Genomic DNA, 144,179 nt, shown 5'->3' with positions numbered 1-144,179 from the left:
ATTCATGTGGATTTTATGATGTGGAGTGTTAGCTTCATGTACTGCACACAGATATCATCACGCAGATATCATCATAGTTAAGAAATTTTAGTTAATAGTTTATTGGTGAATTCAGCAGAAACAATCTGATCTAGGCAATGTTGAAGCAGGGAGAGTTAAATGAATATTCAAAATCAGACTTTTCTTCTCCATGTGAAAAACAGCCTCCTCAGCCTCCTCCACTGTTTGCCTCCCTGCCCTGCTGATAAGTGCCAGTTCAGAGAGAAGCAAGCCAAGCTCCCACTGAATCTGCCTCCCTGACTCTTCCACTGTGGCTGCTGTGGCATATAATATGCACAGCGACCAAGAATATTTACTATTCTCAGAGAGTAGGAATGCATGCATCGTACAGATTGGGTTTCATTTTTCCACAGCTGAGCCACGCCGCTTCCCATCAACACACTCACACTGAGGACTGGATATCTTAATGAGCTTTAGGAAGCCCAGAATGTTGGAGTTTTTTACTTGTGCTAAATTTCCACAAAGTTCTACTTCATTCCCATCACTTCCTTATATCTCTACAGCTTTTCCTATCATATGGGTAGAATTTTCCATCTGAATGTTTCTAGCATAGCAACATCTATTGTTGTACTTGCACATTTGTCAGGGATTAGGAATGCTTTCCAGAGAAGGTATACACAAACACAGGCCTGTTTTGGTAACCTATGAATGCCAGGGGAAGAAGTGAGACCAAAGGATGGTTTGAGGAACCAAAGGTCTATAATTTCTGAACAGAACAAAGGCAGTTTCAGGAGTGAGTCAGTGAGTGATCAGAAAGAGTTCAGAGTACAACAATTGTATGAGAGACAATGTTGTTCAAAATCAGGGGAGAAAATCTCAGTTCAATAGCAACTGGTATAGAGGTTTTAGCATTTAAAGATCTTTAAAACTGATGAAAAGTTAGGAGATATGGGAAATGTTAAGTTCGTAGTTAATGAGATAAAACAGGAGGACAATGAACCATGGAAGTGATCCAAGGAGAAAATTAAACAATCAATAAGACAGGTAGAATGTAGGCTGTTTGAAACTGAGATCATGTAATTTTTGTTTGAAAGAAATGCTTTCTGTAGTCATAATGCCCCTTCTGAGATATAGATCTTTACCTTAGGCTCCTAAAATGTGGTATCTGTCCTTTGAGTTAAAATGGACATGGCCTTTATTGCATTTACTAAATTCTATTTATGCATTTCTATTTGGATTCTCAACATCAAAACAGCTCAGGGTTACATCTCGGTTCAGTTACTTAATAAGTTGTCTTCCAATCTTGAGTTCTTTATGAATTTTAAGGACAGTAGATTATGAATTGATTTCACCATGGGCCAATCAGGCAGTGAAATTTCATTAGGAGGTGTACAGTCATGACAACAGATGGCAAATTATATCAGGTTACCAGCTGTGTTCATAACCAAACTCTTCAGTAGCCAGATGTGGCTGTGGACACTTCATACTTATGGATCTATGTAAGATGTAGGTTGTGTTTATGTGTGTGAGAGTAACTGGTCCATTCTAATTTGGGCATTTTAATAGTGGAGACAGAATAGCCTGAAAATTGAGCAGGCCTTTCTAAAAACAAAGATCCTGCTGATGAAAATCTCTACTCTAGCTCCCTTTGAGTGCAGTAATGATTACTTCCAGTTGCTTAAATCAAATAATTTAACTGCTTTGTCTTCACTTGGTGACCACCATCCCAAATGAGGAAATGAGTTCTTTAAGCAGAAGCTATCCACAACCTGGACTGAGGAGGATGTTGTTTTACTGATGGAGTTATTTTCCATGTTCTTTGAAGAGCCTATTCAGTGTGATTTCTACTCTGAAATTTCCTCAGAAATTATTAAGTACTTCAGCAGCAGATGGAAGCAGCCTGCAGTGTTGCATTTGGAGTCAGATTCAAGGCCCATCTTTTTCTAGAACTAGACTCCTCACCATGGGCAAGCCAGTTCTCTTTCCTGAGTTTTCATGTTCTCTTCATAAACTTCACATGATGATTCTTGATCTACCCCTTCACAAGCATGAGACGTGATCATGCTTTGCAAATGCACACCTTTGATGAATCTGTTTATAAGTATTTTGCATAAGCGTTCATTAAGGTTGTTCCATTTTTTTCAATCTTTGTGTTTCTGATCTCCATTTTTTTCTGTTCTATTTCTTCATTTGGCCTCTTCAAAAACCCTCTGTGCATGTCAATATCTTGATGTGCATACTATGGAATCTTAATATGTATTGTGTTAAAAAAATCAGCTCCATTGTCAAACATGTCTAAGAAACCCCAAATTAAGCAAAATTTAAAAAGGGCCTTTTTTATGACCCCAGAACTGTAAATTTATAGCCAAATACACCCCTTTATAAAAGCCAATATAAAAGGGCCTTTTGCTAAGACTCCTTTGAGTCTTTAGTATGCTAATGCCATTGTAAACCTCCAAAATGTGAATATAAGATGGAGCCTACAGCATTCTGCCAAACATTCCCTAATTTATTTGCTCATGGAGGCCTCTTACTTCCCCAAGATCATCTCACAGCAACACACTCCTTAGGAACCCTGTTTGAGAAACATTGGTGTCTGCTGTGCCTCCCTGACTGTGTCTACATCACAGCACATGTAGAAAGTGATCAGTTTTGTACAGCAGCACACTGGGGCCAATGGAGGAGGTTGCCGGAGCCTCGAGGGGGTGGCTGTATGCTCCAGTAGTCCTAGAGCCTGCCCAGCCTCCTCAAGTGCTGAGGGAATCGATATTTGGGCATGCCTACAACCTCCTTGCAGTCCATGCGTTTGCACAGGCAACCAGCTGGACAACTCTGTAATATCCTTTCCCTATTTCACATACAGTCCCAAGCCCATTACCCGAGGCAGTTGTGTGATGGGATCATTCGCTCCTGAGTTCTAACCATCACCACCTAATCTCTGGGCCTTAACAGAGCCTCAGTGAGGGAGGGAGATCTCCCAGACTGGCTCAGCCAGGGCCAAGCTACCACCATCTTTTCTGAATGGCTGTTTCTGCTTTCCTCCAATCTCTTCAAAAAGTTAGAGTGACTCTTTTAAAAGCTTAAGTGATACTCAACACCATTCACCATGCTCCACTTTGCTCAGAAGGAGACACAGCTCCTCATTATCTCTGTCTGTCCACACATTCAACTACTCAGCTATTCCAGTCCCTATCACAACCCCCACTTATTTGGCTCTCCAGGCTTTGGCACTCGCTTTCCCCTTAGTCCAGAAGCTTCCTTCTTGGTTCTTCTCAGGGCTCAACTGCTCTCACCCTTGAGTGTGGCCATCCCTGAATGCCCATCTGTCCTTCTGCAGCAGATCTCTCTGGTGTTTTCTGTTCTCTTCCTTAGACCATGAAGTCTTCTCCCTGGCACAGAACCAGCTGCCACATCTGTATACAGTTTGTTCATGACTTTGTGCCTCTTTTCTAGGGGCCTTGTCATTTTTCTTCAATATGTCCTCAATATCTACCACTTAGGTGTGTGATGAACATTTTTTTTCTTCATTTTTGAATGAATGAATGAATGAGTGAGTGAGTGAATGAGAGGAGCACACAAGGATAAACAGCACCTTGACATTTCCCAAAACAGGCTCCCAATCCAGTTGGGAAAATGGTTGCATGCACAATTAACCCAAATCAGACCTAGCTAAGTGACAGTGACAAACACTAACTATACAGGAATAAAACAGTGGGTGAGCAGCTAGAGGGAGACAGCTCATGTGAATCTGGAAAGTGTCACAGAAGATGTAGGGACACCTTAGTTCTCAAAGAGCATCATACTGCATATCCAAAACTGTGCCATTGGAAGTTAAGAAAAGTGAAGAAATCATGGAGTCTCTACTCAATAAATAAGTCACCAAAGGGTTAAAATTTGATTTTTAAATATCATGAACTTTCAGACTCACATTAATTAAAACAGACCTTCAGGAAACAGATTTCCTGGTTTTGTATATAAAACCTGAGTGTGAATTGTCCCAAATCTGAAGGGGACTGTCACGTGCCTGCTACACAATGGCCAACCTTCGGACAGTTGCCTTTCTGACCCTTTCTTCCCCTACCCCAGGAGTGGGTCACCAGTCAGCAATTACCCTGCATGCCTCATGATTCCCAATAATCTATAAAATATTTTCTGGCATTATTGTCATTCTCTTCACCAGCTGAGTGTCCTGTGATCACTGGCAACTGCTAAAATGAAGGGCAGGGTTGGCTCTGGGCTCCCTTTCCCAGGCTCCCAAGACTTGTGAGCTGACATCTAGAATGCCAAACCCACCCCTGATAAGCCAGGGGATCAGTAAGTGGTTGCTGCAATTAATACAGTTGTCAGAGTTGTTCTGGTGGTGATGTTAGCTATTATTATCCTAAAAAAACAAGCTCCAGAAAATCTAGATGGAAAACAGAGCATCATTTGTCCTTTCATTCTTCTGGCCACCTCTGACAGCATGGCTGCCTCACAGGGGGACCCCTACCATACCCACCACTCTTCAGAAGGACTCTGGCCAGGCCAGACAAGGCACAGGAATGGTTGCTTTTTGGTCAGCCTCTTCCCAAACTTTGCTTCTTGAGGGCGGAGTGTTTGTTCTGGAGTGGCTGGTTACCTGCTACCCTTCTGCTGCATTTTTTGCTGACTGTGTTCCCATCTGTCCTCAGGCATAAGAGGTTTCTCAAGAGCTCAGCCCCTGAGGTCTTCCATCCTTGATGCCGGAGCAGAACCCTGGAGTTGCTGCATCCTGTAACCCACCTTTGACACTCTCCCCACTCCACCTGAGCACCTGGTGTCTGGCAAAGGCTGGCAGGCTTGGCCTACATATTTATAATATTTCCTCCCAAAAGACAAGCCCCAGCTGAATATCTGTGCTAATAATTTCAGGCAGTGAGGGCCCATGTGGTCTCCATGGCAATGATTTATGCCTGGGTCTCCTTGGAGACAATTACATGAGCAACACACTTCAGATTCATTTTACTGCCTACATTTTGTAGTGATTTTCCTTTTCACATAGAGCCATGCCCAGAATTCATAAGTTAAAATTTAATTATTTCTAACCATTTTCCCACAGCATACAAAAGGTGAGATATTACAAAGGGAGAAGTGGGGCCTAAATGGTAAGAGAAAAATAAAATGTTACTTGAATTATATTATAAATACCCTGAAAGAAGAAGTGATGAGCCTAAGGTACTGTGTTGGGGTACATTTATGTTATATTTTGGGAACAATTTGTGCCAGTGGATGGGTTCCTCCTTAAATTGAATATTTAATTCAGTTTAGTCTTGGATCTTTTCTGACACAAGGCTCCGGTTGGGGATGAATTTAAGAACATGTGAAACCTTATGCATTGTACTTATCAATCAACTGATCCACAACCTTAGTTGCTGTTTTATTAACATCACAGACTAAGAAACGACTTCCTGGCCAAAGCATGTTAACATGTCCGTGTGGCCTGTGATATTTAATTTTATGTGTCAACTGGACTAGACTATGGTGTCCAGTTGTTTGCCCTAATCATTTTCCATGAGGATAGGAAGAAGTTAATCTCACAGCCATTCATAGGAGGGCTGTGTTCATTCCTTAATACAAATCATGCTGTGGCACTTTGGGAAGAAAAAAGGCAGGTGATGACAGGGCAGCTATAGAACTATGGTCATGGGTTATCCTGTGTGATCAGTACAACTCAGCACACTTATCTGAATAACTACAGCAGACCAGATAACTCTGTACGGACACGCAGAGTGGCAGACCTTTGCCTTCAAAGGCGTCATAGTCTATCTAATAAAATAAATGCAATCCACAACTGTTCATGCAGTGGGATGGCTGCTATACAAACACATGTTCCAGGGGTTTAGAACAAAGGAACAATTGATTTTGTCTGGAAGGAAGGTTGAGGGTGGTGTGGGTGGGAGCCTGATATAGGAAGAAGAAGGCAGGAAGACCTCATAGAAAAGGGGACATTTGAAGAGGCCATCAAATACCAACCTTAAATTCCCCTCTCCCATGGGCCTTGGGAGGTCATTGCAGGAATTGAGTTCAGCTTGAGAAAATGTCCAGCAGTGTCCAAGTGTGTGGCATAAGAAGTTGAGTATTTGGATGCTTGAAGTCTATGTTCTACTCTGGGTGTCAGCTATGTAAAAGACAAATATTTACATGTTCCACCTCTTGGACTGGAGTAGGAGGCCCCAAAGAGCAAGGCTTTTGTTTTAATCATTTTTGAGTGGCACATAAAACATATTCAATTGTGTTGAATAAAAAACTGAAATAATGAGTAAATGAATGTCAATATAATTAATGAGAATACAGAAAATTTCTTTTGTTAATTTTAAACAAAAGTGTCTTTAGATCAGGAACACAGAGTTCTGTTTTTCTTTTTCATATCAAGTCAGTTATTTTACATATAAAAAAATGGCTTCATGAACCATTTATACCCCAGATCCAACTGGCTGTTTCCCCAATGTGTTTTCTTGATTTTGTAGGAAATAAAGCAAAAGAACATGGGTTGCTCACTCTAAAACTACCCTCCTAGTTGAAATCCTATTCAAAGAACTGATATTATTTTGGTAGTAGATTGACGTACATTAACATATATACTTTTATGCACACGTGCATACACACTCGAAAAACAAAACAAAGAAAAAACCCAACTATGCCAGGCAGATTTCACAGATTAGAGCCTTGCAATTATGTGCAAAAATCAAATTAAAGATACACAAAATATATCAAGAACCCCTTGCTATTTATAGCACATCTCTCTTTCATTTTCTCTAGTGAATCAATAACTGGGGTGAGGTTTTGATCTTTTAATTAGCTAAACTACTCATGAATAAGGAAAAAATTTTTAATTGTTGGACTGAGCAACAATAAAATGAAAACATTTTTCAATAAATATGAAACAGTCCAGTGTCACAGTATGCAACTTGAAGAAAAACTGACATTTTGTACCTAGTACTTAAAAATGCATCAGGAGGTATTCTGTGGTGATGCAGACACAATGCTTGCGAGCTGCTGTTTAGAGTCTTAAGATTGTTTTCTGTCTATGGATCTCCTTGAACAGTCACTGTTAGTAGCAGAAGACAGGGAACCTCAACTTTCAAAAATCTTTAAAAATTTTTATTTCTGTCAATAAAATGACCTAGACCAATGAATTTAAAAGTAGAATATGGATACTTGAAAACCTCAGTAATAAAATTTCTCAATTGAAACATATTTCATATTGTTTTTATAATGTGGGCAATATGGGATAAATTATAATCTTAAGAACAAAAATCAGAGTTTGAACTATAAGAAAAGAAGGTAGAGAAGGAGAGAAGGAAGGAGGGAAGGAGAGAAGGAAAAAATAAGGGAGAAAGGGAGGGAGAATGTTATGAAGGAAAGAATGAAGTAAAATAAAGAACAAAAGGGTGGAAGAGAGAAAAAGACAGCAAGAAAGATAAGAGAAAAGGCAACAATTCTAAAGCTATAGAGAGGAAGAAAATAGCTCTGTGACTCTCATGATTACTGAGCTATAAATCCAACAGGATGCTACACAGCTGCCTGGAAGAAATCTTCTGGCACACATAAGGTTCTGAATAGAAACTGAGCATATGTTTCTAGAGTGATGATGGACACTAAGGAGAGGTGAGAACTACAACAGCAATTACTGATGGGACAAAACAACAACAACAACAAAACTTCAGTATTAAAACAGTAATTTTTCCAAAGTAAATAAGACCAAGTATAGAGATCTAGGATTCTAACCCAGATTTACCCGATTCTCTACTGCATGTTCTTATCCATTTTGAAAATGGTTAATAGTTTAGATGAGAGACCCTATAAAGAAAATACTTTGGGTAATGCTTTTTAAAAGGCAGAGCTTGAAATAACTGCATCTGACAACATGGAATGTTTTTGAAAATGCAGATGCTTGGGTCTGACTCAGACCCAATGATGCAGAATCTACGAGGACAGAGCCCAGGAATCTGCATTTTCACAAACTCTGTAGTCGATTCATAAGCACATGAAAGCTTGGGAACTTCTGGCCTAACCAGATTTGAGCATTGACTAAAGCAGTCATTGAGAATCCAACGTACTAGAGATGAATGATGATGCACTAGGCAGCAGGTGGGGGGCAGTGCAACATTTTCTCCCTGTTGACTACTGCAGAGGCAGCACTTTCTTGAATTTCATTCTATAGTTTCACCATTTTTTTTGTTTTTTCCCTTTATGATGAACCATTCGCTGACTGCATACCCCAGAGTTTCCTCCATTTGGAGATATTTCCTTCCTCTGGAACTACACTTAATGCCAGTAACTAAGCATCACCATCTTTATAGGATTCATAAATATTTTAAGGAGTCACTTGAGCAAGAGATTCCTTGATATAGCAGAAATACATGCAACTAATTATTGAAATTAATCTTGATAATTTCATTCCAATTATACTTGTTTGGGTCCTTATGTATAATTATTCAATTAAATTGTGTGCTAAATATAGTAGCCAATTCTAAATGATTGCATAAGGGCACTGTGAAGGCATTTCAGACATCACGAAGAGAAACATGAAAATCTTACAATAAAATATTACAAATATCTATATTTTTTTAATCCACAGACAACTTTGAGAATTTTTGAATTTTGCATATTATTTACATTTGAGTGTGTGTTCAGCATGGGGCATGCTTTAATTAAAACTATGTACTTTATATTAAAAACTTTCTAAGGTTTTACTTTTGGTCTCCTCCTTAAAGTACAATGATCTGCACTCATGGGACACTTGATAGTTCCAGCGGGCTCTATCTTCTTTTGAAAGCTTTGAACAATCAGCAAGAACTGTTAGAAACATCTTTCTCAAAGCTCCAGTAAACAGTTAGAGGACTGCAGAAACAGGGTAAGCACCAAATCAAGAAAAAGTCTACTTAAAAGCAGAAGGATCACATGGTGCCCCGGCTGGCCCTTCCTTTGCCTCTCACTGGCTTAGAAGGGAGCTGGCTGTGCTCCAAGTATGGATTCATTTCAAGGGAAGAGAGTAACGCTTGTGTACATACTGGCAGCATGTATATCTGATGCAGTCTGTCTGGTGGTGGCCTGAGGGACTTGCTGAACCAGAACTTGCCCTATGCATAGAAGGTAGCTCACAAGACTCCCCTACAGAATGCTTTGGGAAAGCAGTCAAGTGGCTGCCTGGGGCAAGGGATTGCTGGCTGTGAAATATACAGCACTGTGTCCAGGCCCATGAGGAAACTGTTCCCTGGAGAAGAGGGGACATTCAAAACCATGTAAATGGAGGACTTCCTAGAGCCAAATACACATGCTTAAAACAAGATGCATGCACAGAAAGGGCCAGAGAGGACCTCACACATTAGCCTGGAGCTAGTGTCTAAACTCATTGTATGGGTAAGTATGTGTGGTAGAGCACTCAAGCACAGGTCAATCTGCAAAGACAAAGAAAGGTGTTTTCTTTTTCTCCTTCTCCTTCTCCTTCTCCTTCTCCTTCTTCTTCTTGTTAGCTCCTGGCACTCAAGAAAAGTCTGCCATAACCCTAGCTGGATACAACTCGGAGTCTAGATTACAGTGATAACCCAATAACTACTAAAAGGTCCAGGTTTCAACAAAAGATTAAAAAAAAAATAAATAAACAAAATAGGAAGTGATGGTCCAGACAAAGGAAAAGGTTAAAGCATTAGAAACTACCAGTGAGGAGGATCAGATCTGGGATATTCCAGATAATGAACTTTTTAGAATGGTCCTAAATATACTCAAAGAGTTAAAGGAAAATGTAGACAAGGAACTAAATGTAATCAGGCAAGCAAGAGATGAACATAAAGAAAATATCAATAGAGTTAAAAATTATGAAAAGAAATCAAACAAAATTGATGACCACAGTAACAGAAATTTAAAATTCCCTAGAGGAGTTCAACAGCAGATGGAAGCTGGCAGAAGAAATAATCAGTGAACCTGAAGATAAAACAATTGAAATCATCCAGGTGGAGGAGCAGAAACATGAAGGAAAGTGAACAGAGCCTGAGGAACCTGTGGGACACCACCAAGTGTACCAATATACACTTTGTGGGAGTCCCAGTAGGAAAAGAAAGACAGAAAATATATTTGAATATTTCTTTATTCAAAAAAAATAATGACTGAAAACTCCTCAAATTTAATGAAAGACATGAATATATAAATCCAAGATGTTTAACAAACTCCAAACAGGGTAAATTCAAGCAAACCCACCCCACACCATTTTATAATCAAACTGTCAAATGCCAAAAATAAAAAGAGAATTCTGAAAGTTGCAAAAGAGAAACAACATATCACATACAAGGGAGCCTCAACAAGATTAAATGCTGATATTTCATTGGAAACTATGGAAGCAAGAAGGCGGTGGGAAGACATTTAATGTGCTAAAAGCAAAAAACTGCCAATCTCAAATTCTACATCCAGCAAAAGTGTCTTTCAAAACTGAGGGAGGGATTTGACATTCCCAGATAAACAAAAGCTGAGAGACTTTGTCACCAGTAGACTGGTCTACAAAAAATGCTAAAGGGAGTTTTGCAGGTGGAAAGGAAAGAACAACAGATAATTGACTGAAGCCATATAAAGAAATAAAGATCTCTGGTAGAGATAATGACATGGGTAAATATAAATACAATGTATAAAATGTAATGATAAATCAATGGTTTTGAACTCATGCTGCATAAATACATAATCTGTGACAAATTTATATAAAGGTGGATGAGATGGTAGGGTATAGGAACATAGTTTATGTATGCTATTTGAAATTAAGTTGGTATCAAAGCAAAAGAGATAGTAATAGATTTAAGATGTTAAATTTAAGCCCCATGGTAACCACAAAGAGAATTTCAGAAAATATGCAAACTCATAGGGACAGAAAGTAGAGTACAAGAGGTGAACAGGGCAATGGGGAGTTAATGCAAAATGAGTGTAGGGTTTCTGTTTGGGGTAAATGGAAAGTTACAGTAATGGATGGTGGTGAGGGTACTGTAACATTGTAAATTTGATTAATCCCACTGAAGACTATGCTTAAAAGGGATTGGGGTGGGAAGATATATGTTGTATACATGCTTGCATAATTTGAGAAAAAGAAAGGTAAACTAAACAGGCAATGACAATTAAATGCAATACATGAGACCTGGAGGGGATCTAAGATTGCAGGAGAAAAGGCTCAAAAGGGCATAATTGGGACATAAGAAAAAATTGGAATGTAGAATATAATTTTTATATCAACGTTAAATTGCTTGAAGTTGATAATTGCACTTAAGGTAATTACATAAGTCAACATCCTTTTTCACAGAAAATGTACATGAAAATATCATGTGTTTAAGGAATATGATGTAAAAAACCTGCTCTCAAATGTTCAGCAAACAGATGAATAGATAGATCGGTAGATAGATAGCTAGATAGCTAGATACATACATACATACATACATACATACTTAGATGATAAATAGATAAAGAGAATGATAAAGCAAAAGTGGTAAAATGGGATTTTCATTATTGCACCTATCCTGTAAGTTTTAAATTATTTCAAATTAGAAATTAAAAAACAAAAAGTAAATGTAACTGGATACCTCCAGAGCAGCTCTGTCTAATAGAACTTTCTGCAATGATAGAATATTTTCTAATTTGTGCTGCCTCATGTAGCCTCATGTAGCTGTTGAATAGTTGAAAAGTGACTAATGCATATGAGGAACTGAATTTTAAATTTTATTTTATTTAAACTCAACTAGCCATATGTAGTTACTGGCTACTGCATTGGACAGTGCTGTTCTAGAAGGTAAAGTAGTCCAAGTAGACTTGTCTGCATGTGAAGATGTTTACAAATTATTAACATGCTACATCTCCCCCACCCCTCCAAAAAAGTAGGTGTGGTAAATTTAGAAGTTGAATGTAGGGCAATGATTTCCCAAGCCAGTTATTATAAAAGAAAATTTAGCATCTTATGGATTAAAATAGTACACTCTTACACAATATGAGGGTTGAAAGTAATTTTCACCTTTGGAAAATTGGACAAATTTCAAGTTATTTCATGATCATCATGTTTGGGCCAAAGGGATTGAGTAAATGCACCCATTTGTCTCATAGTAGTTTTCTCCCAAAGGATCTAGAGGTCCTCATTGTCGTTAATTCTACTAAGAGATTAATCCTGAGACAGAAAATGGAGACTTTGATGGAGGTGAAGAACAAATTCCCTGCAAAATATCTTCCTTTCTTTTGGGTTGGGGTCATTTTGGGACTCTGTCACCTAGAGAGATCTAGAATGTTTCCTGTGATGGTTGATGAGCTGTCCCTAGCTGAGGGGAGGCTGGCAAGAAATGAAGCAAGGGGACAACCATGAAGAAATCCTATAGCTGGAAGTAAGTCTACATGTATTTTTATCCCATTATATCTTTACTTGTGGTGGAGCTAATGAAAAATTAACGCCTCATTTCAGTTTTGGGAGGAATGTGGGGAGGTGTCATACAAATAAGCCAGACTCATCCTCTGTATGGTGGCCCTGTCTGCTGTTCACTTCTTCACAACATGCTGGGTCTGTTAGAAAAACCCACAAGTGTCAAATTCCAATTCTTACACATCCAACTGTTTTCAAAATAGCCCCAATAAACAATGTTCAGCTATTTAAAGCCAATCTGTTTTCATATCCCATGAACCCTCACCCAGCTTCACCCATTTGGAGGTGTTACTGCCCCCTAGAGGTGAGAATATTTTCTTGGTCATCACTGAAATAATTGACTTCAAACTCACTACAAAAGACATCTTGTATTTGGTATAATACAATTATACCTAATTGAATAATTGTATACAATTATAATTATTATACTTGTATATGATTATAATACAATTGTAATACAATCATAATACTATTATACCAAACTGTATTTTGTATTTGGTGTAGTAAAATTATACAAACTCAATAGAAAAGACATTTGTATTTGGTATAATACAAAATGTTCAATGCATAGTTCATGTAAAAGCCAATGTTGGTCAGTGTGGACTCACGGGGGTCTGGGACTCTTGGGTCTAGGCTTATTCCAGCTTATGATTTTGCCAAACATTTAAGAGGGAAAAATTTCTTATAAGCTCTTCTAGACTTAGAAAAACATGAAACCTGTCCTACTATTTTTTATTATGCCATCTAAATCTTGATACCTTAGTCCAAAAAGGAAAAGAAAGAAAAGTTATAGGCCACCACCTAATCAAAATTTCTAATCAAAACATTAGCAAACTCAATCTAGAAATATGCAGAAATGCTAATATATCTTGATCAAATGGGATTTTGTTCTGGGAATTGAAGATTGGTTTAAAATTCAAAAGTCTTTTCAATGTAATTCACATAAGAGAATAAAAGGAGAAATATCATATGATATGCTCAAAAGATGCAGAAAAAGCATTTGATAAAATTTTATACCCATTCTTAGAAAACAGGGACAGAGAGAAATAGAATAGAAATTAATTTGGTAAAGTGTATCTACAAAAAAATCTACAACAAACATTATTCTTAATGACAAAATATTGAACATTTTCTCTTCATTTCCAGAAAGACTTAAGGGTGTCCATTCACATGATATCTATTCATATCTTATTGAGAGTCCGTTAAAACAAGGAAAGAAAATAAATAAATAAATAAAAGGACCAGGATTGAAAAGGAAGGAAGAAACTCTCAATTTTTGCAGATGACATGATTGGATATGTAGAAAATCAAAACAAATCTACAAATAAGTGATTAGAATGAATACTTGACTTTGGCAAGATTTTTTCATACAAAGCCAATAAGAAAAAGTCAATTGCATTTCTAAATTCTAGCAACAAACAGAAAAAATAAAATTTGGAATCCTTTTATTTTCTATGCTGTAGAAACATCAAATACTTAAGAATAAATCTAAAAAGATGTATAAGACATTTACACAGAAAACTACAAAAATCACTAAAAGAAATTAAAGACCTACATAACATTAGAGACATCCATTGATTGGAAGAACTCTCATTTTAAAGTCAATTCCTTCCAAATTACAGGTAAATTCAATGTAATTCCAGAGTTTCACAGTTATTCTAAAAATATGAACAAGTGATTCTAAAATGTATATGGAAATACCAAAGGCCAAGAATAGTCAAGAAAATATTGAAGAATAAGGAAAACATTGGAGGGCAATCCACCAGATAATACTAAAGTATTCCATAATTAAAACAGTGTGGCATTAGCATAGGAACAGATATTTAGAGCAATCCAGCAGCACAGAACAGATCTGCCCACACTTGGACCCCTGGTTAATGCCAATGGTGGATCTGCACAACACTGGAAGAGTATTGTTTAATTATGTGGGGGGAAAAAGGAACTTAACATTTACCTTGCATCATACCCAAAAAACTGGATTCTAGGTGGATTAATTTAAATGTAAAAGGCAAAATTTTAAAAAGCTTGTAGAAGATCATATAGAAGAACATATCACAGACTTAAAATATGAAAAAGTTTCTTAAATAGAATGGAAAAAACATGACCACAAAATAAAAGATTGTAACTTGGGCTACATCAAATTTACAAATTTCTGTTTATCCAAAGACAGTGATTATCAAACAGCTAGTGTGGGATGGGTGAAGATATTTGTAGCACATGTAACTGACAAAAGATTTGTATCCAGAAAAAATAAGGAATGCTGACTAGTCAGTAAGAAATCAACTGGTTTCACACTGGAAAAATAAGTCAATGTTTTATACAAGCACTTCACAAATACCCCAAACAACATAGAAAAAGATGCTCAACTCATAAGTCACAAGAGAAATGCATTTTAAAACCACAAATATCACTACACCATAATGAGATGGCCACCATTTTTTAAAAATGAAGAAAACAATCAGGTGTTTGAGACACTGCTGGTGGGAGTGCAAACCACAATGATGACCTATTTGGCTGTATGTTCCAAAGGTGAACATGCACATTCCTTATATGCAACTATTTCACTTCTAGGTATATATCCAATGGTGTATATGTGAAGACTGTTCATAGCATCAAAATTAAGGGTAATTAAATAGGTTCTATTTACAATGGGTTCATTCCCACAGTAACAGATTAAAATTAAGAATATGTTTTTCTGGGGTACATAATTCAAACTACTGCATGCCCTAACACACATGGAGATCCACTCGTCAAAGACTGGGAGATTTATTGGCTCCAGACATTTAAGAGAATCTCTTTCCACTAAGCTAACACAGGAGAGACATTAGTACCCACATATGACAGAATATAGACTATATGGGAAGATGGTGGAGAGGGAGCTCTGGGATTTAGTTCTCCCACCAAAGCAACTATTATACAGCAGAAACTGGCTGAAACAGCTATTTCAAAACTTCAGAGGCCCAAAGGACACTTTTCAGCATCCAGGGAAGAGCGGAAGGAAGAGGCAGATAAATTGCAATAACGAATTCTAAATCACTCTCTCTGTGCAGGGCTACTGGCACCTTTTCTACTCTTGTGAGAGGCCACAATGGGCCCTAGGTCCTGCCTAGCTCATTGGTGAAAGGAAGGGACATAAAAATCTTCTTCCCCAAGACCAGGGGTGGGCATAGCTGATCACTGATCACAGCTTTTGATTAGTGAATTCTGATCACTGGGGGCCTGGATCTGAGGGCAGCATTTGTTCCAAACCCCCCAATCAGGGGTGGAGATGGTGGTGATAAAAAAGACACTGCACTTCCTCAGAGCAGCAAGGGTTGGGGGGCAGTTAGCTGAAAGGCTGCATTTGCTGGGCAGGCCAGGGGAGCTCAGCTTTGGGGAGCCATTGGGGAAACTCTTGGAGCCCTTCCTGATCCCATCCTCAGGGCACCATGGTGCCAGTCTGCACCTCCTTCATGGGTCCCTGGCCCTGTTTCAGCTTGGAAAGACTGACTTGGGAAGTCCTCTCTGGTGAACCCTCCTCTCAGAATTTGCTTTCCAGGCAAAAGCATCTTCAGACAATGAAAGGAGTATAAAAAATATGGAGATGGACAGCCTGGGACAAAGGTCTGCCATCTTCAAATACCTGAGAGAGGGAGGTCTATCCCTGGGAAACAGACGGACAATCAACTGACAAGCAAAAGCTCAGGACAGAAAGACAGGGAAAACCCTGCCCACTGCATTCACCTTGGGCAGACCTTCCTGACTGGAGGGCTGAAGCTCCAGAAGATCTTTGTCTTATCACCAGCTGGTTACAAAACCAAGTGACAGACATCTCAGGGAATAAAGTCCTGATGCATGCAATGACATGGATGAACCATAAAGACATCATGTTGAGTGAAATAAGGCAGACACCAAAGGACAAATATTGCATTCTTTCACTGATTGAAAAAATTAGAATAAATGAACTAATCGAGTCAGAATCTAGAACATGGGTTACCAGGGGATGGAGTGGGGAAAGGGAATGGCAAGCTAAGGCTTAAAATATACCTGGTTCCCATTTGGAATTATGGAAATGTTTTGGTCATGGATGGTGGTTGTGCCAGTTTCGATGTATTATGCCCCCCAAAACTCCATGTTCGTTGATGTAGTCTTGTGGGGGCAGACATATTAGTGTTGACTAGGTTGGAAGCTTCTGACTGAGTGTTTCTGTGGAGAAGTGACCCACCCAACTGTGAGTGAGACCTTGGGTTAGGGTGTGATCTTTGATTGAATGTTTCCATGGAGGTGTGGCCCTAGGATGGGCCTTGATTAGTTCACTGGAGCCCTATAAAAGCTCAGACAGAAGGGGCCACTGCTAGAGCAACTGAGAGTGACATTTTGGAAGAGCTGTAGCTCAGAGAGGACAAAACGCCCCAAGAGCAACATTTGGAGAACACCATCTTGAAACCCAACCTAGGAGCAAGTGGATGCCAGCCACGTGCCTTCCCAGATAACAGAGGTTTTCCGGACACCATTGGCCATCCTCCAGTGAAGGTACCTGATTGTTTATGCCTTACCTTGGACACCTTATGGCCTTAAGACCATAACTTTGTAACCAAATAAACCCCCTTTATAAAAGCCAATCTGGGGGATCTTTATCAATGAGAACCCCTATGTTTCTCAGGAGAGGAAGCTGAAGTCCAGGGAGGGGCAGAGACCATGGGAAGAGCAAGTAGTAAATTGCATGCAGGACCCAGCCATCCCTACCGTAGGTCTTCCTCTTACACTGGAAAGGCTTGTTTGCATTTATAAGTTTCCAGAGCCACTTTTCCAGAGGGATGCTGCTCTAAATCCTTGGTTCTCCACCAATGTAGTTGTAAGTACTGTTTCTATTATGCAATGGTAGCATCAGGTAATGAGGAAATAAAGGAGGCCTCGATACTAAAGGTCAACCATTGGTCCATTTGAACACCACACAATCTTCCACCCACTCTTCAGGACCAGATCTCCCAAAGTAAAGTTTCAGTCACAGGAATTTTGGCATGCCTTCCTCTATTTTTAAAATAGAAGGCAGGAAGAACCTAAGACGGTGGCTAGGAGAGACAGGGCAAAAAACACTCCATGAAAAATACTAGATAAAAGTCAGAAAGTGACCCAGAACAACAGTTCCAGTGATGCACCAGCTGGACAAGGTCTGCTAAATCCACAGGGACTGTGTACTTGGTGAAATCGGGAGTCTGCATTCTGAAATGAGTGAGTGAGCCTGCTGAATGTCTGGCAGCCATGCTGCGGTGCAGGAAAACCGTGGTTTGGCATTTGGAGGCAGATTAGTTTTTTTTTTTTTTAAACCCAAAAGCGGCTGCAGATATGGCAGCAAGAACCGCACAGGGAAACACAGCAGGAATGGGCTGTGTGAATGCCTCAATATCTGTCATGGAAGATAGCCTTTTGCACACTCTTACCCACAATATAGACACTCTTACCCACAATATAGACAATGCTTTTTAGGTTCCAAAGAATTGGAATAGGTAGCAGTAAATACCTGAAGCTATCAAACTACAACCCAGAACCCATGAATCTTGTAGATGATTGTATAAAAATGTAGTATATGAGGGGTAAGAATGTGATTGGGAAAGTCATATGGACCACACTCCCCTTTGTCCAGTTTATGGATGGGGGGGTAGAAAAATGGGGAGGGGGGTTGTGGTGGTGAAAGGAAGGCACCCAGTGTTCTTTTCTACTTTGGTTGTTCTTTTTCACTTTGGTTTTTATTCTTATTATTTTTGTGTGTGTGGTAATGAAAATGTCAAAAATTAATTTTGGTGATGAATGCACAACTATATAATGGTACTTTAAACAATTTAATGTACGCTTTGTTTTGTATGACTGCATGGCATGTGAATATATTTCAATGAAAATGAATTAAAAAAAAGCCAATCTGTTTCTGGTATTTTGCATTCTGGCAGCATTAGCAAACTGGGACAGTGGTGATGGTAGCACAACATTGTAATCGTAATTAACAGCACTGAAATACATATCTGAATGTGATTAAAAGAGGGAAATGTTAGATTGTATATATGATAACAGAGTAAAGATTACCAAAAAAAAAAATCCATGGAATTACACTTAAAACTTATTCTTAAGTGCCTACTCAGGATATATGAGGCTAAAGAAAACACAGGGAACACATTACCATGCCATTCCTTTGGGTTACAGGTTGCTAGTCAGTCTTTTCCACCCACCTTCCAGTGTCTTCTTATGTTTGTTTTATATACAATATATAGGGCTTCTAGTGGTACTTTGTGGGGTGGGGGGAGGCAGGGAAGCATACATACACTCCATCTTCCCAGAAGTGGTATAATTTTTTAAGGTACAAAATTGAAAAAAAAAAAAGTGATGTCATGGAGCTTTTACTATGGGCTCTGAATATTTTAGATATAGTATTTTGTTCTCATGATAATCTGTTGATTGAGGTATTCCTTATTAGCTCAGTTTTCTAGTGGAGGAAAACTCACTTCTAGGGAGGTTGAGTAATTAACTGTGAGTAAAGGATTAACTCAGCAGAATGGGTTACTCAAACCCTACATATTACAAAGAAAGGACTGGCCTTTGACTGGTTATTGGGGAATAACTTCGAAGCCCTTGGAATATCCTGACTGATAAGAGATCATTTTGCGTGCCTGAGGCCGTGGGCCGGGCTGTCTGGGTTTGAGCTCTTGGGGGACAGAGACTGAACAGCTAGTCAGTCACCTGGATTCTGCCTGCCTAATGACTGATCCCCAACAGAAAACCTTGCACACAAGGCTTGGGTGAGCTCCCCTGGCTTTCAGCACCTCTCCGCGTCACACATCACCTCTGGGAAGGTTGAGCATTGGCCGAGTGACTCCCTGGGGAGAGGAATACTACTAGCTTATGCCTGGTTTCTCCTGGGTTTGCCCCATGTGCCTTTTTCCTTTGCTGAGTCTAACCTGTGGTCACTCACTGCAATACACTGTAACTGTGAGTATGAGAGCTTCTTCTCAGTCCAGTGAGCCTTTCTAGTGAATCACAGAACCTGAAGATGGTCTTAGGGACCCCCAGAACATGAATCCAAAGTCCCATAGTGGGAAAATAGACCGTTCTCTAGAGCTCACTCTATACTGAGGCTCTCACTCCTCTGAATACAACTAAGGGTTTAATCAGTGGATTACCAAGTCTGCCATCACTTCTCTCAGATGTGTTTGTGTGATGTCTCACAGCCAGGCCTAAGTCATTAGCTTCCTACAAGCAGATCCTTTTCTTTCACAATGATTTCTCAAACCCTCTTTGTTCTCGCTATCAGGTATAACTTTTCAGTTGAAAGATTAACACAAAGCTGACATTTCCCCTGCATTTGGAAGAAAAAAAACAAACTCAAAAAAAACTATTGTTTATGAATTTAAGAGAAGAAGACAGACTGCTAACGATATCACAATGAGAATGGTTTGAAGCACCAGCACAAATCCCAAGCTGTGACAGAGAGAAGGAGTATTAAATTTCAGCATTAAACCAATTCTCCATGCCATAGATTTCAAAATTATGTTAAAAATGAGCCAGGAGACAGTTCATTATTACAGTAATTTGGACACTCAATGCATTATCAAATCTTACATTTTGGAAAGCTCTTAGAGCCCGAAAACATCATGATTATATATATATTAAAAAATGATCACTTGTATAACCTAAGCCTGATAATGTTTATAAAGTGGTAGTTAATAGAGCTTGCCTTTTGGGCCTTGAAAATATTTTCTTGTCACCTGTCTTCATTGGGGAGCAACTGTCACTTTTCCCACCTTCATCCCCCTATCCCCAGGAGCCCAAGAATCCATGACATTTATAGGCACAGCCTTGCTTCTTTCCTGTGTTTCTAGAATCAGTGTATATATCAAAGAGGTTGCTGATCTGGGCCTCAGAACTTCAGTCTGACTCCATTTTCCCTGCAGGTCTCTCTGGGGACTGTGCTCCTCTCAGACAAGTACAGAAAGACCATGGGGATATTAAAATTAATTAATATAATTTGATAATTAACTTTCATAATATTAAGCCCTTAATTATCATGTAAGTAGCAATTATGGAGCTCATGATTCTTTCGCCACCATCTCCATGACTTATATGGGAAATTAGCATTTTGATATGAAGTTCTGCTACATTATTGAGATTCCACAGCCTGGGAAGTAATTGAAATTGCATTTCATTAAAGGAAAAGCAAGGGAGTGGAATTTTATCCAGAAAGCTTGAATCTGTGATTGTTATTTGGGTGCCTTGAGGGGTCAACATTCCATTATGGCTCCTCAATTTTGATCCTGAATCTATTTGTTTGTCTCTGCCTCACCACCATTTGCAGTTCATAGAAATCGAAGTTGTTGCTGAAGGCTGTGGGCACTGTTCCTCTGGTTTCATTATTTCGCTCTCACTGATTTTTGGGTAGGGTGGATGGTATGTAGTGACAGGAGTGACAGAACCCCTTCTGCTCCCCATTTCATGAATTCACTCTGCTCTGAAGCTGGAGGAGGGCTCAGACTGAATCTTAATTCCAGAGGAATGTACTGGGAATGCATTTGCATCTTGCCCTCTCTTTTTCCTCTCAGGAGTGGGCTTGCCAGCTGAGATCCCATCCCACCTTCTCCTCCACCCTTGGTGATGACTGGGGACATGTGTGTCTCATTCTGGGTGCAGTTTGAAAAGGCTGCATGCACACTGATTTAAGACAAATTCCTCTATTCTAAGGATTTTCTGTGAAAAGATGGTATTTTGGTTCTCCACCTGACGTCTTTTGCCTTAACTGTCAGTTGGCTCAGAAATTGAGTGGATAAGGCCACTTTTGATGCCGAGATCCAGTTCTTCCCACTGGCTGATCAGTATCAGAGTGTGTCTTTGGAGAGCAGAACCCTAGACCCATTCCTATTTAATGCAATTGTATATGATATTTAGCAAAAACAATAATAAATTATTCTCTTATTTCATAGTCTAGAAATTATTTAAAAATGTATTGATCTCCCTTTTTTTGTTACACATATATTGTTTTCGATAGTACTCTAAAGTCCTGAGAGGAAGAAATAGTATCCTATGCCTCTTCATGTCCTTTCCAGATCCTAAAATGGTGTTTTAACCATAGCAGTTATCTGTTCAAGGTTGGTGATGGTTTCCAGTTTGGGGTAACAGGTGTAGGCCTATGAAGATTTATTAATGAATGAAACTATATTGGGATATGTTTCAACTATCTCCCAATATGTAAACTGGCTTCCCTAGGGCCAAGAAATCTCATGTTAAAAGGTGCACATTTACTGTTATTATATAACATTCACCGAGAGAATTGTTTTCAGATGTTCCACAAGTAATTCACTATCTTCCTCAATAATTCAGTCTTCATAGACATATTGGCTATAGTCTAGCAAAGACTCAGTGATACAATGGTGGGTCTGACTATACAAAGACACAGTGCCCTCCTTCTTTTGACCCCTTTGCTGATTTTGACTCCTCCCTCGAAGCCAACTCGACGGACCCGTGGCAATCAAGTATCAGCCATTGGGAGGCTCACATCAACTTACTATTTGCTTGGTTATGCCTTATTATAAGTTCTTCTTATTAGTAGGTTGGTTGCTATGAAACTGCCCATTTTTGACCTACAATAGTTCTTAGCATACATTATTAGTAATTCAGGGGCTCCTATGCCAGGAAATGTTGCATTGTATCTGCAGAAACAGCCATTTTCTTGGGACAGTTAGTCCATGTCTCACATGCCACAGTCCCTCTTTCCACCAGGTTAAGATGTGTGATCACTGCTATAGCTCAGCAATTCTTGTTTATTCTACTACTTAATTTTGGTACCTCTTTGGCTTGTTCAGGGTACATTCTGTGTCCATCCTTCCCTGTTTATGCAGATAGAGATAAACAAATACGCTTTAGACAGTGTTTACTCCATAGGCAAAAAAAGAACAAAGCTATTACAGAAAAGACACAGCCATAGTCTACAGAGCTAAATAAACATAACAGAGGAAGCAGTCAATAAAAACATGCTAGGATTTTGCTAAATCTAGCTTGTGACAAAGTCTTAAACTCAGTATCTTCAGTGCTAATGCCTGTATCTAAGAAGCAATTTAAAATCAAATCTTACTTTGGCAAATGAAATGTGAACAGGGGAGCAATTATATGTGTATTAAGTATTTTTTCTTTCTTTGGTTTTCAATCATTGATTAAATAAGCATTTATCAGCACTACATAAGGATTTTAAAAATACAAACATAAATAAAATGCAAACTTGCCTCTGAAAGCGATACAACAATAATACAGGTAGTAAAAATACAATGTAATAAGGGTGGATAGAAGTATAATTCCATGTAGCATTAAAGAAGCACAGGCAGTGAGTTTGATTGCTATGCATAACAAGAACAGCCATAAATTTTCATCATTATTAATATTAATGAGATGTAGTTCAACTATTTCCAGTTTAACTTGGAGGATCTTAATTTAAAGATTATTTATGGAGATTAATGTTATTGCCACAAAATTATCTGGCCATGATGGCTGGGAAGAATTACGATGGAGATTGAAAATTATTGTATTTGTTTTCCATTGGCAAAACTACTGTTTACTCTGGAAGATCAAGGAAAAGCCCAGTTACTCTTCGGTGTGGTGCCCCCTTAGATTTTGGAAAACTAGCTTAAGTATCTTGAGAATGGTGTGCTGCTACTTTATCACCTCAAATATGTACTAAGTAAGAACAAAAATGGAAATAAAAGGTGATTCTGGTTCCAGAAATTATGAAATAAATTGTGAAGAAATCTTTAGTGTGATATAAAGTATAAAAACAGAAATATGTGAACAACAAAAATAAGAAACTTCTCAATTTCCAAACTCCACTCTGATCTAAACCAATCACCTTTATTTCTATCTTTATCTTTCTCTCAATCTCTTTCTCCTTTTCTTTCTGAGAATTTGAAGAGTTTAAAGTTACAAGACTATTACTTTCATAGATGCAGTAAATTATTTTTGGGACAAAGAATTATTATAATCTTTCAAGTCCAAAATTTCAACCATTTAGATGTACTGCCAAGGTAATGAAAAGTTTTTGAGAAATAAATATAATTCTACATTAAACATAGTTTAAACATTTCTCCACACAATTACCTCACACTTTCCTCATTTCTGTAGTCAATATTTAATTCTAAATCTTGTTTGTATTCATGGACTAAAGGTTCTTTTGACTTTCTTTTGGCCATCATCAGTTGAAAAGGGCATCATGTGCACACTTTTCTTTCTATTTCATGTGCTTGAGATCTGGAGAACTTTATCACATTTAAGATTGATGGTAAAATTTTATAGCATAACAGAATAATATGGAAATGTTTAATATATTTCTGTCAAGCTAAACTCAGTTTCATTTTTTTTCTTTAACTGATTAACATATTCCTGAAAGTTAACTATTATATGTCACAAATGGTGAAGGGTCTGAGATTTCATCCTACTCACAAGCTAACATGCTCACCTTTCACCATTCCATGGATGCTGGGGGAAGACACAAGACCCCTGGATCAGAGATGAAGTACAGTTTATCACTCATGGCAATCACAGTGGATAGAAGAACAGCTTTTTTGTATCAGTTCCTTGAGCCCCAATCCCACAGGGTGATGCAGAGAGCCAGATGACAGCTATACACACAATAGATTGCTTTACAGAAGAACCCATAGCATAAAGACCCAAATTATTTGTAAGGGTAGAAAGCTTATCTTTCTTTTGTGCCAGGGAGAGATACTATATCTTCCCAAACTGTCCATCATGCAAACATCCTTGAAATATTAGTTTGAAACAAAGGACAGTCAGTGCTTTGGTCACAAGACTTTTTGAAGAAACATGAGAAATCCATGGAGAACTGTCTAACAAAATCCATCTTTCATTTCTACTCCATCATAAATTTCGGCAAATTTTTCTATGAATATGTCACTTCATTGGCCACTTTGATAAACCTGGCTAAAATAGGCTGGGAACAAATCTGCTCTACGTATCTCATTCAGCATTCAGTTGAGGTTATTAACAAAAATACTCCAAAGGAAAGGCTGAGACCAACCTACAGTATTGATCTCATCCATGCCTCCCCAAAATCCCAAACCAACCAGATGAACAAATCCCATACACTGTAAGGGATGCCTTAGAAAGTCAGGTGGCTTTCTCCTTAAGTTTCTGTATTGATCTTTCCACCTGGCAAAGACATTAACCAAGAAGAGCAGAATGTATTAGTGATTTCACATATTCCAACTTGGCCTAGCAAAAGGAAGTGTAGGAGGCAATTCAATCATCCATTGCGGTCGGGGTTACTGCTTCTAGGGGGAGTGGCGGCCGGTAGCCGAGCCCTCAGCTCTCGGGGCTGCTTAAAGGGTACCGGCGGCGGGGGCTCTTTCCCGGAGGCGAGGGCGAGGCGGAGGACGTGGCCAGGGTCCTCGGTGGTTGGCGTGCAAGGTGTGGAGGGCGGCGATAAGGACAAAAACACTCTTCATCCAGTAGGAGTATGCGCCAAAAAGATTTATTCAGGGGTGATTACAGGTTATATAGGCTGGTAATAGGGGCAGGGCTGGAAAGGAGGTGAAGTAGCCTAAAATGGCAATACTGAAGGGAGAGGGGCTAGGATTGGTTCTGAGAGGACGCAGGAGCCATTGCAGCGGGCGGGGGTTGTTTTGGCCACGGTGCATGCGCGCTGGCGGTGGCAGGAGTGGCCTTGGCACCAGGGAGTGAGTGGGTAAGATAAGGAAGTGGGGAAAGGGCAGTTGGGAGAAAGGCGGTTTCCTCCGGCAAGCCTCCCCTGCCAGTGACATTTTGGGTGAGGAAAAGGGAGCTGCCCTGACCTCGCTCCCCAGGCTCGGGGGGGCTGCAGAGGGCACTCACGCCCGTACCTACTACCCTCCCCAGGGGGTGATATCAGGTCCCCTGGCCCAGGCCTGGCAAGCCGAGGTACAAGCTCAGTCCCCGCAATTCCCCTTTCTTTTCTAATTAGAGGAAGAGGCTTTACCGGAGAGGCCCGCTAAGGGTGAGGGAAGGGGGAGGTCAGGGAAGGGAAAAAGGGGTTGACGGTGGCTCAGCGAGGCTGGAGCTCAGTGTTGGTGTGGTGCCCGGGCGCTCGACAAGGGCTTCGCTGCAGCAGGCTGGGCGAAGGTGAGGGGTTTAAAGTTCAGGGGTTTAAAGTTCAGGGGTTCAGAGAAGCTGGAACTCGAGGCGAGAGCGATGTTCAGGTGATTGAGAAGGGCCTCGCGGTCGGCGGGTTGACCGGTGGCGTTGAGGTCGCGGAGGGTTGGCTGTCATCTTGGAGTGGGGGGCGTCAGAGGTGGCGAGTCGCTGATACTGGATTTGCACGAACGAGGAAAAAATGGCATCTGTTTGTTTTCTTACAAGCTGGACAATTTTGCGGATGAGGAAGGGTCCTAAGATGAGAGCTAGAATAATTATTAATAGGGGGCCAAGAAAAGGAAGGATGTATGGGAGGATGGGAGTGAAAAAACTGGACCAATAACTGGTGGCTTCACGATCTCTTTTACGCTTTTCCAGTCCCTCTCAGACCCTTTTCAGGCTGTCCTCGACGAGACCTGTGGAATTGGCATAAACACAGCACTCTTCTCCTAGGGCGGCGCAGAGGCCTCCTTCTTTGAGGAGGAGAAGGTCAAGACCTCGGCGGTTTTGGAGCACGACTTCAGAGAGGGAATTGACAGAATTTTTTAGATGGTAAATAGCGTTTTGTAAGTGACGAATGTCCTCGTCAACAGCCGCCCTGAGGTGAGTTAGGGCGGAGCCTTGACTGGCTAGTGCAGCGATTCCGGTGCCAGCGCCGGCAAGACCTAGGAGGGAGGCAATTGTGAGGACGGTGATGGGCTCTCGCTTTTGCAGAAAGGCAGGAGCTGCAGTTTTTTCCAGACGGAGGAAGAAGTCTTCTTCGCTGTGGTATAAGACCCTAGGGATAAGGACAATTAGGAGGCAAGTTTCTTTATATTCGCTGATGATATTCGTGCTGAGACAGGGGGTAAGTCCTGTAGAGGAGCAGAGCCATTGGGAGGAATTATGAGGAATGAGAAATTTTGCCGAGCTACTGGGAGATGAGTAGCTGGCACAGGCAGTGAGGTCGGGAGAGTTATTGGAGCGAGGGCGGACGCACTTTCCCGTATAGGAGACTGAATGAAAGGTCAGGGGGACGGCAGAGGTATTCCAATTGCATTCCGAGGGGCTGTCTTCTGTGCTTTCTGAAAAGGAGAGGTTGGAGGCAACGGGCTCGTACAGTGAGGAAGAGGTGGAGAGGCAGAGCCAGCAGGAGGAGGTAAAATTGGGGTTGGAAGAGTTTACTGAGGTAAAGGCGGCTTGGATGAGGCTGAGGAGGGGAGAGGAATAACGAGAAGGGGGCAGAGGAAGCTGGGGTGGTGGTGTTTGAGATGTAGTTGAAGTGCGTTTAGTTGGAACTAAGGTGCGGCTGGAGAGCTGTGGAAAAAGGGGGTTAATGACTTTATTGGGACCAATGCCAGAGGGTGTTTTTAAAGCAGTATTTTGGCATGATTGGTTTACAGCCTCTTTTTTTATAAGAATAAGTGATCCTCGGTCGGCTCCTTTCTCATAGATTCTGAAGCCCCAAGTTTGACCGAGTAACCAGGAGGGATCAGTGGGGAGCTGCACTGTAAGATTAAGATGTGTGCAGGATTCCTTACTTTCTTGGCCGAGCCAGTTAACTGTAGGGAGTTTGCACCTTGTAGGGGCCCACTTTAAGGTAAGGTAATGATTAGGAACAGGAGGCTTCCAATTAGTGGCTAATGTTTCATACCCCCAGTATGCACAGTAGTACTCGTTGGGGGAATTACAGCACGATTTTCTAGGATTTGAGGATGGGCACATGTAATATTGGGCCTGGGGATCACTTACCTTTTGAGCGCAGGTTTCTTCGACTCTGGAGACAAAGGTGGTGAAAGGTTCATTTGGCTCCTGGAAGAGCTTGGTGAATTTATTAGGCCGACAGGCAGAGCAATTGGCAAACGCGCGTAAGGCGATTCCCCAAAGGATAGGCCAAAAGGTGGCAGGTGCATTAATATAAGCAGACGCATTTAGAAACGCTCTAGTGCCCAAATAGGCTTCGGGGGGATGATAGACTCCAATGGCTGCGTCTTGCTCACTTTGCTTAGCTGCTTCTGCCTGGAAGTGAGCACGCCAGTCAACAAACTGACCGGGGTTAAAAATTGAATGGGCAAGCGAGGCCCAGTCTTGGGGGAGGCAATAGTTCATAGCGAGATCCTGCAGTATTTGGGAAGCATATGGGCTACCTAACCCGTCCTCCTTGACGGCCCTGCGAAGCTGCTTGATAGCATCTGAGTCAATGGGATACCAGTCATGCGGCCTCTGTGGGGTGGGGGCAAGGTTAAGAGGAAAGCAGCGAAAAGCACGAGAGAAAGGAGGACACGCTTGCAGAGGACTTGGCGCGGGAGTGGGGGTAGGGGGAGCGTTGCCCCAAGGGTTGCCTTGAGGTGTAGAAGGCAGCCAGGGGTTGTTAGTCGGCAGGGTGGGAGGAGCGGCGGCAGCTGCCGATAGCGGCTCCGAGGGGGAGCTCGCCGGAGGGAGAGGCGGGAGTGGGAGGCCCCAAGCGTCGCAAGATGGCGGCGCGGTGGGCGTGGCTAAGACACAAGATGGTGGATCAGCTCCGCCCCGCGAAAGGGCAGGGCCCAAGGCACAAGATGGTGGACTAGCTCCGCCCTGTGGAAGGGCGGGGTAAAGCGTATGCGGTTTCCGGCCCAGCTTAGGGCTGATGTCATCGCCGGAGCATTTCCTCCCCTCGATGGAAGAAGAAGGAGGAAGTTCGCCATCTTGGCGTGGCGCAGTGTTATTTTGCTTTTTGGGAGTCACTTCGAGCGCGTTGTTAATCTGCTCGACTAAGGACTCCGTGTCCGAGTCATGATTTGAATTAGTATCGCTATCTGAATCTGTTGGCTGGGTTGATAGGGCCTCTTTGGATTTAACGGGGCCTCGATCAGGGGGGAGGGAGCCTTGAAGGCAGGAGCGGATGGTTATCAAGGTGGGGAGCAAGCCGGGAGGGAAGCGCTTGCTCTCATGTTCCATGGCGTTGGTGACTCGATCAATAAGGCGATCATAAGTAACAGGGTCCCAAAGATGGCAAGTGGTGAGCCATGGGTTAAAGGGCAGCAGGAGATCCCAGTATATCTGCAGCTGCCGGACAGACACTTTACAGCGATGCGTGTCTAGGAGACCCGCTAGAGCACGAACTTGAGGTGCCTGACATGTAGATATACGATTACCCATAGCTGAGGGGAGAGGAGGGGGAGTTGTTCCCGAGCCGGGCCGGCCCGGCTGGCGGGGAGGAGGAGGAGGAGTTGTTTACCGAGCAGAGAGAATGAGATAAACCGTGGCCTTGAGGCCGAAGGAGACGGCGAGAGCAGAAAGCAGTGCCCTTTGGCAACGGGAGCAGTGAGGGGGGGCAGTTGCAAAGAGGCACACGGCACCAAATGAGGAAATAAAGATACAAAGAACTACAGCAAAGTAATGGAGGGGAAGAGGGAGAGTGTTAGGAGGAACGGGGGTCATAGAAGTGCGCATACAAGAGGACGAAGAGAGCGTGGGGGAAGGGAGGAGTTCCTACTGGATGAAGAGAGCGTGGGGGAAGGGAGGAGCGGCTTCGGAGCAAGGAACCTCCCACGGCTCCGGAAGCGGCGAGGGAGAGGCGGCCCTTACCTTGCAGGCGAGGAAATGGGAAGCTGGAGAGGCGTCCGGGCGAGCGGGCGACCTGCCAAACTGTCGTGTGGAGACGCTCCTCACACGGGGCACCAGTTGCGGTCGGGGTTACTGCTTCTAGGGGGAGTGGTGGCCGGTAGCCGAGCCCTCAGCTCTCGGGGCTGCTTAAAGGGTACCGGCGGCGGGGGCTCTTTCCCGGAGGCGAGGGCGAGGCGGAGGACGTGGCCAGGGTCCTCGGCGGTTGGCGTGCAAGGTGTGGAGGGCGGCGATAAGGACAAAAACACTCTTCATCCAGTAGGAGTATGCGCCAAAAAGATTTATTCAGGGGTGATTACAGGTTATATAGGCTGGTAATAGGGGCAGGGCTGGAAAGGAGGTGAAGTAGCCTAAAATGGCAATACTGAAGGGAGAGGGGCTAGGATTGGTTCTGAGAGGACGCAGGAGCCATTGCAGCGGGCGGGGGTTGTTTTGGCCACGGTGCATGCGCGCTGGCGGTGGCAGGAGTGGCCTTGGCACCAGGGAGTGAGTGGGTAAGATAAGGAAGTGGGGAAAGGGCAGTTGGGAGAAAGGCGGTTTCCTCCGGCAAGCCTCCCCTGCCAGTGACATTTTGGGTGAGGAAAAGGGAGCTGCCCTGACCTCGCTCCCCAGGCTCGGGGGGGCTGCAGAGGGCACTCACGCCCGTACCTACTACCCTCCCCAGGGGGTGATATCAGGTCCCCTGGCCCAGGCCTGGCAAGCCGAGGTACAAGCTCAGTCCCCGCAATCCATAACCCTGACCAATGAGTTGAGGATGACATAAGCATCTTCCAAGACTGAGGGTGTATCACTGATCATTACAGCTAAAGTCACGGAGCATTGTCTTCAATTTTTATATATAAGAACAAAGATTTGGCAGATATTTTCACTACTTGAGTGATAATACTTGAAGATGCCAATCTCTTCTAAACAGACTTGACAATATCTACTGCCTATTGTATTACTGGCATGTGACAGTCATCTATATTTTGGTTTTAATGGGGGAATTGCAATGTCATCTCAAGGAAGCCAGTTAAACGAGAGCTATAAAATAACACCACAAATCAACTCCCTATGAAACTACCAATTAAGAAAACCCAAATGTGGTGACAATCAGTGGTTATTTATATGTGGACAGAGATGGACTTGTCCTAGGTGTTCACAATTTAATTCCTTCTCTTGTAGCAGAAAAGTGTCTCAACTTCAGAATTATTAAAATATAAAAATAAAAGTATGCATCCTAGAATTGAAGGAAATGTGGAATGTGAGGTATTTAGAAGTCTTGGGTTGAGAAAACAAAAGGATTATAAGACTTCAAGGGCAAAATGGAATTAGAATAATCTCAGCCAAATACACTTTCACACCATTTTCTTTTCTCTTCACAACTCTCAGTATAATTCCTCTTTAACCAAAATAACACATTATGGCATTTCAGATAACTGCATGTGAAAAAAGAAACTTTTGAGAAGATTCAAAATCATTTAAAATCTAAGGCAGTTAGAGATCTTTCTGGATCTATGTGTGAGTTTTCAGTATTATTCATGACATTCTCAATTTCCTCTTACATGATTTTGCCAGAGAACTAAATCTGTTAATAATGAGAAGATTCTGTTCTCCACCAACGTGAAAGTACTAAATGAAGAATAAGTGTCTCTCAAACATCCATAATCCCTAAATAAATTCAAATTGTATTCTTTTTTTAAGTAAAACAGAAAAAATCATAATGACTAGAGATATATTACTATTCAAACAGTATATTTGCATAATATAGTATCTTTTTATGTACCAATTACATATCAAAGATAAAAGGAGGACTTCATATTGCAAAAAAAGCACACATTTTTTATATTATGTGCAAGCATATATGTTCCAAAACCAGAACATCAAACATTTTCCTCTTTAAAAATTAACTTTTATTTTACAACAACACAATTTAATTACAGTTGGCGTTATTTTTAAAGCCAATACCTTATTAAATCAGAGGGAACTGTAATTTTTTTTCCATGTTGGATGTTACCAAATCCAAAGTGGTTCAAAGAAGCACAAACTGGTTGAAGGAAAAAGTATATTTATACAATTTTATACATGAATACTAAAAATTGATTCTTTGATTCTTAATTATTTTTCCTCTTTGAAATGATGATAAAATGTTTTGCAAATTGTCTTTTATTAATTTAATTTTATTGAGATTTGTTCACAAGCCATACAATTATCCAAAGATCCAAAGTGTGCAATCAATTGCCCATGGTACCATCACACAACTGTGCATCCATCACAATTATTTTTTTTTCAATTTTTAGAACATTTTCATTACTCCGGAAAAGAAATAAAGACAAAAAAAGAAAACTCAACTCCTCCCATTCCCCAAACCATCACCCCTCCATTATTGACCCATAGTATGCAAATTGTCCTTTAATAGAAGTCACACAATTTGTTCTGTGCAGACTGAAAAATGGTTCCTCAAAAGATATCCATGTCCTAACCCCTGGATCCTTCTATGGCAAAAGAAAGGGTCTCTACAGATGGGATTAAGTTAAAGATCCTAGGTGAGGGGATTAGTTTTAGTTATCTGGGGGGACCCTAATGCAATCAAACATATCCTTTACAAAAGGGAGGCAGAGGGAGATTTTAAGATGTGCAAAGGAAAAGGTGATGGGAAGATGGAGCAGAGAGCGATTAGCAATCTCAGACCTGAGGTATGCAGGACAGGACCACAAACCAAGGGAAGCTGGCAGCCACCAGGAGCTGGAAGAGATGAGGGGTGGATCCTCCTCTAGGGCTCCCAGGGGGTGTGGCAACCTACCACACCTTGATTCTGGCCCAGTGATACCAATTTTGGACTTTTGTCCTCTAGAAATGTGAGAAAGTCAATTTTGTTGTCTCCACCCATCAAGTTTGTGGTAATTTGTTATTGCAACTTTAGGAAATAATACATATGACTTGTAAGCATTTTAAGAAAGGAATAAAACCTCACAATGAATTCTGCTTAGAAATTAGGGATACACCTAACAGACACTTTCTTGTTTGCTTTAGTCCTGCTTTCATAACTGAGCATTTGAAGGAGGGCTCATTTATAAACCAGAGATTTCAAGTTTGGGGGAAGGCTGCAGAAAGCAGTTGTCAGGGGTCCATGGCAGGTCCTTGGGGAGAAAGAGTGGCTTGAGCATTTTAGGAGTTTTGTGGACCACTCTCATTTATGCACTGATTTTGTCTTTTACAGTGTTCACTAAGATCCTACTCATACAGCTGCATCCCTACTCAAGACACGGGGGCAGGTAACAGCAGTGAACACGCCAAGTCCCTGCTGCTGTGGGACATATATCCTGGTGGTGGGAGTAAGATAATCAATTAAGAACAAGTAACCATAATATTAGATAGCAACAGGTGAACATGGGGTGCACATGGGGCTGCTGCAGATTGGACACTCATGCCAAGATAAGGGTTTCTTCAGTGATGTGATGAGAGACTTCCCTGTGAGTATATCTGGGAGGGAGAGAATTCCACAAAGGGATAATAAGTGCACAGGTCCTGAGACTGGCACATGCTTGGCACGTTGGAGGAACATAAAGGAGCCTGGTGTGTCTGGAGCCCGTTGAGTGGGGATGGGCACTACAGGGGCAGAGAGGCATCCTGGGGCCCGGTAATGCCTTGCAGCCCACAGCAGAGGCTTGGCAGGGTCTTCTGGGAAGGCCAGAAGCAGAAGAACAGCCCGTCTAATGGATGTTTTAAAAGGATATGCTGGTACACAATTAGCGATTCCCATTTAACCCAACAGGTCAGTGTGGAAGCCATGGTAATCCTGCCCTTTGTCAGCCTCCAGTGCTCTCCATCCCTGAGATTCTCCTGCAGGGTGGAAGTCACCTCCCCTCTCTAAGACATGTTCTCTTCTATCATGTTGTGGAGGGAAAAAAAGAATTGTTTCTCCTCCATGGCTGTGCCACTGAAAGTGCTACTCCAAGCTGAGGGTCTGGATTAGGGACTGAGTCATGTCCCCCACAAAGACATGTCCACATCCAAGACTCCAGGCATGTAGGTGTAAACTGATTTGTAAATAAGGTCTTCAAAGTTCCCATTAAGAAGAGGCCAGACTATCAGGATGGGCCTTAATCCAATGTGTCTGGAGTCCTTATAAACAGAGGAAATTTGGTCACAGTCTCAGCACGACACAGAAGACAGACACAGTGCTGTGGTGGGACAGAGCCTGGGAGCGACTGCGGCCAAGCCACTGGGTGCTCCAGACTTCAGAGAAAGCCCGATCCTGTCCACACCTTGATTTTGGACTTCTGGTCTCCCAAGCTGTGAGGAAATGGATTCCTGTTGTTTTAAACCAACTAGTATGTGGTATTTTTTTTATAGCAGCCCTGGCAAAAAATTCTGAAACAATTCTGAGGGCTTTTAAACATGGACTACTCCAAAGTCTTTTAGCTTTCAAAATTTAAAACCCAGTCATCATCTCCTGATCAGACTTCTACAAGGCAAATAGATAATTCACTGGCAGGTGTGCTTTTGGAAAAGTAAGAGCAGTAGTCAACAAACTGTTTATGCCTGTCCTCTCAGGAATTCTCAGATTTCAAAACTGACCAGAAAAAAAAATTGCTTCAATTGCTTCATGCCTACCTGCTTTTGCAAGGACCGTGAAGACTTTCAATGATACAGGCTTTCTTTAATTTAACAGGATACTAAGCAATTTTATGATCTTCTGGTGTAGCATTTCTCAAACTCTAAAATGCACACAAAATGCCTGGAAATCTCGTTAACATGCAGATTCCCACGCAGGCCTTGGGCTCTTCCTGAATTTCTATCTTGCTTCCAAGGGATGCTGAACCTCCTGCTCCACATTTTGAGTAGCTAGGTCCTGGTGCTGGGTCAGAGTCCATTTCCACATTCTTTCTGAAAGCATAAAGTTGAAAAGCTCTAGGTAAAATAAAAGAGTGGCTATTATCATGAAACTGTGTTTCATGACTCTCACAATGTCTTCTTTCATTATTTCATTCTTGTATCAGCTACCGAGCTGCTCCACTGTTTCAATTTAGGGATGTTTGTAGTTTGCTTTTATTTGTTTTTTTGTCGATGGTTTGTCCATATTTTTACAAGGCTACTCAGCTTTTACTCTTGCCAGCTTTCACATGTAAATGTTGAAGTGTTTTTTATGAAAACCTTTCATTCAGTAATTAATTGAAATGAAAGTCTAGGTGCCATGGCTAAGATGATAAACAGCCTAAGACGTGCATTTATCGTAACTAACTGGGAAACATTTATACCAGGCATACTATCAATGTGGTCTACAAATATATACATCTTAAAAATGTTTCAGTTTCTATTTCAATTCACGAAGTCGTAAGTTAGTTATATTGCCTTAATTGAGCTGGTCATTAGTAAGAGGAATTATGTTTGAATTCTATGGATATTAATTTCTCAAATAATGATGTTTTACTCAAGAAGGACATTTTAGCTGATAAATCTGATGAGTTCTTATATGCTTTTCTTGAATAACAGCAGGTGTGTTCCAAGGAGCCTGGTTCAACTCTTTGAACCCTGGGGGATTTAGAGGCCACTCTGGAAAGGGGATGCAGGTGGACAGGAAGTGGGCATTTACCTGCAGCAGGTTCCCCTGCAGGCTACCCACCTCAGGCATCTCCTTGGTGCCTTGTCTCCATCCCACGTGGGTGGACGGAGCTACAGCTTACATGCTGCTCCCTGCCAGGAGAAGGAGGGCACACCCAGGCCACCCTGTCCCACTTAGTGGGTGATTTGGGGTCCACAGGGCACCAGCTGGAGGTGACTCCAGAAATCAGGTCATCAGAATTTTAACCTGGTAAAAAACAAACAAGAAACAGGGAACAAAACACACCTGCAGTGTGCCCTGCCTCACTTGCTACCCACGGTCCACCACATGTGCTCACAGCTGGCCCTGCTCACCTGCCCGCCAGGAATGTGGGACTAGCCCAGCAGGAGGAAGGGTGCGGGCAGCTGCTCTGGTCAGCGGGGCCTCTCCTATACCTCGTTCCTACTTTCCTGCTTCTCTAGTCCTGCTCCTTCCATTCCTGTAGGACCTGGAGCCCTTGACCATGAGTAGGCAGGAGCCTGTGGGAAACCACTGCATTGGCAGGGAAAAAGGTCCAGATTGAATTTTCAGCCTTTATTTTGCATAAATCACTTCTCTTTTTCTGAGTAAGATAATGAGTCAAAAGAAACATAAAGTGTAGAGCCTTTTACACCTTAAGTAATCAATATGGTACTTAGTCTGTTTCCTTAGCCATCTGTATTTTAGCTGGACCACATGAAAATGCTGAGGCTCAAACTTATTTTGACCTTCAAATATGGTGGTTTCAAGTTAGTTCAACATGAGAGTTAGGGCAGAGCTGCTGACTGTGGCTGGTAAACTGTGACCGTTGTGGGGTAGCAGGGCCAGCTTCACGGACGTGCTGATGGTGCAATTGTCCAGGGCCCCACACTCAGAAGACGGCCACAGCTTGGGATTTGATGCTCTGTGGTCACCATCTTGAAATTTGCAATGACTGATCTTTAATTTGTGCTTTGTTAAGTGAAGACTGATGGGACACTGGAGCATGGGTCATGCCTTCCAAGTGAAGTCTGATGGGGGCTTGGAAACTCACTTGCTCCTCACCTCCCCAGGATGTTTTTTTTTTAAAATTCAATTTTATTTTTGGTCCATTTTCAGCATAAATTTGGTTTTATTGAGTTATATTCACATACCATACAATCAGCCACAGTGTACAATCAACTGTTCACAGTCCCATCATATAGTTGTGCATCATCACCACAATCAATTTTTGAACATTTTTCATTACTCCAAAAACAATAAAACTAAGAATAAAAATAAAAGTAAAAAAAGGACACCCAAAACATCCATGACCCCCTATTATTCATTCAACTTCTGTCCCCATTTTTCTACTCATCTGTCCATACACTGGATAAAGGGTGTGTGAGCCACGAGGTTTCCACAATCACACAGTCACACATGTAAGTTATATAGTTATACAATCATCTTCAGGAATCAAGGATACTGGGTTGCAGTTCAACAGTTCCAGGTATTTTTCTTCAAGTTATTCCAATATACTAAAAACTAAAAAGGGATTTCTATGTAATGCATAAGAATACGCTCCAGAATGACCTTTCAACTCCATTTGAAATCTCTCAGCCACTGAAACTTTATTTTGTTTCATTTCTCTTCCCCCTTTTGGTCAAGAAGATGTTCTCAATCCCATGATGCCAGGTCCAGGCTCATCCCCAGGAGTCATGCCCCATGTTACCAGGGAGATCTACACCCAGGATGGGTTCTTGATGACCATCTTCCTACCCCTGCCCAATGACAGATGTCACCCTTTGTCCCTGGCAGAGACCTGAGATCAGGAGGGGGAAGTGCCAGGGTCAGGCCCTCTGCCCGCTGCCCTGTGTCCCACACACATGTGAGGTCTGCACTTACTCCATGAGTGCCTCTGTGACCAAGGGAGTGTGACATTAAATTGCAAATAGAAAACATCATGGCTGGTTGAGGGTGAGACAACGGAAGAAAAGAAAAAGTTTTTATCATGTTTTTTGAACAAGGCATCCCCATAATCATTTTGCACCAGGCCCTGAAATAAATTTGTGGCCAGGCCTGGGTGTGCAACACCAGAAGTTTATTTCTTACTCAAGTAACGATGTCACATTTATGTCCAGACCCTCAGCATAGTTGACTCAGAGGCCCAGGCCTCCATCATCTTGTAGCTCTGACTCTTTCCAAGGCTTTGTGTCATATGCATTCAGTTCTTAGTGGGGGAAAGAACAGGGAAGATGATGCCTGGGAGAGTTTTGTGGGTTGGCCTGGAATGGACATCTATCACCTCCTCTTGTTTCCACTGCCCAGAGCCCAGCCACATGGCCACACATCTCATAGAGATGTGGTTCAAGAGTGCTACATGCAGATGGGAGAAAGGTTGTAGGAGGGATCCACCAGCCTTCCATGCCACCAACCCAAAGGAGCCTCCTAGGCTCCTATCTTATGATGTTTTCTATTAGCCCATCCTAGCATTTGCTGTATTTTTTGCTCATTTTGGTGTTAGTCTTCCCCCCTCACTAGAATTTTAATTTGGTGAGAGAAAGTACTGTCTGTCTTTCTCAGTGGTGCCACCCAGTGCCTAGGATAAGCCAAGAGCCCAATGCTCTCAGGAGATGTGCAAGCTGCTGGCTCCCAGACTCAGTGAGTGGGCTCCAGAGCCCACGTGACCTCCCCCTCCACACTGTCCTAGCACACTTGCTGAAGTTGATCTCCATGGGCTAGCTCCAGCCCTACAGTCCTCAAACTTATCTTCTTTTTAGACTTGGCTGGTCTTTACCTAATTACAAGGCCTCCCACTGACTCCCACCTCTGTTACAGCAAGATGCTGCTATCCAGAGGGAAGGAAGAGAAGCAGCTGCCAGATTCATCAAATGATAGCTCTAAGGATGTAATCATTTCATCATCAATAGAGTTTAAAACACAGGAGAGTCCAGTTTATGATCTGGTACATGATCTGGTATCAGTCTGGTATATGATCTGGTTTTACAAAGATTCAGGCTTTTATGACTTCTGAAAAAGGACTATACCTATAAAATTGTCATCCTAAATACCCTGATTTCAAGAAAAAAATGCAGAATCTAGTATTGTGAAATGGTCTCTGATGAAAGTTTAAAGTTATTCTGAGGAATTTTAAAAAACAACCACCACAAATCAAGACATTGGCTTGGAAGGTGCCATTTAGAGGAGCACAAACTCTGTTATACAAGAGTCAATATAAAAGACTATGGCTTCAGATTTCCAGCAGTAAAATATGTGGACATCATGAGGTTGAAGGCTGTGTTGGTAGAGAAAGATCCTCTCTAACTGTACATTGTGTGTCTACCCCCAAAAATGATGTTGAGTCCCTTTCTGGGATCAGACAAAATCATAACAACTGGGGTAAGCATTCTTAACTAAGGGAAAATTGTTAATGCAACACATTCCTCCCACCATTTTCACATGCATGATAAATAAATGTAAACAAAATAAATATACCCATGAACATGCAAATACATACTTTGGGTGTGCTTGGGAGAACTATACACCAAAGCATGGCAAACTTACCAGGACATCTAATCTGGCCCCATTTCTTTCATCTATCACAGAAACACAGTCTCAAGAACTGGATGCTTCTTTCTTGTCCTTGTTCTAAGTCTAAGCTGGGAGCTAATGACAATAGGCGGGGCTCAGCTCAGCAATGTGATGATTTGGGTCTCTGTTTCAGAAATAAATTTATGACTGATTGATTCAAAAGCAAAGTGGAATAACAGTAGGGGGTATATGAGAACACTGTAGTTTTTACATGATTTTTCTGTAGACCTACAACTTCTCTAATTAAAAAGTTAACAAAAAAAAGCAAAGTAGAGTAGAGTGATTAAAAATCTTTTTTTTTTTTACTTTATCACTTTGACTACTTATCAGATATCCTCCCTTCTTCACTACTTATGGGACACATTATCAGTGCTTTCCAAGATCTCCTGCTAGCCACAGACCACTTTGAAATTAGAGGTGTCCATGTAAATTGCTTTAGCCAAGGACAAACTCGGAAATTTGGGTAGAAGCATTTTTGTGCTAGGACACACTTCTGTTATCCCTTCACCTCCATGGTGAGCCCGTCATCCTCATTTGATGGCATTGTTAGCTGGCACTCCTCTGTCAGCCAGGAGCCCTCCCTCTTCCCCACCAGCACCACTGACCTCTACTGGGCATGAGAAATAATCAAGAAATAAACTCTTGCTGTTTAAACCGACTGAGAATTGGGTGTTGCTTGTTGCAGAAGCATTATCTAATCTATCCTAATGAATGCACAAATTGCCACATGGAAGAGAGGTATGACTATAACAAAAAGATAAAGTGCATGGCATTCACCTGATAGGTTGCAGACAGTGAGGATACTGATGTGAAAGATTCAGAACAGGGTTCGCTTTACTATGTAGTGGCAAAATATTTGTTAAATTTCTCAGAGGCAACACCTTAGAAGGAGGAAGACCATGTACCTAATGAACTTACAGTTCTCCAAGCTGATAAGCATAACACTAGTTGTGTTGATTGCCATCACCTTTGTTTAATAAAATATTACAAGATAAAGCTGGGCTTAGAAAAAAATCGATCATTTTGCAAGCAGAAATAAAAAAGGAGTATATAGCAAAATCTCAGGGTCTAGCAATGTGGACAATAACTTTCTTAACCTCAAAGATTAGAAGACAAACTTGATAAAGTCTTCCAAATGCCCAGTACAATCTTTCAACCATTTAAAATTCTTCAGAAAAAGGATCAGAATTATGGTATATATCATATCAGTTGGGTTAAATTCAAGGTAGTGGGTAAAGAGTAACCATTGCTGTTTTCCAAATACAAGCTAAATGGACTCCAGGTCCCTGCCACTAAACAGTAAGACTAACAATGGAAGCAAGAAACCAAAGTACACAAGTTCTGGAATCCATCTCCATCCCCAAAAGAATGTAGGTGTGTTACTGGCACACACTGCTCACCAGAATCAAGAAGATAAGAAATTGGCTGCATTTTAATCTAGTTTTACTGACAAAGGAACCAGGAGGCTGAGATTGTTCTAGATGTAAGATGGCCCTTGAACAATTAACCTTCTAGGCAGGATATGGTGGTAGAAAGCCTTACACCCCCCCATGGAGAGTAATCCCTAATGTCTTCTTCAGATGTGATTGAGGAGGAAAATGGAATAGGTAGGTGCTCCAAGCTGGAGCCAGGAGACATGGAAACATGGAGAAGGGACTCCTCTGAGAAGGAGAATCAGGAGTTCCTCCCAAGGAAAGGAATCATGACACATTCCCCTTCTGAAATCAGGGGATCCACACAACATCTGCCCAGTGGGATTTCAGAGTTGCTCCAGACCAGTAACAGTGTGCACCTCATTCTTCCACTTTCCACAGGGAAGTATTGGCTGCAGGTATCCTGTCTGTGTTCCATCAAGACAGAAAACACTTTGTGTAGTTTCTAGATTTCTGGATTAAAAGAAGCTGTATTCATACCAATGAAGACACAACCACACACCTGTCAGAGCTCTGTGATGGGACTTTGGGTGACTTTGTACAGATGCAATGAGTTGTATGTGGGATGGAGAGTGGACAAAAGGGTGGGCAGTGGTAGACACAGATAGGTGCCACTCATGACTGGTTCTCCTCTTTCCAGGCTGTGGCCAAGTATCTAGCTTTAGTAAATGAAATGTGAGCAGAAGAAAGTATAATTTTCTAGTGGGTGCTGCAATAACAAATACCACAGATTGATTGGCTTAAACAATGTAAATATATTGCCTCACTTTATGTATCTAGAAGTCCAAAATCAAGGTATCAGTGGGACGTGGCTTCTCTGAAGTCTGTAGTGCTCTGTTGGTGGCTTGTTGTTGATCAGTCTCTGCCTCTATCACTTGGTGAACTGTCTCTTTCTTTCTCCTCCTGTGGTTTGTACTTCCATGTCCAAATTTCCTGTGCTCATAAGGATTCTGGGCATACTGGACTAAAGCCCACCCTTATTCAGTTTGGTCTCATCATAAAAAGATCTTTAAAATTCCTGTTTACAGATAGATTCACGCGCATAGTCCTAGGGGTTATGACTTGAGCATGTCTTTTTGGGGGAGCATGAGTCAATCTACCACAAGATGGTGACCAATTTCCTATGCTCTCTTCCCCACTACCGCATACCCTGACATCTTGGTTGGTGGCAGTGGAACCTGTTAGCTTGTGAGCAACAAGTAAGTATGTTTTGTTTTGAGCCATTTGGATTTTGAGCTTTTTGCTATTGTAGCATGACTCATCCATCTTGGCTACTACACCACATACATATTGTAGTACCAAAATCAATTATCATCACTAATACTAAAATCCCTAGGAATTGAACTTGAAATATAAAATGTCAGAAGCAGATATTTACTTCTGTGGGACTTATTGATCTGTGACATTCATCTGGTATTGATCCCATAAAATTTTAATTTTTAGTTGAATTTTTCATTATACATGCCACCCTGTTAATATTTGTGTAAGTGTCTTGAGAGGATTCTCCACAGTGTGCCTAATAAAAACGTCTATACCCTTCAGATGTGAGCAAAATCCTCATAAGGAAAAAGGAAAGGGGAATTGAGTTTTTAAGAAAATTATAAACATCTTCCTATAGAGTATCTTTCAAATAGAAAGAGAAGCAAAACAAATACTTGAAAATGGCATTGATAGATAGAGCTGAGATAAAAAAATCCTCTGTGACTCTTAGAGAGTTCTGCATATTGATGTTATTGTAAATATGGGCCATGCACTAATTTTTTTTTCATATCTGAGTCCCCCTCAAAATTCTAAGCTTTTGGAGGGATAGGAGTGTGCTTACTCTTCTGTGCATCCCTATTACCTTGTACCTCCTTTGAAAATCAGGGGTTGGTTCCTAGTATGGCAACAAGAACTTACATGTGTTATCTAGCTGGCCCCTCCTGACAACCCTGTGAAATAGGAATTGTTTTCTTCACATCAAATATGGAAACCAGGGCTCAAAGAGATTAGGTCACTTGTCCACATTTATATCAGAATAAAACAATAATGTCAAGATTCTCAGTCAGGATGTCTCACTTTAAAGCTTGTAGTTTTAGCCAACTCACTTTTCTGCTCATTATTTCATTTATTCATTTGTGATTCAACAGTGTTGAGTAAATGATTATAGTAGATACAAAACATATTTTAATATATAAAAAGCATGGAAAAAGCAGGAGACAATCCCTATGCTGTAAAGATATAAAAAGGAGGCTCTTTGGTTGGAAGCAAATGTAAAGGATGTTCTCATTCCTATCGATGGCCTCACAGTTTGCATAATGGTTAGTGGGTCCCTCAGTGTAGGGAGAAGTACAAGATCACCTCATGACATCACCAGGTTCCAGCTAAATCTGCCTCTTTGTCCTTGGAGTGTGTTTTTCCCTCGAGAGACAAATCTTTTTAGGCAAGCAGAATGCCCTCCATCAAGGCATTTGAACATGCAAATGTTTAAATTAAAGCATGTAGGCCATTTAACAAAAGGTGGACAACTATTTCTGGCAACATTTTAAATTTATTGTGATGAGTCAAGGCTAACGCAAGGTGAGTCTCTCTGCTACCGACATCTGCACAGCTGCATTAGCTCATCTGTGTATTAAAAAGTGGGCCTCTGGACAATTAGTAGGCAATTTGGCAAATTGCTCATGTGTAATGCAGCAGAAGAAAGTCTAGTGCCAACTCAAACCAATTCTATCTCAACTTTCCATGAATGATTTTTATTTTACAGCAAAACATTAGTCACATGTTTATCCAACAACATGAGAATGAAAAAAAAAACCCCAATAATATATTAATCTCCATTATCATTAGCTAAATTTGCTAATAGCCATAGGTTATGTGAAGAGTGCTTATCTTTCATTGGATATATTTATTATGCATTTTTCTGAGAAACAAATACATTCATCAAAAAAGTTGACTCATTTTTTTTTTTTTTTATACTATGGGCTTTATCAATCTTTGCATCTGTATGGTGAATGAATTCAAAGTCCCTTTGTTTCTAAGACCCCTGAACCCCTGAAACAAAGGGTCATTCTTAAGCTTTTGTGTATGACAAAATGTCAATTAGCCAAGATATTTTCTATTTAGGAGAATTCACATTTAAGCCATTGTTTTGATGAACTTTTACCTTAGGTAATAAATTTTATTTTATTTTATTTCTGCAAAGTCATTTTCCCTTTTCATTTTTTCCTTCCTTCTTTCATTCATTCCTTCATTTATTATTTTTTTTTTTTTTTGGCCAGACTTTTATTAAGCATCTGATCTGGGGTAGGCACAATAGAGCATTGAGGTTATAGTCATCCATAAGAAAGATCTATTTCTGTCCTTATGGAAGATTCAATATGTTTCCTAAAAAAAAGCTTATGGGGGAAAGTCTCTAACTACCTTTCCAGGATGAGGTAAATTAAATTCCCACTCAAGATGCTGCTAAAACAAAGTTGTTTCCCTTGGTTCCTAAGTGAATAAAGGGTCTGCACTCTACTAGGTTGACTAAGACAGCAGTTGGAACAAGGATGTGAAAACACCAACTCTTTGGATGTGAGCCCACAGTGAAGGAGACAAGGCAAGTGGTCTACATCTCTACCATTTCCTCCAAACCTTGCTCTCTTGAATTCAGCAATTTGGCCACAGCCACCTTCCCCACCTACATCCACAGGCCCATACCTGGAGAGCACTGTGAGCCCCTGTGTCACCTAAAATCATATGCCCATGATTAGAAGAGCAAGGAACAGCTCCAGGAGGCTTCCACAGCCAGTGTGTGCAGAGTGAAGGCTCATTGCTCTTCATTAATTGAGGCCTTCTGGAGGGGAGTGACTACTAGCTGTTTTCTTTATTTTTTTCAGTCTTCTGAGGATGATGATGATGATAATGATGAAGACGGCAATGATGATGGATGATGATGGTGATGGTGATGAAGATGTGATGATAAAAAGAGGGAGAAGAAAGGGAAACACATTTATATTAGGTCATTTCTCATTTACACATTTACATTAGGTCATTTATCTCTGGGAATAAATTCCCAGAAATATTTATTTTTGTCTCTTCACTGTAGATGAAAAACTGATTACCATAATTTCTATGATTATATTCTAGGTTTCCTTAAAATATGCAGGGAGAAATACTCTCAACTCCAGAGGGAGGGAATGAACATGGAGACCATTATTTTAAGAGGAACTGGTGAGGGTGAGAAGGTATGCTGTGTCTATGAGCACAAACAAGCACAACTCCTTTGTAACAGGTCCATTGTAATGTTGCATTGCCCAGGAAATTGGAATTGGATGCACCATGCAAATTGAATACAATGTCCGGTAGAACCAACAGAACATGCAGGCTTGTCATGCAGGCCCAAGCCAGAGCCTCTCTGGTTCTGTTCTTGACTTTAATTGATACAAACCTAGTCATTTTACTGCAGTTTTGTGCCCAATGGACAATGGATTTTCAAATTTCATTCCATGGTCTTAGCACTTCAGGATTGATTCCATAACCTGGGGAAGCTTGCTGGGCCAATGTAAGGATCTCATGCTCAAAGGTATACATCTGTCTTTTTAGGAATACTTCCTGCCATACCAGTCTACTCTTCATTTTCTGAACATACTATATATTCCTGCACTGTGGTCTTTTGTTTGCTTATTCATCTGCCTAGAATCTCCTTTTTTTTGCTTAGTGTTATTATCAAGATAACTCACTAGGAGCTCCCCACTCTTTTAGAATTAGTCTCTTCTACTCTTGGTGGTAAGTTTTAGCTGTGATAGTTTGATATCATTTGTGTTGTTGGTTCTTAATTGTGGTGCACATTAGAATAACCAGGAAGCTTTAAAATACACAGTTGCTTCTGCCAAACCCTAGGCTAATTGAATCAGATTCCCTGGGAGTGAGGCCAAGGCAATGCCATTAAAATAAAAGAAAGAATGAAACTCCCTGAGTGATTCAAATGTGTTTCCAGGGTCAAGATAGTTCAGTCATAATGGGCCACTTGCCAACACCCATGTAGCCTAACTTTGGACAGAGGTAATCTAATTCAAATGTTCTCTAGAAAAACAAAACAAAACAAAGCAAAACCTTTAAATCGTAGTCACCAGGGATAGCCACTGGTCATAAGGCAGAATAAACACAGTTATAATACAATCTATACCATTCCTGACATAAAGGAGAGCCCTACTGATACCAGGTTAGGATTCCTTTCATATATAAACGTCATTCAAGCTGTCAAATTTTGGGTTTGGGCAGTGGGGATGTGCCTCAGATCGTGGAAGGTAGAACCAAAGTTTGGGCAGAACTGAGGATCATAAAAAGTAGAATATCTGAACCTGTGAATGAGAATAACGTTGGTTGTGTTTGGTCAGGCATTTAGGGACATAAGACCTGAAAATGGATGATCAGCTCAAGGTGGGAAGGAGAAGTAAGAGTGTGAAGACAATAGCATAAGATCCCTATTTAACCTGAGATCCAGGAGCAGATCTAGCAGGTGAGTGATGGAGACCAAAGCAGAAGCATCAAAGCCTTAGGCAGGTAGGTCACTCATGTCAGGTATGACAGGGAGAGTGTCCCTCCCCTCATTCATGGAAGGAGTGGCTTTGAGAGTTGGTTTGTGAGATAAAATATAGGGTGCCTAATTAAATTTGAATTCAAATAAATGACAGATTTTTTTTAGGATAAGTATGTCCAATTATTAAAAGGGATCTACTGTCTGGGCAGGGGAGCTTGCAGGACAGGAAGAACTGTTCAGCTAATTTACTCCTGATGGCCAATTCCATCTTGCAGAGAATATCCTTCTTCTAGTATGTCCCATGTCCAGCTGTCTGCACCATCATCCAGTTGACTCCCATTAAATCATTTCAAATATTATAGGAATGTTGTCAGCAACAGATGGACCTGCACGCTTAATTGTGGGAGTCTAGATTCTGTCCCTGGTGAGAGAAAGTACAGATCTTAGCTTAGCTTAAATCAATCTAGCATCATGTCTAACATTTATGTAAGCACATTTTTATAATTCTGAATAAAAACCTAAAACTTCATTTGATTTTTTTTTGTCCTGAGGTTTTCATGCATGACTATGATCATATTAATTGGAATACTGTGCTTTTCATTATAATAACAGTTTAGCCTCTTAAACTTTAGTCTATTTAATCAATAGAAATTGATATAAATGGCTTTTAACTTTATATTTATTTAACACTGAAATTGCCATCTCCTCAAAGTTAACAGGAGACAAACGTTAGGCTCCTTCAGTTATTTATGAGCAAGTCACTCTTTCTTGGAGAAATAGTTGTACAAGGCTCACATAGAGGTATAAGATGAATTTGGGATCTTGTGCTATAAAACAAGATAGCATCCATAGACTGATGAGGTCACATCAAAAGAACCCAGGAAGAGAGGATAAATATCACCAAAAGTTGGTTCTTTGAGAAGATCAACAAGATTGACAAGCCCCTAGCTAGACTGACAAAATCAAAAAGACAGAAGACCCATATAAACAAAATAATGAATGAAAAAGGTGACATAACTGCAGATCCTGAAGAAATTAAAAAAATTATAAGAGGATATTATGAACAACTGTATGGCAACAAACTGGATAATGTAGAAGAAATGGACAATTTCCTGGAAACATATGAACAACCTAGACTGACCAGAGAAGAAATAGAAGACCTCAACCAACCCATCACAAGCAAAGAGATCCAATCAGTCATCAAAAATCTTCCCACAAATAAATGCCCAGGGCCAGATGGCTTCACAGGGGAATTCTACCAAACTTTCCAGAAAGAACTGACACCAATCTTACACAAACTCTTTCAAAACATTGAAGAAAATGGAACACTACCTAACTCATTTTATGAAGCTAACATCAATCTAATACCAAAACCAGGCAAAGATGCTACAAAAAAGGAAAACTACCGGCCAATCTCCCTAATGAATATAGATGCAAAAATCCTCAACAAAATACTTGCAAATCGAATCCAAAGACACATTAAAAAAATCATACACCATGACCAAGTGGGGTTCATTCCAGGCATGCAAGGATGGTTCAACATAAGAAAAACAATCAATGTATTACAACACATTAAAAACTCGAAAGGGAAAAATCAATTGATCATCTCAATAGATGCTGAAAAAGCATTTGACAAAATCCAACAACCCTTTTTGATAAAAACACTTCAAAAGGTAGGAATTGAAGGAAACTTCCTCAACATGATAAAGAGCATATATGAAAAACCCACAGCCAGCATAGTACTCAATGGTGAGAGACTGAAAGCCTTCCCTCTAAGATCAGGAACAAGACAAGGATGGCCGCTGTCACCACTGTTATTCAACATTGTGCTGGAAGTGCTAGCCAGGGCAATTCGGCAAGACAAAGAAATAAAAGGCATCCAAATTGGAAAAGAAGAAGTAAAACTGTCATTGTTTGCAGATGATATGATCTTATATCTAGAAAACCCTGAGAAATCAACGATACACCTACTAGAGCTAATAAACAAATTTAGCAAAGTAGTGGGATACAAGATTAATGCACATAAGTCAGTAATGTTTCTATATGCTAGAAATGAACAAACTGAAGTGACACTCAAGAAAAAGATACCATTTTCAATAGCAACTAAAAAAATCAAGTACCTAGGAATAAACTTAACCAAAGATGTAAAAGACCTATACAAAGAAAACTACATAACTCTACTAAAAGAAATAGAAGGGGACCTTAAAAGATGGAAAAATATTCCATGTTCATGGATAGGAAGGCTAAATGTCATTAAGATGTCAATTCTACCCAAACTCATCTACAGATTCAATGCAATCCCAATCAAAATTCCAACAACCTACTTTGCAGACTTGGAAAAGCTAGTTATCAAATTTATTTGGAAAGGGAAGATGCCTCGAATTGCTAAAGACACTCTAAAAAAGAAAAACGAAGTGGGAGGACTTACACTCCCTGACTTTGAAGCTTATTATAAAGCCACAGTTGCCAAAACAGCATGGTACTGGCACAAAGATAGACATATAGATCAATGGAATCGAATTGAGAATTCAGAGATAGACCCTCAGATCTATGGCCGACTGATCTTTGATAAGGCCCCCAAAGTCACCAAACTGAGCCATAATGGTCTTTTCAACAAATGGGGCTGGGAGAGTTGGATATCCATATCCAAAAGAATGAAAGAGGACCCCTACCTCACCCCCTACACAAAAATTAACTCAAAATGGACCAAAGATCTCAATATAAAAGAAAGTACCATAAAACTCCTAGAAGATAATGTAGGAAAACATCTTCAAGACCTTGTATTAGGAGGCCACTTCCTAGACTTTACACCCAAAGCACAAGCAACAAAAGAGAAAATAGATAAATGGGAACTCCTCAAGCTTAGAAGTTTCTGCACTTCAAAGGAATTTCTCAAAAAGGTAAAGAGGCAGCCAACTCAATGGGAAAAAATTTTTGGAAACCATGTATCTGACAAAAGACTGATATCTTGCATATACAAAGAAATCCTACAACTCAATGACAATAGTACAGACACCCCAATTATAAAATGGGCAAAAGATATGAAAAGACAGTTCTCTGAAGAGGAAATACAAATGGCCAAGAAACACATGAAAAAATGTTCAGCTTCACTAGCTATTAGAGAGATGCAAATTAAGACCACAATGAGATACCATCTAACACCGGTTAGAATGGCTGCCATTAAACAAACAGGAAACTACAAATGCTGGAGGGGATGTGGAGAAATTGGAACTCTTATTCATTGTTGGTGGGACTGTATAATGGTTCAGCCACTCTGGAAGTCAGTCTGGCAGTTCCTTAGAAAACTAGATATAGAGCTACCATTCGATCCAGTGATTGCACTTCTCGGTATATACCCGGAAGATCGGAAAGCAGTGACACAAACAGATATCTGCACACCAATGTTCATAGCAGCATTATTCACAATTGCCAAGAGATGGAAACAACCCAAATGTCCTTCAACAGATGAGTGGATAAATAAAATGTGGTATATACACACGATGGAATACTATGCAGCAGTAAGAAGGAACGATCTGGTGAAACATATGACAACATGGATGAACCTTGAAGACATAATGCTGAGCGAAATAAGCCAGGCACAAAAAGAGAAATATTATATGCTACCACTAATGTGAACTTTGAAAAATGTAAAACAAATGGTTTATAATGTAGAATGTAGGGGAACTAGCAGTAGAGAGCAATTAAGGAAGGGGGAACAATAATCCAAGAAGAACAGATAAGCTATTTAATGTTCTGGGGATGCCCAGAAATGACTATGGTCTGTTAATTTCTGATGGATGTAGTAGGAACAAGTTCACTGAAATGTTGCTATATTATGTAACTTTCTTGGGGTAAAGTAGGAACATGTTGGAAGTTAAGCAGTTATCTTAGGTTAGTTGTCTTTTTCTTACTCCCTTGTTATGGTCTCTTTGAAATGTTCTTTTATTGTATGTTTGTTTTCTTTTTAACTTTTTTTTTCATACAGTTGATTTAAAAAAGAAGGGAAAGTTAAAAAAAAAAAAAAAGAAAAAAGACAAACAAGGAAAAAAAAAAAAAGATGTAGTGCCCCCTTGAGGAGCCTGTGGAGAATGCAGGGGTATTCGCCTACCCCACCTCCATGGTTGCTAACATGGCCACAGACATAGGGGACTGGTGGTTTGATGGGTTGAGCCCTCTACCATAAGTTTTACCCTTGGGAAGACGGTTGCTGCAAAGGAGAGGCTAGGCCTCCCTATATTTGTGCCTAAGAGTCTCCTCCTGAATGCCTCTTTGTTGCTCAGATGTGGCCCTCTCTCTCTGGCTAAGCCAACTTGAAAGGTGAAATCACTGCCGTCCCCCCTACGTGGGATCAGACACCCAGGGGAGTGAATCTCCCTGGCAACGTGGAATATGACTCCCGGAGAGGAATGTAGACCCGGCATCGTGGGATGGAGAACATCTTCTTGACCAAAAGGGGGATGTGAAAGGAAATGAAATAAGCTTCAGTGGCAGAGAGATTCCAAAACGAGCCGAGAGATCACTCTGGTGGGCACTCTTACGCACACTTAAGACAACCTTTTTTAGGTTCTAAAGAATTGGGGTAGCTGGTGGTGGATACCTGAAACTATTAAACTACAACCCAGAACCCATGAATCTCGAAGACAGTTGTATAAAAATGTAGCTTATGAGGGGTGACAATGGGATTGGGAATGCCATAAGGACCAAACTCCACTTTGTCTAGTTTATGGATGGATGTGTAGAAAAGTAGGGGAAGGAAACAAACAGACAAAGGTACCCAGTGTTCTTTTTTACTTCAATTGCTCTTTTTCACTCTAATTATTATTCTTGTTATTTTTGTGTGTGTGCTAATGAAGGTGTCAGGGATTGATTTAGGTGATGAATGTACAACTATGTAATGGTACTGTAAACAATCGAAAGTACGATTTGTTTTGTATTACTGCGTGGTATGTGAATATATCTCAATAAAATGATGATTAAAAAAAAAAAAAAAGAACCCAGGAGTCCTGTTGTAGTAGATGGGAACACATTTAATCAACAAAATACATGGATTCATGAACTCAGAAAACAGAGAGCCAGAAAAAATAATTAAAACTCAGGCTATTAGTGGCCTAATTCTGCCTTTCTTAAGTACTATAGGTGAGATGATCACATAGCTCTAGGTGGGGAAGAAAGCTTTTTGTTAAATGACAAAGTATGTTATAATGATAGGAATGAAAGAAATTATAGAATTAGAAAAATCATCCTTATACCACCACTTAGGCAAAGATTATTAAGTGGTGCTAAAACCATTATGCCTGTTGGACTAATTTCAAGGAGCAAGCAGAAAAGACCAAAAGCACGTGGAGGGGCCAAACTGTCATCACCCTAATTCAGATGTCAGTTTCCCAAGACTAACAGTTGTCAAACAGACTCATGTCTCCTGAAGTGATGGAATATGAAGTAACTTCACAGAGAATGAAGTCTAGCCAATAATGTTCTGTGTGAATCTATAAAATTTTGAGTTTCCTATCAAGTTTGTAGGAGCTACAGGAACTAGAAGATCAAAGTGAGAAAGCCTACAATGACATAGCCAGACAAATACAAAAGGTAGAATATTTTCTTAAGAACAAGCAGATTGTGACTTTTTTGTTCAATAAGTTTGTGTCATGAAAATAGAGGGAGGGATTGGGAAGGGGACTGTGCTAAATTAAGAGACATAATGGACATCACCACAAACTTCAATGTATAGTCATGGATTTGTGTCCTGATTTGGGCAAACCAGCTTGAAAGGATATTTTTCAGGTAACTGAGGAAATTTGATATTATATAGAGTAAAAATTTTTGCATCGATAGATGGACATTAAAAGCTTATATCATTTACAGTATGAACTCATTTTGGTAAAACTGTAATGATAACTTATGCAATGGAAAAGATCTGGAGGCCCATACCGGGGTTAGGTAATGCTATATCTGGGTACTAAAATTATGACACCATCATTTTCTTACTTATGTTAATCTCTACTTTCTTACTTTATATAGATATTTGTATTAATCAGCATTCTCTAGGGTAACAGAACCAACAGGAGACACTTGTGCTCCAGTTTGCTCATGCTGCCATTATGCAAAATATCAGAAACGGATTGGCTTTTATAAAGGGGGTTAATTTGGTTACAAAGTTACAGTCTTAAGGCTATAAAGTGTCCAAGGTAAGCCATCAACAACAGGTATCTTCACTGGAGAAAGGCCACTGGCATCCAGCAAACCTCTGTTAGTTGGGAAGGCACATGGCTGGCATCTGCTTGCTCACAGGTTGCATTTCAAAATGGCATTCTCCAAAATGTCAGTGTCAGCTTCCAATGGCCATCTTCAAAATATATCTCTCAGCTGCAGCTTTCTGCATCTGGGCCTCTGTGGCTCTTTTTAAAGCACTCCAGTGATCCAATAAAGACCCACCCCGAATGGGTGGGGCAACACCTCCATAGAAATATCCCAATGAAAGGTCTTGCCTACAGTTGACTGAGTCACATCTCCATGGAAACACTGAACCAATAGATTACAACATCATCAGCACTAATATGGCTGTCCCCCACAAGATTGCGTCAAAGAACATGGCATTTTGGGGGACATAATACATCCAAACTGGCACAATCTGTAAATATTAAAAGATTTTCATAAGAATTTTCTCATGTGACTGGGGGGATGGGCAAGTCCAAAGTCTGTAGGGCAGGCTGCAAAAGGTTTTCAAAAAATTCCCCTGGCTGAAGTAGAAGTGGAAAGTCTCTCTTCTCACTGCCCAAATCATCACTTCTCTTGTAAAGCCTTCAACTGATCAGATGAGAGAGATTTCTCTCATTGTTGAAGGCAGTCTCCCCAGATGATTGCAGATATAATCAGCCATAGATGCACTCAACTTGATGATGTCCACAAAATGTCCTCACAGTAATAATCAGTCCAGTGCTTGCTTGACCAAAGAACTGGGCACCAAAACTAGGCCAAATCAACACATAAACTTAAACCATCATAACATCATTATACTGTTTTGAAATAACAAAAAGTTATTTTTAATTAAGAAGTTAAAACAAGGATTCCTGATAAATACACATATCCATGATTTAATAAAACAAAGATTAATTTTTGGATTCACTTCCAAGAACTTTGACTTAGGTTTTGAGCTGAAATAATTCTCTTTAGAGTTTCCAAATGGCTCTGATAACGTTTCTCCTCCTTTTGATTTCACATGGTTTCTCAACTTAGCCTGGAAGAAATCTTTTTTTAAATCCCCTGAGAAAACTCTATTTTTACTGAACTTTTGATCATACCAGAAGCAAATATTTGCAAAGAGAAGGTTGTTGCTTCTCTTTACAAATTCAGTCTGATGCTAGATCAAAGAAATTCAGATAAACACCAGAAGAGAAGTTTTGAGTTCAGGATAAATTCCTAATTTAAACTTCTAAAGAAGTTTTTGGAGCTTTTACATAACTAGAGTAAAATCTTCAGGAAATAAAATAGAAGATAAGTATAACAGTAACAGAAATAATATTTGTAAAAGCATTCAAAACATGAAAGAGCTTTATTATGTTTAATGATGAAAGGAAATTGAGGAAAAATTGAACTGATTAAAAAATATGTGGAAGAGTCAGTTTTATGATTTATACAAAAATTTTCAGAGAAGATAATATTTTTCTACTTTTTGGGTATTCAATAGTTTTGTTTCTCCAATAGTACCTAGCATACTCAACAGATATTAAATAAATATATGAATTTCCTTCAACTGATTGAAGAGGAATTTCCCTATTATTTATTAAGCTGCATATATCCAACTGTTAATGTAGTCAGAAAGTGTTAATGTCTGAAAACTGCTCTCCAGGTACTTTTAATTTTTTACAGATCTGTTCACCATATTGAGTAGTGTGTAGGCAGCAGATAAACGTAAAGTTGCAGATAATTGATCTTGTAATATAAAGTATTATAAACTATCAGTCCATAATCCCTTATGCAAAACTTTTATAGGAAATAAGTTTGGGAATTTAAAAAGTTTGAACTTAAAAGCAATAGGATATACATAACCATGTGATATATAGCACCTCCAGCAGCCATGTAAAGAGCACTCTGTAATCAAGTTAATATTTCTGCAGTGAAATATATGAATATTCACAATTGAGATAAATAGATAAATAAAAACTATACATTGTTTTTCATCAGTTCAGATGGAACTGAACTTTGGTCAATGAGTTTGGGTGAGAAATTTAAAAACTTTTGTTTTTACAGAGCTTTGGGGACTTTGTAATTGTGGATAATTCTAGTATTGTGGACTAGTATAATTAATCATTACTCTGCTATAAAATAAATTTTACTCCTTTGTTTTGATCTGAAAAATAAAGAAGCATTATTTCAGAACTGAGACAAAATTATTTGAGAACATGTTTCAAGCACGCCATGCCTTAATCATAAACAGATTCCTTCAGACTTAATTTTTATCTATTACTTCTTGAAAAGATTTGTAGAGATAATGATTAGTGAGAATTCTGATCAAAGGACTCAGAAGAGTGTAGATAAATACTGGATGGTAGAACATGTGCAGACAACTCCTGCAGCTCTCAGTTTTCCATGCTCCATCACAGACCCACCTGTCATGCCTTAAAACCTGAGGCAGAGAGATGAGTGCAACTGTGGACAGACCAATGTGACATTTGCCACATTGTTACACTGACTCAAAGAATGAATGATTTCCAGTGTCTTTGAGGAATGAACTAACTTTCAAAGGATCTAACCTGTGGGTGGCTGTATTTTAAGTAAATACTGTATCATATTGGTTATTTATATCTGTATTGAATGTAAAAGTTTTGCCATGTAAGACAAATTGATCCAAATAACCCAAATAAACATTTGACACTTTTAGAGAATGTTACAGGTGTTATCATATAATTTCCTGATACTGGAAATATAAAAGGAGCTTCTTATCCAAAGGGAAATTCACAGACAAAGTTAACCCTATAACACAGTTCACTAATTTCAGCCTTTTCTCTGGACACTGTAGAAAGAATCAAAGACAGGGATAGGATTCAAAGAAGACATAAACAACAGAACAAACAATGAAGAAAAGAGGTAAACTTATTAGGAAAGGAAAATTGGAGAAGAGGTGAAAATATCTTCCACCCAGGTTGCAGATGGAGTGCCAGGCACTTCTCTTTTCCTCTTCCAAAACCTCTCTCCACTATCCAAGTAATGGCAAGAGCTTGGAAAAGAGGGAGATACGTAGTGCAGAAACTTGTGAGCCTGTGTGGCCTTTCTGAGTGGGGTGTCATCCTCAGGAATACATGCTTGGCTCTGCAGAGGCAGACATGACACCAGAGCAGAAGCTGGAGGGCAGGATTTGGAAGGCTCATCTGGTAGGCTCTCTGTCTGTGTCAACTCAGGAGGTCAGGGAAGAAGCTGCCCTAAATCTTAAGCACATGCGTTTGAGTGAATTAATCTTCATATTTTAAATCTTGAAAATCTTAGCAAAGCAGAGGGGCTGCAGAGGAACACCCACCCCCACCACCCACTCCATTAAAAGAAAATATTAATTGGATGGACAGGAAGCACAAGTCACAGAATTCCTCAAAATCCTCAATAAGTGGACAGAATCCACTGGTTAATGACAATGTATCCATTTAAGATGAAGTTTGGGAATCCCTCCAGTAACATACTACAGTAGACATAATAGTGCCCCCAAGAGATGTCCACATCCTAATCTCTGAAACCTGTGACTATGTTACCTTACATGGTAAAGGGGACTTTGCAGATGTGATTACATTCAGGATCTTGAGATGGGGAGATTATCCTGGATTATCCAGGTGGTTCCAATGTGATCACAATGTCCTTAAACGCAGAAGACCTTCCTTGGCTAGTCAGAGAGAGATGGGACAACAAAGAAGGGTCACAGTGATGGCATGCTGCTGGCTTTGGGGATGGCAGAAGGGAGCAAGAACCAAGGGCTGTGGAAGCCTCTAGGAGATGCAAAAGGCAGGGGAGGAGACTTTCCCAGAGCCTCCAGAAGGAACCCAGCCCTGCTGACACATTCGTTTCAGCCATTCTGACCTCCAGAACTGTTAGGGTAATAAATTTGTGTGGTTTTATACCACTGATTTTTGGGTAATTTGTTAGAGAAGCAATAGGATACTAATTCACATACTTCACCATCAATCACTGAATTGTTTGATCATTTCCAGGGACAAGGAGTGAGTTGCTGGGTGCATAGAGCTCCTTTATAAAGCAGTCCTTTCCATGGTCAGATTGCTTTCACTTGGAAATTTCTTGTTCCTCATTCTCCACAACCTGTTATATCCTCTGGCATAATACAAAATAAATATTATTTCCATTTCCTCAGTGTGGTGCAGTGAGAAAATGTCTGTTGATTTTAGTTAAAAGTGATTATTTTTGTGTTACTATAATTGCTTCATTTACTTTCAGCAGCTATTGGCTGGGTAACTGGATAAGTTATTACATTTCAGTTTTCTGTAAAGTGGGTTGATTTTAGTTAATGTATGCAGCTGTGTTTTATCAACTTTCTAGTATTGAAAACTTCTGTTTATATACCTTTGAATTTACTATAAATTATAAAAATAAATTATTATTTTTTGTTAATTTTTCCATGCAGCCTTTAAAATATTTGAAGGCAGCTGTGACATAGTCCGTTAATGTCCTCTTTCATTTATGTATCTTCAACATTTTTGACTGCATCCAATATTCAAAATTTTTTTACTGTATCTAGTCCATTTGCCAACAATGCATTATTCTTCTATTTAAGCATTAGCCAATTTATCTGAAGGGAATTTGGCCCAATTTAATGGTAATAGATAATCTAGAACTGAATGTCCATATTTTATTTAAAATATCAAACAAAAGAGCTGTTGTTCTGGTTTGCTAAAGCTGCCATTATGTAAAACACCAGAAGTGGATTGGTTTTTATAAAGGGGTTTATTTGATTGCAAATTTACAGTCCTAAGACAAGAGGATACCTTCACTGAAGAACAGCCGATGGCATTTGGAACACCTCTATCAGCTGGGAAGGCACGTGGCTGGCGTCTGCTGGTCCTTAGCTGGGAAGGCACGTGGCTGGCGTCTGCTGGTCCTTTGCTCCTGGGTTGTGTTGCTTTCAGCTTCTGATTCCAGTGGCTTTCTCTCTAAGCTTCTGTGTGGCCTCTCTTAGCTTAGCATCTCCAAAAGTCTTTCTGTCTGCATTTCCAAGCATCTGGGTCTGTGTCAGCTCTTAGCTTCTCCCAGAGGCAAACTCTGGATTATTTATTTTAGCTGCTCTCCAAAATGTCTCTTTCAGCTTCTCTGAGCTCCTTCTGTCCCTGAGTGCTCTTAAAAACCCCCAATGAACTAATCATTGTATAGGTGGGGTCACACCTCGGGGAAAATGATCAAATTAAAAGGTCCCTAATCAAAAGACTAAATGTCTGCCCTCCCATAAGATTGCATTAAATAACATGGCTTTTGTGGGGAACATAATAGATTCAAACCAGCGCATTTATCAAGAACAATTTTAACCAGCTGTCTTCTTGAAGGCAGGGATTAGCTTACTGACACTGTGTCCTGGAGCTGAAGGCAGGCTCTGTCCCTGATGGTTCTTCACTGTTAGCTGGTGCGCTCACCGAGAGGGGCTGAGGCTGCAACCCTCTGAGCTCTGGGCAGCTGTAACTTGAGCCTGGCCTCCAGTGTTCCTCACCCTGTGATGGACTCTCTCCATTCTTGACCCTTCTCTGTCCTTTGCTAAAGATCTAAAACATTATAGTGACAGAGCATAAGCATATGAAAATCCACTGCAGAAGGTTTCTTTTCATGGTACCTTGTGAGAAAATTTAAACATGGACTCTAGTTTTCACATCCACTCAGCATCAAGGCAACTCTGTCCTCAGCATTCTTTTATTTCTTCCAGGTCATGCCTGTGAAAGAAGTCAGGGTTTGGCTAGGGAGTCAGCACACTGGGAGACTGGGGGGCAGTGATGCTGTGTAAAAAAAAATGAGCAATTATTGTTGAAGCAAAAATAAATATTGGATTGATATTAAGGGGGTTTTACAAGAAAGAGGGTGTATATCAGTCAGGGTTCTCCAGATATACAGAACCAGAGAAAGAGAGAGAGAGAAAGAAAGAGAGAGAGAGAGAGAGATATTTTAAAGTATTGGGGTTGCTGGCAAGTCTGAAATCCATAGGGCAGGCCAACAGACTGGAAACTAAGAGAGAAGTTGATCTTTTAGCCTGGAGGCAGAACAACTTCTCTGGGAAACCTCGGTTTTTGCTCTTAAAGGTCTTTCAACTGATAGTATGAGCCACAATCACAAATTTCCTTTATGAATGTCAATTAGTTGTAGATGTGAGCCATGTCTACAAAATGCCTTCACAGCAACACTACATTAATGTTTGATTAAATAACTGGGTCATATTAATGGTCCAGCAAAGTTGACATATAAAATTAACCATCACTGGGAGAAAGGGCAAATATCTCAATAACTTCTGTATCAGTGATAGGTTTGTTTACCCCAGGATACAGACAAGTCTCTTATAACCATGGGCTTGTTTAGGAAATGGCTATACATTGATAGTTGAGTTAGGACTGAAAAAATCACCAAATGCACAGTGCCAGTTAGTTCAGAAAGGGCTCTAAGACTTCCAACATTTTTGAAACATGGAGTTGACCTGTAATAGTGCCCTCACATGCAGAGTTAATGATTCTGAATATAGATAAAAGGGAAACCATTGAATAAAGAATCAATTAGGGGAGGCGGGGCAAGATGGCGGCATACAGAGGCATGGAAGCTAAGTAGTCCCCCTGGAACAACTACAAAAAAACAGAAACAATAGTAAATAATCCAGAATAGCTGCAGGGGGACAAACGAGACCATCCACTCATCATACACAAACCTGAATTGGGAGGAATGCCCGAGAACACAGCATAAAATCTGTAAGTAAAACCTGCGGATCCAAGTCGCGAGACCCCCTCCCCATAGCCCAAGCTGCAAAGCCTTCTGGTGCCAGAGAGACGCTCTCTCCCAGCAAACGAATATAGCTCAGCTGAGCTCCAAATGGGGTTTTAAGTAGCGAGTGTGAACTGCTCACTACAGGTACACATCCCCAAAAAACAGACAGAGGCTTCGGGTGACGACTGACCTTGGAGAGCCAGAGGGTCACCTTGGACTGGGTCTGAAGGGGACTATCTGTTTCTTTTTCAGCTCAGTGGAAAAAGCCCCAGTCATTTTCAGTTTCCAGGGCTGTGACTCAGAGAAGGGTGGAGACAGCACAAGCAGAGAGCAAGACCATTGAAATGCTAATGACCTCCACCTGGGGGGTCTGTCTTCTCTAGGAGGAAAGGGGTGGGGCCCTTTCCATTCAGAACCAGACCCCAGAGCCTGGGGGAACACGGCCATACCTCCTCACACCAGTCAAGAATTATAGGCTAACAGGCATTGCCTGCTGGGCAGAAAAGCACAGTGACCTGAGGCATCAAAGGGTGGAGCAATTTTCTAAGACACACCATCAGGGAAACCAGATACTGAATATTTCTTCCCTCTGGGACCTGAGCCTGTTCTGGGAAAACCTGATTTGGATAAGTAAGGAAACCATGCCTAGACAACAGAAAATTACAACCTACGCTAAGAAAAACAGAGTTATGGCCCAGTCAAAGGAACAAACGTACACTTCAACTGAGATACAGGAATTTAAACAACTAATGTTAAATCAATTCAAAAAGCTTAGAGAAGATACTGCAAAAGAGATAGAGGCTGTAAAGGAAACACTGGGTATATATACTGCAGAAATCAAAAGTTCAAAAAAACAACTAGTAGAATCTATGGAAATGAAAGGCACAACACAAGAGATGAAAGACACAATGGAAACATACAACAGCAGATCTCAAGAGGCAGAAGAAAACACTCAGGAACTGGAGAACAAAACACCTGAAAGCCTACATGCAAAGGAGCAGATGGAGAAAAGAATGAAAAAATATGAGCAACATCTCCGGGAACTCAAGGATGAAACAAAGTACAATAATGTACGTATCATTGGTGTCCCAGAAGGAGAAGAGAAGGGAAAGGGGGCAGAAGCAATAATAGAGGAAATAATCAATGAAAATTTCCCATGTCTTATGAAAGACATAAAATTACACGTCCAAGAAGCGCAGCGTACTCCAAACAGAAGAGATATGAATAGGCCTATGCCAAGACACTTAATAATCAGATTATCAAATGTCAAAGACAAAGAGAGAATTCTGAAAGCAGCAAGAGAAAAGCGATCCATTACATACAAAGGAAGCTTAATAAGACTATGTGCGGATCTCTCAGCAGAAACCATGGAGGTAAGAAGGAAATGGTGTGATATATTTAAGATACTGAAAGAGAAAAACCGCCAACCAAGAATCCTATATCCAGCAAAGCTGTCCTTCAAATATGAGGGAGAGCTCAAAATATTTTCTGACAAACAGACAATGAGAGACTTTGTGAACAAGACACCTGCCCTACAGGAAATACTAAAGGGAGCACTACAGGGTGATAGAAGACAGGAGTGCGTGGTTTGGAACACAATTTTGGGAGATGGTAGCACAACAATGTAAGTACACTGAACAAAGGTAACTATGAATACGGTTGGGAGAGAAAGATGGGGAGCATGTGAGACACCACAAGAAAGGAGGAAAGATAATGACTGGGACTGTGTAACTTGGTGAAATCTAGACTATTCAACAATTGTGATAAAATGTACAAATATGTTCTTTTATGAGGGAGAACAAGCAAATGTCAACCTTGCAAGGTGTTAAAAATGGGGAGGCATTGGGGGAGGGATGCAATCAGCATAAACTAGAGACTGTAACTAATAGAATCATTGTATTATGCTTCCTTTAATGTAACAAAGGTGATATACCAAGGTAAATGCAGATAAGAAGGGGCGATAGGGGAGGCATATTAGACACTTGACATTGGTGGTATTGTCTGATTCTTTATTCTACTCTGATTTAGGTTATTTTTCCTTTTGCTGCTTCCTAGCTGTCACTTTTTTCCCTCTTTCTTTTGCCTCTCTACCTTCTTTGACTCTCCCTCCTGCCTTATGGAAGAAATGTAGATGCCCTTATATAGATAGTGGTGAAGGTGGTGAACACATAAATGCATGACCATGCAGAGAAACATTGATTATTTACTTGGGATGGAATGTATGGTGAGTGAACAAAACCATATTAAAAAAAATGGGTTGATGACAAAACCTTGAGGGCAATATACTGAGTGAAATAAGCCAGACACATAAGGACAATTATTGCAGGGTCTCACTGATAGGAATTAATTATAATATGTAAAGTCATAGACATGAAATATAAGGTACCAAGATATAGGATGAGGCATAAGAATGGGGAGTGGTTACTTAGTATGAGCAGAATGTTCAATTAGGATGAACTTAAATGTTTGGAAATGAACAGGGGTGTTGGTAGCAAGATGTGAGAATAACTAACAGCGCTGAATGGTGTGTGAATGAGGTGGAAAGGGGAAGCTCAGAGTCATATATGTCACCAGAAGGAAAGTTGGAGGTCAAAAGATGCGAATGTATAAAACTGAATCCTATGGTCAACAATGTCCATGATCAACTGTACAAATACTAGAAATCGCTTCCATGAACCAGAACAAATGTATGACAATACAATTAGAAGTTAATAATAGAAGGGCATATAGGGAAGAACTATATACCTATTACAAACTATATACTACAGTTAGCAGTATTTCAACATTTTTTCGTAAACATTAACAAATGTACTATACCAATACTATGAGTCAACAATTGAGGGGGGTTGGTTAGGGATAGGGGAGGATTAGAGTTTCCTTTTCTTTTTTCCTTTTTTCATCTTTCACTTTATTTCTTGTCTGGAGTAATGAAAAGTTTCTAAAAATTGAACAAAAATTAAGTGTGATGGATGCACAGCTGTATGAGGGTACCCAGGGGCAAGTGATGGTACATTTTGGATCTTTGGATAATTGTATGGTATCTGAACAATCTCAATAAAAATGAAAAAAAAAAAAAAAGAAAAAAGAAAAGAATCAATTAGGGACATTCTCACTCACTGTATAGGCATCAGATATATTCCTTTGTCATAACATGATCCTTTACTCAGATGCATTATGCCAGAAGGAAATATTTTTTTTCGAAGAATCAATTCCAGAAGTTAAAACATGATATTTAAACATCTTCCTTTAAACCAGGTTAGATCACAGATAGATATGCAGTGAGAATTATCTTGAGGTGAGTGTCTTCTGCATTTTAATGGCAACAAATTGGGTGACACAGTCCTTAACCTATATATGGACTGTTGCACCAGGTTTCCATTCTCCTTTTACAGAGTTAAGAACTAGTAATTCAGTAAGCACCTTACAAAAGGCACTATATTACATAAAACGGGGATTTAAAAGGCATTTTAAGTGTTAGCTCTTCCTTTAAGGAGTTTACAGCCAATTTGGAAGCTAACATACAAAACTGAAAAATCCAACAGGCAGACAAGTGGGAAAGGGTTAGAGAATGTCAAATATAAGCAATGCAAGAAACATCTCAAGATGTTAATCACAAAATAACTGTTACAAGTAAGGAGGAAAGAGCTAACTGACTGAGGATAAAGGCAGCCTACTGGGCTTAGCTATTCACTATCGCATAAAACAAATGGGTTCCTGGGTCTGAATGGCTCCCCCCCCCCCCCCCCCCCCCCCCCCCCCCCCCGGTGCTGAGAGGGAGCTTGGTGGAGTCAGTCTCATGGTTTAAGATTAGAGTAAATGTTCAAAGACTCAACAGAAGATGAGCTTGTTTGGATTACTTAGTTGTATCTAGCTGATGGCATGGTCCCATGAGTTTGGTTCTTCAGTGTTCATATATACTGGGCTAATTCAGACCGGGAAGTCTCTTAACAGCATTACATAGAAAATGGGGGTTTGGGATCCCATGGTCCTTAAACTACAGTAATTGTACTTTAAAATGATTTCACTTTATAGGAAAAGCAAGTATTTTTTGTATTCTCCTCAAATGTACCATTTCAGGACTTTACCCTTACCAAAGCCCTTTAAAATACAACCACAGATTCAAAATGTTAAATTAATGCTGCCACTTATTAATAATATACACATAGGAAGGAGAAAATGCAAGAGTGAGAGAGAGAGAAAACACCAGCAAGTGCATACAACACACAAGCAAACACCTTCTCTTCCTCAGCTCCTTAGTACTTTGAAGTGGCCAATGTTCTTTTCACACCTTTATGTGGAAACCATGTGCTGAAGGTGTCTGACGATTTGAACATGACGTCAAGGGTCTTTTTCCAAGACCCTCCTTTCTCCACGGTTGGGAGTGTGGGATCCTTTTTCTAAGAATTTCTTTTTCTTTATCTGAGCTCAGGGATCCCTTATGACAGGGGAGATTTGGAGAGAAGTATCTTATCAGAAGGGAGGCTATGATCTCTGACAAGAGAAAGATGAGCTGTTTTCTGGTAGCTTTGTTGTGCTCATGAAGAAATCTGGTCCCAAGTGATTTGACAGCCTATGGGCATCCCCATCTCTTTCAGGGGTGCCAACATTTTGGCTAGGACAAAAGCTGCTAATAACTGAAATCCTTGATGTATCAAACCTGGGTGGGCCCAAACTGGACTTTGGGGTTCAGTAACCCTAGAGAGCATCCAGAAAGAGCCAGGGAATGCCCACACCACTGAGTTATGTATGTGGAGATCAATCAAATTGATATCAATCAATTGACTCTACATAGTGTATAGAGAACATTTTGGAAGATACCAACAGTGTAGAACTCACAAAGGTTATCTGTTGAAAGTGATAGTGAGAAAATACATGTGTTTCCTAGCTATACAAAATTAATAGGCTTTTGTTGTTGTTTGTACTATTTTTACAATTTAATTTTTTCTTATTTAGAGAAGTTATATGTTTACAGAACAATCATGTAAAAAATGCTGTATTCCCATATATCCCCTTATTATTAACTCTGCATTAGTGGGATACATTTCTTACAGTTGATGAATACTATTATAATTGTACTATTGCCTATAATGCACGGTTTATTTTAAGGTGTATTTTCCCCCATACACCCTGTTACTAATACCCTGCATTAGTGTGGTACATTTATTATAATTCATGAAAGTATATTTTATAAAGGTACTATTAAATAAAGTCCAACATTTAAAATAGGGTTGACTGTGTTGTACAGTCCTGTTTTGTTTTTAAATTTTTATTCTAGTAACATATATATGACCTAAAATTTCCCCTTTATTCACATTCACATATACAATTCAGTACTGTTAATTACAATCACAATATTGTGCTGCCATCACCACAATCTGTTTCCAAAACTTTAAGATCAATCCACATAGAAATTCTGTACAAATTAAGCATTAACTCCCCATTCCCCTCCCCAAACCAGCACCCGGTAAACTATATTCTAACCCTACAAGTTTAATTATTCTAGTTATTTCATATCAGTGAAATCATATAATATTTGTCCTTTTGTGTCTGGATTGTTTCACTCAACCAAAGTTCTCCCAGCACCATTTGTTGAAGAGACTATTCTTTCCCAATTGAGTGGATTTGACGGCCTTGTCAAAAATCAATTTGCTATAGATGTGAGGATCCATTTCTGAAATCTTAATTTTATTCCATTGGTAGATATATCTATCCTTGTGACAGAACCATGCTGTTTTGACCACTCTAGCTTTGTAATGAGCTTTAAATTCAGGAAGTGCAAGTCCTCCAACTTTTGGCTATTTGGGGTCCCTTACCCTTCCAAATAAATTTGATAACTGGCTTTTCCATTACTGCAATGTAGGATGTTGGAATTCTGATTGGAATGGTAGAGAATCTTTACGTAATTTTGTGTAGACTAGATATCTTAATAATATTTAGTCTTCTAATCCATGATGTGGAATGTCCTTCCATTTATTTAGACTTTCTTTGATATCTTTTAGCATTGTTTTGTAGTTTTCTCTGTATGAGTTCTTTGCATTCTTGGTTAAATTTATTTCTATATATTTGCTTCTTTTAGTTGGTATTGTAAATGGATTTTTTTTCTTTATTTCTTCTTCAGATTGCTCATTAGTAGTAGAAACACTACTGATTTTTTATTATGATCTTGTACCCCTCCACTTTTTTTTGAATTTGTTTATTAGTTGTAACAGCTTTGATTGTAGAGTTTTCGAGACTTTCTATATGGGATCACATCATTTGCTCCTTCTTTTCCATTTTGATGCCCTTCTCCCTGCCCCCTTTCTTTCCCTAACTGTTCTGTCTAGAACTTCTAGCTCAGTGTTGAATAACAGGGTGAAAGTGGGCATCCTTGTCTTTTCCAGATCTTAGAGGGAAAGCTTTTGGTATTTTCCCATTAAGTATGATGTTAGCAGAGGGGTATATATGTATTCCCTTTATCATGTTGAGGAAGTTTCCTTCTATTCCTAGTGTTCTAAATGTTTTTATCAAGAAGTGGTGCTGGATTTTGTCAAATGCCTTTTCTGCATCAATTGAGATGATCATATGTTTTATTCCTTTCATTTTGTTAATGTGATGTATTACATTAATTGATTTGTTTATATTGAACCAGGCTTGCATACCTGGGATAAGTTCCACTTGATCATGCTGTATAGTAATACTAATTTCCGATAAAATAGACTTTAAATGCAAGGATGTTATAAGAGATGAAGAAGAACATTATATGCTAATAAAAGGGACAAAACTGAAGGAAACTATAGATTTTTCCACAATTATTGTGGGAGACTTCAATATATCACTCTCTCCTACAGAGAGATCAAGCGGACAGAGGATAAATAAGGAAATTGAGAACCTAAATAATGCGATAAATGAATTAGACTTAACAGACATATATAGAGCATTACATCCCAAATTACTAGGATATACATTATTCTCAAGTGCTCATGGAATTTTCTCCAGGATAGATCATATCCTGGGACACAAAACAAGCCTCAATAAATTTTTAAAAGATTGAAATTATTCAAAGCACATTCTCCGACCACAATGAAATGCAACTAGAAGTCAATAACCATCAAATATTTAGAACACTCACAAATATCTGGAGGTTAAACAACACATCCTAAACAATCAGTGGGTCAAAGAAGAAATTGCAAGGGAAATTGGTAAATATGTAGAGACAAATGAGAATAAGAACATGATATATCAAAACTTATGGAATGCAGTGAAGGCAGTGTTGAGGGGGAAATTTATAGTTCCAAATACATATATTAAAGAGGAAAAAAGATCCCAAATCAAAGAACTAATGGGAAAACTAAAAAAGCTAGAGAATGATCAGCAAACTAATCCTAAAGCAAGTAGAAGAAAAGAAATAACAAGGATTAAAGCAGAAATAAATGATACGGAGAACAACAGCAACAACAGAAAAACAATAGAGAGAATAACTAAAACAAAAAGTTGGTTCTTTGAAAAGACAAAGAACCTTGACAAACTCTTAGCTATACTGACAAAGTCAAAAAGAGAGCAGACCTAAATAAACAAAATAATAAATGAAATGGGAGACATTACTGCAGATCCTGAAGAGATTAAAAAAAATCATAAGAGGATACTATTAACAACTGTACACTAACAAACCAGGCAATTTAGAGGAAATGTATAATTTCCTGGAAACACATGAACAACTTAGACTGATAAGAGAAGAAATAGAAGACATCAACCAACCAACCATAAGCAAAAAGATCCAATTAGTCATCAACCAGTTTCCCACAAATAGAAGTCTAAGGCCCAATGGCTTCATGGGGAATTTTACCAAACTTTCCAAAAAGAACTGACATCATTCCTACTCAAACTCTTTCAAAAAATTGAAGAAAATGGAACACCACTTAACTCAATTTATGAAGCCAACATCACTCTAATACCAAAACCAGATAAAGATGCTTCAACAATGGAAAACTACAGACCAATCTCTCTAATGAATATAGATGCAAAAATTCTAAACAAAATACTTGCAAATCGAATACAAAGACACATTTAAAAAATCATAGACCATGACAAAGTGGGGTTCATCCCAGGCATGCAAGGGTAGTTCAACATAAGAAAATCAATCATTGTAATACAACACATTAACAAATCAAAAGGGAAAAATCAAATGATCATCTTAATAGATGCTGAAAAATTATTTGACAAAATTAAGCATCCTTTATTCATAAAAACCCTTCAAAAGGTAGGAATTGAAGGAAACTTCCTCATGTGATAAAGGACATATATGAAAAGCCTACAGCCAGCATAGTCAATATTGGGAGACTGAAAGCCTTCCCTCTAAGATCAGGAATGAGATAAGAATGCCTTCTGTCACCACTATTATTCAACATTGTTCTAGAAGTTCTAGCCAGAGCAATCTGGCAAGAAAAAGAAATAAAAGGCATTCAAATTGCAAAGGAATAAGTAAAATTGTTATTATTTGCAGATGATATGATCATATATTTGGAAAATCATGAGAAATCAATGACACAGCTACTTGAGCTAATAAACAAATCCAGCAAACTGGCAGGATATGAGATGAATGCACTTAAGTCAGTAATGTTCCTATAAACTAGAAATGCCCTTACTGAAGAGACACTCAAGAAAGATTCAATTCCGATAGCAACTAAAAAAATCAAGTACATAGGAATAAACTTAACCAAGGGTGTAAAGGGTCTCTACACAGAAAATTATAAAACTTTATTTAAAAAAAATAAAAGAGGACCTAACGAGATGGAAAGATATTTCATATTCATGAATAGGGTGGCTAAACATTGTTAGGATGTCAATGCCACCCAACTGATCTACAGTTTCAATGCAATTCCAATAAAACTTCCATCACCTACTTTGCAGACTTGGAAAAGCTAGTTATCAAATTAGTTTGAAAGGGAAAGGGGCCTTGAATTGCCAAAAAATTCTAAAAAAGAAAAGCAAAGTGGGAGGACTTACACTTCCTGACATTGACGCCTACTATAAAACCACCATAGTCAGAACAGCGTGGTATTGGCATAAAGATAGACACACTGATCAATGGAATTGAATTGAGAATACAGAAATAGGCCACCAACTCTATGTCAACTGATTTTTATAAGGCCCCCAAGTCCACTGAACTGGGATAGAACAGTCTCTTCAACAAATGGGGCTGGGAGAACTTGATATCCATATCCAAAAGAATGAAAGAAGACCCCTATCTCACTCACTCCCTATACAAAAATTAACTGAAAGTGGATCAAAGAGCTCCATATAAGAGACAGTATCATAAAACTCCTAGAAGACAATCCCTAGAAAGGCAACATCTTCAAGACATAGTATTAGGAGGTAGGTTCATAGACCTTACACCCAAAGCACAAGCAATGAAAGAAAAAAATAGATAAATGGGAAGTCTTCAATATCAAAAGCTTCTGTAAGTCAGAAGAATTTGTCAAAAAGGTGGAGAGGCAGCCAACGCAAAGGGAGGAATTATTTGGAAACCATGTATGTGATAAGAAACTGATGTCTTGCATATATAAACAACTCAATGACAATATACAAAAGCCCAATTATAAAATGGGTAAAAGACATAAAAAGACATTTCTCCAGAGGAAACACAAATGGTTAAAAAACACATGAAAAAAATGTTCACCTTCACTAGCTATTAGGGAGATGGAAATTAAGACCACAATGCGATATCATCTCACACCAATAAGAATGGCTGCCATTAAACAAACAGGCAACTACAAATGCTGGAGAGGATGTGGAGAATTTGGAATTCTTATTCATTGCTGGTGGGACTGTTTAATGGTACAGCCACTGTGGATGACAGTTTGGTGGTTTCTCAAAAAAACTAGATAATGAGTTACCCTACAATCCAGCAATTTCACTTCTCAGTATATACCCAGAAGATCTGAAAGCAGTGACATGAACAGACATTTGCACACCAATGTTCATAGCAGCATTGTTCATAATTGCCAAGAGCTAGAAACCATCCAAATATCCTTCACAACAAATGAGTAGGTAAACAAAATATGGTATATATACACAATGGAATACTGTGGAGCAGTAAGAAGGAACAAAGTCATAAAATGTATGACAATGTGGATGAACTTTGAAGACATAGCACTGAGTGAAATAAGCGAGACACAAAAGGAGAAATACTGCATGTTACCACTAATGTGAACTATGTGAAAAATGTAAAAATAAGTGTCTTATAATGTAGAATATAGGGGACCTAGAGATAGGTAGAAGTTATTGGGGGGGGGGATGATAATCTAGTATCTACAGATATGATAATGAGGGTGAACTTAGTGGTACAGGAATAGTCAGGCATGACTATGGTTTGTTAATAAGATTATAAGTATCAGTGATGCAGTGAAAGTGAGCATGTTTGTAAATTGTTGTTTAAAGGCATGTAACCCACAGATTAGCACCATAAACCTGCAGCTGATAAGAGCTCTGGGTTGCTTTATGTTATGGTAATTGTTTAATGTTGAGAATGATGATGATTATACAACTAAGTGAAGATAATGTAAGAAACTGACCATTTATCTTGGGATAGAATATATACTAAGTGAAGTTAGGAACCCACTACTTAACAAATCAAGCCGTCAACTTCAGACTTGCTCTTGTGAAACTTAGGGCTATAAGTGGGAGGCTGAGCCATCCTATAATTATGCCTAAGAGGCACCTCCAGGGAACCTTTGTTGCTCAGATATGGCCTTTTTCTCTCTAAGCCAAACTCAGCAAACAAATTCATTAACCTTCCCACAGTGAGGGACATGAATCTCAGGGGAATTAATCTCCCTAGCAACATGGGACATGACTCCCAGGAATGAGCCTGGCCCTGACAGTGAGGAATTGAAAATGTCTACTTGACCAAAAGGGGAAAAAGAAAGGCAAGAAGCTAAGCTTACAGTGGCTGAGAGATCCCAAATAGAATCAAGAGGCTATCCTGGAGGTTTCTCTTATTCAAGTTCTAGCTAGACATCCCAAATGGCCACAGTATGCCAGGCCCTTACTAAAAGTGGTCTCTAAATGTCAAGCTCTCTACCTGAGATTCTATAAAAGATTCATTAATTTTTATCTCTCATAAACAAATCCACCAGAGTGTTCCTATTCCAGACAAATCCTAAAACCTAGAGCAACATTCTCTTTAAGAACAACAATCAGATGCAGCCCTCTTCCTCATTCTGTTGACACCCTCTTTCAATATGAACAAGTTAGGGTGGTCACTGCCTAGACACCCCAGAAGATGGTGAAAGAGATTAAATGAGAGGAAGGGGTAGCAACAAACAAGGTAAGATTTAACAAAGGTCTATGAATACTGAAACATATGTATATATATATGTGTGTGTGTGTGTGTATATTTAGATGCTTGGGTACTGGAATAGCTGGAAGGAGGTAAATGACATGGTGATACTGTATCCTATAACATCCTTTGACATTTGCTCTATAGCAACCCACTGAATTGTGCTTTGAAAGTCTTCGCCTTTCTGTATATATCCTATGTTTCATAATAAGGAAGAACTGAAACTGTGGAACTGTAACCCAGAACAATTTTTGAAATTGCCTATATAACTGCTTGTAAAGCTGTACATTGAAAGTTAACACCATTTTGTATGTACGTTTTGTTTCACAGTAATGGAAATAGCTGAAGTTGTGGAACTGCAACTGATGATGTTCTTCAAAATTTGCTCTCTACTTGCTAAACTGTGCTTTGAAAGTTGTCACTGTTATGTCTGTATGCTAAAGTTCACACTAAAAAATGCATTTAAAAAAGACAATGTTTCATAGAAAGTGTTTACTGCAGTGATTGCATCCATTAATACAGGGCTCTGCACTGGTATGCCCACACATACCTAGACTGGTGGCATTTTGAATGAGAGGAAATAATTTTCAGAATATCCTAAGGATGAGAGTACTATAATAATAGTATAATAATAATAATAACAACAACAATTATGTAGTGGCTATAACTGTGGGGGTCATTGGTGAGTGACTACTAGAAATTTAGCATCTTCTGGACCTTCTATGCCTCTCAAATAAAATTGCCACATCTGCAGTTGTGAATGTGCTTACCAATTCCAAGGCAAGAATTTGGATAAATAGAGATATTTCTCTTGTTTGAAATGAAAACACTCTCCCATAGCTGGGTGTCTCATCATGTGGCTATACATTTGAAGATAATACCTGGCTCCCTTCCCTATTTATTCTTTCTTCATTCTGGACTCTGGTGGTTGATAACTTACTTAGTAAGGAAATGTGATTTTGTCTTGGATATGGATGAATATAAAGAGATTTGAATGATGTTCTAGTTTGCTAATGCTGCCAGAATGCAAAACACCACAAATGGATTGGCTTTTATAAAAGGGGATTTATTTGGTTACAAAGTTACAGTCTTTAGGACATAAAGTGTCAATCAACAAAGGGTACCTTCACTGGAGGATGGCCAATGATGTCCGGAAAACCTCTGTTAGCTGGGAAGGCACCTGGCTGGTGTCTACTCCAAAGTCCTGGTTTCAAAATGGCTTTCTCCCAGGACATTCCTCTCTAGGCTGTAGTTCCTGAAAAAATGTCAATCTCAGTTGCTCTTGGGGTGTTTGCCCTCTGTTAGCTTCTTTGGAGCAAGAGTCTGCTTTCAACAGCTATCTTCAAAATGTCTCTGTAAACTGCAGTTCCTCTCTCAGCTTCTGTGCATTTTTCAAAGTGTCCGTCTTGACTGTAGCAAGCCCACTCCTTCTGTCTGAGCTTATATAGGGCTCCAGTGAACTAATCAAGGCCCATGCTGAACGGTCGGGGCCACACCTCCATGGAAATTATCTAATCAGAGATATCACCCACAGTTGGGTGGGGCACATCTCCATGGAAACAACTTAAGCCAAATGTTCCAACTTAATCCCCACTAACATGTCTTCCCACACAAGATTGCATCAAAGAACATGTTTTTTTCTGGGGGACACAAAATATACAAACTGATACAAATGCTATTGGCTTACTAGGTATTAAATGAAAAAACAACCAGAGGTCCAATCTAAGATTTCTGTTAATAGACTGAATAAATATAGAGGATCCTGTCATATAACTTCAAAGTGCCCTCTTTCAACAATCTGAATATTGGGACTCTGCAACATTGGACACTTCCCTCTACCCCTTTCTCTTCAAAACCTTCAGCTCCTATGAATCACACTCTAGCAGGCTTCATGTTATTCATAAACAGGTCATCCCTGCTGACAACAAGTGAAAGGAAAGGGAAGCCAAACTCCAGAGCTTCTATGCCACAGCTCCTTGGCAAACATATAGACACAACCATGGCTCACTTCAGAGGAGCTGATCCATAGCTACTTCCATGTGCTTCAGGAGGAGTCAATCCTATTTAAAATAATCCTTGAAGGTTTCTCTGTAAATGGGTTTCCAAGAACTTATCTGTACTGTAAGGAGAAATCACTAAGTACCTGAGATGGATGTGGCTTAGAAAGGCCAAGAGTAAAGAGAAGCCTAAACAGGAAAACAAGCAAGAATAAAGTCACTTGCTTCAGGCAATAATTATTTCAAACAAGTCAAACTGTCAATCTCTCAAATTCCCTGTAGATGAGAATTCTTTTGCTGCAAACTCATAGCCCTGGACCTCCTGAGCTTTTGGCAGCATAGTCCCTATTTAAAAAAGAAAAAACAAACAAAAAAAAACACAACTTTTTAATCTTTTAGGAAATACAGGATTCCCTACAAAAATTGCTTTACAAGTTTCTCCTAAATGGAAAATTTCAAGCATCCCTGGAAGTCCATACAGGACCCCAAAGTTGTAGTATTGGCAGCATTCATCTTAAATATCCTGAGATGACAATTCTTGGGAAGCTAAGTTTACTTGATCAACTCAAAGTTAACCCATACAATCTTGTTGTACTTTTTTAAATATAAATGTTAGCCATGCAAGTTTTAGATCATTGTTCCATAATTGGCATCTCTGCTGTTCACTAGTGTGCCAGTTGGAATGTATTGTGTCTCCCAAACGCCATTATCTTTGATGTCTTGTGGGGCAGATGTTTTGGTGCTGATTAGATTTGCTTGGAATGTGCCCCACCCAGCTGTGGGTGATGTCTCTGATGAGATATTCCCATGGAGGCATGGCCCCACCCATTCAGGGTGGGCCTTGGTCAGTGGAGCCATATAAATGAGCTGACTCAAAGAGAAGGAAGTCAGTGCAGCTGTGAGTGATGTTTTGAAGAGGAGCAAGGTTGCTAGAGAGGAACAGCCTGGGAGAAAGCCATTTTGAAACCAGAACTTTGGAGCAGACACCAGCCATGTGCCTTCCCAGCTAACAGAGGTTTTCCAGATGCCATTGGCCATCCTCCAGTGAAGGTACCTGATTACTGATGTGTTACCTTGGACACTTTATGGCTTTAAGACTGTAACTATATAGCCAAATAAACCCCCTTTTTATAAAAGCCAATCCATCTCTGGTGTTTCGCATTCTGCAGCATTAGCAAACTAGAACAACTAGTTACAGTAGAATATGAAAGTTCTTAGGGAGAAAAGAAGTGTGGAGTATTTTTTCTGTATTATGTAAGATTGTTAACAGCCATTGCAATCCTTCCTTTTCAATATCCTCCATCAATTTTCACAAAGAATCCTTCTAGTTCAAAGGTACCTTCTCTGTTCAAAGGCTCCCTAAAAAAATGATTATTGTCCCTAAAGTCCAAAATTACAATTTTCAGCCTAGAAGGTGTGTCACAGTTAATATATATATATATATATATATATATGCATATTTCTCTTCTTACCTGTAGAATAAGCAGCAATAACCTCAGAATAGGGAAGAGATTAAACATAAGCCAGGAAACACAGCAGCAGGAAAGAACAGAACTGAGGGGCTGCAGATTAGAAGCAAGAATATTTCTTTATCCCTTACAATTACGGTGTGGTTTGAGAGCCTGTACTAGATTTGGGATGAAATAATGAAAATGTAACTGAGTTGAAGTCACAAAAATAACCTCTGCCACTTTTTATCTGAGTAAGGGAGACTTATCTGAGAGACATGGGTACCATGAGAATGACACTGGAAACCCAAACACATGGTGTTTGGAGGTGAACTGAGCCCTTTGCAAAAACTCAGCCATTGAAAATGAGCCCTCTGAAAAGGTAAGAGGTGCAGACTCCTGGGCATTTATTTTCTGTTGACATAAACTTCTAAAACTAAGATCTGCTAAGCCAGTTCCTCCCAATGGATGGTTGTCTAGACAATGAGAAGTGAGTGGCAGGGGAATTTTTGTGGGGTGAATCTTGGGCTGGTAATGACAGGGATTAAGGGACTAACAGGCAGTATTTTCAAGTTGAGACTGGGAAGTGCCAGGAAAGACTTGCATTTCTAGAGATCAAGACAAGTAACCCTGGTCTTTACTGGAATATGGAGGAACTGGAAATTAGCAATAGAAACAGAGATGGAATTCAAAGGTTTCATCACTTGGCCACCCAGCAAAACTGAGCATCATAAACCATGTCTTTATAACTTACATTATCTCCATATACAGACCATTCTCATTTAAATTGTGGTCTAATGATTTTATATAAGATGTTTGTTAAGAACATGGAATATATATTCCCCCAAGCAACAATGTTTTATTTTGGAGCCAATATTTGTGGAATTTGTTTCTCTCTCTCTCTCTCTTTTGAGTGGTGTTACACCTTGTGTGTTGTGGATCACACCATCACAACCAGCTGCATTTCCTCTTTACCCTTTCTCTTTAGAGGCCTTGGCTGCTCTGCAAGTAGAACTCCTGTCTTTCTTCCTTAATTTTTAAGACCCCAAAGGTGGGTATATCTAATACCCCTTGTGGGAAAATGCCACATTCTTTAATAAACCAATAGTAGGTAATGCAAATTTAGTTATTATTATGCATCATGCACAGTTTTTAGTGTTTTACATGTATCAAATTTATTTAACTTCTTCCAGTACTATGAGTTAGGCACTATTATTTCCCTAAATGGGGAAACAGAGTATTTAAATAACTTGTTCCAAAGACATTCAGCTAGTAGGTGGCCAAGTTAGGATTTTACCAATTCAGGCTCCAGACCTAAAGCTCTTAACTACAATGCCACCCTGGCCAGAACATACACAGCACACACCTCTGGGTGGGTAGAGATATGGAGCCCATAGCTCTATCCACTTGGGCTTTTTCTGAAGGTAGCTTCCTCATTACCACTCCACAAGCATTTTAGATCCAGCAATGCTGGGGTGCTGACTGAATTTTAAAAGAATTTTGTAAAGGCTACAAATCTGTAATACAAGTACAGTAGAGGGAATCTAAGGAATCTAGTTCAAATGTTAGAGCTCATTTCTTCTGGAATACAGGCCCAATTTGATTGCATATGGGAGTACAAGGGAAAATATTGGAAGACCATGTTTCTATGCTTGGGCTTCACCCAGTGGGTGACAATACCTTTTTAATCTCCACAAACAAGGAGAGTTTGTCTGCACGTACTGAATCCACTTTTTCTTTATATCTATGTTCCATCTAAGAGACGAATATTTTCCTTCTGATGGTTCCCATTTACTAAAGACCTACTATTTTCAGGCACAAAACATTTTATAAATATTAAAAATTATTATTTACAACAAACTTGAGAAGTTGGCATTATCCCATTTTACTGATGAAGTAAACAAGGCACAGAGTAGTTAACCAACTTGTCTTGATTCTAAGAGGGAGAAAGTGAAAAAGCAAGAGTAAGAGGGAGGTCATGGTATAATTCAGAGAAAATGATCCCTGGGAAATAATTTAGATGTCTGAAAATAAGATCTTAATATAGGATGGAACTATCTGGCTATCATTTCCAGACATTTGGACCATCATAAATCCCATATCCAATTACTATGTTAAACTTGTTATAATACATATATTATTTACTATGTTAAATGAATTATTGGCTTCCATTTCTGACCAAGATGGAGTAAAGAAACTAGATTTAATTTCATGCTATAACCAAGTAAACCAGACAAAATATATGAAACAATGGTTTTCAGATATTGGACACCAGGCAACATAGTATAGTGGTCTCAGAAAGAGAAGAAACAAATCAGTTGAATCCTATGATCACCTAGCTTACTTCCTATAGAAAGCTTCCAGCTGCAGAACAGGATGAGTAAACTCAGGAAATGACCAATGGTCTCCATGAGATGGAATTAGGAGTCTGAGGAAGCCAAGCCAGCCAGAGTTCTCAGACAAGAATACCAGAGAACAGAGAACACAAAGAAAGAGTGTTGAAGATTTGAAGCAGGCCCTCCTTGACTCCTCAGCTTAGAACTTATCAGTACATGAGTGTGAGGAAATACCTGAAATTGAGGAAAGAGCCACTCAAAAGGAGCAGGGGTGGCAATTGTCATTTCATACATACATAAGTGGAAACAATTAATCACCAGCAGACCTATACTACAAGAGATATTAAAGAAGTCCTTCAGGCAGAAGGAACTGGATACCAGATCTCAAACTAGATCTATACAGATGGATGAAAAACATTAGAAATGATAAATATGCAGATAAATATAAAATATATTTTTCTTATTTTAAATCTCTTTAAAAAGATAATTTGGTGATATCACAAAGATAGTGGAGTGAGAATGCTCCAGAATTCCATCCTTTCACAGAATTTTTCAATAACACTAAAAATCTATCAGAACAATCTCAGAGCTTCTGGAAAGAGTTAAAGGGTTGCATTAACAGGTTGGGTGCCAAATCAAGAAAAGGCCAACATAAGAATATGGGAAAACCTTGTGGCTGAACTTTCCTTAACCTCTCCCTGGCTCAGTGTGGAACAAGGCCATATTCCCAGTGTGAGTACCTGCTCCTAGTTCCAGAGGACACAGAATAAACCCTTATGTACATACTGGTATGCAGTATGTCTGTATCAGTCTGTCTCATGGCAGCCTGAAGGACTGAACCAGGCACCCATTTCTGTCTCACTGTGTCAGAACTTGCTGTGAATATAGAAGCAGTTCAGAGGTCAGCTAAAAATGATGTAAAAATCAAACTGCTGATGCCTGGAACAAAGGATTGCCAGCTTGAAGTCAGACAATACAGCACCCAGAAATAGGATAAAAGACTATTTTCTGGGGGAAAAGGGGCAATGAGATCCATGTAAATGTGAGACTTCCTAAGGCCATGGGTACATGCCCAGTACAAGATGCGTGCTCAGAGAAGACCAGAGATGATCCTATGCTTTCATCAGAGGCTGTTGTAAAGGCTCATTGTTAGAATTGCTAAGCCTTGAGGGAGACCACTCACACAAGCCAAGCTGAAGAGACTGGGAAACTTGTTTTCTTTTTGTTATTGTTAGCTTCTGCCATTCAAGGAAATCTCTGTTATAACAAGAGATGGATACAAGCTTAAGAACAGATGCTTCAGTGATTACATTTGAGAATTAACATGTAAAAATATTAAAATATCCAGTATGAGATAAAAGGTTATAAGCCATACAAAGAAAAAAGAATCAAAGCCCCATTAAAGGCACAAGATAAAGTGTCAAAAGCCATCAAAGAGGATGCCCAGAATTTGGACATGCCAGACAAAGATGTCCAGAATTTGGACATGCCAGAAAAAGACTTTGGAAAAATGGTTTTAAATGTTCTCAAATAGCTAAAAGAAAAAACATGAACAAAGAAACAGAGGAAATCAGGAAAATGATAAATGGTCACAAAGAAAATATTAATAAAGAGATAAAAATCATAAAATGGAACCAAACTGAAATACTGGAGCTGAAAACCTCAATAACTGAAATTAAAATAAAAATCCCTAGAGGAGTTAAACAGAAGAATGGAGCTGGCAAAAGAAAGAATCAGTGAACAAGAATATAGGACAATTGAAAGTATTCAATAAGAAGCAGAAATAAATAAAGAATGAAGAGAAGTGTACAGAGCTTAAGAGACCTCTGGGACACCATCAAGCACACCACTCATATGCATTATGGAGTTACAAAAGGAGAAAAAAGAGAAAAAGTGCAGGAAGAATTTCAAAGAAATAATTGCTGAAAACTTCCCAGGTTCAATGAACAGCATAAATATACAAACCAAACTAAAAGAAATTCAGACCAAGATACATTATATTAAAACACATGCTAAAGACAGAGAATCCTGAAAGCTGAAAAAGACAAGCAATGCCTCATACAATGGTGCCTCAGTAAAATCAAATGCTGGTTTTTTATCAGAAACCATGGAAGCAAGAGAGCAGTGTGATGACATATTTAAAGTGCTGAGAGAAAAATAAATCACTAAAGAAGAATTCTATAATTGGCAAAACTGCATTTCAAAAATGAAGGAAAGAGTAGGACATTCCCAGATTAAAAAGCAACAACAACAACTGAGGGAGCTAATCACTACTAGACTCGCTCAATAAGAAGTGCTAAAGGGAATTCGAGTTGAAAGGAAAGGACACTAGAAAGTAGATCAAAGCCACATGTCCAGTAAGGGAACTACATGGGTAAATATAAATGTCAGTAGTGTTTTACTTTTTGTTTGTAATTTCACTTTTTACTTCTTATCTAAAATATAAAAGCATAAAAACTAATTATCATAATCTATGGTTTTAGAAAATGTGTATGGAAGTAATTTGTGACAAGAAAACATAAAGGTGGAGGGACAGAGTGGTATGGGAATGTAATTTGGGCATGCTATTGAAGTTAAGTTGACATCAAATCAAGGCAGGGCAAGATGGCAGCATAAAGAGGTGTGGAATTCAGTTAGTCCCCTAAAGCAACTAATAAATGGCCAGGAACAACTAGAAAATAGTCTGGAACAACTAATGGGGGGACAGCCATGATCAGACAACATCGTACACAAGTCAGGAATGGGTGGGACTGCTCTATGGGACAAAGAAGCAGTCCATTAACAAATTTGGACTACTGAATACATGCTACAAAAACAGACAAATCCAGAGAAAGCAGGAAAGGAAACCAGAGGCTTATCCTGGCAGAGAGAAGGTGGGGCTGACAGAAAAAAATACATAAATAAATAAAAACAGAGGCTTCTGGAGTCCACTGAGCTCAGAATATTGGAAAAGGGCTGTGTCACAAGAAAAGGGGCACAAGAACTGGATACCAATTGTGGTTCTTTCCTCGTGAACTGGAGGGCTGGGGACTGGCTCTGAAAAGGGGACTTATTGCTTTTTTCCTTTTTTTCTCTCTCTCTTTCATTCTGAGAACTTCATTAGAGAAAGCCTCAGGCATTTTCAATTGTCAGCATTGACCCAAGCAAAGGTGGAGTTAAGATAGTCAAAGAGTCAAAGGAAAAACTCACGTGTAGGAGAAAATTCCCCAAAGGGCTTATCTTCTCTATGTTAACAATCAATAGCTCCCAGTATAATCACATAGTTATGCATTCACCCCCAAAATCTACATGAGAACATTTCCATTTCTTCTGGAAAGAAAGAAGAGGAAAAAAAGTAAAAGAATAAATAAAAAATAAAAAAGGAGGAACAACAAGAAGAAGAATCCCATGCCCTTCCCTTATATCCCCCTCTATTGATATTGATCTTTGTTATATTGCCTTTGTTACAATTAATGGAAGAATATTACAATGTTACTGTTAACTATCTATGCTAGTTTTTATTGATTGTATTTTTCCCATATACCATCCTGTTTTCAATACCTTGCAATGTTAATATTCATTTGTTCTCCCTCATGTAAAAAGTTTCATATATTTCTACATTTAATCACCATCATTATCCAATCTAGGTTTTTCTAAGTTACACACTCCCAGCTTGTATCTGCTATCTTACCTTCTGGTGTCATACATGCTCTTAGACTTCCTCTTTCATCAGCACACATGCTCAGCTTTGTTCATTATGCTTACACTATTACGCTACCATCAGACAGTATTATGCTATTCCTTTCTGGATCTTTATAATCAATCCTGTTGAACACTCTTTACTCCTTCAGCAACAAATGCCTAGTCTCTACCCTCTTTCTACCTCCTGATAACCTGTGGTCTTGACTTAACACTCAGAGTTTGCTCATTATATTTAGTCCATATTAGTGAGACCATACAGTAGTTGTCCCTTTTTTTCTGGTTAATTTCAGTCAACAGAATGTTGGCAAGGTTCATTGATGATTTTGCATGCATCATGAAGTTTTTCTGTCTTAGAGCAGCATAATATTTGATCATATGTATATACCACAGTTTGCTTATCCACTTGTCCATTGATGGACATTTGAGCTGTTTCCATCTCTTTGGAATTGTGAATAATGTCACCATAAACATCAGTGTACAAATGTCCATTCATATCCTACTCTTCAGTTTCTCTGAGTATATACCTAGTAATGGGATTGCTGGATCATAAAGCAATTCTACTTAGCTTCCTGAGGAACCACCAAACTGTCTTCCAGAGTGGCTGCACCATTCTACATTTCCACCAACAGTGAATAAGTGTATATCTTTCTCCACATCCTCTCCAACACTTGCAGTTTTCTGTTTTTTGTTTTGTGTTGTTTTGTTTTTGATAATAGCCAAAGTAGTAGGTGTGAGATGATATCTCATAGTGGTTTTAATTTGCATTTCCCTAATAGTCAGTGAAGTTGAGCATCTTTTCCTCTTCAGAAAAGTGTCTGTCTGGTCTTTTGCCCATTTTTATACTGGGTTGCTTGTCTTTTTGTTGTGCAGTTGTAGGATCTCTTTATATATTCTGGATATTAAACTCTTATTGCTTTGTGGTTTCTAAATGTCTCCCACTGCATAGGCTGCATTTTTACTCTCCTGACAAAGTCCTTTGATGTGCAAAGGTTTTCAATTTTGAGGAGATACTGTTTATCTATTTTTTCTCTCTTTGCTCATGCTTTTGGTGTAAGGTATAGGAAAGCACATCCTATCACAAGATATTTAAGATATATCCCTATGTTTTCTTCTAAAAGTTTTATCATCTTAGTTTTAATGTTTAAGTCTTTGATCCATTTTGAGTTGATCTTTGTATAAGGTGTGAGGGGTCCTATTTCATTCTTCTGGATATGGATATCCAATTCTCCAAGCACCATTTTTAAAAGACACTTCTTGATCCCAGTTGAATCAGCTTGACCACCTTATCAAAGATCAATTCTCTGTATAACTTAGTGAAATATAGGGTTCTCAATGATGGTGATTAAATGTACAAATATAAACATGTTTTACATGTGGAAGAACAAATGAATCTCAACTATGCAAGGTGTTGAAATGAGATGGTATTGGGGAAAATGTAATCAATGCAAACTAGAGTCCTTAGATAATGGTAACATTGTAGTATGATTCCATTAATTATAACAAAGACAACATAACAAAGCTAAATGTCTATAAAAGGGGACACAAAGAATGTGTATGGAATTCTAGGTGGTTGTGTTGTTGTCTGACCTATTATATTAATTATATTATATTATATTACATTATTTTTATTTTTTCTTTTTTATTATTCTTATTTTATTTTTTTTGGAGCAAGGAAGTGGTAAAAGGCTGATTTTGATGATACAATGATACTCTGAACAACTGTACAACTTGGAAGATTGTATGGTACATGAATATATTTCTATAAAATTACAGGGGAAAAATAAACACAGAGATACAAGTGCTGGAGAAAAAATGGAGAGAGGGATGAACCTATTCACTGTTGGGGAAGTAGAATGGTGCAGCACATCTGGAGGTCAGTGTGGTGGTTCCATGTAGTTGCCATGTAGTTGCCATGAGACCATGCAACCTCATTATTGGGAATATAATTGGAAGAACTGAGAGCAGGGAAATGAAGGATATTTGCACACTGATGTCTATGGTGGCAGTATTCATAACTTGCAATAGATGGAGGTGGCCTAAGGGTACATTGACTGATGAAAAGAATGGTGAACTGTTGTGTATGCATACAATAGTATGCATACACCATTTAAGCTGCAAGAAGTAATGAGGTTGTGAGGCATGCAATGAAGTGAACGGATCTTGAGGACAGTATTTAGAGTGAAAAAAGCCAGAAATAAAAAGACAAACATTATAACACCTCACTAATACAGACTAACTATAATGTGAAAACTCTGAGACTTGAATCTTAGAGCACAGGCTACCAGGGAAGGCTTACTGTAAAGGTCCTCAGATTGTAAGCTCTTACAGCAATCACATTTTTCCTGAGTTATAAAGGTTATCTTTAAATTCTGAGATGCTGAGCTCTTTGTGTACAATCTAGTCAGTTCCTGGAAATTCGAGTATCTGTGCGACACCTGAGACTCTGAGCTAGAGTTTAGCAGCTATGAATGTCAGTATTAGCCCATATAGCAGCTGTCAAAAAGCTGAAAAAGAGATCAGACTTCAATTAGAGATATTACTGTAGTGGATCTGGTTTGGACTAAGGCAAATCAGTCTAAAAGGTAAAGGATGATAGTAACCATGTTTTAAATCTTCAACTTCTTTGTGAGACCAAAGGAAGAGATGCTTATTTTGTGCAAAATCTATACTTTCTGTAACACACTAAAGTTAACTTGTATGGACAGTTTATTCAAACACCCTAATTACATGAACCTTGAATAGGGAGAGAGATCTTGTTGGTTTGTACAGGTTAGTGTGAAACCCCAATACATACCAAAGTAATTTGGGCAGAGAATAAAAATGTATTTGCAAAGCCTCCTTGAGGGATTAGGGAAATGTGGAAATACTAAATTTACCCAACGGGGGAATTTCTGATACCCTTGCAATTATTGGGGACTACCAATTTAGAAGGCTGAGCCCTTGATCTTGGGGCTTGCACATACGAAGCTTGTTACTACAAAGGAGAGGCTAAGCTTACTTATAATTGTGCCTGAGAGTCTCCCCAAGAGAACCTCTTTTGTTGCTCAGATGTGGCCTCTCTAACTAAGCCAACTCAGCAGGTGAACTCACTGCCCTCCCTCTTACAAGGGACATGACTCCCAGGGTATAAACCTCCTTGGCTATATGGGACATGACTCCTGGGGATGAGCCTGGTCCTGGCATCATGGGATTGATAAAGTCTTCTTGACCAAAAGGTCGAAGAGAAATTAAACAAAATAAAGTTTCAGTGGCTGAGAGATTTCAAATGGAGTTGAGAGGTCATTCTGAAGGTTGTTCTTATGAGTTATATAGCTATCCCTTTTTAGTTTTTAGTGTACTGAAATAGCTAGAAGGAAATTTGTGAAACTGTTGACCTGCTCTCCAGTGTCCTTTATTCTTGAAGAAAATCATGTAACTATATAGCTTAGATGGTGTGACTGTGTGATTGTGTAAACCTTGTGGCTCATGCTTCTTTTATCCAGTGTAGGGACAGATGAGTAGAAAAGAGGAGGACAAAAAGTAAATGAATAATGGGGAGGAGTATGAGATGCTCTGGGTATTCTTTTTTACTTTTATTTTTATTTTTATTGTACCCTAATAGCTAGTGATGTTGGCATCTTTTCATGTGCTTTTTAGCCTTTTGTATTTCCTCTTTGGAAAAGTGTCTATTCATGCCATTTGCCACTTTTACTTGGGTTTTCTTTTTTTGTATTTTTAATGTTGAGTTGTAGGATTTCTTTATATATTCTGGATATCAAACCCTTATCAGATATGTGGTTTTCAAATATTTTGACCCATTGAGTAGGATGCCTTTTCACCTTCTTGACAAAATACTTTGAAGCACAAAAGTACTTACTTTTTAGGCAGTCCCATTTATCTAATTTTTCTTTCATTGCTTGTGCTTTGGGTGTAAAGTCTAAGAAATCACTACCTATCACAAGATCTCAAAGATGCTTCCTTATATTTTCTTCTAGTAGTTTTAAAGTCCTGGTTCTTATATTTAGGTTTTTGATCCATTTTGATTTAATTTTTTATAAGGTGTGAGATGGGGGTCCTGTTTCATTCTTTTGGATATGGATATCCAGTTTTCCCAGCACTATTTGTTGAAGAGAGTGTTCAGTCACAGTTGAGTGGATTTGGCAGCCTTATTAAAAATCAGTTGATCATAGATGTGAGGGTGTATTTCCAAATGCTCAGTTCAAATCCATTGATCAATATATCTATCTTTATGCTAGTACCATGCTGTTTTGAACACTGTAGCTTTGTAATATATTTAAAGTCAGGAAGTGTGAATCCTTGAACTTCTTTCTTCTTTCTCAAAATGATTTTGGCTATTTAGGGTACCTTATCCTTCCAAATAAATTAGATGATTGGTTTTTCCATTTCTGCAAGGTAGGTTGTTGAAATTTTGATTGAGATTATTTTGAATTTATAAATCAAGTTGGGTAAAACTGACATCTATTCAGTCTTCCAATCCATGAACATGAAATGTCCTTCCATTTACTTAGGTATTCTTTTATTTCTTTTAGCAATGTTTTGTAGATTTTTGTGTTCAGGTCCTTTACATTCTTGGTTAAATGTCTATAAAGAATATAGATGCAAAAATCGTCAGCAAAATACTAGCAAATTGAGTCCAACAGCACATTAACAGAATTATAGACCATGATTGAGTGGGATTTACCCCAAGTATGTAAGGATTGTTCAACATAAGGAAATCAATTAATGTATTATACCACATTAAGAAATCAAAGGGGAAAAACACATGATCATCTTGATTGATGTAGAAAAGGCATTTGACAAAATCCATCATTCTGTCCTTATAAAAACACTTCAAAAGATAGGAATAGAATGAAACTTCCTCAATATAATAAAGGGAAGATGTGAAAAACCCAAAGCTAATATCATCTTCAATGGGGAAAGACTGAAAACTTTCCCTCTAAGATCAGGAACAAGAAAAGGACGCCCACTGTCAACACTGTTATTCAACATTGTACTAGGAGTTCTAGCCAGAGCATTTAGGCAAGAAATGAAAGGCATCCAAATAAAATGTTTGCAGATGACATGATCCTATATTTAGAATATCCCCAAAAAATCTACAACAAAGCTACTAGAGCTAATAAGTGAGTTCAGTAAAGTGGTGGGACACAAGATCAACATGAAAAAATCTTTATATACTAGTAATGAGAAATCTGAGGAGGATATCAAGACAAAAATCCATTTAAAATAGCAACTAAAAGAACCAAATATCTAGGAGTACCTTTAACCAAGGATGTATAATTGGAAATTTTAACATTTCAAATAATATGTAGAACAAATAGACAAACAATAGCAGAATACATACTTTTTTCAAGTGAACACAGAACCTTTACCACAATAGACCATAAAATAAGTCTCACAAATTTCAAAGCATTCAAATCATACAAATTATGGAATTGAATTAGAAATCAATAACAGAAAGTTATCTGAAAAAATTGAATATTAAGTATCAAAATGACACATTTATAAATAACCCACAAGCTAAAGAAGAAATTAAAAGTGAAATTAGAATATGTCTTGAGCTGAAGGAAAATAAAATAAAACATCAAATATTCTGGGAGGTAGTTGAAGAGTGCTTCAAGGAGAATTTACAGCACTAATCACCTATATTAAAAAAGAAAAAAAGGTCTTTAATCAATGACCTCTGCTTCTACCTTATGAAACTAGAAACAGTAAAGCAAATTAAATCTAAGATAATCAGAAGAAAGGAAATAAATGTATTATGACTGGATGGCCATTCCTTTCTTCCACCTTCTCATTCTTCTTTACTTTTATCTTGTCAGAATCAGAATGAATGAGTTCTATGTGATTAACATCTGAAAGATGCTGCTTGTTTAAGAAGTGAGGCATTATTTTATCAAAGTTTGGGGAGGGTTTACTTCTAGCTTTAGTCATTAAGGAGGTGATCCCCATTGTTCATATTGCTATTCTGTGGCTGGCAATTTTCAGGGCCAAGTGGTACTGATGTACCCTTCACTTGCCACTCATTGATGGCAAATTCCTGCTGGGCTCTAACCTATCGGTTTGTTAATAGCAAGGCACTCACAAATTTCCTTAACTCAGGCATTGATGTATTTGGAGTCAGGAATCTCCACTAGAAATTCATGTCTGAGTAGTTACCACTTACTCACTAATATACCCAATTTGCTGGTCTGCTTTGTTCTTATGTGACTGGAATGATATTCAGATAATCTATGGGTTCTTCCCATTTCTCTTTTGCCCAACAGTTTGTACTTCTCTAGTTTTGGAAAATGCATAAGCTCCCTGCTTTTCACCAACATCTTTTGTATCATACTCAAAGCCTAAAATCTGATGGCTTCACTTCTGCATTGACTGTTGTTTATGTTTCCTGATCAGGGAGTTTTCCTTCCTGTTGTTGAGCTCCAGACACCCTCCTTCATCTGAGGCCACAGAATTCCTTGGTCTCACTGACTGACTCTAGTTTCCTAATTTCTATTGACATCTTATGGTTATGAGACATTTGAAACCATCACATAAATCTTTGGGGCCTGCTTGATTCAAAAGACATGACATGACATCTGTGAAATGTGGAAAGATGGATGCATCTCAATCCTAAAATAGTAACAAGTTATCAACAATTTCAGAGTTAGAAAAGATATTAAAGGTTATTCAAATGAATTTGTTTTCCCTGATTTTTATCAACATATTCATGACTTTAACCCTAAATGAAGAAAATAATAGCAAATACATTGCCATGCTAGAAACCATTCTAAATGCTTCACATTTCATAACACATCTAATCCATACAACAACCTTATATGTAGGAACTATTGCTCTTTCCATTATGCAGATGAGGAAATTAGGGCTCATTGAGAGCAGGTTATTTTCCCATCAGCTAGTAGTTTTATAGATCCCTTCCCCTCCTTTCTCTGAATACACACTGTTGACCAATTAAAGGTTGATGTAAGATTTAATAGTGGTCAAATTATGGCCCTGTCAATCATAAGGGAGTAAGTAATAACTCAAACCTACCTCCAAACATAGCCTTTCCCACCACCAAAATTCCCTAAGAGGAAAATGTGAACAGAAGCAGCAGAAAATAGGAAATCAAATATCTACTTTATTTTAACTAGGCTTGCCTCAAAACTCCAATACATAATACTGGTAAACTGGATTGAAGCACAAGAAAAAAGCCATAGGTTCAAGCAGAACACTTCAGTTTAAAGCCCAAACTCACAATCTTATCAGCAGCTGCTGCTCTGCATTGAAAAGATGAGATGCCCACATGAGAAAAATTAAAGGAAAAGAAAGCTGAGTCTCCTCCCACCTTATAATCTACTTTAAACATGGAAAAAAAAAGGAGGGAAGCACCAGATAAAGAGCTGGATATGCAGATGGCAGGAAAATTGCTCTGCTGGGTGCCACTTTGCTTATACAGCAACATGGACAAAAGAAGAGGAAAAGAGCACTACATTGAACCACATGCACTTTTTTTTTCTATTAGTTACAGTCTCTAGTTTATGTTGATTGCAGCCCTCTCCCAATGCCTCCCCATTTTTAATACCTTGCAAGGTTGACATTTGCTTGTTCTCCCTCGTTAAAGAACATATTTGTACGTTTTATCACAATTGTTGAACACTCTAGATTTCACCAAGTTACACAATCCCAGTCTTTATCTTTCCTCCTTTCTTCTGGTGTCTCACATGCTCCATACTTTCCTCTCTCAACCGTATTCATAGTTATCTTTGTCCAGTGTACTTACATTGTTGTGCTACCATCTCCCAAAATTGTGTTCCAAACCACACACTCCTGTCTTCTATCACTGTGTAGTGCTCCCTTTAGTATTTCCTGTAGGGCAGGTGTCTTGTTCACAAAGTCTCTCATTGTCTGTTTGTCAGAAAATATTTTGAGCTCTCCCTCATATTTGAAGGACAGCTTTGCTGGATATAGGATTCTTGATTGGCAGTTTTCCTCTTTCAGTATCTTAAATATATCACACCACTTCCTTCTTGCCTCCATGGTTTCTGTTGAGAGATCTGCACATAGTCTTATTAAGCTTCCTTTGTATGTAATGGATCGCTTTTCTCTTGCTGCTTTCAAGATTCTCTCTTTGTCTTTGACATTTGATAATCTGATTATTAAGTGTCTTGGTGTAGGCCTATTCAGATCTCTTCTGTTTGGAGTACGCTGCGCTTTTTGGATCTATAATTTTATGTCTTTCATAAGAAATGGGAAATTTTCATTAATTATTTCCTCTGTTATTGCTTCCTCCCTTTTTCCCTTCTCTTCTCCTTCTGGGACACCAATGATATGTACATTATTGTACTTTGTTTCATCCTTGAGTTCCTGGAGATGTTGCTCATATTTTTTCATTCTTTTCCCCATCTGCTCCTTTGCATGTAGGCTTTCAGGTGTTTTGTTCTCCAGTTCCCGAGTGTTTTCTTCTGCCCCTTGAGATCTGCTGTTGTATGTTTCCATTGTGTCTTTCATCTCTTGCATTGTACCTTTCATTTCCATAGATTCTGCTAGTTGTGTTTTTGAACTTTCGATTTCTGCCTTATATATGCCCAGTGTTTCCTTTACAGCCTCTATCTCTTTTGCAATATCTTCTCTAAACTTTTTGAATTGATTTAGCATTAGTTGTTTAAATTCCTGTATCTCAGTTGAAGGGTACGTTTGTTCCTTTGACTGGGCCATAACTTTGTTTTTCTTAGTGTAAGTTGTAATTTTCTTTTGTCTAGGCATGGTTTCCTTGGTTATCCAAATCAGGTTTTTCCAGACCAGAACAGGCTCAGGTCCCAGAGGGAAGAAATATTCAGTATCTGGTTTCCCTGCGGGTGTGTCTTAGAAAATTGCTCCACCCTATGAATGCCTCAGGTCACTGTGCTTTTCTGCCCAGCAGGTGATGCCTGTTAGCCTATAATTCTTGACTGGTGTGAGGAGGTATGGCCGTGTTCCCCCAGGCTCTGGGGTCTGGTTCTGAATGGAAAGGGCCCCACCCCTTTCCTCCTAGAGAAGACAGAGCCCCCAGGTGGAGGTCATTAGCATTTCAATGGTCTCTCTCTCTCTGCTTGTGCTGTCTCCACCCTTCTCTGAGTCACAGCCCTGGAAACTGAAAATGACTGGGGCTTTCTCCACTGAGCCAAAAAAGATACAGATTGTCCCCTTCAGACCTAGTCCAAGGTGACCCTCTGGCTCTCCAAGGTCAGTTGTCACCCAAAGCCTCTGTCTTTTTTTTGGGGATGCATACCTGTAGTGAGCAGTTCACACTTGCTACTTAAAACCCCAGTTGGAGCTCAGCTGAGCTATATTTGCTTGCTGGGAGAGTACTTCTCTCTGGCACCACAAGGCTTTGCAGCTCGGGCTATGGGGAGGGCGTCTCATGACTTGGATCCACAGGTTTTACTTACAGATTTTATGCTGTGTTCTCAGGCATTCCTCCCAATTCAGGTTGGTGTATGATGAGTGGATGGTCTTGTTTGTCCCCCGCAGTTATTCTGGATTATTTACTAGTTGTTTCTGTTTTTTTGTAGTTGTTCCAGGGGACTACTTAGCTTCCACTCCTCTCTATGCCGCCATCTTGCCCCAGGTATCCCATATGCACTTTTTAATATTTAGACTGATTCATCAATAGTCTAATTGGACTAAAGGTGTCCTTCCCTCAGGAATGGGGGAAATGGCTCACATCTAGAAAATGGTGGGGAGGAGAGGAAGTGAGAAAAGGAAAAAATAACTTTTTTTCCATGAGGAGATGCCCAAACACTACCCCTCCCCCCCACACACAGTGTGTGTGTGAGTATAAGCATACATATGTACATTATATACATTTACAGCTCAGACCTCTCTTCTGAATTCTATTTCCATATATCCACCACAGGAGGAATTGAAATATTCTGTTTCTTCCCCTTCATCCCATGCCACCAATAGCTTTAGACCAAAGAGGAAAATTTTAAACACAAAATAATTTAATTGGATCTGAACTCATCCTGCTTCTTCATGGCAAAGGAAAATCCATTGATGTCTGTTTTCACTTGGAATCCAGGAAATAACAAAATGCCATTTGCTGTGAAATTTCAGGGTTTATTCTTTCATTACAGACAAAGTCAAAGTCATGGTCCGAAGGAATGTTTTCTCCTCATATGAGAATATCATTTGCTTCTTGGATAAAAACTCTGTTCATTTCAGTGATGTGTGCTAGCTTCTTAGTTTACAGTTAGTTCTCATTAGCTGCAGTTCTCACTAGTGGGGAAACCAAAATGTAGTTAAAGGCCACACCAGATTCACACCGTTTAGAAGGACTACACCAAAGAGAAATCTATTGTAGCCTCCAACTGAAGCCTAAGTAGTTTGAATTTTCAAGAACAAGATAGTTAAGCTGGGCATAGAATCTCCCCTTCCTAGGAATTTTCTAAAGAAGGGGTTAGAGACAAGCCTAGAGATTGTTCTTACCCTTACAAAAAGAATTTTTATACCATAATTCTAATCTGAGCTGTGTTAGCTTAGGGGGAAAGTACTTTGGGAAATAACCATAGCCACCCCACCCATCTTGCAGCAGGGCACTATTGAAGACAAGGCTGGAAAAGTGTAGCCTCTATCCTTCCCACACTTTATCACTCTCAACCTAGACCTCCACCTTGACTTGGGTGTCCTGTAGGCATTTCAGACTTACGAACAGAAATTCACTTACCCAACCCCTCCAAACCAACACTTTCTATAGTCTTCTTCCACTCAATTAATGAAATTCTATTCTTCCAGTTGCTCAGGATGAAAATCTTGGATCATCTTTGACTTCTGTTTTTCAGTCACATTCCATATCTAATCCATCAGAAAATCCTGTTGAATCTTCCTTCAAAATATATTTAGAAGAATGCTACTTTTCACCACCTCCTATGTCATCTCTCTGGTACAGGCTGTTAACAGCTCATGTAGATTGTTGCAAAAGCTTCCTATCTTGTACCCCAGCTTTCTCTCTTCAGTCTATTCTTAACATAAGATCTGGAGTTATTCTGTTGAAATATAAGTCGAATAAGTTTGCTCCTCTGCATACAATCTTCCATATTGGTCAGCTTAAGTTAAGTATGATACATTAACAAATGAACCCTGAAATCTCAGTGGTATTAACATTAAGTCTAATGTTTCATTCACATGTAGCCCTCTCCTCTGTTGTTCAGTGGCACTCCACCAAAGTTCTCTTGCAATGCTGAATCAAAAGTCCAGGCTGCTTTTCTCCTATGGAGAATGTGTCTTTGGGAGCAGGTGGCTTCCACATAGCCATGTCAGTGGAAGAGGCAGCCTGGAGAACTCATATGTGCCCTTCCATGCTTTCTTCCAAAAGCAACACACATAACTTCCACACCAATTGGCTATAATTGACCTCATGTTCCTTCCTATTCAGAGAAGGGCTAGGAAATGTGAGCAAGCCACATTAACTGTCTCTGCCACACTTTACAATGGTTTCCTATCTCCTTTAGAGTAAATGACAAAGTCCTTGCACTAGCCTACAGAGTCTTTCATGACCTGTCCTCTGCTTACATCTCCAACTTCATCTCCTACAATACACCCCCTTGTCATGCTGCTCCAGTCACATTGATCTTCTCTGACTTCTGGGCCTTTGCACTTGTTGGTTATCCTGACTATAATACTCTTGTCTAAATATCCACGTGCTCATTCTCTCACATGATACAGATCTTTACTTGAATGTATTTTTCTCAGGGAGGCCTTCAATTTTCACCCTCCTAGTGCTCTTTCCCACATCTCCAATTTACTTTATCCTTAAAATCTATTGGCATCTAAGCTTCTAGATTATTAAATTGAAATTTTATTGAGATAATTGTAGATACAAATGCAGTTATAACAAATAACACAGAAGTGACGTCACTTCCGGCAGGCCACTTCCGGCGCGCGGCTGGCCCGGGTTGGGACGGGTGGACTGCAAGCAGGTGGGGGTGCCCGGCAGCCGACCGTGGGCGAGCTTCCCGCGCGGGCGGCCTGGTGCGTGCTCCCACCGTGTCTGTGTTGCCTTGTTATGATGCCTTAGCTACCAGCCTTGCTCCTGGAATCCCCAGTAGTAAAGGCAAATACTCTCCAGCACAGACAATGGCTACGTTGACTTTCAGGGAGGAGCTAACTGCTGAAGCCAGCAGATTGTGGGAAACTACCTTCTTTCCGGATGCCTTAGATCCGATTTATTAAAGTTTAAGAAAAGCCCTCCTAAAATTCCTTGTAAGGCCACTGCACTTGCCACCGTGCTGGTTTTGATTGGCGTCTTTCTCATTATCGAAGGCTCCCTCCTGCTGCCTGGCTGCATCAGCAAAGGGGGCAGACCCGGGGTTCCCGTCCTGATCCTTGGCGTCCTGGTGCTCCTGCCAGGTTTTTACCATGGGTGCATCACCCACCAAGCATCCAGAGGCTTTCGGGGTTATCCAAGATGACATTCCGGACTTCGATGACTAGCACCCACCTCAACCCAGGGAAGAGTCACAGATGGCACAGAGCCCAGCTCTGAGACAATGGGCAGAAGCTGGCTAAGGGCTAAGGAATTGTGCAGTGTGCAGATGTTTAACAAAACCATGGCCAGATTGTATGGGTACATCCCAAAGATGTTAACTGAGCTTAAGAACAGCTAACTAGGGCATGCTTTGTTTTTCATCTCTTGGCCCTGGCAAAAGCTCCTGATGAGTTTTTCCATTTGAATTGTATCATGGAATAATAGCAATGCGAATTGTACAGGGAAGCAGGAAGTTATTCTGTAGTGGAAAGTGTTACCACCACCACACTTTTTAGAGTTGAGTGCTTGTTTTAAATAGTCCTCGTTGTCTGTGTGAATATGAGCATGCCCAAGGCTGGATTTAATTTTATTTAAAGGAAAGAGTCATTTATTTTTCACAATCTATAATGCAAAAATCCTTTGAATTAATCCCAGATATTTGGTAATGTCATCCTGGATCCTAAATACAATGCAACTTTCTTGAGCACAGGGATGCCTCTTCTTTCTCTTCTATTATTACAGTGCTTTCAGCAGTACTGGACACACAGTAGGTGCTTTGTAATGGCTGGTTGTTTAGCATTTAGGCTTCTTGTACTTGTTCCCCATTGGCATTTTCATTGTCTGTGTTACTGCGTTTTCAGAATCCTTGCCTCTTTCCTTTTATTGTGTCCCCACAACATTCCATTCTTACCTCTGCTTTTGCTGCTGACTTGTTCCTTATCTTTTTGAAATAGTGACTTCATGTTTTTACCTTTTTGTGCCCAGCATCAGCATTTGAGCCATGTCAGAGACAATCCAAACTTTTCATCTCACTATCATTTCTCAGGAGCTGCCCGGGATGCAGCTGTGGATTCCTAAGTGTTGTTTCAGGATAGCGGCTGTCACAGCACTGAAGCTGGGCCTGTGTGTGTGTCTCTACGCTCCTTAAAAATAAACAGAAATGCTTAGAATTCTAAGGATCAAAGATAAGCAAGAAAATTCTGATCTTCTATGGGCTTCAATCAATCTGGTGTGTAATAAATTCAGAACCACACTGAGGTTCCAAAACAGCAGCAGAACCCTGGCTCATTCTTTCGTAAGACCTGCAAATCTTGTCCTCAGCTTGGCCTCTGAGAAACTGGACTGTGTCCTGTTGTCACCTCTGCATTTTCATTTCATCAGTTCCATTCCTCTGCTCCAGTGAATCCTTTTATTATGTTAAAATACGACGTCATTACTGGAATTAGAAAGGAAAATGCCAGCTGCTTTTGTCCTTCAGCAAGCACTAATTAGCCAGCAGCCAGCCTGCTGCCTCCTGCACTCTGTGTGGCTGAGGCTGCACACCTGCACTTCTGAGCTCAAATATTTTTAGAATCTGGAATTTCCTCCTGGCCCTTATCTTGCTTTTGATGCCTTCATTACCCACCTCCTTTTATAATGCCTAACTCACTGGTCTCTCATTTCCAGCCTCTAGTCCTTCCAACCCCTCTTGTACAAAATAGCCAAATTCAACTCCCTAAAACACAGCTCTAAACATATAATTTCCTTACCCTAAATTTGTCAGCATGATTCCCATGCTGCATGTAAAATATAGTCTAAAACATTCCAACTGGCCGTAAAGGCTTTATATAAAAGATCCAAGCCCACTTTTCCAGAACCCTGTCTGCACTGACTTCTGCATTTCTGCTCACCTAGAGACAGGGAGATCCCACATTCAGGCTTAGTTCAAGTTCCCCTGGTCAGCAGTCTCACCTCTGGCATGCTAAATATACAATCACTGTGAGCGTTTTGAAAGCAGAAACAAAATCCAAAAGTCATGCTGATGCTGCACCCCTGACCAGTAAAATAGGAATCTCTAGATGTGGCGAAAGTGTATTGGTATTATTTTGTTAAGCTACCCAGGTGATTCTACTGCTCAGCTAGCATCGAGGACCACTGCCCAAAGCCAACTCTAACCTAGGCAGGAAGTTTGGGAGAAGCTGCACCCATCACAGGCCTGGGATCAGATGTATGGATAAATCCACATTAGGGACATATCTTCCAGGCACAGCCTTCAACTCAGCTCTTTCCCAAAACTCATCACCATGACTGGGGCTTTGAATCCTTACCTGTTGAATTGCTGTGGTTCTCTTATATATATAATGTAAATATTATGAAGTTTATTACAGAAATTGGCTCACAGCACTGTGGGGATGTGCAAGTCTGAATTCCATAGGGCAGGCTGCAAGCTGGAAATTCTGAGGAAGGTTTTCAATGAATTCCCCAGGAGAATCTGGCTTGGCTGCATTAGAGATGGAAATTCTTCCTTCTGCCTTTTGAAATCATCACTTATCCTTTTAAGGCCTTCAGTTGATTGAATGAGAGCTCTCTCATTGTTGAAGGTAATCTCCTTAGTTCATTGTAAGCACAGATATAATCAGCCTTAGATGCAATCAATGTACTGATGATTTAAATCCACAAAATATCCTCAGTGTCTGCTTGACCAAACAACTGGACACCATAACCTGGCCAAGTTGACACATGAACTTCAGCATCACAGTCCTTCCTTTTTAAACCTGGCACCCATACCCATCTCCTTAAATCATACTTAATCTCTACATAAAAACAAAAACAGTCATATTTTCACCTAACTATACTCAACTATCCTTCAAACAAGGATGTAAACCCTTGAATAATATTCATTCTTAAACTTGACATTTATAACTCAAGTACTGTGACATAAAGTTAGTGCAACTTATGTTATATTAGGGGATAAGACAGGGAAGAAAAATATATTTGATTTATATATATACATAAACATATTCATAACAAAACAAGGAAGAAATATTTATAACCATTACTGTCCTCATTTCTGTCATGTGGTCATAGCTCATATTTATCACTACCTTCCTCCACTACCCATTCCATGTTCCCTTTACGCTCGGCAAGCACTTCAGCTGGCCACGGTTCTTTGCCTGGTGGGTTGACCCCCCCTTCATTCTTGAAGTTTTTGGATCATTAGTAGCCCTGCCAGGATTGGGTTGTTACAGTTTTCCATTGACTTTAATCACAGAGCACAGCAGTACTAAGAGAAGCCCTGGGGGATCCCCTTTATTCCAGGCAAACTCTTCTTTACCTCCATTATGTGTTAGGAGTCCTATTTCCCCTTCATGATCAGGATGGATCACCCCAGACTATTGTGATGTTTGGAGCTGTATGTTATCCTCCAGAAAAACATGTTTCTAAAGTTAACCTTTTCCTGTGGGCATGAATCCATTGCAAGTAGAACCTTTTGGGTATGGCCTAACCCAATCAAGATGGGCCTTAGTCCTATTACCAGAGTCCTTTTTAAATTGGAATAAATTCAGACAGATAGAGAGAAAGTCATGGGAAGCAAGAAGCTGAAATTCAATGGAATCAAGAAGAGAATAGAGAAGCCAGGAGAGGCTGTCTTGTGCATCTCCATGTGAGACAGGAACCAAGGACCAAGGATATCTGGCAGTTTGTCCAGAATATCAGTCTTTGGGAAAAAAGCACGACAATGGCAACTTGCTTTGTAATTTCTCTTAGCCTCAAAACTGTAAGGAGACAGATCCCCATTGTTTAAGCCAACCTATTGCATGTTATTTCCTTGAGTAGCCAAGGAAACTAAAACATCTTTTTGTACCAGAGGAATGGGGTTCTAATATAGCAAATATCAAAAATGTGGAAACGGCTTTGGAATTGTGTTAATAGGTAGAGGCTGGAAGAATTGTGAGGATTCAAAAATGAATGTGAGCTGTAGAGAAAGTTCCTATTGTCATGGAGAATACAAAACTTCATGAACAGACTGTTGGTAGAAATGTGGTTGTTAAAGTTAGTCCCAGTGATGCCTTAGAAGGTAATGATGAATGTGTTGCTAGAAACTGGAGGAAAGGTGATCCTTGTTTTTAAGTGGCAGAGAACTTGGCCAAATTGCATGCTGATGTCACATGGAAGACAGAAATTGAAAGCAATGAACTTGAATATTTAGCTGAGGTGGTTTCCAAGCTATTTGTGTAAGGTACAGCCTGATTTCTCCTTGCATCCTATAGTAAAATGCAAGAGGAAAGGAATAAACTGAAAACTAAACTCTTAAGCAAAAAGGAACCAGAAATTTATGGTTTGGAAAATTCTGAACCAATCTCATAGTGTGCTTTGAGACCAGAAGTAAGATCATTTAATGATATTACTTCAGTTATGATGTAGCCCAATGTAACCAGGATGTGTCTTAACCCTATTGCTTGAGTCCTTTATAAGAGGAAAGAAATTTGGAGAGATGAAGAAAAAACCATGGGAAGCAAGAAGCTGACATTCATTGGAATCCAGAAGAGAACAGAGAGGCCAAAAGATGTTGCCATGTGCATTGCCTTGTGACAGGGGAACCAAGGACCAAGGATCACCAGCAGCCAGACCCAGAATGCCAGTCTTCAGGAAGAAAGCATCACCTTGATGATGCTATGATTTTTACTTTCTCTTAGCATCAAAATCATGTGCTAATAAATCCCCAATGTTTGAGCCATCCCATTGCATGGTATTTACTTGAGCAGCCAAGGAAACTAAACATGATTCTTAGGTATGAGAAGCCCAAAGTGGCCAGGTGGTAGTCTGATATTCCAGTTCAGTGGAATCATTGTCGTGTCTCTTGGTGGAATCACTCCTCCTTTTGGAACTAAGACCTGTAGAACAGCAGAGTTTAAAATTGCAGGGATAGGAAACAAAAATTTTCCTAGTGTATCATTAGGGTGATGGTGAGTGCTTCCATTCTCATTTCCACCCCTTAATTCCTGGACCCATGAATCCTAGCTATGGGAGAAATAGCATCATAGAGTGGACACTGATTCAGATCCTCTTTGAGAATATTTCCCCAGCCCTGCAAGGTATTGCCACCCAGTTGGCACTATATGAGTCTTCCAAAGGCCATTCCAGCATTCCATCAATCCAGATGCTTCAGGGTGATGGGGAACATGGTAAGACCAGTGATTTCCATGAGCATGTGCCCATTCCTGCACTTCATTTGCTATGAAGTGGGTTCCTTGATCAAAAACAATGCTGTGTAGAAAACCATGATGGTGGACAAGGCATTCAGTAAGTTGAGGGATGGTAGTTTTAGCAGAAGCATATTGTACAGCTTTGTGAAGTTTTGTTGAATGAGTAAATGTTGTTTGGGCCTGGTCCTAAATTAGTTAAATGAACACTCAAGAATTTGTTCTAGCACCAGTTGGTCACATCCTATTTAAAAATAAATAACAACTTCAGTTTATTTTTAACCCAATCTGTCCCTTTATCAGAAGTATACTAAATTAAAGCTATTGTATCACCTCTTCCAAAAATTTTATTGAATATCTTTAAAGTGTTGATTTGAAGTTGATATTACCGTTTTGCCCTAAACTTTTCTAACCATTTCTGACAAGGTAGCTGCACCACTGTTTTCAAATTTTAATGATCAAAAGAATCCCTTGGGGAGTTTGTTTAAATGCAAATCCTGACTCAGAGGGTCTGGGTGGGACCTGACTCTCAGCATTTCCAATAAGCTACCAGGTAGCCCCAGTGCTGCTGGAACATACTTTGAGAAGCCAGGGGATAAACTCCACCTAGAATTTGACTCACTTCTATCCTTGGGCAATTTTATTTACAGAAATAAAGTATAAATTACCTCCAAGTGATGAAGGCTACCCCTTAAGTAGGCCAAATAGGACATGCATTTTCACCATACAACAATATTGCCAAACTCACCCATGGAAGGGAGTGCAGGGAACTTCCTGTCTCACATCATTAATTAGGAGCTGAGTGTGAAGGAGGAGGGTATGGGTATCTTTTAAATAGTAGGTGGTATATTAAGCATAATTCATTATTGCTTAATTAATACTTAACTTGACACTTTTTCCTTTAATTAACTTTTAATTGAGTCTGCTCAATTATAGACCTGTCACCATCATTTATGTCCACAGGATGCAGGATCTGTTGCTTCCTGGCCAGCAGCACCTGCTTTGTCTTCTTTCCTGTGATACAGCTGGCTGCACCATTCCTCACCTGCACCTCAACACTTACTAGTGCTTCCAGGACTACATCGCAGCCTCCTCCCACACAATAGCTTCCTTGCTATGTGTGCACGTTACAGCTCTTGGGTTTTTCACCATCTTGTGTTTACCAGAGATTCCTGGGTGCTGTCTTAACTCTCTGTTGGAGGCATAATTCTAAATATGACCTCCCCACAACCAATCAAAATCTCCATACCCTGGCTATTCAATCAAACACAAATCTAGGTACTGATGTAATGGGACTTTGTAGATGTAATTAAAGTCCCAAGTCATTTGACCTTATGATATGGAGAGTATCTGGATGAGACTAACCCTATCAGGTGAGTCCTTTACAAGTAGAAAGCTTTCTCCAGCTGGTAGCAGAAGTTAGATTACTGGCATGGAAGATTTGACCATTGTTGGCTTGAAGATGGGGGAAGCACATGTCAAGGGATGTTAGCAGCCTCTAGAAGCTGAGAACAGCCCCTGGCTGGCAGCCAGCAAGGAAATGGGGCCTTAGTCCTTCAACCATAACAGGGCCTCCCCTTTAGTTGAAAATAATTGTGACCCAACGAATTCATATAATTTGAAACTCATTCAGTTGCAGTTACATTAAATGGCTTTAATAATTAACAGCAACTCCAAGATATAAAAATAAATCAGGGTAGAAGAAAAATAATAACCAAGGAAAAACACCTTCTGATTGCTAAAATCAAAGCTTATCTGTCAATTGTTATATAGGTATATTTACCTCCCATAAAATCAAAGTGTTATTGTGTTGATGGGACATCTGGGAGGAAAACAAACTAGCTCAGTTCACCCCTCCTGGTCAGGAACTAGGGCTCTAGCCCCTACTCTAATTCACAAAGTGTCCAAAATACCCATCTTGTGTTGAGGGGTTACAAATATCCAGGGTGGTGGGTCAGCAGGGTTGTCTTCTAAATCATGCCCACTCCGCCACTGTTCCTCCTGATTCTTCTCCCATTTGGGGTCCATTGTCCTGTCCCACCCTCTGTCCACTTCCTATCTTTTCAAGTCTTCATTCTGGTTCCACTGGACCTCCCCTTAGTATTACCTAACTCTGTTTCTTCAAACATATCTTGAATATGTCATACCAATGCCTTCTCACCTCCATAATTTCTACTGAGAAATCCAGATATATTGTGCTTTACTTGTATGTGAAGGATTGCTTTTTTCTTGCTGCTTTCAGAATTCTCTCTCTGTCTCTGACATTTAACAATTTGGTTAGTAAGTGTCTTGGAGTAGGTCTATTTGGATCAATTCTTTTGGGGGTATGCTGCACTTCTTGGACCAGTAATTTTATGTCTTTCATGAAAGTTGGGAAATTTTCATTGATTATTTCCTCTATTGTTCTTTCTGCCCCTTTTCCCTTCTCTTCTCCTTCTGGGACACCTATAACATGTGTGTTTGTGTCCTTCATGTTGTCATTCAGTTCCCTGAGCTCCTGCTCATATTTTTCCACTCTTTTCCTATTTGTTCTTTTGTGTGTGGGAATTCAGACGTCCTGTTCTCTATTTCAGTAATACTTTCTTCTCCCTCTCCAAGTCTGCTGTTGTATGTCTCCATTGTAATTTTCATCTCTTCTGTTGTGCCTTTCATTCCCATAAGTTCTGCCATTTGTTTTTTCAAGCTTACAAATTCTTCCTTATGGTAACCCAGTGTCTTCTTTATATCCTTCCTCTCTTTTGTCACATTTTATTTCAACTCATTGTTTTATTTAGAAGACTTGTTTGAACACTCTATCTAGTAGTTTCAACTCCTGAATCTCAGTTGAGGTGTTAATTTTATCCTTTGACAGGGCCATAACTTCATGTTTCCTGGTGTAGCTTGTGATTTTTTGCTGTCTAGGCATCTGATTTTCTTGATTAGTTTATTCTGGAGGTTGTTTTCTCTCTTTTGCCTGTGGTTTTCTCATTGGTTGTCTTTGATCTCTATATTTCTTTGTTTCTCTTGCTGGCCAGTTGTCAGATTGGCTGTCCCCCAGTCTTCCCCCAAATCAGGCACCCACCATGGCCTGCCACAGGGATGGGAAGTAGGTACCGGGAACCCCAGTATATTCACTGTGTGTGGTAATACAAATCTGCTGGTTTCCAGTGGTGCTCTTTTCCACTGGTCAGCAAGACCTGGGTTTGTTTTCCTCAGAGGTTGCTTTGCCTCCGAGCACAAGCTGTGTCTACACAAGTGAGCTGAAACTGTGGGATTCCTATGCCCTCACTTTGCCAGCCAAAATCTGTCTCAATATGGGGCTGCACCTGTGGCAGAACACTCTTTCATCTGACCCAGTACTCCAGCTGTCCCCAAGGCAAGGAAACAGCCACCAGCTGCTGCTTCCCTCAAGGGTGGGGGAAGGGTTTTCAGATCCAGGCCTGGAAATGCAGTCTCTTTCCACATTTTGTCTTTCTGCCTCTCGGTGACCTGCACCTTGAAATGTCCTCCCCTGTCCCATGGATCTTCAATCAGTGGCAGTATGTATCACTGCTATGAGAGATTTTTAAAATCTATGCCTTTGGTTGGAGGAGTCCTGCCTGCTGATCCTGTGCCTTTCCCACACTAAGCCTGAGTGAAGGAGAGGGCAGAGGACTGGCTGGTCTGGGACAGAAGATTCCTACCTGATATTTCTTCTCTTTCTTCAGTTTGATATCTGCAGCATCCTTCTCCAGTCTGTATCCTCCTAAGTTTCAAACAATTCAGAATTGTTCTTTTTCTTTTTCATTGAATCTCTGGAGAGTTTTCAGTAGGTGTTTATGTCACCATGTTGATGATGTCCAGCTCATGTTCTTTTAATCCATCCCTGTGGGGGCAGAGCTATTGTGCATGGGACCTTCTGTTAGGCTATTTCAATTGAGATGTGACCTGGCCCATGTAAGGTGGGTCTTAATCCTTTACTTCAGTCCTTTGTGTAGAGTATAAGAGACAGTAAAAGACCAAAGAGCTTTGAGCGAAACTCCCAGAAACATTTGGAGACAACCATTGAAACCAAAAGCAGGAAAAAAGGAACAGGAAATATTGCTATTTGCCTTCCCATGTAACACAGGAACCCTGGATGCCAGCAGTGTTCCCTCAGAGAAGGTCTCTTCCTCCTGATGCCTTAATTCGGACATTTTCATGGCCTTAGAACTGTAAACTTGTAACTTAATAAATCCCCATTATTAAAAGCCAACCCATTTCTGGTATATTGCATTCCAGCAGCTTTAGCAAACTGAAACAACATGAAAATAATGTGACTTCACTTTGTAAGATATTTAAGTATTTTTCCCCAAATCACTGTTCCTTTCTTTGTTCCCTCTTATTTTCCTGATAAGTCCAAAGTACTAGAATGATGCCTCAGTGCTGCCTTTGCTATTTATATAATTTGGCAGAAATCCCCCTTTCTCTCTGCACTCTAGTTCTCTTCCTCCCTGGAGTGCGATAAAGCAAATCTGCTTCTCATTGACACAAGGTGATGCCATAAAAACTTCAACCTGCAAAGGCTACTCTAAGGCATGTTTTCAGGCATTCCCTCCCTACACAGATGAAGAGGCCAACAGAGGGGAAGGGAGGGAACTCTCTGCAGTCCTGGTGCTTTAATGAAGGAGACACATTTTACTTACCTTGGCATGTGTCCTGTGATGGTACGTGGGAAGTTTCTTATTACTTCCAAACATTCTAGAAGCAGAAGAGAAAGTATTTCTTTCAGTCTAGCCTTTTAGATGGTTAGTCAATCACCTCTTTGGCTTTTATTTAAATCAGGGATTTCATAAGCAAGGCAGAATGCCTGACTGTCTTTGAGATCCTCCTTAAAAAAAGTGGTATTCACCAGTTTCTTTCCTCCCCCATTCATTTCTTAATTGCCTGCAGTCAGACTTCAGCAGTCAGACCAGCCCCCAGTATTCCACTGAAGATGCTCTAACAAGTAAATGGTGTCCTAAGAGGCAACATCCAAAAGCCACTTTACAGTCTTTATCTGTCTTAACTTCTCTGCAGGCTTTGGTCTTCCAAGCCTCTCTTGGTGAGACCTTCTCTCTCACTTCCTGTCAGAGCTTTCTCTCCTGGTCTTTCTCTCATACTTAGCCTCCTTCAGGCCACAGTTTTCTGGAATCATCTCAAATAGGTGCTTGAGTGTCAATTGTTACATTTTCAGTAGCTTTGCAACCTGGTTGTTTTCACACTGGTAGTTTGAAACCAGCTACTGTAGGAGTGCTTACACCGTGGAAATTGGCAAACTCTATAATTCAGGGCCTTTTATTTCCCTTTTCCATAGAGCTAGTGTTAAATCTTTGCCAGCACACTGCTGTGTGAAGAGTTCATCTTCTTCTTGCCACTTCTTAGTATTAGGGGTCATTTGGTTTCTGTTTTCAATCCCCCTTCTCATTTATAGCCTCTCTCATGATTAATTTATTCTGCAGTACCCTTCCACATACTGCATACAAATGACTCCCACACATACCATTCTTTTCTCTAAATCTCAGACTTATATAACCAACTGACTTGTGCAATTATCCTGTAAGTGCTGAATGTCTTACAGCATCTCAAAGTCACATCCAAAGCCAATACACATATCCAAAATCTGAACCTGCTCACACCTTTACTTCTTTTCCATGGGGTATGACATTATACGTGGTGGAAGTCAGGAGTCTCCTTCCCTTTGCCTTCCCCTTATCTCATAACGTTCAGTTAACCACTATGCCTACCATTGCTATTTCCCAAATAACTTTTTTTTTAATTCAGCTTTATTGAGATATATTCACATACCATGCAGTCATGCATGGTGTACAATCAACTGTTCACAGTACCATCTTATAGTTGTGCATTCATCACCTGAATCTATCTTTGAACATTTTCCTTACACCAGAAAGTATCAGAATCAGAATAAACAATAAAAATAAAAAAAGAACACCCAAATCACCCCCCTATTCCACACTATTTTTAATTTAGGTTTTGTCCCTATTTTTCTACTCATCCATCCATGCACTCAATAAAGGGAGTGTGATCCACAGGTTTTTCACAATCACACTGTTACTTCTTGTAAGCTACATTGTTATACAATCATCTTCAAGAGTCAAGGCTGCTGGGTTGGAGTTCAGTAGTTTCAGGTATTTATTTCTAGCTATTCCAATATATTAAAACCTAAAAAGTGTTATCTATATATTGCATAAGAATGTCCACCAGAGTGACCTCTCAACTCCATTTGAAACCTCTTATCCACTGAAGCTTTAATTCACTTCATTTCACATCCCCCTTCCCAAATAACTTTTGAACCCCTCCACCTCTCTCCATTTTCATTGTCACCAACCTAGTTCATATCACCCATTAAATCTCACCTACATCAGCCTCCTAACTAGTCTATTTTTATGCACTATTAACCTCCTTAATTATTTATCCATACAGTGGAAACATTAAATGTTTAAAACTGCAAATCAGATTATTCACTGTCTTACTGTTTAAAATACTTCAGTGCCTTCCCATTGCCTTAGAATCAGAAACTCATAACAAGTTTACCTGCCCCTCTGCTGTCTGGGTCCCAGCCTGCCTCACCAGCCACAGGGAGCAGCCCCTTCCCTCACTGTGAGCTCCAGTCATGCTCAGGGAAGTCCCACCTTCTCTCTCTGGTTCAACATTCCTGCACCTGCCAGGTGCCTGCTTAATCTCTATGTCTCAGTCTAAATGCTACTTCCTTGGAGACACCTTATGTGGTGGTTTGAAGCTGTATGCACCCCAGAAAAACATGTTCTTAAAGTTAATCCACTCTTATGGCTGTGAACCCATTGTAAGTAGGAAATTTTGATGAGACTACTTCAGTGTACGTGTGACCTACCTCATTCAAGATGGGTCCTAATCCTATTACTGGAGTCCTTCATAAATAGAATGAATTGGAGAGAGAAAGAGAGAGAGAGGGAAAGAAAGAGAGATAGAGAGAGAGACACAGAGAGAGAGAGAGAGAGAGAGAGAGAGAGAGGGGGGGCGGGGAGAAATGAGAAGCTGAAATGAAGGAAACCCAGAACCAGAAGAGAATGTAGTGGCCAGCAGACACTATGCCTTGCTGTGATACAGAGGAGTCAAGGATTGCCAGCAGCCAGTCTTTGGGAAGAAAGCATTGTTTTGATGATGACTTGATTTGGACATTCTCCCAACCTCAAAACTGTAAGCTAATAAATCCCCATTGCTTGAGCCAAAGCATTTCATGATATTTGCTTTAAGCAGCCTAGGAAACTAAAACACCTTCCTTTCCTCCCCAGACCACATTAAATTCTGTTTGTACTGTCCAACAGCACCCAGATCTTCCCTTTGATAACACTCACCAAACTCTAGTTACTTACTGAATGCCTGATGTCCCTCCTGAGCGTGTCAGGGAGGGGGAGTTGTCTGTCTTGTGCATACTGTGGTGCCAGTACCTAGGACAGCTCTTGCCATCATGTCTTGATTTACCAACTCTATTTTTTTCTTCTCAAAAGCTATTCCCTTAGATCAGGCCTTTTTGGATTTTTGCATAAGACCAATAGCTGCTCCACAGTTTCCATAATTCCAGAGTACAAAACTGATCCTGTCCTTCCTCTGCTAAATTTTCTTATGATAAAAACACAATTCCTTACCAGAGCAGAAGGTGGCCAACTGTTCTGGCTGCTGCCCCCTTAGCACATACCCTGACATCCTGTGGTCCAGCTGCAATGGTCTACACCTCTCACTCCTAGGTCTCACCTTCACCCTCACTTTTTTGTATGACTTTGACAATATTCTTTCCAGGTCTTCAGGCATCATCTTCTCCTATATGATGTTATCAGTCCTCAAAGACCAGCCAAGGACTCCTCTTCTATGTACCCTGGGCTCATCTCCAGGGAACTCTTAACCAACTGCCTTGAAAGCATTGCAATGCTCACTTGCTTCCCTCAACACTTGGAGGGACAGAACTTCACTTTATTCATCTTTATGTCCCCAGCCCCAGCAACAGAATAGACATCCAATGCAAGTTGTTGACTGACTACAATAAAACAATAAGGGAATTGTGTGCATGGGAGTAGGTACTACTTCTTAAAACAATACAAGGAACTCATATTTTATCTTTTCACAAAGTATCCTCCCCCTTCACCCTCTAGCGCATCAATGAGAGTAGTCTGGTGAAGTCTGGGTTTTACAATGGCACTATAAAGCATTTTAAAAGCATTAACTAAATTCTTAAAAATCCATATTTGGTTCTTTAGTTTTTCCCTAATGTCATTTCAATGTTCCAGACCCTCTCACAAAATCACATCTCCCAGACAGCCACAGAAGGGCACAGCTTTTCTGGTTTTAAAGTCACCCATTGAGAGGCATATTTTAAAAATAAAGCCATGTTTATAAGCATGTGCCTGTGCTTAACTTTCTTATGAAATATGATTGTTAGGTAGGGAATAAGAAAATCTTTCTTTTACCTTGCTGCTGCATAGCTAGGTGCTGATTCATTTGTTGTGTTGAGATAAAGATATTACGTATCTTAATTTCACCTCCCTCAGGATGCAGAGGACCTGAATATTCAAGTGTATCTGTTGATTATGGACTCTCACATTCAGCCCACCTCTTCTCCATACTTATTTCCTTATGTTTCTCTCAAAAAATAATATGAAGAATGTCCATCCTGGAAGTTTGTATCTTACCATGGCAGTATAAAGCATTTAAGATATTTTACTAAAGCCCTGACAGTATTCAGATTGCTTTAGTTTTTCCCTGATATCCTTTTTCTATTTGGGGATCTCATTCAGGACACCACATTACATTTAGTCATTTAATCATCATGACTTCTTAGGCTCCTCTGGGCCATGACAGATTCTTGCATTCCTTGTTTTTGATGACCTTGACAGTTTTGAGCAGCAGTAGTCAGATGTTTTGTAGAATGTCCCCCCATCTGGTTTTGCCAGATGCTTTCCTCATGATTAGACTGGAGTTGTGTGTTCTGTGGAGGAGGACCACGGAGGTGAAGTGTCCTTCTCACCACATAGAGTACATGCTATCAACATGACTTATCATTGCTAATGTTGACCTTGATCATGCGGCTGAGGTAGTGTTAGTTTTCTCCACTGTAAAGTTGCACTCCCCCCTTTGCATACTGTACTCTTTAGAAGGAAGTCACTATGTGCAGTACACAATTAAGGGGTGAAGAATTATGCAACTCCTCCTTCAGAGTGGAATATCTACAAAAATATTCAGAGCTCCTCTGCATGGAAGAATTTCTATTCTCTCCATTTTTTATGAATTCAATCATGTATTTCTTTTATTAGAGAATTTGTATGTTTACAGAAAAATCATGCATAAAATACAGGATTCCCATAAACCACCCTTTGCATTGTTGTGGTACAATTGTTACAATGGATGAAAGCTCATTTTTATAATTGTACTATTAACTATATCCTGGTTTAACTTAGGGCTCACTGTGTCATGCAGTTCCATGGATTTTTTTTTTTTTAATTTTATTCTGGTAGCATATTTACAGCCTAACATTTCCCCTTTTAGCCACACTCAAAAATATAATTCATTGTTGTTAATTACATTCACAATCTTGTGCTACCATAACCACCACCCATTACCAAACTTTTCTATTATCCTGAATAGAATCTCTGCACATAGCCAGAACTCCCTATTTCCTACTCCTAACCTGTCCCCTTGTAATCTATATTCTAGATTCTGACTCTATAAATTTGATTATTCTAATTATTTCATATATTAAGATTATAAAATATTTATCCTTCTGTGTCTGGTTATTTCACTCAACATGATGTTTTTAAGGCTCTCCATGTTGTCACATGTATCAGGATTTCATTCCTTTTTATAGCCAAATAATATCAATAATATCTTTCATTTACTTTTATCAGTATGGATTCGTGTATATTTATTATTACTTTAGGTTATAATCTAGTACAATGTTATTTATTTTGTTGCTCAAATTGTTCCAGGTTTAGCCATTGGAAGTTCTTTCAGTTGGCTCCTGTGGTCCTTTGACAAAACTCATTATTTTTTTTGAGCACTTCTTTACTTTCTGGTGCTACAATATTCTCCAGGCTCAAGGCTTATTTTACATATTTTCTGGTCAAGCCCCAGAGTCAGCCATTTCCCCAAGAAACTCTTGTTCCTTTAATTGAAGAATTTTATTGGAAATCTGGGCACTGGCTATACTCACTGCTCCTAGGGTGAACATTTTGCAAGAATATTGTTACATTCAAAATATTAAGGATATTCTTTCAAATACTATGTTTCTTCAGTATGCTCTTTAAAATATAAAAAATGTGTTCACCTCAAGTCTTTTGGATTTTATTTAGATTTTTCAGCATTGCTAACTTTAAGTTAAGATAAATTTTCTCTTTTTTTAACTTCATTTCTCCTAAATATTACATGAAATTCCAAAGACATGACTGAAGTCTGACTTTGCTTTTAGTAGTTTCAGTCCTATCTCTTCTTATTGTATATTGCCTAGTCTAAAAGAAACTCAGTGCCTTCCTCTGAACAAAAATGTCATCATGATTATTTTGACTTTCTTTCCTTGAGCCGATTCTAGTCTTGCTATGACCATCTTATTGCTTCCAAGTGTCATGGATTCAATTGTGTCCTCCCAAAAGATAGACACAAGTCCTAACCCTCAGTCTTGTGACTGTGATCCTATTTGGAAATATGATGTTTCAAGATGTTATTAGTTCAGGTGAGGCCGAACTAGATTAGGGTGGGCTGTACTCCATGTGATTGGTGCCACTAAAAGAAGAGGAAATTTGGACACAGACGGACAGTCATATGATGGAGCCAGAAATTGAGTTATGCCATTAGGCAAAGAACACCATGTTTGCCAGCAAGCCATTGCCAGAACCATGCAGATTTCAGTAGAAGCACAGTACTGCTGGTAACTTGAGTTAGACTTCTAGCCTCCAATACAATAAGGCAATACATTTCTATTATCTTAAGTCACCCATTTTAGGTACTTTGTTATGGTGGGCCTAGGAAAGTAAGGCATCCAACAACTAGAATTGCAGACAATTGCACACCTGGGCCTACGATGCATCATGATTTTGCACACAGGCAGGATAATGCTTTCTGCATTGTTTCCAGTCCTTCCTGGTGAATCAGAACATTTGGCTGACCTTTCTGGTAGCAGCAACAGCACATTTAAGTAATGCCTTCAGTAAGCAGTCTATAGTGACTTTTAGGTCCATTTCCAGGATCCTAGCTGAGAGTTAAGAGCTCAGAATCTTACAAAAATAGCTTCAACTTCCTCTTCTTTCTCTAGATGTGTTATTTTTCTCTTGCTCACATTATTTTTCACCTGCCACCTCCCTGCAGCACTGCTACACTAAATTACTTCTAAGATTGTATTTAATCACTGGCTGTACCTGCAGTGTTGCTACGTGTGCAGTATCAGAAATAGACCTGCTAAATATGAGACTTTGCTCTCCCTCATTTAAAGACACACTTTATATCTGTCCATTTAGCTATGAGTGAGAGTTGGAACACCATTAGAATGCAGGTGTACCCTGATTCTAAACATCATGATGATTTTACAAAATATTGAAAGTACCAGCAGTTATCAGAATGAATTTATGCCTGTGCCTATATTAGGGGCATATTATATTTCATTTGGCATGCATGAGGTCTGTGGAGAGGAGACAGTTACAGAAAGGAGAGGTGCCAACTTCACCTATTTATTAGAGTTGATTTTGTAATCAACAGTGGGGGAGATTTTGTTTGACATATATTATCCTCCCTGATAAAAATAGGTTTCACAGAATAATCCCTGTAATTTTAAGTCCACAGAGCACAACTCCTTCCCCCAAGGGCTTGTTCCTGATGCTGTGCATCCTCAGACCTGAGGGACAACTCTAGATCTTGATCTGGTTTGGGGCATCTGAAGGGCTGAATTTATCCAGCCTGGCTATATCATAAGTGACCATATCTCAAATTTCTTATCTATAGCCTTGAGCATCACTACTATTCCATTAGAAATATTCATTTTAAATCTATTTGTTTGTTGCTAACTTCCAGTCGCTACTTGCCTCACTTTCACATTTAAAAATACTGAATGCGTAATCATTAATTACATATTCAAATGTGTCAAGTCTGTTGGGTGTGAACCTGCTAAGGCAGTATTTTAAATTCTTGTGTATCATGCCAGACATCACAGCCTTTATGGGAAGCAAATGATTACTATGGCATTCAGAGACAGAACTTGGAATGCCATGAGCAGAATGCCAGTGGTTGCAGTAAGAGCTGAAAGGAATTTTATTCAGGATTTAAGAATGTAAAATATAACCATATTTTTTTATTTTTAAATTAAACTTGATGCATTTCAGGAATTTTTTTTTTTTAATTCTAATTCTTGGCCATTCTAGAACAGGTTCTAATAAGATGAAAGTGAGTCTTGGGTCTCCGTGGTGTGTAAACCTTGGAACCACCACTTCCTCTGCATCCCCGTGGTGGTGTGGCCTCAGATTGGGTCGGCCTGCATGCAAAGTGAGCACCAAGTGTGCTGGTAGAGTCAGGTTGCAATTAGAGAGCTTCACCATTTCCAAGCTGGGGTTCAGGAACACCCTAGCATCAATAGGCTGGTGTGTCTAGACAAGCTCTGGCTCCCTCCTCCAAGGTAAGGGCTTCACCTGGTCTGTGCTCACCCACAGGTAGGGCTGCTCGATTTGGCAAATAAAAATACAAGATGCCCAGATAAATTTGAATTTCAGATAAGCAAAAATAACATTTTGATATACGTCTGTCCAATGCAACACCAAACTGCTAAAGAAGTGTTATGTATCTGAAATTCAAACTTAACTCGGTGTCCTATATTTTATCTGGCGACCCTACTGAGAGGACATCTCCCAGATAGCAGCAGGAGGAAAGTCAAGGGAGAAAAATGACAAAAGCCTTTGTTCCACTGTCTGGCAGCACTGGGGCAGTGTTCTCTGAGAGAGAAACGGTGAAGAAAAAGTCTTCCTTGGGCTGCAAGAAATGGAGGGAGCAGAGAGAGCCTATGGACTTTATCAGATGTTAGATAAGGATAAATTCTGAGCCTTCTCCTGAGTAAGATCCCTCCTCTACAATCAGAGGACCGCCAGGCCACTCCTCTGATTTCAATTTCTCTTTGGGTGATGGAGAGGGGGCAGTGAAGAGCCTTGGGCTCCCCCTGGAGGCCAAGAAGGGTAACAATACTGCATCAAGGGCATAAGTACCTCTTACTTCACCACCAAGTTATAGAGAGGTTTTATGACGCAAACCTCTCCCAATAACAACTAATAAAGTCCTTAAAGCACAAGAAATCAGGAAAGTAACCAAGTAAGGGACAGGACTGGCATCCAGCCTGACAGATCATTACTTTGTTCTTACGGTTGGTGTTTGGGCCATGCAGCTTGTTAAATAATTGCAATGTCACCACAGTTAGGGGAGAAGAATAAAGGTGGCTGAGAACATTCAGTGGTGGTCCTGGAGCAGAAAGCTAGTGCTTACATCTATTAGGACTTTGTCACAATGTATTCTAATGATTGTCATCATTATTATTACAATTTGTATTCTGTGAGTTTCCAAGTCCTTGTCATCCTTAGGGTCCAAGATACAGTAGAGACTCCTCAAAACTGAATCAATGAATGGATGGAAGACTGTCATGTAGGTAATATCTTGAAAAGTAATCAACTAACACATTTTTAATTCACAGTAAAGCAGATTGCCCTGCATCTCCCCACCCAATGGATGAAGAGCATTTATTACTGCTAGGAGAGGGCAGATCCCATCTACCACAACAAAAAAAAAAAGTCATTTTTTGTTTGTTTCAGCCACACTTTTTGAGAACCCAAAGTGTTGAAATCCTTGGTGTTGCATATCTGGAGCCAAATTTGGATATTTGAGAAGGAAGCTTCCCTACCAGCCATGGTATGCGACAGACACAGGAGATAAGAATTGCTACCTATAGGCAAGCACATTCTGTCGTGTGAGAAGCCACATGAGGAGAGAGAGAAGTGCGGACACAGTTGTCCTGGGGGGTGATGAAAACGTTTAGGTATATTTTGTGGATCTGAGAATTTGGGGGCTGGTACCCAGCTCCTCTCCTTGTACACCCAAGCAGAGCAACATTGATGGAGAGAGGAGAGGTGACAGGGGAGGGGACGACTCTTAAGCATGGAAGCCCTAGGCCAGGATAAAATGTTCACACTCACCTGTACCTAAGTACCTTACTTATGGCAACAGTACATCCCAAAGGGGCATACCTGCACTCAAAGGGGGGACACCAGACAGCAGCACTGCAAGGGAGATGCACTCCACATATGAGAACCCAGCTGACAGGTATGATACAGGTGCTTAAAGATGTGATTGAAGTTCAACAAGAAATGCTGGTAAAAATAAAGGCTTAGAAATGAAAAGAAAGGCATCAAAATGTCTCACTAATATGGACTAACTATAATGTGCAAACTGTGAGAATTGAATCTGAGAGCACAGGTTATCAGGGAAGGCTTATGGTAAAGGCCCCTAGATTGTAAGCTCTTACAGCAGTCACATCTATTCCTGAGTTATAATGGCTATTTCTAAATTCTGAGATGCTGAGCTCTTTGTGTATAACATGGTCAGTCCCTGGAACTTTGGGTATCTGTGTGACATCTGAGACTCAGAGCCAGAGTTCAGCAGCTATGAATGTCAACATTACTCCATACGGCAACTGTTAAAGAAGCTGAAAAAGAGATCAGACTTCAACTAGAGATATGACTGAAACGAACTTGGTTAGGACTAAGGTAAATCAGACTAAAGGGTAAAGGATGATATTGACAATGTTTTAAAACTTCATCTTCTGTGTGCGACAAAAGGTAGAGATGCTTATTTGGTGGAAAATCTTTATTTTCTATAGCATGCTATATAATTTAACCTGTAAGTTCAGTTTACTCAAACACTATAATTATATGGAACCTTGGAAAGGAATTGAAATCTTGTTGGTTTGTACAGGTTAGCATGAAGCCCTGATGCATCTCAGAGTAATTTGGGTGGAGAATAAAAATGTATTTGCAAGGCCCCCTTGAGGGACTGGGGGAGAAATGTGGAAATATTAAATTTACCCACTTGGGGAATCCTGAATATTCTCACAAGCATTGGTGACTACCAATTTAGAAGGCAGAGCCCTCAATCTTGGCGCGTTCCCCTATGAAGCCTGTTCCTGCAAAGGAGAGGCTAAGCCTACTTATAATTGTGCAGAGGAGTCACCCCCAGAGAACCTCTTTTGTTGCTCAGATGTGGCCTCTCTCTGTAAGTCAACTCTGCAGGTAGACTCACTGCCCTCCCCCCTACATGGGACATGACTCCCAGGGGTGTAAATCTCCCTGGCAAGGCAGGATATTACTCCTGGGGGATGAGCCTGGTTCCAGCATTGTGGGATTAAGAAAGCCTTTCTGACCAAAAGGGGGAAGAGAAATGAAACAAAGTAAAGTTTCAGTGGCTGAGAGATTTCAAGTAGAGTTGAGAGGTCATTCTGGAGGTTATTCTTATGCACTATATAGATATCCCTTTTTAGTTTTAAGTGTATTGGAATAACTAGAAGGAAATAACTGAAATTGTTGAACTGCAACACAGTAGCCTTGATTCTTGAAGATGAGTGTATAACTAGTTTATATGGTGTGGCTGTGCTATTGTGAAAACCTTGTAGTTCCCATTCCCTTTATCCAGTATGTGGACAGATGAATAGAAACATGGGGACAAAAATAAATGAATCATAGGGGTTTGAGGGGTATGGGTTGCTTTTTGTGTTCTTTTTTACTTTTATTTTTATTCTTATTTTTATTTTTATTATTATATTTTGGAGTAATGAAAGTGTTCAAACATTGATTGTGGTGATGAATGCACAATGATATTGATGACATCATATTGATGAGGCTACAATGAACAACTGATTGTATACTTTGGATGATTTTTGTGGTATCCAACTATATGTCAGTAAAATAGCAAGGAAAAATAATTACACATGCACAAAAGATAAAGGGTCAATGACGAGGAAGAAAGGTAATAAAATAAAATGGCAGGAAAAATAAAATTAGACTGAAAATATTCTTGCAATCATTTTATATCATTTATTTTCTAAAAATTACCATGCTTTTAGTTTAAAGTACATTCATTCATTGTATCATTTATAATATTTAGGTTTAATAGTATCACTGCAAAGGATTACAGAGCTTGTAGGCATAAAATATATGTGTGAATTTTGTGAGTAAAATGCACATTATTGGGCACAAATGGGAATTTGCCTTTAATTATTAAAGGTGTCACTAATTAAAACTGTAGATGTAGAACTGATTGAAAATTGATATGTGTGTGGGAAGGGAAGTCAGCACAAATGTCACTGTGCTACAGTTCCAGAGTCCCAGTCTTTTCCCCGCTATGCAACATAGGGTATACACAGAACAGTGAAGACCCCCAAAGCACAATGCAATGAGTAGCCATGAAGCAAACCACAAAGGATGCCTTAGGTCACAGTTCCACCATGTCATCCATCCCCTTCCAGCCACTCCAACACCCCAGCATCCAAATATATATATAAATATAAAGTTTCAGTATTCATAGTCCTTTGTCAAATCTTATGTCTTTCCTCTCACAAAATCTCTTTCTCCATCTTCAGGGCTGTCTAGGCAGTGAACACCCTAACTTGTTCATATTGAAAGGGGGTGTTGACAGTATGGGGAAGGAGGTTGCATCTGATTGATGTTCTTAAAGAGGCTGTTGCCTCTGGGTTTTAGGACTTGTCTGGCAAAGGAACACTCTGGTGGATTTAAGCTTCACATAAAACTTACCAAGTGAAAGACTTTTGCTTTGAAAGTATATATACCCTATATTGCAAAATAAGGAAAGAAATGAAACTGTGGAACTGTAACCATAACTTTTTCTGAGATTACCTATATAACTGTTGAGCTGTACATTGAAAGTTAACACCTTTCTGTACGTATGTTATATTTTACAATAATGGAAATAGCTGAAGTTGTGGAACTGTAACCCATGACATTCTTTGAAATTTGCTCTCTAACTACTTGTTAAATTGTACTTTTAAAGTTATTACTCTTATGTATATATGTTAAAGTTCACAATAAAAAAATGCATTAAAAAATGAAAGAAAGTTTTTCCAGACATAGAATTCATGGTTGGTATTTTGTTTTTGTTTTTTGTTTTTTTTTTTTGCTTTCAGCACTTTAAATCTGCCATCTTAGTGCCTTCTTGCCTTTAGGGTTTCTCCCCAAGATATCTGAGAAGGGTATATATCCTCAGGTCTCTAAAATAGAGAGAGTTAAAGACCAACAAGGAAGTTAAAGTGTTAGAAAAGGGGTAGGGTGCTGAATGAGGGATAGAGACTAGAAACATTTTAGAAAGTTGAATATGCAGACTTTACTTCTATTCAAATTGATTCTAAGAAATAAAATCCAGTACTTTGTAATTCCCCAAGATTGATATACACATTAATTATAATGTGAATCATTGATTTGGGTCAAAGATAATCATATCCAATGTTTATATAAATGTGTATGCATGTGTAAAAGATAATGAATATATTGAGATACATATGTGTGTATGTAGGTTAAAAAAGAAATATTTTTTCTAAGAGTAATGTATAAAACATGGTATCAAAATGGACCAAACTTTCTTTAATTATGGACAGCTTTTAAAATGAACATTTGGATGAGAAAATAACCAAATGTTACTATTTTTATTATGCATTTTTATATTAACTTCACTCTGAGAAATTCAAATATGAGTGGAATGAATGAAAAATATGACTCAAATTTTCCTCTTAAATTAGGAGATCAAAACAGAAATCACATGGTTTAGACATAAAATGGCATCTAGAAATCTTACCCTCCAGACATCTTATTTTTCAAACAGTGAATGGGAGGTTCAGTAAGGGCAACAAGCAAAAAGTACTGAGAGAATGCACAAGTTGTGTTAGCACCTGGACTTATTACATCTAATTTGCTATCAGAGATGGTAAGCCTCCCTTTACTTCAATTGTGAACTGAAACCAAGATTCTTATCTTTTACTTTATTCAGTCATTACCCAACATGGCTCTTAAGAGTCAAACTCAAACAATGGATTTAATTTAATTTTCAAGTCACCATAATTTTATAAATGAAAAAATAAAATACCAAGAATGCCCCCAGATGAAGGCTTTATGTTCTACTAAAAGAATTAATGGCATTATCATATTAGTAAAGGTCAAATAATGAAATCTTTTTAGTTTTGAATTGTCCCTGTTTTTACCATTGTACAGTGATTCTCACTCTTGCTGCACATTGTAATCACCTGGGGAGCTGGAGAATCCTGACTCCTGGGCCTCACCCAAATATTCTGCTATAAATCATCCGGAAGAGGGTGCTGGGCACCATGATTATTTGTAAAAAGTCTCAGGTGATTCAAATGAGCAGCTGGCGTTGAGAGCCATTACTCTGGTGGTTTTCTTTTCCTGCTCAGTCTTCTGAATTAGGTTCAGTGCAAAATTAAAATTTACTTGAATGGGGAGAATTGGGACATTTGAGAATTGGGACACTTTTATGTTTAAATATGGTACCAGTATAAACATTCAGTTTACTTTTACTTTACATACATTTAAGGTACTAAAAAAAATCCAGGTTGCCACCAATTTGACTTTCAAGGCTCACAAGCACTTTTCCTAGGCCCTGACTCTGTTCCATGGCCCCCAAATAAATCTTACTTTTGTATTTCCCATCTCCAGGGCACCTTTTTCTGTATCTCCCACTTTGGAAAAGCACACCACTATCATTCCAGTGACTAAAAGCAGAAATGTCAGAAACCTGTATTGGGCTAAGTGGCAGGGGCTGGGGATTTGATGGCTGGTTAGACAGGCCCCAGGGCTGCCACCCTTGGGGTGCACCCCTTGAGGTCAGGCCATCACTGGGCCAGGGTCACCCCAACCTTGGGTGTTGATTGCTGCATGGATGGACACTTGCCACATGACTTGGCTTCCAACCTAGGTTTCCTATCCAGTGAGCGAGCTCTGTCCAGAAGATAAAATTGATCACATTATTCCCATAAAATACACATGAATTTTTTGTTATGCATAGAAAGACATATAACCTAACAGCTCTTCATATCTGACTTTGGACTCCAACAAACCATGCCTTTCCACAGACTCCTTGACATTCCACATGCTGCTTGAAATGACATCTCCTCTGAAGCCTCCCCTCATGCCCTTAGGGATTTAGGCTTTCTCTCTTTATTATTCCCAGTTCACCATATAGGAAATTGGTGCTTTTATTGTGGTGTCACTCTTTCTGTTATTTTCAGGTATTTTTAAGAAAAGAGTATGTTAGAGAATCCAGAAGATGGCGGCATAGAGAGGAGTGGAAGCTAAGTGTCCCCCTGCAACAACTAAAAAAAAACCAGAAACAACTAGTAAATAATCTGGAATAACTGCAGGGGAACAAACATGACCATCCACTCATCATACACTAACCTGAATTGGGAGGAATGCCCGAGATCACAGCATAAAATCTGTAAGAACTGCGGCTCCAAATTGGGAGACCCCTCCCCCACAGCCCGAGCTACAAAGCCTCGTGGTGCCAGAGAGAAGCTTTCTCCCAGCAAGGGTATATAGCTCAGCTGAGTTCCAACTGGGGTTTTAATTAGCGAGTGTGAACTGCTCACTATGAGGTACCAATCCTCAACAAGTAGACAGAGGCTTTGGGTGATGACTGACCTTGGAGAGCCAGAGGGTCACCTTGGACTAGCTCTGTTCCTTTTTCAACTCAGTGGAGAAAGCCTCAGCCATTTTCAGTTCCCAGTTCCGTGACCTAGACAGGGGTGTGGCACAGGAAGACAGAGACCATTGAAATGCTAATGACCTCCCCCTAGGGTGTCTGTCTTCTCTAAGAGGAGAGGGGTGGGGCCCAGCTCTACTACCTGCCTTTCATTCAGAACTTACACCAGTCAAGAATTATAGGTTAATCTTTGCATCGGGCAGAGAGCAACCCTGTACAGCCCGGCGGCCCGGGGCTTCCCTTGAGGGATGACACACACTAGAGATGTAGCACAGCATTCCCTCAGCAGAGGTCCTGGAAGATCACAGCTGAGAATGGGGGCCCGCTTGGAAAACCCAGGGATGCTACATCAATGCCGGTGGTTTGTGGGTCAGCGACAGAGAAAATCTGGGGCAGAACTGAAATGAAGGCTTAGACTCTTGCAGCAGCCTTGAATCTCTGGGAACACCTGGGATGTTTGAATATTAAAGCTGCCCTCCCTCCCTAACCACCCAGACACAAGCCCCACATTCAGAGCAGATGGCTCCAGCAACAAACTCAAACTGAGTTCACCAACTGAACCCCACAAGAATCATTTCCCGACACCACAAGGGCAAAGTTGAGGAGAACTGACTTGAGGGGTATAGATGACTCGCAGACACCATCTGCTGGTTAGTTGAAGAAAGTGTATGCCACCAGCTTGTATTTCTGAAAAATTAGATTGGTTTTTTTTTTTTTTTTTTACAACTTCAAAGAACCCTATCAAGCAAAGCAAATGTCAAGAGGCCAAAAACAACAGAAAATCTTAATGCATATGATAAGACCAGACGATATGGAGAACCTGATCCCAAACACCCAAATCAAAATATCAGAAGAGACACAGTACTTGGCACAATTAATCAAACAATCACAATCGAGGAACAAAAACATGGCACAGGATATAAAACACATGAAGAAGACCATGGAACAGGATAAAAGGGACATAAAGAAGACCCTAGAAGAGCATGAAGAAGAAATTGCAAGATTAAATTAAAAAAATAGAAGATCTTATGGAAATAAAAGAAACTGTTGGCCAAATTAAAAAGACTCTGGATACTCATAATACAAGATTAGAGGAAGTTGACAACTCAGTGTCCTAGAAGTCCACAGAACAGAAAATGAAAGAACAAAAGAAAGAATGGAGAAAAAAATTGAAAAAATAAAAAAATGATCTCAGGGATACAATAGATAAAATAAAATGTCCAAATTTAAGACTCATTGGTGTCCCAGAAGGGGAAGAGAAGGGTAAAGGTCTAGAAAGAGTATGCAAAGAAATTGTTGGGGAAAATTTCCCAAACCTTCTATACAATATAAATACACAAAGCATAAATGCCCAGTGAACTCCAAATAGAATAAATCCAAATAAACCCACTCCGAGACATATTCTGATCAGACTCTCAAATTCTGAAGAGAAGGAGCAAGTTCTGAAAGCAGCAAGAGAAAAGCAATTCACCACATACAAAGGAAACAGCATAAGACTAAGTAGTGACTACTCAGCGGCCACCATGGAGGTGAGAAGGCAGTGGCATAACATATTTAAAATTCTGAGAGAGAAAAATTTCCAACCAAGAATACTTTATCCAGCAAAACTCTCCTTCAAATTTGAGGGAGAGGTTAAATTTTTCACAGACAAACAAATGCTGAGAGAGTTTGTTAATAAAAGACCTGTCCTACTTCAGATTCTAAAGGGAGCCCTACCAACAGAGGAACAAAGAAAGGAGAAAGAGATATAGAGAATTTTAACAGAAATATATAGTACCTTACATCCCAAATCACCAGGACACTCATTTTTCTCTAGTGATCACAAATCTTTCTCCAGAATGGACCATATGCTGGGACATAAAACAAGCCTCAATAAATTAAAAAAAAAAAACACACAAAAAAACAATTGAACTTCTTCAAAGCACAATCTCTGACTACAATGGAATACAAATAGAAGTCAATAATTTTTGAATTGTAACTCCACTATTTACTTCCTACATGATATAAAATACACAAGCTCTAATGACAAATCAGTGGTTTTGAACTCAATGTAAAATATGTAATTTTTGACAAGAACTATATAAAGGTGGGGGAATGGAGGAGTATAGGTACATAGTTTATGTGTCCTATTGAAATTAAGTTAATATCAAAGAAAAACAAGATTGTTATGGATTTTAGAGTTTAATTTTAAGCCCCACAGTAAACACAAAGAAATTATCAGAGAATATGACCATAGAGATGAAAAGTAGAGTATGGGTTAAGAGAAATGGGGGAAGGGGCAATGGGAGTTCAGAAATGAGTGTAGGGTTGCTGTTTGTGGTGAAGGGAAATTTCTAGTAATGGATGGTGAGAAAGAGTTGGCATTACAACATTCTAAATGTGATTAATCCCACTAATGGAAGGCTAGGGAGGGGGTAGAATGGGAAGATTTAAGCTGTATATATGTTTCTACAATTGGGAAAAAAAAAAAAAAAGGACAGTTTAAACAGATGACAATTGCATGCCAAGGATGACCCTGGATGGGATCTGAGGATGGAGGAGAGGAGGCTCAAAGGGACACAGTTTAGACATAAGGAAAAGGAAATATAGAATGTAAGCTTTGTATCATTGTTGAATCTCTTGTACTTCTTAGCTGTGCTTAATGGGATTGCATAAAAGAATGTTCTTGTTCATGGGAATTGTATATGTGAATTACAGTGTATTTTCAAGGATGTGTGCAGCTACCTCTCATATATTCAGAAGACAGAGCAATAGATGATGGAGGATAGATAGGGAGGGAGGGAAAGAAATAGCGGTCTGGCAACATATTAAAGTTAGTGGATCAGGGTATCGGGGGGGTCAGGGAATGCTGGAGTTCTGTGTATGGGGTTTGTATTGTTTTTGCAACTGTTCCTATAACTTTGAATTTTTTTCAAAATAAAATGTAAACAAAAAATGAAAAAAAAAAAAACAGTATGTTAGAAATAACTTATTCCAACCATATAAATCTGAAGACCCACTCAGCAAATGTTTGTGATTCAGGAATTTATTGCACTTGTGGTTTAAAGAGATTCTCTCTCATCTGCTGTTTTAGCATCTCCTCATGTCAAGTATCCCATCATTTTAATGAGTTTGGCATTACATATCTATCATCTATCACTGTTCTATTTATTAATCACCCACCTTCTATCTATCTCTTATTTATGCTTTATTTATATATCTATCTTCTATCTATCCTCCAATCTATCCATCAATCTTAATATTTTTCTGGTGTTTTAAAATAAATAGCAGACCTACAACCCTATAGAAAAAGTATATAAAGAAGCCTAGCTTCCATCTCTATTCCCCCCTGTTCCCATCCCCTATAAGTAACTGTCTTTATTTGTTTCTGATTTATCTTGACAGTTTTTCATTTTTTGTATTAATAAGAAAATATGTTTTCCTATTACTTCTATGACCTTTCTCACAGTTTTCCCTGCTGTTATTATTATCATTATCATTGTTTTTCTTTTTTTTTTTAGGGGGTTGGACTTTGGGTGAGAGGATCATCACATCCTGCAACATGCTTAAAATATTTCAATTGTTACCTGGCTAATGTAAAAAAGAAAATAGATTCTCACGGATGATGCAAGTATATACTCAAGAGAAAAATATGTAAAAAAAAAAAAAAGCAAGCAAGCACACACAAGTGTGTGCCTTCAGTACATGAAGTTGTGAAAAAGAATGAAAATTGACTTGGGAGAAACAGGTTGGTGGGTTGAATACATTTTCTAATCACAACAGTCTCTGTAAAGGTGCAAATCTATAAATAGAACAGTGTCATGGCCCAGGTGTGTTATCACGTTTCTTTTGCATTAATTTCAAATTATGTCTAATCTTTTGAAAAAAAGAGAGAAAATGAAACCTTCAAGCCTGGAGACAGGTTGAAAGAAATGTTTCTTCCCAAGAATGTGGCTGAATGCATTTAAGAGTTTACTGAATGCACAATGAAATTCTGGCCATTTTTATTATTCTTCAAGGGCTTGATGAGGAATTCCCACACTGGAGAAGTAGAAAGGACCAAATGTTTCTCCAGAGTTCCTGAAATGTTTGTTTGAGGCATTAATTAGAGCAAAGTGATATGCAATTCACATGGAGATAATAAAGCTAATCACCAAATGGTGTTACCAAGCAACCCAAGGAAGATGGGAGGTCATTAGACCAATATCAGGGAGCTGTGGATCCAGAAGTACTCAGTGAATATGACAGGCCCATAAAATACATTCTATGATTAAAGCCAATCAGAGAACAGTCTCCAAATACTCCAAATCCCTCAAATACCTGACAGCAGTAAACTGTTTAGTTCTATCACAAGTATCTAACATGTCCCAGATATTGGGGGGGAAACAAAACAAAGAAAGCCTCTGGTTCAAGAAGAATAGATCTAATGTGAAACAAAACAAAACAAAACAAAACAAAACAAAAACAGGAAAACAAAGAGGTAAAATATAATGGCAAGTTCTGCAGCAATGGAATGCAAAAAGTACTTTTCTGAGCACAAAAGGCAGTGCACTATATAAATTGTTCTGCATCTTGCTGTTTGTATTTAATATTTTCTGAAGAACACTTCAAATCTGTCAGAGATAATTTTTATTCTGTTTCATTGTTTATTTAGCCAGTTTGTAGCCACAGTTTATTAAACACTTTTGTTGGACCAGGGGCTGTTTTTATCTTAATGCTATAGTGAATAACCATGAAAATATATTATTTTGTATTTGTTGATGTGAATCTTGAAGGCAGATTCCCAAATGTGAGATTGCTGGATAGAAAGGTAATTTTGTAAAATATTTCCAAATTTCTTTCTATTTAGTTTATGATTCTCCCTAGCCCTGGCAAAAACAGAGTGGGTTGTTGAGTGTTAGATTTGTGTCAATCCAGTGTAGTTTTCATGTGCTTTTTTTTTTTTTTGCTATACTTTTCTAAAGGTGCACTAAGAATTTTTGCTAATAATTCATATAGAATTTTTGCATTTATATTCTTGGTGACATTAGACAATTTTTGTTTTTGGTGCAATATTTGTTAGGTTTTAGAATATCTATTATAGATCAATGGAATTTTCCTTCTCTTTCTCTGGTCCCAAACAATTTACAGAGCACTGGGATTCTTTTATTGTTTAAGGTTTGCTTCAATTCCTTAACAAACCAGCTGGACCTGGTGCCTTTTTGGAGAGAGTGACAGCGAGTAGATCCTTAGAAACTTTCTCTATTGTATCTATGAAAATTAGTTAAGCTTTCTTTCTCTAGTGAAGTTAATTTTTTTCAAATTATGTGTTTTCTAAGAAATTGATTTTAACTAGTTTTCAGTTTTATTTGCTTAGCATTGTACAAAATTGTCTCAATTTTTAAAATTTCCTAGATTTTAATGTATATTTTCCTCTAGCCATAACTTATTTTGAGCATTTTGCTTTCTCTCCTTTTTTTCTTGATTAGGTTATACAAGTCTATTTTATTGGTTTATTTAAAGAATAACTTTTAAAAAACATTTCAAAATTCCATATTTCTGTTATCTAATTCATTATTTCCAGTTTCTTCTTTCTTTTGGTTTTCTTTTTTCTTTTACAGGCAGAGGCATAATTCATTTATTTTCATTTTTCTTTTCTAGTTAATATTTAAGACTATATTTGTTTCACTTGTCACTTCTTTCTATCCCATATATTCCTATGTGTGTTTTTTATTATCAATATTTTTTGACCCAAGAGTTGTGTAATAGAAATTTTAAAACTATCGGGGTAAAGGTTTTAATACTCATTTCTACTGTTTTTTTTTTTAAATGTGATCAGAAATTTTTTGTGCATTATTCCTGAGGTTTTCTTGATCTATAATGGATGGTTAATTTGCTTGAATGTCCTATGTTTGCCTGAAATGGAAGTTTGTATGCTCTATTACTTTCATTTATTTTTTTTGAATGCTCTATTATTTTGAACACAAGGTTTATATGCATAAAATCCATAAGATTAATTATGTAGTTTGGTCTTTTATATCAGGTATATTTAGGTTCATATACCTTTTACCCACTCAACCAGTCTTGCGGTAACTGTGGCATGGCAATTCTCTTATTAATATGTTTCTATATATTTCTTCTTGAATTATCTATAGTTTCTACTTGGTAAAGCTGTTCCTATGTTTTTTTATACATAGATTTTTTTTGCCTTTTTTTTATTTTGAATTAAATTCAAAGTTATAGGAACAGTTGTAAAAACAATACTAACCCCATACAAAGAATTCCATCATACCCTGACCCCCCTCCCCCAATAGCTCAATCTACCAACCTTAACATGCTGTCACATCGCTATTTCTTTCCCTCCCTCCCTATCTATCATCCATCATCGATTCCTCTGTCTTCTGAACATATGAGAGCTAGCTGCACACATCCTTGAACATACACTATAATTCACGTATACACTTCCTATGAACAAGAACATTCTTTTATGCAATCCCATTAAGCGCAGCTAAGAAGTACGAGATTCAACAATGATACAAAGCTTACATTCTATATTTCCTTTTCCTTATGTCTCAACTGTGTCCATTTGGGCCACCTGCCCTCTATCCTCCAATCCCATCCAAGTTCATCCTTGGCATTCAATCATTGTCTATTTAGACTGTCTTTTTTTTATTTTTATTTTTATTTTCAGTTGTGGAAACATATATACAGCCTAAATCTTCCCATTCCACCCCCACCATAGCATTCCATTAGTGGGATTAATCACGTTTAGAATGTTGTAATGCTCTTTCCCACCATCCATCACTAGAAATTTCCCTTCACCTCAAACAGCAACTCCACCCTCATTTCTTAACTCCCCATTGCCCCTTCCCCAATTTCTCTTAACCCAAACTCTACATTTCATCTCTATGGTTATATTCTCTGATAATTTCTTTGTGTTTGCTGTGGGGGTTAAAATTAACCTCTTAAATCTGTATCAATCTTGTTTTTCTTTGATACCACCTTCACTTCAATAGGACACATAAACTATGTTCCTATACTCCTCCATTCCCCCACCTTTATGTAGTTGTCTAAAATTACATATTTTACATTGAGTTCAAAACCACTGATTTGTCATTAGAGTTTGTGTAATTTGTATCATCTAGGAAGTAAATAGTGGAGTTACAGTTCAAAAATTATTGACTTCTATTTGTATTCCATTGTATTTGGAGAATGTGCTTTGAGCATATTCATTTTTTTTTTTTTAATTTCTTGAGGCTTGTTTTATGTCCCAGCTTATGGTCTCTTCTGGAGAAAGATCCATGACCACTACAGAAAAATGAGTGTCCTGGTGCTTTGGGATGTAAGGTACTATATATTTCTGTTAAAATTCTCTATATCTCTTTCTCCTTTCTGCTGTTTCTCTTTTGGTAGGGCTCCCTTTAGAATCTGAAGTAGGGCAGGTCTTTTATTAGCAAAGTCTCTCAGCATTTGTTTCTCTGTGAAAAATTTAAGCTCTCCCTCAAATTTGAAGGAGAGTTTTGCTGGATAAAGTATTCTTGGTTGGAAATTTTTCTCTCTCAGAATTTTAAATATGTCATGCCACTGCCTTCTCACCTCCATGGTGGCCACTGAGTAGTCACAGCTTAGTCTTATGTTGTTTCCTTTGTATGTGGTGAATTGCTTTTCTCTTGCTGCTTTCAAAACTTGCTCCTCTTCAGTATTTGACAGTCTGATCAGAATATGTCTCAGAGTGGGTTTATTTGGATTTATTCTATTTGGAGTTTACTGGGCATTTATGCTTTGTGTATTTATACTGCGTAGAAGGTTTGGGAAGTTTTCCCCAACAATTTCTTTGAATACTCTTTCTAGACCTTTACCCTTCTCTTCCCCTTCTGGGACACCAATGAGTCTTAAGTTTGGACATTTTATTTTATCTATTGTTTCCCTGAGATCCATTTCAATTTTTTCAATTTTTTTCTCCATTCTTTCTTTTGTTCTTTCATTTCCTGTTCTGTGGACTTCTAGGACACTGAGATGTTGTTCAGCTTCCTCTAGTCTTGTATTGTGAATATCCAGAGTCTTTTTAATTTGGCCAACAGTTTCTTTTATTTCCATAAGAACTTCTATTTTTTTATTTACTCTTGCAATGTCTTCTTCATGTTCTTCTAGGATCTTCTTTACGTCACTTATATCTTGGGCCATGGTCTTCTTGGTGTCCTTTAAATCCTTTGACATGTTTTCATTCCTTGATTGTATTTCTTTGATTAATTCTGCGAGGAACTTTGTTTCTTCTGATAACTTGATTTGTGTGTTTGGAGTTGGATTCTCCATATCATCTGGTTTTATCATATGCATTGAGATTTTCTGTTGTTTTTGGCCTCTTGGCATTTGCTCTGCTCAACAGGGTTCTCTCAATTTGTAAAAATAAACCTATCTAATTTTTCAGAAACACAGTTTGGTGGTGAACACTTTCTCTAACTAACCAGCAGATGGTGTCTGTGAGTCACCTCTACCTCTCAAGTCAGTTCTCCATCTTGTCCCCGTGGTGTGTGGGGAAATGATTCTTGTGGGGTCCAGCCGGAGAACTCAGCCTGGGTGTGTTGCTAGAGCCATCCGCCCTGAATGCGGGGCGCTTGTACGGGTGGCCAGGGAGGAAGGACAGCCTCAATATTCAAATCCTCTGGTTCCCGGAGATTCAAGGCCGCCGCAAGAGTCCAAGCCTTCATTTCATTTCAGCCCCAGCCCCTCTCTCTCGCTGTCCCACAAACCACCGGACTTGGTGTAGTGTCCCTGGGTTCTCCGAGTGGGTCCCCACACCCAGCCACGATCCTCCTGGACCTCTCGATACATAGATATTTATAACTGTTATATATTTGCTGAGAAATCTGTTATTTGCATTATAAAGTTTCTTTCTTTGTCTAATTTAATAAGGTCTGAATTTTATCTTGCTTTCTATCTGGACTGCAACCCCTACTTTCTTTTTGCTGCACACCTTTGCCCATGCTTTTATTTTTAAACCTTAGAATTTCTTTTTTTTAAGCATGTATATTAATTACAGCATAGAGGTTTATTCTGCTTTGTGAACCAATATGGAATTTTTTTAACTTAAATAGATCCATTTGCATGTATTGGACAAGTCACATATTATTCTCTCTCATTTCTTATATGTATTCTTTTATAATTACTGTATTATAAAAGTAATCATCTTTTCTCTTTCCTTTTCCCCATTTGTTTTGTTTTATATATTTTTTGCATATTTTTGTTTGAGATGTTGCATTTATACGAATTCTCTAATTTAGGCCTTTTTATTACCTAGGCTTCTATTATTGTCACCTTTCAATGTTGTCCTTTGTCTTCCACTTAATATCTACGTGGCAACAAGTGTTTTCATTATGCTCCTTCTTTTTAGTTCCTTTCTTTTCCTTTTTAAAATTTGTATTATTTCTAGTTTTACAGAATTCTGAATTTACTTTGTGAAATTTCCCAGGTACAGAGGTCATTTCAACATGTAGTTTCAAGTCTTCATTTATTTGGAAAATTTTTGTGAAATATGGTTTTAAGTATTAGTTTCAGTCCATTGTTTGTTTCTACTTCAGGTTCTGTAATTAGCAGTGTGTTGGATCATACTTCCCAGTCTTCTATAATCGTCTATTTATCATTTTTACCTTTTTATTTCAGTGTAATTTTCATTTCTATCCTCTGTAACCTTACCATCCTTTTAGTCGAATCTGTTTTCATTTGAGCACTTGTATTCTACTCTTCACTTCTGAGATAATTTTGCCTTTTTCTTCAACTGTGTTTTACTCAGTTGGGTCAGTTCCCTACTTTATATATTCTGTTATGTGTCTATACTTATTTTGAGCTTTTGAATTTTGACTTGGGGTGTTTTTTTTTTATATCTAAGGTTAATTTTTAAATTATATTTAATTCATTTTAGTGTTTTGTTATAGATTTCTTATGTTTCATAACTTCTTTGGTTTTTGTTGTTGTTGTTTGCTTAGTTTTATTTGTCTCTTCTGCTGAAAAGTTTTAAATTCTAAATTTCTCCATATTTCTTTTAGTAACTTTGTATGGATTCTGAATTCTCTTCTACTATTCATGGTTATTTGTGTTAGATTTTTCCAAAACAGCTAAAGGAGACAGTCATATGGTAAGTGAGAGGGTTATGCAGCTTACTCAGTTTCTTGTTTGAAGATTATCATCCTCTGTTACTGCAATGAATGGATGTTCTTTAATATGTGCTTCTTTTCATTGTTCGTTTTCTTCTTCAGTCACTGAATCCCTTGAATAGCCAGTTGGTAGAAATCTAGACTGAAGAATCACTGCTGGATAAGACAAAAGAGGAACACACAACTGGAAACTAGAGGAAGGGGCTCCTTGTTATGGAGTGGCAAAGAAATCAATGACATTGTCTCCTGCAGTTATATGGAAAGCAGAACTCGTAAGGGATGAACTTGGTTACATAGCTAAAAAGATTTCCAAGCCAAGTATTGAATGTGCCACCTGCAGTGAAGGAAAATTGTCTTTGGGAACATTAATTCTCCTTGTACTGTAGAAGAGAGTGTAGACTGTGGAACACCTCTAAAGAAACTGTTCTTAAATAATAACTTTTCATATTTGCTTATTTGCCTTCTACTTTCTTTATTTAAAATCACTCTCCAGAAACTCTTGCACTTGCCAATGTTGAATTTGGCAAGTAAAACCAATATCCAATTTTGTCAGCTCTGCAGCTTATTCAGGAGGACTTGTGCAGCAATCACTTTACTAAAACTTCCACTGCAACATTATTGTTTGGCAGCTTCAAGAAAAGGAATTTTTTTAATGAAATGCAGTCAACTTCTTACTTCTTGCTTACTTCTACATAGTGAAGTTTCACTTCAGAATATACACACAGGTTTTCCATTTGTGTTTTCTAATAGGTATTTTCCATTCCTTTTGGAACAAAATTCCATGGTAGTCTCACAAATATTTGATTGACAACTTTGGAATATTAAACCTAGAAAACTTATTCCACAACTTAAACAGCTCTTGTGTGGTTGCTTCTTAAAATTAATAAAAATGATAAATGCTCAATAATTAATTATTGGAAGAAGGAAGAAAAGAAGGGAAGAAAGGGAATGAAGTAAGGGAGGGAGGGAAGGAGGGAAGAAGGAAGGAAGGAAGGAAGGAAGGAAGAAAGGAAGGGAGGGAGGGAGGGAGTGGGAGAGGGAGGGAGGAAGAGGACATTTTCCCAATCCTTGTATTCCCATGAGAATAATTCCCAGCAGTAACATTTGTGCAAGAAGTTTTCATGTTTACCCCACAGTTGACAAAATCTTCAATAGCAGAGTGACAAGCTGAACACAGCAGGAGGCAACAGGAAATACACTTGAAGCTTAGGAACCACATTTTATTGATTCAAATCTCAGCTCTGTCCCTTTCTAGCTCGAAAATTTTCTACTTTTTCTAAATTTCTTTTGAAAATATTAACGTTAACAGAGTCTCACATGAGTCTGGCTCTGCTTTGAACTTTCCAGTTTCCACCTGCTCACTAGGTTACACGATCACCTTCTTTCACACTGAGTTGCTTTGACTTTGAGACTTCCTGGCTGCTTGTTTTGATGAACCATTTTTTTTATATGTTTATAGTACCAATATATGCCTCAACTCCAAACTGCAAACTATCTAATTTTGTTTTGGTTTTTGCGAATACAACAAAGATACAGGTTCCCAGTTGACATAGTTTAATACTTCTTTTCTCCTTTTAAATCTAACGTTTTTGAAGTATTTTAGTGTGAAGGTTGATGAAAGGATGATTATTAAATTTGCTTTATGTACATTTGACATGAAACTGAGAAAGTGAGAAACTTCTTATTGGGTGTAAACAGATTCACAATTGAGTGTGGATACTTTTTAATGACTCTAAATTTTATTTCCACTCTATGTGATTTTCTAAACTAATAAAATCTTATTGAAATCAAGGCAGTTGACAGTGAATCATAAGACTTTAATCTAAAAGTTTACCCCCCCAAACCCCAGAATCTATCATTTAAGCTAATAAAATCTTTTTTAAATCAAGGCAGTTGACAGTGAATCAGAAGGCTTTTATCTAAAAAATTGCCTCCACAAACCCCAGAATCTATAATTTTTTAGACACCCTGGCCAATTCCTTTCAACTAAATATTTTTTTTTTCAGCCCATGTGTACATTACTTTTTTTCTTCATATGCATGTAATTTCCCATATCTCCAAGAGACTATAAATTTTTTTTTGAAACAACCATAAGCTTACAGAAATGTTGGAAGTAGAGTATGAAGAGCTTTTTTTTTCAGGAACTATTTGTAATAGTTACTTATCTTGTGAGCCACTGCCCCTGAATAGTTTAGCATGCATTTCCTACAAACAAGGAAACCCCTCATCGAGGACACCTTTTCACCTCACGGATGATACGGCACCCTGTGCCAAGTCATCCCTTTGTGGAGATACCATCCTCGTCGTACTTGGGCTCTGATATCCCACTGCAGGCAGCCCTCGGACATGGCTGCCTGCTTGTGTCAGGTCTGACATCTCACACCTGCAGCCCTCCCTTGTGGATGCCTTCCTCACTGTCTTTGGGGTGATGCTTCACTCTGGGCCTGCAGCAACCCTCCCCTATTGTGTGAACGTTTTGCTGCCCTGGCTAAAGGCGTAAAGACTGAAGTGCTCAGATGGGATGGGAGGGGAAGGGGGAAGGGAAGGGAGGGGAGGGGAGGGAAGGGGGAGTAATATGATCAGGAGAATCTATTTTGACACAGACAATCCAGACTTCTTTTGATCAATTAGGGTTTTTTGAGTTTTGGTCATAAAAAAGCAAACACACTTATGTGATAGAACTGCCAGTTCTTTGTTTTAGTCCCAAGATCTAATGTATTATGTGTTCCTTGGAAATAGAGACTGCCATCCAACACTAGCTTTGTACTTCCAGATGCACGTGAGGTGGAGAGATGTGCAAAGCAAATAAGGTCTCATGGGGTCAGTGATAAGAAAAAAAAAGGCAGTAAGCGAGAAAAATGATGCAATGGAATGTTTGGAGAGAAAATATAATTGTATGATGGAGGGTTTGAGGGGAAGAAAGTGATTGGCATAAAGGAAGGCAGCTAAAAATTCCAGGAAAAATAACAGCAAAACGAATCTATATGAGAAAGTCAGAATTCAAGTAATGAGCAAAACTAATATGGGCCATGCTTTTAGGAAATAATGGTATATATAATGGGAGAATCCATTTTATTTGGGCGCTGGAAACATTCTTCTAATAGCCCAGAAAGAATATCATTCTTATCCACTTCATGGTCTTATGCTGAACAGTATTTATATAATGTTAATATTGGAAAATATTTTTTACTTTTTTCACAAATCTAAGGAAAAGGAGGAAGAAATCTTTTGTTGTATTTAGAGGGCAGAATGAAAATGTGAAGAACCTTTGCATCCGCAGGTAGAGGACAGGTGTGTGTAATAGAAGGTGGGACTACGCATGGAGAGAAGGTAGAGGAAAGGATGCTCACTTCCTCATCATACAAATGGGGAGTCCACACAAGTTCTAAAATATGCTGTAAATATTCAATATTGTAAGAAAGGAAGAGAAAGATCAGTGCTGGTGTCATTAAATAAATCTTTACTTTTTATTACTAGGAATCAATAGACATTGTTTAATTTGATCAAATAATAAATAATGTCATTAATTGTAGCATTAATCCATAATGAAAGAATTAAGAAACAATTAAAAAAGGGAATGAGTTCTATGGGCATAGAGAGGTAAGAGGGTAACATGGTGATTTTAATCATTTCATTTGCTCCATTAGATTTCTTACCATATGCATACATTCTTTGGAAAAAGGAAAAACATACCACTTTAATTACTAAGAAAAAAATCCACTTGCTATCTCCCTTGGGAAATATTCTCTATTTCCTACCCCATATTATATGAGGAGAAACTTTCTACAGCCTCTCTGTCCCCTCCTTACTTTGCTCTTGGCAAGGAATGAGTTTTGTGGCTCATTCTGGGCTGGGGAAGATCAGCCCCTTCCAGCCTCTCCTCAAAGCCAGCCTGGAGCCAGAGGTGAACTGAGGCAGCCAGTGTGCCCAGTGCTAGGGAGACATCTGTATATCTCAGGGTGGATTTCGACAGGTTCCACCCAGCCAGTAATCAAAAGCCATAGCTTCATCAGCTTCAGCAGGTGATTGTGAAGCAGATGATTGAAGGACCACACATCTGGGAAATGCTAACCTTGGAGCTAAACAAAAACCTACAAGATCCAAAACAGCAGACTTATTAATCTTTGTATCTTGAGTGCTGGCTAAAATGTCTGATACATACTGCATGCTTCATAAATGCGTGCCCAGTGAATGCATGCATCACGAGAAAGGGAATCACCCTGAAGCAGAGTTAACTGTGGAAAAATAGTCTTAGAAGACAGGACCAAGAGCGGCTTGAGGCCTGAGCAGTGGACAGTAAGTGAAATGGAGAATAGGAAGGGGAGCTAGATTAATGGTTTGCATTGCAGACAAGTCAACATGAGTTTGGGATTCCAAGACTTGGCCATCATAAAGAAATGGAAGGTTTGCTATTGTTTATTTAAGCAAAAAGGTCTTCATCAGCTGTACTGACACAGAACCAAGTGGAGTAAATCTGGGTAAAAACTTAAGCCATACACTTAATGAAATGCCCTTACACTTACCCAGATAGGTAAGTACAAAAGGAAGAGAGAGAAACAACATTTAAATAGTGCAGGTAATTCCATCCTGTCCCTCTACTCAGGGAGTATCTTTTCTGGAGTGATTCTAAAAGGCAGCAGGACAATTGGATATCCATAGAAACAATCACATTACCAGTTTACCTCAAAGCCAGGAGGGGCCAGATGACAAAGTGAGGAAAATAGTGGGGATGAACTTCTGCTGTGTACTCCTACTGTCTTTTCTGCTGGCTGGAATGCAAATGTGATGGCTGGAGCTGGATTGCCTATATAGGATCATGAGTCAGAGGCAAGTCATACAGATCAAGGAGCAGCAAAGTAGATGGCGCCTAACTCATGATTATCCTAGAGCCCACACAACAGGTTAGACATTTATTTGAGAAAGAAATGATCATATTTGTTTAGCAACATTGTTTTTTCTATCATTCATACCTGGCTATTTCCTTGGCTGATCTTAATTGCTATGAACCTCATAAAAGGGACATTTGAACCATGTTGGCAACAAGCTTAGTGTTTGTAGATCTGCATTTTTGGGGACCTCTATGTACAGGCCCACATGGATTGGTCTGGTGTTCAATTTACCAATGCCAGAAGGAAAAACTGTTTTTGTGTTTACTGATAAACTGATGTCATTCTCCAACATGAAAACTTCTCAGGAGACTTTCAAGAAGAGTTTGGACCACTTAACACCTGAGTAAGATGTGATGCCTCACTGGCATTCATCATATTTATCTCCTGTTTTAGTTTCTGAAGCTGCTCCAGGAAATACCATGAAATGGGTTGGCTTAAACAGCTTATAGTTTTGAGGCTAGAAAAATATCCACATCAAGGAATCATCAAGGTGATTTTTTCATCCCAAAGACTGGCTGCTCTGGTCTCTCCCATCTCTTCCAGTTTTCGCTGATTTCAGCTTCTTGCATCTGTGGCTTTCCCTCTCATGTCTGAATTCATTCTGTTTATAAATGACTCCAGTAATAGGATTTAAGAACCATCCTGGTTGAAGCAGAGCACACCTTAACTGAAGACACTTCATGAAAAGGTCACCCATTGTAATGGATTAAGTTTAAGACTATGTTTTTCTTGGTACATACAGCTTCAGAGCACCACACTCCACCCTCTGGAGCCCAAAACGATATGTTCTTTCTACATGCAAAGTACATTCATTCCATCACAATATCCCAAAAGCCTTAAGTTGTTTCAGAAACAATGTTAAATACAAAGTCTCATCAAAATTGGTTATAGGGATGGTCTGTCCTGGAGCACAAATCCCCTGTCTGTGGACCTGTGAAACCCAGAGAACCAGTTATCTGCTTCCAATATACAAAGGAAGGACAGACATAGGATAAACATCTCCATTCCAATAAGGATAAATTAGAAGGCACACAGGGGTCACAGGTCCCAAACAATTCTGAAACCCTACAGGGCAAACTCCATTAGATTTCAAGCTCTGAGACCATCTTTGGAATGGTGTTTTGTACTCCAGTCCTGACGGAGCAGCAGCCCCACCCTTTCCAAGCACTTGCACGGTGGCCATGCTCTCCCCAAACACTAGGGTGGAAGGCCCACCCTCTCCAAATTACAGGGCAGACTCACCCTTTCCACACAGTTGGGTTGGCCCACTCTTGGGGCCTGAGAAGATGTCTTTGTTTCAGACCTCAGCTTCTATGATTGTGCCCTTGAAGTGATTTTTCCTTCAGTCAGTTCTTTTTCTGTCCCTTTTAGTCCAGGCTGGCAGTGGCTTTTTCAATTGTCTTTGTCACATCTTTAGGCAAAGTAGATCTTATAAGTGGAAACAATTGGAAATGAGGGCATACTGGCTCTAACAGATACTAAGGCCACCTGCTCTGCTTAAATTTTACTCATTAACCTTCCTTTCCAGAGAAGAGAAATAATTCAAATTGTGGAATTATTTAACAAACCCATGACCATCTGTAATTCCTCCAGTTTCCTTTCAGTTAGGGCCTTTGCAAGGCACTAATCAATTTTTATTTGTCCCCTCTACCCCAATTAACCTTCCTGGAAGGGATTTCCTTGGAGTATTCCAAGCACACATATTTTTCTCCCAGCAGGGTGAAATTAATTTGTAACTCTTAGATTCAAAAGATCAGAAGAAGAAACTCAGTCCCTTACATATTCCTGTGCTACAATCAAAGAAATAAAATTTAAATGCCACCCTCTTTTAGATACTATCCTTACCTATTCAGCCACATTATTTCTGCCTCACCTGTGCCTGCCCCAAGGGCTCCCTCCCAAACCCAAATATCAATTAAAATAATTTTTAGAGTTTTCAGGATATTATAGAAATTAGATTCCTAATTTTTCTTTGATGGCTCAGCCCTTATATGTCTTGTTTAAAGCTAAACAAATTGAGTTCCTTATTTGGGATGAATTAGTCAAAATTTCTTTAAGGGCAGGCTTAGGAGTCATATTGAAAGGCAATTTGTTTTTTTAGAGGGCAAAGAGCATTAGGGGGATTGCTGCTGTTTTGGGAATATTTTCGGCAGTCTGTTTCCAAAGTTCAAGTTGCTTATAGTGATTACAAATACCAGTGCCTTGAGCCCCAGTGCCTTGAGCCCCGGTGCCCAGAGAGTTTATTGGGGCTTACTTAGCTGCTGTTTTAGCTTGGGGAGATTCCTTTTTCTCAGCTTTTTTAAAGGTGCAATCTAATTGATCCATAAGATTTACTAAATCATTCAGTTCCATTGTGGCCCAATTTACTTGTTCACATTTTAGAGTGCTTAGTTCCTCTGGAAGGCCATTAATAAAAGTAAAATTAAATACACCTGCAGTCTTGTAAATTACTTCATAAAAATTGGGGTATCTAGGCTTATAAGTCTGCATGATAAGATCAAATTCTTTTGCAAAACCTGCTAGATCTTCAGTAGGATTTGGGAAAATGATAGTAATTGCCCTCATTTCACCCTTTGTCCGGGGGAATGTGTAACAGATGAATTCTCTGATCCTTCTTCATTTGTCTTAGTATTGAAAGGACTGAGAAGAAGTTCAAGGGAAACATAGAAGGGGAATACAGCTAGGGTAGGATTCAGAAGGAGGGCAGGAGGGGTTTAAATGAAGTTAGAACAGTCAGATTCAGGGGTTCCAGACGAATCTTCAAGCTTGATAGTGCACTTAGATAAGTCTTTGTTGGTCTTTATTAATTTAACATTTGTTTCTTGAAGGGAGGCAATTTTAGAATTAGTTACACATTTGGAAGCTTCCAAGTACCAAGTAAAATAAGAATTTCATTTAGGTTGTTTAGTTTTAGAGCCTGTATTTTCTATTTAACTCATAGGTATATAACTTTGTGGCCATTATAATTCAAGAGTTTCTCTAGTGTTCCAGGTCCAGCAGGATAAGATTTTACATAAGACAAGACCATAATTCTGGTATAAGAAACAAGCTAGTATGCTGAGGGGCAGTGTACCATTAAATTTTTTTTAGATGGATTGGAACTCATTCTTTTAGTTAGTTCTGATTGTGAGCAATCTTAAAGCCTAAACCTCACCCAGTTTCTGGGTTTTGGGCAAGTGTGGTGTTTTACAGTGTGCCTTTCATGGGATACTTATTTTAATGGGCAGACAGCCTGTGCTGTAGTTTACTGACCAGGGACCAGGTGTCCCTAGTTGCAATTGTCTTGAGGGTGGTGGGTAACTTTGTGTCAATCTAGCCTGTCTGTGACCATCTTATCCTTTTGGGGAAATCTTGATCTTGGAAGCAGAGGCTTCTCATCAAAAGGTGGCAGGCACTCTAGTAGCATTTAAATGCCCATCTCATGCCAAGCAAAATAATTTTTCATTGCTCACAGTCAGAACAGAGGTCAATTTGATTGGTTGGGAGGTGTTCCTCCTATGAAAAGAGCTCATTACCAAAGTGGGAATTTTTCAAGTCCCATTTGAGTATTCACAAGACAAGGAAATTTTCCTTGTGTACCAAAAAGGGCCAACACAAATGAGTTTCTGCCACAAGCCCAAAGAAGAACAGAACTGTTACTAGTCTAACCCAAAAGAACCAAAGTTCAAATTTCCCTTTACTAGAAGACACCCAAAGAAAGGCTGGAATCTCAACCAAAAATAGGAAGGTTCAGAGCCAAGAGGACTCTCCAAAATGGGCTCTGGCAGTTACCATGCTCAAATCCAAAGAGAGTCCTGGGGTCAGGTCAGTAGTAGCTTCAAATCCCACTCCTGACACCACATAATAGCAAGCAAAAAACAAAACAAAACAAAACAAAACAAACAAACAAACAAAAAAACTAGGCTGCAAAACAATAAAGGCATTTATTTGTGGAATTAGAATTGCAATCTGAGGATCACAGATTCAGGTAGTCACTCAAATCATGCCCCATCTTGGCACTTTCAGGCAAGTGTTTTTTTGTTTGTTTGTTTTGTCTTTTTTATGGGAGTGTTTTAATTTTTTTCATTAAATTCACTTTTATTGAAATACATTCACACACCATACAATCATCCATGGTATACAATCCACTGTCCACAGCATGATAACATAGTTATGTGTTCATCACCACAATCTATCTCTGAACATTTTTCTTTCATCAGAAAGAACCAGAACAAGAATAAAAAATAAAAGTGCAAAAAGAACACCCAAATCATCCCCCCCATCCCACCCCATTTGTCCTTTAGTTTTTATCCCCATTTTTCTACTCATCCATACACTAGATAAAGGGGGCGTGATCCACAAGGTCTTCACAATCACACTGTCACCTCAGGCAAGTGTTTTTAAAGGAAAAGAATATTACACAAGTTGTTTGTGGATGGTGGATATTTGGGGTACTCTAATTATCTTTTGGGTTAGTTAATTGAATTGTGTATCTTGTGGTCTGTTTGTGGTGTCCAGATGTTCTTAGGGCTTTAAGGAACATTGTTGCTTGAAGCCTTGCATACTTTGGCAATTTGGGATATCTTGCTGAGATTTGCCTAAGAGTAACCTCCAGAATGACCTCCAGACTCCATGTAGTCATAGCAACTCTATTTTGTTTTATTCCTTTTAACGTCAGGCTGCATGGTCCACATGTAACTTGGAAATCTCCTCAGCCAAATACCCAAATTCATCACCCTCAGACTTTGCCTTCTATCTGACATCAGAATTCAATTTTTCCAAGTTCTCTGTCACTTTAAAACAAGGATAACCTTTCTTCCAGTTTCCAATAACACATTCATCATTTTTCTTCTAAGGCCTTCTCAGAAGTACCTTTAGCACTCATTTTTCTATGACTATTCTCTTCAAAGCAATCTAGGTATTTTACATCAAGCACTTCACAATTCTGCCAGCCTCTTCCCATTACCCAATTCCAAAGATGTTTCTACATTTTTGGTATTTTTAATAACAGCACCCTGCTCCTGGTAATAAAATATATTTTAGTTTTCTAGGCTGTCCCAGAAAATGCCATGAAATGGGTTGGCTTGAAAAATGGAAATTTATTAGCTTATAGTTTTGAGGCTGAGAAAATATCCAAATCAAGGCAATTCTTTCTTCCTGAAGACCAAATGCCAGTGATCCTTTGTTCCTCAGCGACAGGCTGGCACATGGCAGCATCTGCTGGTCTCTCCCATCTCTTCCAGATTTTGTTGATTTCAGCATTTTGCTTCCATGGCTTTCTCTCTCATGCCTGATTCGTTCTGTTAATAAAAGACTCCAGTGATAGGAGTAAGGCCCATCCTGGTTGAGGTGGGATGACACATTAATTGAAGTAATCTTATCAGAAGGTTACACTTGGTTCACACCCACAGGAGTGGATTAGATTTAAGAACATGTTTTTCTGGGGTACATGCAGATTCAAACCACCACACCACCCTTTTCTCTGGCCAGGATAACAAACTCATGAGCACCTTCTTTATCCCAGTAACAATAGGAGTGATAATAATTCAATTGGAGCAATAGCTACCATTTCAAGAACTTGTCAGGTCTTCGTCACAGTTCTAAGCACTTCACATTCATAAGCTCATTTTTAAACAGGTTTATTGAGTTATAATTTACCTACAATATAGTTCACCTGTTTAGAATGTGCAATTCAATTCTTTGAAATATATTTACAGAATTGTAAATATTCTATCACCATAATATAACTTTAGAATATCTCCATCACAAAAAGAAACCTTGTACCCAGTAGCAGTAACTCTCTGTCCTCCCCAGCCCCAGACCCAAGAGAACTACTAACCTACTTTCTATCTCTATAGAACTGACTATTCTGGGAATTTCATATAAATGGGAATATGCAATACATGTTTTTTTCAATTAGCACAGTATTTTGGAATTCATCCTTTTTGTAGAATTATCGGTAACTCATTTTTTGGTGGCTGGATAATATTCCATTTTATGGATGTGACATATTTTGTTTATTGTTCACCAGTTGGTGGACATTTGGGTTATTTCTACTTTTTGGCTAATACAAATAATACTGTCATGAACATCATATAAAAGTTATTTTGTGGACATATGTTTTCATTTCTCTTTGGTATGTAACTATTAGTAGAACTGCTGGATTATAGTGTAAAACCATGTTTAGTACTTGAAGAACTGTTGAAATCTTTTCCAAAGTGGCTGCACCAGTTGACATTCCCACCAGCAATATATGAGGGTTCCTGCCAGCAATGTATGAAGTTTCAAATTTCTTTACATCTTCACCAGTACTTGTGATTGTCTGTTTTTTTTTTTTTTTTTTTTTTTCTTTTTTTCATTATAACCATTCTAGAAAGTGTGAGCAGGTTTCTCATTATGGTCTGATTTGTTTTTCCCTAATCACTAATGATGTTGTATATCTGTTCCTGTGCTTATTAGGACACTGATATATCTTCTTTGAATAAGTGCCTATTCATCTTCTCTGCCAATTTATAATTTATATTTTTATTACTGAGCTGCAAGAGTCGTTTACATATTCTGCATATAAGCCACAGTGATGGTTAAGTTCACATGTTAACTTGGCCAGGTTTTGCTGTCTAGTTTTTCGGTCAAGCAACACTACCTTGTTACTCTAGGAAATTCTTGGATTTAAATCATCATTAAGTTGATTGCATCTATGGCTGATTACATCTGCTATCAACTGAGGAGATTGCCTTCAACAATGAGAGAAGTCTTGTCCAAGCAGCTGAAGGCTTTCAAAGGAGAAGTGATGATATCAGCAGTCAGAAAAGAGAATTTCCATCTCTACTGCAGCCAGCCAACTATTCCTGAGGATACATTGAAAATCTTCATCAGAGTTCCAAGCTTATGTCCTATCCTATGGAATTTGGACTTGCTTGTCCACACAGTCACATGAGAAAATCTTATAAAAAATATAATGATATTTACAGATATCTCCTGTCAGTTCTGTTTCACTAGTGAACCATGGCAAATACAGCTTTGTACTTGTAGTGGTTCTCGGAAAACAGAATTGGAAAGATGGGAATTATAAATAGTTTGGGGGGTTTTGGAACTGATTCTCTAATCTGATTAGATTCAAAGGTAATAATGAATCTATTTCCAACAATCAAAATGGCACTGAGAGATAATGCCATGAGTTGTCAATAGAGATAGACAATATATCACCAATGCATATGGCTACTCAAATGCTTACAAGAGGCAAGGATCTGGGTGACAATGTTTTTGACACCTTAAAAGAGCTTTGTGGAGATAAAAGATACAACGAAGTTTGTTGGCTGTTCCTAAATATGCTGAATATAGTTATGACAGAAATAGATAGGTTCAAGGCTTCGAATTTGCAACTTAAGTGTGACATGAAGGATGTGAAAGTTTCTATGTGTGTCTTGAAAGAAAATCTTATTTTTTGTAGCCACAGACTTGGGGTTTCTGCAAACCACACCTAGTGTCTCATTGCATGAGTGGCTGAAATACAATGTAAGCTAAATTCCTAACATTTTAGGATGTCTGCTGTTAAAGTGAGGGCATTGATTGGAAAGGAATTGAATCATGAAATTGGAATGGGGACATATGAGTTGAAAATGATGGCAGTTGGAACATTGAAACCCTAAATTCTGCTGAGTCTTTCCCAAATAAACCTGTAATGTTTGCCCTAAGGAACCAGCCTCCCAACCTCCAGTCTGACCTAAGGAATCTGCCAACTACTAAGACTGATAAACATGTAACCATCTCCCCTGAGCAAACAGCACTCACTCCTCTGTCTGAAAATAGTAATCTTGGTTCACCAGATGAAATTGCAATGGAAGCCCTGAAGTAATTGGTTTGAAAGACACTTCTAATTCTTCTCATGACCCACCCCCTCTTTTCTTCCAGACCTATAACTAGAATGAAGTTCCAACAGGTCCTAAAAGATGAGGTACAAAGTGTGAACTATGAGGAGGTACATTATACTCCAAAAGAACTGTATGAGTTTTCCAATTTATGTAGACAGAGATCAGCAGAATATATGTAGGACTGGATATTAAGAGTGTGAGGCAATGGTGGAAGGAATATAAACTTGGATCAAGCTGAAATTATTGACATGGGCCCACTATGAAGAGATTCTGGATTCAGTGTAATAGCTGGAGGAGTTAGAAAGGGCTCTAGCAGTTTGTTCAGGTGGCTGGCCAAGCCATGGACCAAAATGTGGACTACATTACCTGAGGATGAAGTGCCAGAACTGCCCTGGTATAATGTAGATGAAGGAATACAAAGGTTTAGAGATATTGGGATGTTAGAGTGGATTTATCAAAGAAGACATGTTCACACACCCTAGGAATGTCCAGAGGACACACTTTTCAGCAGGACTATGAAGAATAAATTTGGGAGTCTAACACCAACATCTCTGAAGAGCTCTGTGGTGGCTTTTCTCCTGTAGGTCAGATATTACTGTGGGGACTGCTGTCATCAGACTTGGATCCTTAGACACAATGGACATGACTGGATCCCAGGTTGACAGAAGCCAAATGGCAGCACTTAATAACCAAAGACAATGTGAGTGTGGTTACCATAGGGAACAGTAGACTCAAAGCAGTGGTCAAAATAATCAAAATAATCTAACTCACAGAGACCTACGGCATTGGCCAGTAGATCATAGGGTACCTAGAAGTAAAATAGATGGTCAGTCTACTAAATTCTTACTTGATCTGTATAAACAAAAGAGTTCTAGATCAAGTGAACAAAAGCCAAGTTAAATTACAAAAACAGAGAGTCATAGCCCCTCAATCAATTCCCAGACTTGAGACAGTCTACAAACCCAGAACCCCTTAAATGAAGGGAAGCCTTGGTCCCCTTGGGGTAGGACCCTGCTCCTCTGCCAAAAATTAGTACTGTAAATCTTCCTCACAGCCTCCCCCAAAGAGACCTACAGACTTTTACTAGGGTCACTGTGTATTGGGGAAAAGGAAATGATCAAACATTTCATGGATTAATATGCATTGACTCAGAAATGACATTAATTCCAGGAGAACTGAAATGTCACTGTGGTCTACCAATTAGAGTTGGGGCTGATGGAGGTCAGATGATAAATCAAGTTTTAATTCAGAACCATATCACAGTGGGTCCAGTGGGTCTCTGGACCCATTCTATGATTATTTCCTTAATTCCAGAATGCATAATTGGAATATAGATACTCAGCAATTGGCTGAATCCCCATACTGGTTCCTGGTCATGAACATGGAGAGCTATTATGGTAGGAAAAGCTAAATTGAAGCCTCTAGAGATGTCTCTGCCTAGCAAAATAGTACTTCAAAAGCAATGCCAGGTTCCTGGAGGGATTGCAGAGATTAATGCCACCATCAAGGACTTGAAGGATGCAGGGGTGGGGATTCCCACCACATGCCCACTCATCTCTCTTATTTGGCCTGCACAGAAAGCAGATGGATCTTGAAGGATTACAGTGGATTATTATAAACTTAACCAGATGGCAACCCCAATTGTAGCTGCTCTTCCAGATGTAGTATCATTGCTTGAGCAAATCAACACATCCCCTGATACCTCATACACAAGAATCACACTGGTCCATTATATTGATGATATCATTTTGATTTGAACTAGTAAGCAAGAAGTAGCGACTACTCTAGACTTATTGGTAAGGCATTTGTGTGTGTCAGAGTGTGGGAAATAAATAAACACAACAAAAAAATAGGGTCCTTCTATCTCAGTGAAATTTCTAGGTGTCCCTGCATGTTGTGATATCCCTTCAAAGGTGAAGGATAAGTTGTTTCTTCTGGCCCCCCCTACAACTGAAAAAGAGGCACAATGCCTCATTGAACTATTTGGATTTTATGGACAACACATTCTTCATTCAGGTGTACCACTCTGGCCCATTTACTGAATGACCTGAAAAATTGTTAGTTTTTAGTGGGAACAAAACAAGAGGAGGCTCTGCAACAGGTCCAGGATGCTATGCAATCTGCCACTTGGGCCATATGGCCCAGCAGATCCAATGGTGCTGGAAGTGTCAGTAGCAAATAGAGATACTGTCTGGAGGCTTTGGCAAGCCCCTACAGGAGAATCACAACACAGGCTCTTCAGATTATGGAGCAAAGTCTTGCCATCCTCTGCAGAAAACAACTCTCCTTTTGACAAACAGCTTTTGGCCTGCTACAGGACATAGTTAGAGACTGAATGCTTAATCATGGGCTACCAATTACCCATGTGACATGATTTGCCTATCTTCCACTGGATGTTGTCTGACCTATCAAGCCATAAAATGGAAGTGGTGTATATGAGAGAGGGCTCAAGCAGGTCCTGATGGCACAAGTAAGTTACATGAGGATATGGCCCAAATCCCCATGACCCCCACTCCTGCCACATTACCTTCTCTTTCCCAGACCACAGATATTCCCTTTTGGGGAGTTCATTACAATCACGTGACTGAGAAGAGAAAACTCAGTCTTGGTTTACCAATGGTTCTGCTCATTATGCAGGTACCACTGCAAAAGTAGAGAGCTGCACACTGCAGCCCCTTTCTGGGATATCCCTGAAGGACAAAGGTGGAAGAAAAGCCTACAAGTTAGCAGAACTTCAAGCAGTTCACCTGGTTGTTCATTTTTCTTGGAGGGAGAAATAGCTGTAAGATGTGTTTGTGTACTGATTTATGGGCTGTTGTTAGTGTTTTGGTTGGATGGTCAGGGACATGGAAGGAACATGATTGGAAACTTGGTGACAAGGAGGTGCAGGGAAGAGTGGGCAAAAACATGAAGATATTTGTGTCCCATATGAATGTTTACCAGAGGGTGACTTCTGTAGGGGAAGATTTTAAAAATCAAGTCAATAAGATGACTTTTGCTGTGGATACTACTCAACCTCTTTCCTTAGCTACTGCTGTCATTGCCCAATAGGTTCACAAAGTGATCATGGATAGAGTTTATGCATGGGCTCAGCAACATGGACTTCCAATCACCAGTCCTGACTTAGCTAGAGCATCTGCTGATTTCCCAATCTGCCAGCAGCAGAGAACAACACTCAGTCCCTGATATGACATTATCTAAGGTGATCAGCTTGCTATCTAGTGGCAGGTTGATTACATTGGACAAGTTCCATCATGGAAGTTGCAGTGTTTTGTTCTAACTGGAGTATGCACATACTCTCAATATGGGTTCACCTTCACTGCACTCAATATTTCTGCAAAAATTACCATCCATGGACTTAAAGAATGCCTTATCCACCATCATGGTATTTCACACAGCATTGCTTCTGATCAAGGAACTCACTTCACAGCAAATGAAGCATGAGAGTGGGAATATGTTCATGGAATTAATTGGTCTTTTCATGTTCCCTGCCATCCTGACATAGCTGGATTGACAGAATGGTGGAATGACCTTTGAAGACTCAATTACAATGCCAACTAAGAGGCAATACCTTGCAGGGATGGGGCAATATTCTTCAGAAGGCTATATATGTTTTATATCAATGTCTACTCTAGGGTGCTGTTTCTCCCATAGCCAAGATTCATGGGTCCAGGAATCAAGGAGTGGAAATGGGAGTGGCACCACTCACTATCACTCCTAGTAATCCAATAGAAAAAATTTTGCTTCCTGTCCCTACAACCTTAAGCTCTGCTGGTCTACAGGTCTCATTTCCAAAAGGAGGAGTGGTTCCAACAAGAGACACAAGAATTATTCCAATGAACTGGAATTTAAAGACTGCCACCTGACCACTCTGGGCTCCTCATGCTGCTGAATCAACAAAGAGTGGAATTGCTGTACTGACTGGGGTGATTGATCCTGATTATCAAGTGGAAATAGGGCTGCTACTGCATAATGGAGGCAAGTAAGAGTTTGCCTGGATTACAGGAGATCCCTAGGGTGTCTCTTAGTACTAACATGTGTTTGATTAAATCAGTGGAAAATGACAACAACCCATTTTGACTATGAATGACCCAGAAACATCAGGAATAAAGGTTCAAGTCATCCCATGGGTAAATAGCCACTGCCAGCTGAGGTGCTTGCTGAGGGTCAAAAAATATGTAATCAGTAGTGGAAGAAGGTAGTTATAACTATGAGCTATGACCATGTGACTAGTTATGGAAACAACGATTGTGATGGTTATGAAAATTTCTTCCTTGTTTTCTTATGAGTTTGTTTATACATGTACATAAAGCAAGTATCTTTGCTTTCTTTCCTATCTTTTCCCCTTATTGTATGACCTAAGTTGTATTAGCTTCATGCCATCATATTTAAGTTATAGGATATCAAGCTTAAGAGTGAACATTACCCAAGGATCTTACACCCTATTCTGGGGAGGGTTAGTGCATCTCCATTTGTATGCAGGACAGTTGACTATCATTAGGTGAAAACATGACTGCTAATGTTTTTATTTAGAGATGTATGGTTTAAGGGGATGTGTATGGGTCCCAAGGTGACAAGGGGTTGACTGTGATCATTAAGTTCATGTGCCAACTTGGCCAAGTTTTGGTGTCCAGTTCTTTGATCAAGCAAGCACTTTCTTGATTTTTAATATGTGGACATTTTGTGGACTTAAGTCATTGGTAAGTTGATTGCATCTGTGGCTGATTACATCTACAAACAACAGAGTAGATTGTCTTCAACAATGAGAGAAGTCTCATCCATGCAGTTGAAGGTTTTCAAAGGAAATGTGGTGATATCAGCAGTCAGAAGAGAGAATTTCCATCTCTACCTCAGCCAGGTAGAATTCTCCTGGAGGATTTGCTGAAAACCTTCATCAGAGTTCTCAGTTTGTGACCTGCCCTATGGAATTGGGACCTGTGCACCCCCATAGTTGTCTGAGACAATTCCTGTAAAAAATTCCAATAATATTTATGGATATCTCCTGTCAGTTCTGTTTTCCTAGAGAACCCCAACTAATGCAACCACTTATCAAATGTATTATTTGTATTTTTTTTTCCATTCTGTGGCTTGTCATTTAACTTTCTGCTGGTATCATTTGAAACAAAAGCATTTCTAATTTTGATGAAGACCAGCATATCAATCTTCACTTTTTTTCTTAAGGCAAAACAATTTTATTGAATAAGCATGAAATTGGGATGTGATAAATCACAGGCAATCTTTCAGTG

At 39.2% G+C, this 144,179-nt stretch overlaps 1 pseudogene; it reads left to right on the top strand.

Moving 5' to 3' along the window:
* The first annotated feature begins 39,786 nt into the window (after window positions 1-39,786).
* LOC119532677 lies at window positions 39,787-91,323 on the top strand (annotated as a pseudogene).
* The last annotated feature ends 52,856 nt before the right edge of the window (window positions 91,324-144,179 follow it).

Source organism: Choloepus didactylus, chromosome 4 (assembly GCF_015220235.1).
Source record: "Choloepus didactylus isolate mChoDid1 chromosome 4, mChoDid1.pri, whole genome shotgun sequence".
NCBI classification, from domain to species: Eukaryota; Metazoa; Chordata; class Mammalia; order Pilosa; family Megalonychidae; genus Choloepus; species Choloepus didactylus.
The sequence above is the reverse complement of the archived record's forward strand: the minus strand, read 5'-3'. Positions and strand labels throughout refer to the sequence as shown.